At 32.4% G+C, this 114111-nt stretch overlaps 2 protein-coding genes and 1 long non-coding RNA gene across 3 annotated transcripts; 1 reads left to right on the top strand and 2 right to left on the bottom strand.

Annotated features, from left to right (window-relative positions):
* Positions 1-3015: 3015 nt before the first annotated feature.
* Positions 3016-77556, bottom strand: LOC143042935 (uncharacterized). The gene is made up of 17 exons (XM_076215440.1): positions 77495-77556; positions 75547-75584; positions 72097-72280; positions 69993-70295; positions 59194-59257; positions 58229-58266; positions 57577-57657; positions 37104-37136; positions 32984-35410; positions 28074-28328; positions 26089-26604; positions 25264-25379; positions 13605-14849; positions 12916-12946; positions 11988-12289; positions 4172-4199; positions 3016-3631 (listed from the first exon to the last, which is right to left on the bottom strand). Exons 2-17 carry the CDS (start codon positions 75580-75582, stop codon positions 3339-3341), a joined length of 5952 nt encoding a protein of 1983 aa, XP_076071555.1. The 5' UTR covers positions 75583-75584; positions 77495-77556; the 3' UTR covers positions 3016-3338.
* Positions 77557-100940: 23384 nt separating this feature from the next.
* On the top strand, positions 100941-103592 carry LOC143084829 (ATP-dependent helicase wrn-1-like). The gene is made up of 3 exons (XM_076260891.1): positions 100941-101389; positions 101934-102069; positions 102539-103592. Exons 1-3 carry the CDS (start codon positions 101306-101308, stop codon positions 103084-103086), a joined length of 768 nt encoding a protein of 255 aa, XP_076117006.1. The 5' UTR covers positions 100941-101305; the 3' UTR covers positions 103087-103592.
* A 4002-nt stretch (positions 103593-107594) lies between these two features.
* LOC143084831 (uncharacterized) lies at positions 107595-111955 on the bottom strand. Its single transcript, XR_012981179.1, has 3 exons — positions 111609-111955; positions 111193-111228; positions 107595-107908 (listed from the first exon to the last, which is right to left on the bottom strand). It is a non-coding gene; the product is annotated as an uncharacterized LOC143084831 (long non-coding RNA).
* Positions 111956-114111: the final 2156 nt, after the last annotated feature.

Genomic DNA, 114111 nt, shown 5'->3' on the forward strand with positions numbered 1-114111 from the left:
AAATGCATATCTTCGAAAAATTCTAATTTTTTGTGTGTGATAACTATGGTTTATAGTCTTCAACCACTAAAAAAATCTAGTCTGCCCTCCACGAAATATTTAATTAGAATTTTTTTTAAATGTTTATGATTTTTCGAAAATTCCACCTGACAACCGATCAGACAATAGTTTTAAGTTGAATCAATGCAGACAATATCATTAACTAATGCTCATTAGCTAGTATATACATTTGTCTTTTAAAATATAACTGACATATAAAGATCGTATTGGTGCAATGTGGATAAATTTATCGGTTTCCGAGAGCAAAATTGGTAGCGCGTCATCCCTACAATGGCTTCCATTTTTACGATTGTAAAAATGAACTGGCGTAATGGGGAGATAATTTTGACGAAGTAGGATCCTGGCTGTCCGATATCATTTGTGAAACGGTTATTCAAAACGGTCAACCAACTCGTGATGGCGTCCGTAAAATTTACGAAGAGACGATTTCAACTTCACCATTTGGAACTCTTGGTTTAATAGCTTCCTTGTGAGCAGCAACCCACTATCAGGAAAATCATGATAGGAAATGCAATCACGGGAATATCGTATCAATTGGGAGATATATACCCCGTATGCAGGTGACAAATACTGTTAAAAGTTTGTTGAATGAATACAATTGTATGACATACACAGAGGAAATTGTTTTGAGTTTAATCGAAATGTTTTACCTATTCTATGTAAATTATTTGGAGGGGAAACACATATTGTGGATGAACTTCAGTGTTTAATGTGTTGAGTTTAATCAAAATTGTTTGAAAAAGATCGAGTTTAAACGTCAATATAGTATATTGGGTTTAAATGAACAAAATAGTATGACAAATACTGTGTTGTGCTAAAACAAAATTCATTGATTGACATTCGTTATTTATAAAATCATTTGCGGAGATACATGTCTTTTACAAACTGGAACCCGCCAAGATGTACGCGTTCCAGAGCATCCATTAACATGCCTCTGGTCCGACATTTGGAAATTCTTTAATAGAATATATTAAAACAAATTAATTTGTTTGAAACTTTAATACACAGCTTTGGACCACTGCAGACATGTTGTGTTTGTAATTTGATTGAGTTAACGGACAACTTCTATAAATGGAATGTCAGAAAAGTACTTGACCTGTTTGAAATCAATACTAAACTTTAAAACTGTCATTGATGTTGGGTCAGTTGTCCAACTCCATCATATGAGGGGAGAGATAGCTATAGTAACAAATGTTCAAATCTCGTAAACCGATTAAGGATACAAATGGAGGCAACAAAAAACGTAAAGGAATATCATGTAAGAAATAAAACCGGGTTGAGTAAAGGCTAGTATCAACTTACGACTAAATTGCATTCAGTTGATAACTTCAACAACACTTACTGTCATGTTGATGCTTTTTTTTCGTTTAATTATCAGAAATTTTCTTAATATACTGTATAAATTTACGCAAAGGAACTTACTTCAGTCGATATCACTGCTGGTGGAGTTTTTATTTCCAAATGGTATCATCAGCTTAGTATAAGAAGAACTGTTTACAAAATTTAGAATTTTTGAAATTCTGATGCTCTTTAACATCAGGAAAAAATACATCAGCTGTATTTGTCAAACAAATTGAGACTGTTTGTTTCATTATGTTCTTTCACTTCGTAAATTATTTTGCCTTTTTAACTTTTTTAAGATTCAAACATCACTGCTTATTTTTTTTTACACAAAATGCAAGTCTGGCCAAATGACTAAATTTCAATCCTGGTATTTATGACGAGTTTATTTATAACCACTAGATCGATGCCACTGCTTGTAAAGTTTTTATTCCTTGATGGTATCACCAGCCCAGTAGATTAACTATTTTCAAACTTTGAATTTTTAAAATTCTCAGGCTTTTTTACCTGAGGAATACATAACCATGCTCTTGCACTTCGTATTTTATTTGGCCATTGTAACTTTTTTTATTTGAGCGTCACAGATGAATCTTTTGTATACGAAACGCACGTATGGCGCGAATATTAAACGTCAATACTGGTATCAATGATGAATTTATTTCAATTTAAAAAAAATAAATACGTAGATTCAGATAATTCGGTTTTACAAGGGAAACTCTACACTAAAAATTTACCACAGAAGGGACTATGTTTTGTTTCTATTTGTAAATTTTAACTTTTGTTGTCATACTATTCTACTGGCTTCATCTAACGGTGTTTATATTTCACAACTGGTTCGGTATGCCCGTGTCTGTTATAACATTTTCAACGACCGTAATCTATGTATTACCGGTAAATTATAAAGCCTGGGATTTTGTTGTCACAAACTACAAAAAAAAAGTCTGTACCCTGGAATTCAGTGGTTGTCATTTGTTGATATGTTACATAGTTGTTTTTCGTTCATGTTTTTGTGTGCATAAATTAAGACGTTATTTTCTCGTTTGAATTGTTTTAAATCTGTCATTTCGGAGCCTTTTACAGCTTACTATGTGGTTTTGGCTTTGCTCATTGTTGACTGCCGTACGGTGACCTATAGTTTGGTAATTTCTGTGTCATTTGGTCTCTTGTAGAAAGGTTGTGTCATTGACAATCAGGCCATGTCTTGATTTTTATATGTCTTCTAATCATTAAATGGTTCAAAAATAAATAATAAATATATATTATTTTGCATATTACATTCTTACCAGAATAATCTGTATATTCACTTGTGGTGAATATCACATTGTGAACGGAACAAAACTATACAACGTTTCTGTTCATGCTGCGAAGGCCTAGTAGCGCAGACACACATGAACATCAATTATTCTTATGTGGAAATAATATATAATAAAAGAAATATTTGTTTTATAAATAAGTTCCTTATTTTTACACGTCAACATCAGTATTTTATGCATAATATTTTTTAATTTTTTATTTATAACATGATTTTTAACAACCATCATTTATAATCTTCCTTTCGTTAAATGTCTATTTCTGAAAATACGTATTATAAAGAAACTAGGGTTTCAACCCCATAATACGAAATTTTGAATGAATAAAACTATATGAGTGTATATATGTGGAGGAAATTGTGTTGAATTGAATCAAAATGTTTTACACATACTACATGTATATAAATTGTGCAAAGGTGACTCAAATAGTACGATACATATTGTGGATCAAATCCAGTTTTTAATATTTTGAGTTGAATGAATGGTAAGACAAATATTGAGGGTTAACGTCATTGTATATTTGGTTTAATTGAACGAAAATGTATGACACTGAGTGTGAATGATCTTCACTCTATATCGTTTATGGTTATAACAAAAGTCAATGATTGGTACTCGTTAGTTATAAAATCATTTGTTGAGATACACATCTTTTACAAACTGGAACCCGCCAAGATGAACGCGTTCCAAAACAACCAGTAACTTGAACACAGTAGGCTTTTCATCAGTTGAATTTTTCCATTTTCTTAAAATGTCTGCAGTTTGGTCGTACATCTTTCGGTAATCTGTTTTTGTCTGCTCTATAGAATTAATAGATATTCCTAATTCTACACCTAGTTGTAAAGCACAGTTGCCAAGGTTTTGGGGAAGATTATTTAGGATATCATCATTTGGAACTTCATCTGGTCCAATATTTGGAAATTCTGTACAAAAATATACATATTAAAATACGTCGCAAATATTTTACCTATCGTTTTAAGTTTCCATTTTCCACATTTCAATCACCAAACTTTTTCATTAAAAGTTTGACCAATCAATACCGTTGACGTTTAATGTTTGTCCTTTAAAAGATTATAAAATACACTTAAACAGTTTTGTTTCGTGTGATTGTGAAACAATAAAATAAATTTAACTTTTCCATTTTAATTCTCCCTGTTGTTAGTGCAAATGCAATCATGTAGTTAACCGATTTTTAAATCCCGTAAATCGAACTATCGGGGTACAAATGGTGGAAACCAAAAAAAATATTACGGAAAAATATGAACTCTATAAGATTATGAACTCCATCTGAAGTAATATTAAGAATACAAATGGCGGTAAAAAACAATATTGAAAACCTGAACTCAATAAGATGTAAGACTGGGGTGAGTGAAGGTAACATAAAAGTCTGAAATTCATGATATGGTTATAAAAGTTATGCAAAGATATTATGATTTAACAACTGATTGCTATTAAATTCTTACCAGAAAAATCTGTGTATTCTCTGAACACCTGAAATTAGAATTGAGACAAAAGCGTTTGTAATGCTTTAAAAATGCTCAACTAACTTTAAACAAAAACAAGGACCTAATAAAATTGGTTTATATAAAAAAAATCGTGTTCTATAGCAATTAACAATTAAACTTTTTAAAAAATGAAAAAAATGACACCAATTGTCGTAATTGCAATCCCGTTCTTTTTTCCTGGTATATGACCGTCTAGATCTGAATTAAGCTTTTAAAATCATTGCTCATTGTTAAAAGCCGTACGGTGACCTATAGTTGTTAATGTCCGTGTCATTTTGGTCTCTTTTGGACAGTTGTCTCATTGACAATTATACCAGATCTTCTTTTTTTATAATTTTATCGGATTTTAATTTATATCAACAGCAAAATGGTGCCAAATCTGAGACATGATCTGTAAAACGTTCAAAGGCACACAGGTAATTGTCTCTTGGTCGTTTTGTCATTTTTGTTGTAACTCGGATTTTTTTTCTCTCAATTATACAACAGAATTTAAAAAAATCAAATATATAATTATTCCAGAGCGGCTATTACCAGCGTAAGAAATATATATGAAAAAATGCGCAAGCTGACGAAACTGAAGTTGAAAAATTGATTCATTGACAAGTTTGACATCTTGTACATACATGTATATATGAATATAGTTCTACTTATTCAAAACTAATTATTATTAAATTTTAACGGCCGTTTGTTTGCGATGTGTAAATACTTAGACTCTGTTATAGTGTAAATTCATATTGCGATAAGACGTGTCACGGTACTTGTCTATCCAAAATTCATGTATTTGGTTTTGATGTTATATTTGTTATTCTCGTGGGATTTTGTCTGTTGCTTGGTCCGTTTCTGTGTGTGTTACATTGAGTGTTGTGTCGTTGTTCTCTTATATTTAATGCGTTTCCCTCAGTTTTAGTTTGTTACCCCGATTTTGTTTTTTGTCCATGGATTTATGAGTTTGAACATCGGTATACTACTGTTGCATTTATATAGCTACTTTACTCTGTCAATTTGAAATACTTATAAATTTAGATCGTTCAGTGCTGGTAATTTTATTGACGTAATCATTATCATTCTTGTACAATCATAATTGTTGTTCCTGTTAAAGTTTAAGAATTGTGCTAGTTCATATTGAAAATTATTTTTGTTATTTAAAGCATATATTTGAACTCTCTATTGTAAAAAGCCATATAAATGTTACCTATGTCATGTTTAACAATTTTTTAGAAGGGCGCAAGCGTCTTAATTGGTGTTAGGTTTGATTTTTTTGTTATATAAATTTCAAGATTGTAATAGTTTAAGGAGACTTAAAGATGATTCATTTAACATCAGAATCTGACTGAGGAAGGATATCTGTTATCCGAAATATTTATAAATAATTACATTTATAGTTACTTTTTTTGTATTAAGAGTTGTTGTGTACACTTTTTTAGGCGTTTATATAATTTTTTTATTGTGTACTTGTATCGTTACTCGTAACGATCCAGCGCCCTCTTGGGGAGAATCGTTGACTACTAGTAAGACGTTTTATATATATATATATATATATATATATATATATATATATATATAAAAGTCTATAAAAACGACCAACCAGCAAATTTACTATGTACCGGATCGTCTAGAATAGGCGATACTATGCAGATAAGGAAAAAATTATATCAGTCTAAAGATTTGCACAACGGTACTGATATAAGATGTTATAATACTAAAATGTTGTTATTAAATCGTGCTGACAAATATTTCGGCTCAACAAATGGCCTTCTTCAAGTGTCACAAGTTTTAACAATATATAATAAACGTTACCAACAGAAGGCATGAAAGCGCTAGTGACAATATTTTAACGAACTGTTATTATTTGATGTGAAATGTAGTTTGCATTTAAAAATATTATTATATATATATATATAATAAAAACTATAACACAAATTCCCATACGTTTCGGCCATTACGGCCTTCTTCATTGACATAAATTACAACATTGAAACAACAATTACATTGCTTGGATACATTACGTTATAATAACTTCTATGACGTTCATTTGCCGCGTTTTTCGCTTTTTTAATATAAATATTTTTATTATCGTTCATACATTGTGTTGAGTCCTTCAGGTTCTAAAGTTTTTAATTTTTTTATCCGAAAGGCTTCTTTGGTTTTTCTGTAAGTTTCTGTCCCAAATACTCTTTCTATGGCGGTAACTTTTAAATTTGTTATTGAATGATTGTTCTGAATGAAATGGTTGGCTACTGGATCTTCTGTTTTCTGTGTTCGTATTTTTGAAAAGTTCAATAGCATTCGTTGATATAGTGTATCACCCGTTGGCCTACATATATAACTTTTTCACATTTTGTACAATTAATTGCATTAACCACGCCTACGGTTTTACAATTTATTTGTCCCTGAATGGTATATTCTTTGCCGGTGTTGTCACAAAATACCTTGGTTTCATTTATATGTGAGCATAATGCACAATGTTTACCACATGGTCCACATCCATTAGTTTGTTTATAAAATAGTAAATTATGCTTTTTGTGCACTAAAATGTCTTTTATGTTGTTATCACGTTTAAATGCCACGATAGGCGGATCGGGGTATATTTTCTTTAGTCTTTCGGATTGATGGAGAATTTTAAGATTTTTTCTAAGAATTGAATGTACATTTGGAAGCGCTTTGGAAAAAGTAATTACTAAAGGTACCCTGTTGTTTTCTTTCTTCGGTTTGTACTGTAATAGATCTTCTCGGTTTAAATTGTCGACTTTTTTCAATTGAACTTCAGTTGACGAGTTATTGTATCCACGTTTTCTTAGGTGCGTTTTTATTTCTTCTCTTCTTGTTTTGTAATTTTCTTCTGTTGAGCAAATTCTTTTGACACGAATACCGAGTCCATACGGTATAGCATTTTTTACGGAGTTTGGATGGCTTGACGACACATGTAAGTACTGGTGTTTATCTGTTGATTTCGTATAAAGATCTGTTTTAAGTTGTCCGTTTTCTATGTGTACAAACACATCAAGGAATTCATTTTTTTTCAGTTGAGTAACGCATTTCTGTTTTAATTCGCGGATGCAAACTGTTTGACATTTCGTGAAATTCTTTTAGTTTATCTAAACCATGTTCCCATATCCCCAGATGTCATCAACATATCTCCAATATGAAAATGGTTGTAAATTGCTGTTTTGAAATAAATTTTCTTCCCATTGTCCGAGGTAGGTGCAAGCATAATTCATGCCTAGATGGGAACCAATAGCTGTTCCTTCGGTTTGTAAAAAGTGTTTACCGTTGAAGCTAACATTATTGTTTTCAATGACTAAATCCATCATTTTAAGAACATCTTCAGTTGGGATTGATGTGTTAGTTCGATTTTCCGGTGCTGATTTGCATGCTTCTCGCGCTTCTTTTCTGGGTACGCTTGGATATAATTTAGTTACATCTAAACAAAACATTATTGCGTTGTCTGGTAAAGGCTGTTGTATTGCATTTAATTTGTTTAAAAAATCTGTTGTGTCTTTGATATAGGTGGGCAAGTTTCGAACATTCTCCGAAAGCTCGTTTTCGACTATTTCCGCGATTTTTTCTGTGGGATGGTTCCGCCCATTAATAATTGTTCTAACTGGGTGATTTTTTTGGTGTAATTTCGGATTGGCTTGTACCTTTCCGGGACATGTTCCTTTCGGTAAGAGATATTTTTCATGTCTTTGTCTATTATTTCTCTTTTACATAAATTCTCTACGAGGTTTTTTTACTTTATTTTCATTTTTCTGTGTTAGATCCTTATCTATTGCTTTGTACGTATCGTTGTTATTTAATTCCTTTTCTACCTCTTATTTATAATCTTCTGTGTTCATTATTACAACTCCGGATGATTTGTCGCTTGGTCGTATCACGATGCTTGTATCATACAAAAGTTCCCGCATTGCTTTTTCTTCTTCAATAGTTATATTCATTTTGAATTTTCGACTTAATCTACTTAAAATTTCATCTTTTATGGTTTGTATATACTCATCTAACCATCTTTCTTTTCCTGGGGAGGGTGTGAACGTACTTGATTTTTTGAATTTAGTATATTCGTTTTGGTTATTTTCTTTTTCCTTGTTTTCTTCGAAAAAATGTTCGCGAAGACGCATTCTTCTTTCCCATATTTTGAGATCGGCTATAAGTTTCCCCATCTCTACTTTTCTTCTAGTTGGAACAAACTTAAAACCGTTTGACAATAATGTTTTCTGTGCGCTCGTTAATTTTTTTGAAGATTTATTAATAACCTCACATTTTGGGTCGCGGTTTTGTTTATTAGAATTATCTATTGACTCTTCTGATTTGTTTTTGTCTTTTGGTTTTGAATTTGTTTCTTTTGCTAAATTAGGTTTCATAATTGGATTGCATGAACACGGTCTTGGTATATTTGTTATAAGCGAAAAATGATTGTTTTCATGTAGTATTGTAATATACGGCATGCCATGGTTGCAATGTTTATTTCTTGAAAATTGGTTCCATTCAGCTATGAGACCGACTTTAGTTTTAATAAAAAAATCCATATTATATGTTTCACTAGCTGCTATAATTTCTGCTTCCGTAGCCCAGGATGTGGAGTGTCCATTTGTTTTTGAAATGTTATTTATATGGGTATCGAAATCACCGTCAATAAATTCCGTATAAAAGTTTTTGTCTGTTGAAATTGTTGTTGGAATTCTGTGACGGATATCTTCATGTCTTTCTTGGGTGTCGAATAAATATTTTGAGATGCATCGAAAAAAACAATTTCCGTCTTTTATTATGTTTATATTCTGCTCTTTAGTCAGGTTAGTTCTAGTTTGAATATCTGTTGTTAATTTATTGTTGTTACGTAATTCGTTGCTTTGACATTTTATTGCGGAGATTTTCTTACTCTTCGTTCTTTTAATTTTTTCTTCTATTTTTTGCAGTTCATTCTCATGATTCTGTTGAATTTCTTGTAAAATATCAATTCCCAAAATGTTTATGATGTTGCTGTTTTTTGTTTTTTTTGAGAGAGAGCCCAGGTGGTCGTGTGGTCTAGCGGGACGGCTGCAGTGCAGGCGATTTGGTGTCACGATATCACAGTAGCATGGGTTTGAATCCCGGCGAGGGAAGAACCAAAAATTTGCGAAAGCAAATTTACAGATCTAACATTGTTGGGTTGATGTTTAGACGAGTTGTATATACATTATGTACACAGCCATGTATCACCATCATTGATAGCGATCCGATGGATACATCTGTTGTAGAGTTGTCACTGACTCAGACGTATATATATATATATATATAAAGATGTATCCATCGGATCACCAGCAATGATGGGTGATCGATGGATACATCTGTTGTAGAGTTGTCACTGACTCAGACGTACTTCTAAATATAATTATTTTCTGTGACTGTATCTTGCATTAATTTGTAGGATCCTTTACTATAGATAATTGAGCTGATCTGTAAATAACATCTCCATGCTTTATATATCATGTACTGTAGTACGCCGCTAGATTAAACTGACGAGGAAAGGTAACACACGGCCACCAAAAGCTTTATTATTGTGAAGCTCAGGTGGTCGTGCGGTCTAGCGGGACGGCTGCAGTGCAGGCGATTTTGTGTCTCGATATCTCAGTAGCATGGATTCGAATCCCGGCGAGGGAAGAACAAAAAAATTGCGAAAGCAAATTTACAGATCTAACATTGTTGGGTTAATGTTTAGACGAGTTGTATATATATATATGTTTAGACGATTTGTATATAACTTATGTACACAGCAATGTATCAACTTCATTGATGGCGATCTAATAGATAAATCTGTTGTAGGGTTGTCACTGACTCAGACGTACTTATATATAAGACAGATACACACCAGTATTTAAATTTTGAATCATGCCACCCATCACATAAAAAAAAGAAACATTCCATATTGTATGGCAAGACGAGAATGTTCAATTGTATTGGATAAAACTCTTAGCAAAAGAAGATTAGAAGAACTGAAGATGTATCTCTTACAACAGAAATATCCATAAAAAAATTATAGATGAAATTATTGAGAGGACAAATAAAATGTCTACAAATCAACTGAGAACACCGAAAGAACAGACAACCGATGATAATGTCCTCCCGTTTGTGACTACTCATGATCCGTCATTACCAAATGCCTTCAAGTTTATAAAATCGAATTTTCCGATTTTACATCAAAGTGAAATAATGAAAAATTTGATAAAAGAAGAATCGATCATTTATAGTAGAAGACAACCGAAAAATTTGAAACACCAACTTACAAAAGCGCGATTTGATATAGTTGGAGTACGTTCCAGAGACAATTATAATTACTTATAAATCGGTAGTACGAAATATTTCAAAAACGGTAAGAAATTTACAGTAAACGCAAACATGACATGCAAATCAGAAAATTTACTCTATTGTATAACATGTGTCAACTGTAAAGAAAATTACATAGGTCAAACAGGAAATAGTGTGTGTGAACGGGTCAGGATCCATAAACAGCAAATACGGCATTCCGAGTACAGACAAATTCCGTTGAGCGAACATTTAGACATTTGTGCGGGAGGAAAATTCAAATTTTTCCCGTTCTTCAAATGTACGTATACGGAACCAACAGAAAAATACCGTAAAGAACTAGAGAGAAAATTCATAAAAGTGTTTGACGCCATGCTTAATGTTTAGTAGTTACATGAACAATAACGTCGCGTCATACTACTAATATGTTACGAACAATAACGCTACGTCATAATACTAATGTGTTCCCCATAACGACGTTCATAGTCTTGAAAAGTCCCAAGATGGATGAAAGCGCTAGACAATGCTGCTTTTAAAACTCTTTTTGTGTATTTAATTTTTAATATATATGTATATATATATAAAAAGATTGCCTAACAATGTAATTTTAATGCACTATTTGGTATGTAAATATAAGAATGTTTAAAATATTTACAAAGTGATGGAAATAACATAATATTTTGCTAGACTAACTAGCTTTATCAAGAGTGCATATATCCAGGTGAAATCGAATGAAGATGATAAGAAACTTTTGCAGCTCAATGTATAGGTTGCAATAGAATCTAGCTGCCTTGAAAATAATACATTAATTGGATGAAGTTCAAGGTTTTTGCAAAATTGGTAGTTGAAGTTAGCAACGTCCATTGGCCAATATTACAGAGTGAAAAGGGCAATACTGTGTATTGAATTATTCTTTTTCTTTCTTGTAGCTTTTCTCATCTTTTTCGTTCAGACCATCAGGTTCTAAAGTGTGGAGTTGGTGGATTCAAAAGTTTTCTCTTCTCCTTCTCGTTGTGGTGTCAAACTCGGTGTTGACTTTTATGATTTGAAAAGTAACATTATCAAAAGGATGTTTTGTTGAACAAAGATGTCTTGTGAGAGGACAGTGTGTGTTGGTTTCGTACCATGAACGATGGTTATTGAGCCGAATATTAAATTTCATTGTTTCTCCCACATACTGAATGCCACAAGTGTCACATGTTTATATATATATATATATATATATATATATATATATATATATATACTAAAAGCATTTAAAACTCAGACTTTATTTCATGACCGTTTGCTGAAATCTTATCTGCTCTTATAATGTTTAAAAATATCAGCAGTTTATTTGTACAACATATTCAAGTTATAAAAGCTCTTCAATAAAAAAAAATATACTCTCTTCGCGAACATACGACGTCATATATAATATAAGATTAACATGTAAACTAACTATTCCAAAAAACTAAAAAGTTAATAAATTTGAGATATATTTTTAAAAAGTGCAAACCTTGCAAAGCACATGCAAATTAGCACCAATTGCTTTCAGTCCATCATGCAAATCTTTGATTGATTTTGTTGACGATTTTCCTTTTATCTTTGTATTCATCCAGGTATATAACATCATGGTATTAAGCTTGGTATTAAGCTGCAGGTCATCATGGCTGTACACATGATTTATTTTTTTACAATGTATGTCTTGTAATCCTAGTTGAAGGACCAATTTTTTACAACTATCGATATCCAGCTGGCTGGCAAGTCTTACTATATGTTTGTCGCTTGGCAACATTGCCAGGGCATCGTTGTGAAGGCCTGAATCATATAAAAATTTAGCACGGATTTATATATAATCATATAGAAATTTAACATTAAAAAAGCATATTTATAATCGGCAATTGTCGAATGACTTTACAAAACAGATTTTTTGACTAATTACAATTAATTGTTAGACAAAAGGAACTATCGCAAAGTAGTATGGTTTCAAAAAATTAAGAAAATTTAGTGCACATTAGTAAATATTAGCAATGATAGGTCAGCGTCATGCTTTCGTCAATGCAAACGTTTTATACCATATAGTTGGCTTTAAAATGCTCCGACTTATAAAATGTAGATTTATCTAAACGAAAAAACATAACAAATTTTGAAATATGTTTATGACAGACATAAACCAACGACAAGCATTGAACAACAGGCTCCAGATTTACCGACAACTTACAAATAAAGGTGGATGTGCGTACCAGCAAAACATAAAAACAAACTTCCCAATCAGTTACGATTGGCTTAGTTAAAAAAATCAGAACAAAGCACAAACTTAACATGAAAAAAAACCGCACAGTGCACCGATAAAAGTGTCAGTTTCTGAAAATTATTATGAAACTATTTACATATCATGTTCTCCCATCTTGACTATCAATCAAATCTTGATAAAATGAATTTACCTGTACAAACTGTTGGACATTCTTCTTGTGTCTAAAATAAGAAAAAGCAACACAGATTGTCTTATACAATATAAATAAAACTTTGCGGTATATCGGAAAGATTTAGCGTGGGGTTTTGTAGGAGATCTAAATATAAGACAATTTCACTTGGATGTATTTTTGCTGTTAATGAGTATTAGAGCATTCTATATCAAGGAGATTTGGCTTTTGACAACTTGAGCAGTTATTAAGCATCCCTCAAAATAAAATAAAACAGTGTAGATATGAGTTTGCTTGCGATTATATTAACGTATTGCAAGTGGTGAATCAATATCTCGCCACTGGCAGGAAAATGTGGATATTGTTATTGTTTCCCTCAGTTAAAGTGTGTACCTCAGATTAGGTTATTTCGCAATCGATTTATGAATTTCGAACAGCGGTAGACTTCTTTTGCCTTTTTTAAGATATTTAGGAATTCAGATAGTAATAGATTCATTTAAGTAGAGTTATCCAATTAACGATTAAGAAAGGGAACCATAGATAAAAGTCTGTATGATAACAGCAGGACGAACACGGACATAAACAGGTCAATTAAATTCCTGACGGGTTTATACTGACAAAACAATCTAAAATAATCTCGACATAGTTTTAAGAACAAAAAGTAGCATTTAAAAAACAGTGACAAAATGTAATTGTCGATTTCTACATACCTTGTCAAATAACCAAAGCAAGGGGTATTTAGTACAATGTTGATTTCTACTACAACAGTCCCAGCTCGAAGTTCGTTTTGCTTCAGAAATGGACAACACACATGGAGATCTGTCACAAACCTCTCCAACTTCGATTTGAAAAAGGTTTGATACATCTATATGTGTATGACTCTTTCCAATACTTGTTAGATAGAATTTAAGAACATCGTTTAAAGTAAATGTCAAGCATTCTTGAATGCTGGCTGCAATATCTGGCGAAATGGTAAACTTAGATGGTATGTGTGTAAGGTAGACGATGACTCTCGTATCCTCTATAATTATTCTAAACTCGGTTTTACTGTCAACATATAACACGGCCGCGGAGTGGTATAACAGTGGGCGTCCGTTCTCTTCCTTGATTGGCCAAATACTACTTACAGCACCAATAAGTTTAAAAGCTAGTGAAGACGGTATGGTTCTCTTCTGTAATCGATAGACCAGAGAAATTGTCCTGTTATCAAATGATTTGTCGTCCAAAAATGTCATCGGCATTTTATTCTTAATTGTGCATGGAACTAAAAAATAGTTCACATCGGCGTCATTCTCAACTGACTTTCTTTTCGGTACGACTAAGACATCTAGGTGTACGAGGACTTGAATAACAAACTCTTTGAATTCAACACCTGCTATGTGCTGATGGACTTGTTTCTGTTGCCATATTTGCAAGAGGTCACATTTTCGTATCCTTCCAGTATTCGTCATTTTTCTTAATATTTTTTTCAGGGTTTCATCTGTAGGCCAAAACATTTCATCTGTGATGAATGACCTCAGGATGTTGACCAATGCAGGAGGATAAATGACGATAAAATTGTTAAGATTGGGTTGATTAAAGTACATGATTTTGCCCAACGCGTGTTGTGTTAAGAGAAAATCATCTAGTTGTTTGTCAGAGAGTGACAAATCTCCATTCTTGGTGTTTGCCTCAGCTAAGTGTGTTTTCAGTATAACATTTATTTTATCTTTTTTCATATTATCAATCAGAAGTTCAAGAGGAACCCAAATCATAGGCCGGCGTTGTCCCCAGGATGACTGGTTCACAGCAATACTGACAAGTTGGTTTTTCAAATTCTTAATTTCATGATCATCTTTGTCTGTACCATTTATGAAGTAAACTGGATCGAACACAATGTGTTTATTCATTTCATGGGTACCAAACATATCAGTGACTTCTTTAGCGAATTCTTTTTTCATCTTCTCCTGCTTATTCTGGAAGGTAAATGATATCAAAGTATAAATATAACTGCTAATGCTATAAATCCAATTTCAACCCACTATATTCTAAGTAGGAAATGCCTGTACCAAGTCAGGAATATGACAGGTGTTATCAATTTGTGTTAGTGTGTTTGTGCTTTTAATTTTGACATTTGATTAGAGACTTTCCGTTTTTCTATTTCATCGGAGTTTAGTATTTTTTGTGATTTTAATTTTTACTAAAAAGTAAGATCACAAAAATACTGAACTTAGAGGAAAATCAATTCGGAAAGTCCATAATCACATGGCAAAATCAAATAACAAAACGCATCAAAAACGAATGGACAAGAACTGAAATATTCCTGACTTGGTACAGGCATTGTCAAATGTAGAAAATGGTGGATTAAACCTGGTTCTATAGCGCTAACCCTCTCACTTTGGTGACAGTCTCGTCAAATTCCGTTATATTTATATTGATGCGTAAACCAAACAGACACAATAAACAAAACAGTCAAAATATGGATACATCAGTCATCATCGTATAACGATTTTAAAAGGGACAATTTAACAGAACATAAAAACATCTATCTACAAACACATTCATTGATTTGTGCGTCTGACGTCAGAATTTTTTTCTTTTTTTTTTCTTTTTTATACGTGACATAAATTTGTCGTTCAATGTGCATGCAAATAATTTTAAAATTTACATAGGCAATGTTAGCATGTAGGGTTAGTAAGATAGTTAGTATATAGAGTTTATAAGAATCCACATATAGTTAATTCCACTATCAGTTATCATCGTATAACAATTTTAAAAGGAACAATTTAACAGAAAACAAAAACATCTTTCTACAAACACATTCATTGAATTGCGTGTCTGACGTCAGAAAATTTTATACGTCACATAAATTTGTCGTTCAATGTGCATACAATCAATTTTAAAATTTACATAGGCAATGTTAGCATATAGGGTTAAAAAATCAAAAGTATGTAAGAATAAATTTCAGAAATAGTCCGATATTGAAAATAGTCCAAAAATTATATACAGAATTTATAAGAATCCACAAATAGTAAATTCCAATACGTGATTGAATGATTTTGACGTTTATGGTTCAACGTATTTTGTAATTAATAATAGAAATATATCATAATGACATAAACTAGAACAATATCATACTGACAGGATCTTTTAAAGTACAGAGTCACGTTATAAGAACCAAAGAAATACAAAAAGTCGCATATACAAAGCACGACACCACAAATTGAAAGACAATACAAACACATTGACGAGATGTACAAGTACCGAGCCACGCCAAACGGATATCACATAAAACCATTCAACAGTAAAAGTAATATTAATAATAGAACAAAGACAAATGAAAGAACTAAAACACGTTGTTAAGATGATAAACAACATCAGTACGCAGAATCTATACATCAAGACCATCGTGTATTATTTGTGAAGTTGATACGGAATATTTATCAATAAGGTCTTGGTACCTTCCGATGAACTTTATTAGAAAAAGGACGAGACGTTCTTTGACATACCCCTGCTTCATTAACTTTCTACTCAGACACTGATGACGTTTTACAAAGTCTGCGTAGGAGCTGCAAGCTCTTGAATATCGAATAAGTTGGGAAATATATATCCCATATGCAGGTGAAGTTGGTATATTGCTACAAAGGTGGGGGAAATTTATAATTTCAAAATTAAAATCGTCTCGTTTGTCATAGATTCTGGTACTGAGATGACTGTGTAAGTCAAATTCGAGATATAAGTCTAAAAATGAGGCGAAGGAAGCCGTGTCTGTTGTTTCTATAATCTCTAAAGTATGTTATCTTTAATGTTAGGTAGAGGTCCGTATGAACAGGTAAGAAATAATTCATGGAAGCCATAGATTTGTTAGAAATCTACACATGACCTGGTCCTTAATATTTGAATTTTATCCTGAGCGTTAGCGAGGAATAAGATTAACGAATATCACGGCCCAGGTCATGTGTAAATTTACAATAAATATATGGCTTCCATGAATTATTTCGATACTTAAAGGACAAATACGGTCAAACAGATTGTAAACAAACCCCTTCAGTGCCAAGGCTTTTTTGTATTGTCTCTACCTTCTCGGAATTAGCGTCCACGTCATAGTACAGCTTTGATAGCGCAAAAAGATTTCATTTGAAAATTGGCGGGAATCCCGGAGATTTTAGTATCTCGACAGATTACATCTACCTACTTTGTTGTAGGACATTCTGGTCAAGGTTTTAAGTAAGAGCAACTAGATAAAGTAAAATCAAGCTTACAATTGGTTAAAAAATGAAATAAATTGTTTTATGTTTTAGGGTCTCTAAATACATGCTCAAATAATTGCACTAATTTATAAGCTTGATGTTTACTTCTTTTCTCTCTTGAACAAGGACCTGAATGTCCTTCAACAGAGAAAGTAACACAGAGAAAATCATTTACTCACGAGTCCAAAAGTCGGTTATATGAAAAAGTACTAATGCAAATGGATTTGTTACTGCTCATAATAGAATGCTTGTGATTTCAATTATTCTTTATGAATAATTTCATTATATGAGCTTGGGATTTAAGTCATCACTTCTTCATTAAATCCATTGTAAAAATCAGCATAAAATATGCAATGGGTCTAGAATTTCGTGGCAGCATTCTTTTAGGTCCAACATATTTTGATCAAATTCTGTGTGATCCCGAGTTTCAGGAGGATATACTCGAAACCAGGGATTAGGATCAGCCATTATTCGAAAGATGCGTTAATGGATGACGTCATAAGATCGATAACTTTATTTATTGAATATCGTACTTTTTGGTGTATTTTTCATTTTTTTTGCATCTCTAAAATAATTTATTACATTTTATATAGACCTTTCTTTGTAAAGGTATTTTGTTCCTATTTGATAAATTTTTACTTTTTATATCTAATACTTTCACATTTCTAATCGCATTTTATATATATATATGTTACAGTGAATTTGTATAATCAGTGATTATGTAGAATCCCTGAAATTTTCAGGGATTCAGGGATTATGTAGAATCACTGGTCAGTTTAGGGATTATATATAATCACTAAAATTTTCAGGGATTATGTATAATCACTAGAAAAAAAGTCAGGGATTATACATAATAACTGAAATGAAGAAATAGTTTTAATTTATAAAGAAAATGAATAAAAGTCAAATAATTTATGCTATAAATGATCATAATAAAACAGCATTACACTGTATAAACATAAACTGTAAAATGTTAAGCACAAACTATCAAAATGATAACCCAATTTTTTTTAAATGTTAGGCACAATATATTAAAACGTTAAACACAAAATATTAAAATAAATGCCTCTCATCTGTTATTACCACAATATCCACATTTTAGAAACCATTTTCATTCACATATCGAATCAGATTTTATGACCCGCTTAAGAGAAATAAAGTGTTCAGTAAAACATCATTAGGTACCCCCCAAAAAGGGAATTAGCAACACCGATGTGGTTCGAGCAAGAAACCATGTTTTTTGGCCAGGCGATATCCTATTTCAGACTTTTGGTGAACAATTATCATTAAGTTTTTTGGTATCCCCTTTCCTTTTTTACCCTGTGGAATCATGCTAAGAGAATATTACACCAAATGCCAGCTTCCTCTAAACTTTTGTTCTAATTGTCAATCCCTAGTTTTTCTATACATTTAGATGCTAAGTTTTCTCTGTTTAAATTTCTTGTTCATTTGAACAAAAACAAAACAAACAAAAAAACACAAAAAAAGATGTTCCATAATCGTCTTCACCATTTGTTTTCCATGTACCACAAATAACATGCTCTGTGGATTTACAAATAGAACATGAATATCCATTGGACTCTGGCTTTTAATAAACAAACAATACATGTAAAGTTATCGCTTTAAAGTGAATCTTGATAATATTAATTTTGAAAGTGTTCAACTTATCTCTAAACCTTCAGTTGGTTGTATCTTTAAGATCATCCTCTGTGTTAAAAAGCAAAATTATTTCATCTACAAGGAATATGAAAGTATGATTTACTTGTGTCTAATCCATTTTGCTTTAATTCAGCAAATAAAATATGTTTAAACTAAACTATGAAAGTAAAAATGATGATTAGTCTATATGTATTATTCTTTTTTATCAAACAAAGGATCTTAAATTATTCATAATCCCTGAAAAAAATATTAGGGAATTTGTAGAATAATTATTAAAATGTTCAGTGATTATGTAAAATCACTGGTCATTTTCAGGGATTATATATAATTACTAATGATTTTAGTGATTCTACATATTCCCTGAAAAATCAGGGATTCTACATAATCCCTGATTATACAAATTCACTGTAACATATATATATAATATATATAAAGTAATCCGCAACTTGAAAAGTATATATATATTTTAAGTACACTCCCTTGATGATAAGGAAAGAAAGATTAAAATGCATACCGCAAAAGTGCTGTGGAAAAAAGTGAAATTTAAGACTTTATACATATAAAACTTACTTCCATAAGGTTTATAAAGGAATCCACATGATTTTATTTTTATAATTTTCAAGAAAAAAAGCTCGATTCCCGTAATTTTCAATATTAAAAAAATATTGCGCGAAAATTAAGAGATGACCGATAGACTTAATTGAAGCGCAAAAACGACAACGTCATAGTACATTACGTATTTCATAACGCCATTTGAATCGGCCTTTTGGAACTGTAGGAGAACGACTTCGGCCCTGTAGCACAGAACTCGTTAAAAGTTTGCAGCGAGGGTGGATATGCCGTGTGTGTGGCTGTTCTTGTTTACTCCCTGTTAGATAAAGCTCATACATTCTAATAAATCTTTAGCTTGCATGAAAAAGATCTGTTTATTCTTCTAATTCTCAAACCCAATACTTGCAGTTTTTAATGTACATGTTTTTATTTTGAGCAACCGTCGAATGCAAAGTTGACATTTTCTTACTAAGGAGCCGCCATGTTGACTTGCTAAAATCAGTAAATATGTGAATAATGCAATAGACTAGAAAATAAAACAAAATCTACCTTAGAAATCAATTTTATTACAATATAATACAAATTTCGAAGGTTCGTTCATGCAACGAAAAACCTTTAAGTCTAGCGTATGCAATTGTTTGACGTCATGGTTTGAAATGATTTAAGGGAATATCCAACAGTTTCAGGGGAGATAATAACAAACGTAAACATCGTCTTTTGTTCCCCGTAATTTAACGTTATTTCAACGACGTCATAACGAAATGCTATGGCTGTCTGGAACGGGAGGGTTCTTTCATCAAAGGAAAGGGCACGGCGGAAATCGGCAATAAACTCATACAGAATATTAACAGAAATATAACTCAAATCTGTAAGATATTTTTGTCCTCTTGGTCCATTATAAAACAACTGCAATTATCTTGATCATTATAGACCATGCTCACTTAAGTTTCCGTTTTATTGAAATTATCTTTAATACATACAGTAGGGAACAACGAGAACAAATGCGTAATGATTTATGATTGCATTCGAATGCAAATTGTAATTAATTCTTTACCAAACTTTTCCGAGATTTTGTCAATCAGAAAAGAAAACTCAAAGTTTTGTTTTACTTGAGAAAGATGAAAAAAAGGTTTCTTGAGAAAAATAAAATACGGCGTAAACTAACATTTATCATGCATCTAGCTTTGCGTTGAAGTGCTATTAATGTACAATAGCTCTTTAAATGAATAGACCTTAAACTGGTAAACAATGTGAAACAAAAGATGACACTGTAAAAAAAATGAAATAGGAAAACATTGTAATATATACACTGACATACAAGTAAAAAATATCTGACGATGTTGGTGTTTACTTATGTATGAGGTGTAGGTCTTGATGTAGGTCTTAGTTTCATATAGAGATGAATAATCATTAGTTCTCAACTAATATTGTCTCACACAGATTTTTAGTTTTGGTATTTTATTTTTATTTATATTTTATTTTTAAACGAAAATTTTAGACTTTCTTTCCGCATTTTTTCTTTGAATTCATGTTTGAATAATCAGTAATAATATAGTAGTCTATATCAGCGGTTACATTGTATGCAGCCAAACTAGGTGGAAGGCAGTAGAACAGAAAACAATCTCCATTGTGAACACATGCAATAACTCATATATTGAAGCGTATATTGAAGCGTAAAACAACGGCAGTCAAGCTCGCTTTTTGGCCCTCAATTTATTGTCTTACTGATCCCTTTGTTAAATAAAGTTGTTTTTTAGTAAAGATATACTGCCGGACGGGAGAAGTCCAGAGATGTGAATATTTCCGAACCCAAATCATTCCTTTTGTTTTGAATTTTTTTTTAAAGGTATACATTAATACGACAGCAAACCAACGATCATATAATTCAAAACACTAAGAGTCAACATACAGATTTTTGTTATAGCTAGAAGCCTACGAAGAATAAAAAGCCCGAAACTGCAAAATAAATAAATAATACGGAGTCAGTGAGTTTTTAGACAAGTATTTGGTTACAAAATTTCACGTGCTCTTTGTTGATTTCGATATGTGAAATTATAGACGGTATAATATAAGGGCCTTTTTCAAAAAATGTGGATTTTCTTGTACAATCAATATTTCTAAAAAAGTGTAAATATTTTTATCCAATTTTTAGATACACAATTTAGTTTTTGGTGTGTGTAACAAGTTCCAGCAAATTCAATATGAAATTTAGCTACAGAAATTGCTTCCAGTTGGTTTCAAATGGTCCAAAAAACCCAAAATTGCTTGTACGAAATTGAAAAACTAGTCTTTTTGAAATGCTGGTTTCAATACCCAGCGGAAATTATTATTTTTCTTTTGTTATTATGAATATATAGGTATCACTGCAGGTATGTATACACAAATACAGGGAATTATTAGATTTTATTAGCATTTTTTTTTTACTTTTCATTCCGTACTTAAAAAAATGTCATCTACAAATGAAATAATGTTGCCAATAAACAACTGATTATATCCCTTGTAACTAAGGAAGTGCTCTCTACTTACTCTTCATCCTCTGATGACGTGCTTAAAGTTACAGGATGACATCATGGATTCATTTCATTATAGATTAGTTTTGGTGAGTACAAATTACTCCGTAATTTTATTCTATGTCAACTTTGTAACGGCGAAAACATTGATAAATTTTGGCATAAATATTTTTTTTTACATAAATCATTCAAAGTCTATAATACTGACTCTAATTCAATAAAAACCATTTATCTGGTAGTAATATGGTCAAGAAAGACATCCAAAAACCACAAATAGGTCAACTACATAACGCAGTGAATCGTTATGTAGTTGACAAAAAGCGTTATGTAGTTGACAATGCTGAATTAAATTCACTTTAAAATATGTTTCTAAAAAGTGTTATTTTAACTGTTTTGAAAAAAGTGTGATGATTTTTATGGAAATATATATCAAGCAAAATGTAAATATTATTAAAAAAAAAAGGGGACCGAAACTAAATCCGTTATGTAGTTGACATATGTCCCATACTCGTTTCTATGTTATTTTTTAATATATTTTTGTAGTAGCATTTAATTAAGATTGCATATTTTTATTTCAGGGTGTATTGTTGTTAAACTATTCAATTTCATATATTTAAGTCGAAAATTGAATATTTTTTTGTAATGTTATTTCACAACTGAAATATCCACATTTTTTGAAAATGACCCATAAATCAGTATAAGCAAAACGCTTCATTGTAAAGTAACGGTAAAATAAACAATGATTATGGATGACTGAAGTCAAATGGCATATACTAAATGAATATTCAGATCAAAAACATCAAATGGAAATATAATCTGAAGATTAACCCAGTATTGTGCATTGTTAGTCTAAATAGAAAGTAGAATAATGTATTTTTAGTTTATTCTTTTTTTAAATCATGTTATTACTACGCATATGGGCACTATTACCACGATTACCTGAGGGCACTGATTACCTCAGGGCATACAGCAGCGGACCCATCTTCCACCTGCAGATTAACCCTGCTTTGTACTATAGAACGAGACACAGAAACGGATTTCTAACGTGTAATACTTTTGTTTTAAAAGAGGGATGAAAGATAACAGAGGGACTATTTTAATGGTTTGTTTTTGGCTTTATTTGAGTAAAACTAACTGAATTGTTTTCTCGTCCAGATACTGGTTCATTATAAATATTAAGAAGATGAGTTATGAGTGCTATCGAGCCCCAACAAAGTCACAGTGTAAAACATTTGTCTGCCACACCGTCGCACTGCTTTTGAAAAATAAGTGGGGAAATATAACGTTATTTTCGGAAACGTCTGAAATTTTGGCGCAATTTGTGAGGCTTACGGGAGAAATTGAGTAAACAATACTATATTTCTCAATTTTTCTCAAAACCGAGTATGGTGACAAATATTTTTCAAAACGTTATAACTTTCCATTTTTTTCAAAGAATAACATATCTTACTTTGGTCAAATCGACACCGTTAGAAATATTTAAAACAAAATCAAAAATGTGCATTTCAAATGTTCATTTCTTGCCGTTGTTTGGGTCCACCATAATGTTTTTGGCTTTATTTGAGTAAGAATTAATGCTTTAAATGGTAAAGTTAGATTTTCCTGACTATCTTGAATTATTTTGCTTCAATTTGAGCCCAATTATTTAAGTTTTAAAATAAAAACGTTTTTTACTCCAAAATTGCAAAAATGTTCAATTTTCAGCAGCATTTTTTGCTAAAACAAAATCGACAACATATATTATTTTGGCAAAATTTGATTCTCTGTCAATTGAAGAATAAAATATCTGAAAGGGAAAAAAATCTCACCGTCAGAAATAAACTGTTGGATATGCCCTTAAATGCGCCAGAAAAATTAAATATGAGTTTCGCGGAATTTTATTTTATTTTGATGTTGTTGATTCCAAATAAGAATAAACAAATTTTTTTTTGTAGTTTTTTTATTTTTAAAATGATAAAAACAGCAAAGCGTTTGTAAATAGGTTCCAATACATGTTGATTTACGTGGGAGGTATATTGTAACATCCAGTATTATGTATATCTCTCAGTCTCTGCGCTAAGTGTAGATATATCGAGAATTTTATCACGGTGTTGATTACAAAGCTAAAGAAGCACGTCATTTTGGAATATTTATTAAACATCAATTATAATGACGAATGTATCAGCAAACTTTGTTGAGAGTATATGATACATTTACAGCGGAATATAACACGGCATCCAAATATTGTTTTTTTTTCACAACGTTGCTATTAATAGGGTTTACACAGTCATTTTACCAAAACAATAATATCATCATTAAATAGGCTTTATCAGTTGTATAATAAATAGAGTGAAAAATGAACCATATCTTTGATCACAATTCATAGAATTTAAAAACAAGAAAAGGTGACTATCGGATACAAAATGTACCCACATATGACTCTTATCAATGCAAAATGTCATTTGATTTCAAGATCATTCTGTTCAGTTGTAGTTTAACATAATTGAAAAATGCGACAAATAATTAAAGATCATTGAACAGATAGAAAAGTTTAAGGTCTAGCGGACCAAAACAGTTTTTACACATTACAACTAAATAGGAAATCTGTTCAGAAGCACGAACGTGTTACAGAAGTATGCATTCAGTGAAAAAACGGACGAGCGTACGCACAAGGTGAGTTTAGATTTGTCCCAATCTTTTTTTTAACAACACAATAATATTTATTCATCAAATCCTGCTTGTTAAAAATTACACCAAGAGTCCAAGCTTCTCTTGATTTACCCTGTTACACTCCACTGATTATCCCGGGAAATAAACAGCTGATCTACATTATTAACTTATAAAAAATAATATAAAGGATGTATAATTGTCATATACAGAGATTCTTTTTAATTGACAATAACATTGGACATCTTGATTTATATGTATCTTCTCTTTTATAAAATTCATTTTCAAAAATACTAAAGACAGCAACAGTTTTTGTTCTCTGCTCGGAAACATAATATGACTTATCAATAGAAAAACTTAATACTGTTGATATATACACATGAAATACAGTATTGCAACACCAAATTAAAATTAAAGAAAAACACTCTTTATTTTTTTTGGTGATGTAATTTGTTGAAATAGAACTAGTTAAACATTATTTAAATATCCCCTAAGTTTAATCAATAAATATCGAGTCGAACACTGTTTAGAACACTGGAACGCCATTTAATGTACCAAATAAAAATGGGATCATCAGCATTTACAAATCTAGGTTTACTTTTCAAATAGAAAATAATTATACTAGTATATATTACAACCGATTCTACACTGTGTTGAGATTGAGGTTTTAGAATGAAAACAAACGTGTTTATCTGTGTCTTGTTATATTTCGCCAACATACGTATTTTCGATATCAACTAGTTGATACTACATGTAAATAAATCGATACTTACCTGAGAAATAAGGTCGCTGTGCGTTGCAGCGAACACGATCATAGGCATAGGATCATCAACATCACTCTCATCAACACAATAAGTTAGTATTGAATTGACCCAATGCTTTACAATAGCTAGAAGAAAAATAAGAATATAAAATTCATATCCTGTCTACATATAATTTCTTTCTTCAAACAAAAACATCATCTTTAAATAAATCAATAAATCCCTAATATTGAGACACTTAAGTCAGGAATATGACAGTTGTTGTCAATTCGTTTGATGTGTTTCCATTTTCGATTTAGCCATTTTATCAAGGACTTTACGTTTTAAATTTTCCACGGAATTCATTATTTTTGTCATTAAACTTTTTAAAAACAGATTGTACGATTTACAAAAATAAAAGTTAAACTATCGTTCAATAATGTTTTTATTGTTTGTGTCGCTGAAACTTGATGCTAACTATATTGGTGGGTTTCACTTATAATGGAAGCCTTTAACTTGACCTTAATGTGTACATACGTCATTTTGCCTCGGATGTATAGTCGTTTTAGTTTAAGGCATCATCAAAATGATATTTTATTAAAGCTGTATTCTTTATACACAAAAGCGGACCTACAATAAAACTTGCATGAGACAACTATCAACAAGAGACCAAATGACACAGTAAATAACAACTATAGGTCACCATACAGTATTCGACGATGGGCAAAGTACATACCGCATAGTCAGCTATAAAGGCCCCGTAATGACAATTATGTATTGTGTTCAATGATTGTCCATTTGGGTAGAAACGAAATGTATATTTTTTTATAGTCATACATTTTTAAATGTTTAACATACTTTCATTAGAAATATCTCCAGTAGGATATTCCTTCAGAGGTTCATGAAAATCCTTACTACCATCAAACATCACGACAAATGTACCTCCGTGCTGAACAAATAGCTGATGAGTCATATCATACGATCGTTGACCACCAAAGTCGACTAAATCAGAAGGAGCAATCTTGATTTTGTATTGACCACTCTTAATTTCTTTCAAAATGTCTTCACGTACAGCGTAAGCTTCGATTTTGTTTATCTTAGGAAGACTCACTGATGCAGGTTTTTCGTTGTCGGATGTCAATGTACTTTTAACCGGTAAATCTTTAAATTTCTGGACAAAAACATCGGATGAATGAGAAACTGTGAAACTACAATCTGTGTCTTTCTTTATCGTCTGTTGATTTGACTTAGGAAAGTCAGTAGATGATGGCGCAATGTGCCTGTCCCGGTTGGTATCAACACTTTGACGTATGACTGTCTCACGATTCGGCTTACCGATTACCACCTTTGTCAACACATTTTGATCTCTTACGCCTACAACAAAGATCTTTTTTTTCATTATTATTTTATGAACAAACGTTGATACAGATTTAGAATATTTATTTGTGAAAAAAAAATGTAGAAATAGCAAAGAAAAACAATATTTACACACGATGATCGGATATAGATAATTGATCACTGAAGTACGAAACACTTTTCTCTTATGCTTGTGCTATTTTCACATTTCCTTAGCGTCGGGAGAACAAAATAAATCCATCACTAGTGAAGTATCTGTTCGCAGCAAATGATTGTTCTTAATCTAATTTTGACCTTTATTTTTGATTTTTTCTGAATTTCCTATTGTGACGTCATAAAAAAAGGCGACCATGCATGATGACGTCACATATAAAGGACTTTCTAAAAATATTTGAAAGACAAGGATACAAATCATTTACGAAACAGATTCCATCACTATTACTGGTATATTACGATATTTCTCCACTCTCCACAGTTAAATTTATAATTTTCTTTAAAAAGCTCGACAAGCCTCGCGCTTAAAATATTATAAATTTTACGGTCTCGAGTGGAAAAATAACCTAACACACTTGTGGCAGTTATTGAATCTACACATGCTTGACAAAAAAAATAACCTCCAATGCAAAAATGTTCACTTAATTACAAAAATAAATGATAAAAACGTTTATAAAGGAGTATTATAAAGATGAATTTATAAGTCAGAAAGCAGCAGTTTTGAAACAAAAAATTTGTTTATTCAAATTTTATCGGAAAACCGGCGAAACCTTTCCATCACGACTATCGAATCAGATGCTCACCAATTTTGTGAAATAGATTGAGTCAATAGATATTATACGCCTTTGCTATCTAGAGCGCAGTTTTATGTTAATTACGAAGTCCGTCCGTCTTTGCGATTTTATATCACAAAAATATTGATTTCCGAGGACAACTATAAACCGAAAGTCCCTAATTAACGCTTGGACATTGCAATTGCCGGGTGTGGGGTTTTCTATTTCATATCCGGAATTCATCCATAAATCGTTTGTTTATACGATTGTTCATGTATGTGCAACTCCTTCTAAACAATAACTAATAAATAGATTTGGTGTTTTTACTCTCTCCTGGTTGGTTAAAAGTATTTCTTCTATTTTCAATGTCAATTTTTATGGCGACTCGCCCACTCTGACGTCATGTATTCATACGCCAACATGTGTGTACGTTGCTATTGTTACTATAAACAATATAAAAAGTGTTTGCGCCTTATTGTTGATAGAAATTTATTGATAATGAATAAAAATAATTTATTTTGAATTTATTGAACCATAAAATTAGTTTTTGACTCTTCGCATTTTACATAATATCCTTCGCGGATTTTGCAGTGTAAAGAGTCAATAAATAATTTTATGGTTCAATAAATTCGAAAATAAATAATAACCATTCATTAAGTATACGAATATGCTATTCATATTAAACAGATTTAATCTTTATCATTTTTAAGACTACATTACCTCCTGTTAAAGGAACCATCTCATGAGTTTCCAAGTTAATACCGTTACGTCCAAAGTGTATGACTAATCCATCTGTTGATTTCCAAGTAAGTGGAATTGTACTGCCAATAAGAACACTTGCTAGAGTGGACTTTCCGCATGCGCAACTTCCACAAAGGAAAACTCTATTTTCAAACGATTCATATGTTCCAGTAGATAGCAGTTTGTTAAAATCCTCAGAACTACCAGCAAAAGGTAGTAAATACTCAGGATTTTCTAAAATGAATGTGAGATTCATTATAAGTGTTAATGTTGTGTATATTAAAAATATCAAAATTCTTCTTAAAATCGAGTAGAGATTTAATTGTGAATTACTCAAATATTTATATTTACAAAAATTACTGGAATTTGCGATGATTGAAAAAAATGCAACAACAATTCTTATTGTTTACAAAAGATAAACTAAGTTTTTTTTTTTATGTAGGAAATGATATCGAAGTAACGGGAAGTAAACAAAGATTTACTAAAACGGCAAATTGAGAATTATCACTTATTTTTTATGTATAATATAAAAAAGAAGATATGATATGATTGCCAATGAGACGACTCTCTACAAGAGACCACAATGACACATAAATTACCAACTATAGGTCACCGTAATAATGCATAGGTGAATTTTCGTAAAATAAGGTATTTGCATACAAAGAGCGTTGCAATTAGGACTTCTGCCTTTTGAAATATAGAGGTATATACAAATAGTCTACGCCTTTGCCTCCGCTGCCAGCTAGTTATCCTTATATCACGTATTCTTCAACTTGTCGCAGACGAAATAGAAATATGTTCTCAAGGAGTTTTACAAAACAAGGGTTCACAGCACACAACTAGGTGTTGAAAAATGTGTTTTTTTGCCAACCATAACAAGTCTTATTTGATAAACGTTAACGTAATTTACCATAACATTTCACATAAATGATTATTGCTATCTCTCTTTGGCTATTAAGCTTGTATATTGAACACAACTGGTATTTTTTGACATACGTAAAATATATTTGTTTTCTTTTCACCATTTATTTTAAATCTATTTTAAATTAGCGTTTTCCTTAAAAGAGGGAGATTTTACTTAAATTTAAACAAACAAAAAGGTATATGTATAAATTCCCCTCTTGTTGTGGTATTTCTAATTTTGAATACCATCGCGAGACTCTTTCCGTCAAAATATTGATCGAACCACAACTACTTTTACACACATATGTAACATAAAGACAGAGTATAAGCACATGTATAATTCTCTCGGTACTATAGGGAAAATACTTATCATCAAAGGTATGCATGAGCATGTCTATTTATTACATATAAAAAAATGAAGATGTGGTATGTCTGCAAATGAGACAACTCTCCTCAGCTTATTAGTGAACAAAAAAGAAAAAGATTTCCTTTACCTGTATGTACATAGAGTTTCAATCAAAATATATTCGGTGTAATTTACCAGATATATCATCTTACCGAGGATTTTTTCGAAAAATACCAGATTTGGGACCAAATGTCCCCGCCTAATGGCATGATCTATTTCTGTACAATATACAGTTAACAATGTTTTCAATTTTCACAGAAAAAAGAGTTTTTCTTCCAACCTATTCGTCAACATAGTGTGCCGCTTTCAAAGAGCTTATGGGAATATGAGTTTTTTGGAACGATTTCTACTGAAAGAATAAGGTTGATGAGTGTGGAATAGCACATTATCATATTTTCAAGTTGTAAAGTTTTTCTTATATTAAGACTTACTAAAATACCCCAATTATTTGACTATCAGTTCGTTCGGGGTAATTATTTGTTTGCCATAAAGGGTATTTGCCATTAGGTAATATTTGTAGGATTACCAAACATGATTTGTTGTCGGACTCAATGAACTTTAAAATGTTAAAATGAATGATTTCTGTCATATGTGTGTCATTGAAAATAATTTATCACGAATAAACAATTGAATAAGTAGTTATCAAAGGTACCAGGATTATAATTTAGTACGCCAGACGCGCGTTTCGTCTACATAATAAATCGTTTACATAAGAAAATTCATTGCTGCAAGTGAAAATAGAGCATCTCGCGGTGTGATAAATATGACGTATAGAATATCCCTTGCATGATGCGAATTTAAGAGTATCAACAATCGTGTTACGAACGGATGGATCAAAGAATAGGCAGACGGGTTGGAAGTGTTCCTATTTCTCTTCCAAGAAATGTATGGGAAAGGCAATTACATTGAAAAAGACAGCAGTCGCGGGAGGAAAAAAAGTCGAAAACGAAGGTGATGTGAAAGTTATCAAAGGCGAACAAGGGTATCAAATGCCGTAGATTGTAAACCCCGAATCACGTCACGTCGATTTTAAGATAATTACACACGCCCCTTTACCCATCTTCGCTAGCCGATGGTTACGATCCACTCCCGTTATCTTCACCCTTGGCAGATTAGGCCAACATATTTGATAACAATATTGAGTCATCTATCGGAAATTTAAGTCACGCCCATTCAGAATACATTATTCCTGGCCAATGGTAGCACTTGAACTCTTCAATTTAGAGGTAAAACACGGAAGCGTCTAGATTCTACACACTTGGTAAAGCCGGAAATGAAGATATACGTCAACAAACATGCATTTGTCAAGGAACTTACACAGGAACTTTTTATTTTGATTAAAGACATTCAAGTTGTCATTAAATGTAGTCTTATGTTTAGCGATGTAAAGACTGTTTGCACAAGAAACCCGTGGCAATCGTTTACAAACACTTTCTACATTTACTCGTGATCATGTTATAGGCGCTTTTTGGTTGAAAGCAGCAAATTTCGACTGCAACCAATAAAAATTCTTACCTTGTGTCTCCGAAATTTTATCTCAATCCGCCAAGGGGGAAGAGAACAGGAGTGGATCGTAACCCTTGGCTAGCGAAGATACCCTTTACCATGATCATAGTATTAACTATAGAAATTACATATAACTCTTTTTATTTCGCTAAATTATACAAATAAATGTTCCTCAATTTGACTTTAGACTTTTCTTTCTGTATCAGATGACTCATATTTTGGCTGTAACTTTTTTGTTCATAATCATTTCCGCAAAATAACATTTAGCATTATGATTTTTCTCTCCAAATGGCGGCATTCTCTTAAACTTTGACATTAAATATTTTATTACTATTCATCGTTCACCAATGCGTCCTACAGTGTTGTTTTTAATTGGTGTTTCATGTAATAAAACTGAAGTATTTTTCTTTTGTTTAAAAATATAAATATTAATACACCAAAGCCGTCTAAAGACCGACCATGTAGACATATTTAGGTTTAGGGTAGCTAAAATCTCCTTCGTCAGTTCAATAGAACGCCGACCATACCTACTTATATTAAATAGTAAAGTTGCTAAGTTCCATCTGTCTCTTGAAGGTGGATACAAGGCAACAGAAAAAAATGTGGACTTTCAAGTGCCAAAACCTAACATAAGGTCTTTTTTTTATATATATATTTATGTGCTATTTTGTAATTCCTGTTCTTACTTCAACTCCGTTTAATTTTAAGAATGTCAGTGTATTTACTAAGGAAGTAACCTTTTGATGTTAAGAGGATGAGATGCTGGGACTAATTTCGATTAAGCTTTTTGTTTTCTTGTTTGCCTACATGATGATATTTTGGGGGTGGGGGGTAGGGGGTTAACTATCATTTTATCTTGAGGCCTTTTTTATTCTGTCCTTTGATTTTGAAAATGCTGAAACTATAAAAATTGTTTTTGAAAATTATCTAATAATAAACTTGTGTAAAGTACGTAAGTGTGAAGCTTGAACACAACGGGTGCCACATCTGGAGCAGGATCTGCTTACCCTTCCGGAGCACCTGAGATCACCCCTATTTTTTGTGTGGTTCGTATTGTTTATTCTTTAGTTTTATATGTTGTGTCATGTGTACTATTGTTTGTCTGTTTGTATTTTTCATTTTTAGCCATAGCGTTGTCAGTTTATTTTTGATTTATGAGTTTGACTGTCCCTTTGATATCTTTCGTCCCTCTTTTTGTTGAAATATTAAAACGTTATTATTCTATCAAATCTCTTTCATGAATAATTGATAAATAATGCCAGTCATTTCAAAAAAGGAAGTTCACATATATAAACTCATCATAGATACCAGGATTAAGTTTTGGATTTATGCCAGACGTGCGTTTCGTCTACAAAAGACTCATCAGTGACTGACGAACCCAAAAAAGTTTAAAAGGCCGAATAAAGTACGAAGTTAAAGAGCATTGAGGACCAAAATTCCAAAAAGATTTGCCAAATACTGCAAAGGTAATCGATTCTTGAGATAGAAAAGCCTTAGTAATAAAACAAATAAAAAGTTTTGTAAACAGTTAATTTATAAATATGACCATATCAATGATAATTCATGTCAGCACAAAAGTACAAAAGTGCTGACTTCTGGGCTGGTGATACCCTCGGGGAATTAATATGTTTGTTAAACTTAATTTTTCCAATACTGAAAGGTAAATAATTTCAAAAACAAAAAGATATTTCTACAATTTTGGAATTTTGTTTTTGAATAGAATTAGTTTTTACCGCAATTTAGACACTGATAATAAATTTTATAAAATACGTAAAGTTCAATAAGCCAGAAAGCAGAGTTTCAACAAGATTTAATTTGTAGTATGAATAAGTATTTCAAGTTAAAGATTCTACTCTGGAAAACAATCTGGTATTATAAGATCATAAATTAGGAGGATTTCATTCAATTTGAAACAAATCAATTGCTTCTATATATATTTTTCTAAATTTGCAAATTATATTACCAGTATACTAAATGCACACACAATTATAATAATAACAAAAGGGACTGAATAAATTTCGAATTCTGATTTCAAAATAGTTCACAATTAATAAAGCAAATCTAAGCCACTTACCTGCCATATTCTGTTCTTGTACTTGTGTTTGTATATAAGTTCCTTCACCTTTCTCAAGTGGTGGTTTTCCAACATTGTCAGCTTTATTTATATCATAACCTTTATCTATCAGTAGGTTTACTACATCAATTTTGCCATTTTCAGAGGCCCATGAAAATGGCGTGTTTCCGTTCTTGTCGGCAGTGTTAATGTCAGCACCTCTCTCAATAAGACGAGATACTATCGGTAGATGTCCTCGATAACAAGCATTCATTACAGGATTTGTTCCGTTATTGTTAGGTTTATGTATATCACAACCTTTATCTATCAGTAAGTTTACTATATCAATGTGACCATTGAAACAGGACAATGACAATGCCGTGTCTCCATCATTGTCGGTAGTGTTAATGTCAGCCTCTCTCTCAATAAGACGAGATACTATCGGTAGATGTCCGTGAAGACAAGCATTCATTAAAGGTGTCTTTCCTGCAATGTTAGGTTTATGTATATCCCAACCTTTATCTATCAGTAAGTTTACTATATCAATGTGACCATTGAAACAGGACAATGACAATGCCATGTCTCCATCATTGTCGGTAGTGTTAATGTCAGCCCCTCTCTCAATAAGACGTGCTACTATCGGTAGATGTCCTAGATAACAAGCATACATTAAAGGTGTCTTTCCTGCAATGTTAGGTTTATGTATATCACAACCTTTATCTATCAGTAAGTTTACTATATCAATGTGACCATTGAAACAGGACAATGACAATGCCGTGTCTCCATCATTGTCGGTAGTGTTAATGTCAGCCCCTCTCTCAATAAGAAGTGCTACTATCGGTAGATGTCCGTGAAGACAAGCATTCATTAAAGGTGTCTTTCCTTCAATGTTAGGTTTATGTATATCACAACCTTTATCTATCAGTAAGTTTACTATATCAATGTGACCATTATAATAGGACAATGACAATGCCGTGTCTCCATCATTGTCGGTAATGTTAATGTCAGCCTCTCTCTCAATAAGACGTGCTACTATCGGTAGATGTCCGTGAAGACAAGCATTCATTAAAGGTGTCTTTCCTGCAATGTTAGGTTTATGTATATCACAACCTTGATCTATCAGTAAGTTTACTATATCAATGTTACCATTGAAACAGGACAATGACAATGCCGTGTCTCCATCATTGTCGGTAATGTTAATGTCAGCCTCTCTCTCAATAAGACGTGCTACTATCGGTAGATGTCCTTGATAACAAGCATTCATTAAAGGTGTCTTTCCTTCAATGTTAGGTTTATGTATATCACAACCTTTATCTATCAGTAAGTTTACTATATCAATGTTACCATTATAACAGGCCAATGACAATGTCGTGTTTCCGTTCTTGTCGGTAGTGTTAATGTCAGCTCCTCTCTCAATAAGACGGGCTACTATTGGTAGATGTCCTTGATAACAAGCATTCATTAAAGGTGTCTTTCCTTCAATGTTAGGTTTATGTATATCACAACCTTTATCTATCAGTAAGTTTACTATATCAATGTTACCATTGAAACAGGACAATGACAATGCCGTGTCTCCATCATTGTCGGTAGTATTAATGTCAGCCTCTCTCTCAATAAGACGAGATACTATCGGTAGATGTCCGTGAAGACAAGCATACATTAAAGGTGTCTTTCCTGCAATGTTAGGTTTATGTATATCACAACCTTTATCTATCAGTAAGTTTACTATATCAATGTGACCATTATAACAGGACAATGACAATGCCGTGTCTCCATCATTGTCGGTAATGTTAATGTCAGCCTCTCTCTCAATAAGACGTGCTACTATCGGTAGATGTCCGTGAAGACAAGCATTCATTAAAGGTGTCTTTCCTGCAATGTTACGTTTATGTATATCACAACCTTTATCTATCAGTAAGTTTACTATATCAATGTTACCATTGAAACAGGACAATGACAATGCCGTGTCTCCATCATTGTCGGTAATGTTAATGTCAGCCTCTCTCTCAATAAGACGTGCTACTATCGGTAGATGTCCTTGATAACAAGCATTCATTAAAGGTGTCTTTCCTTCAATGTTAGGTTTATGTATATCACAACCTTTATCTATCAGTAAGTTTACTATATCAATGTGACCATGCATACAGGACAATGACAATGGCGTGTCTCCATCACTGTCGGTAATGTTAATGTCAACCCCTCTCTTAATAAGACTGATAACTTTGGATAAATCTCCATTTTGACAAGCACCAATTAAACTGTTATTTTCAATAGTATTATATTCACGAATAACAGTTATATCAGATTCTGACAACGACGAGTTATCATTTGGTGTAGAACAAGCTTCACTTGACTGATTCTCAATATTTATGTTATGTGCATGACTGTGGTCTGATTCAATTATTTTCCCGTTATCATCTATCAAATCTCTACGGTCTTCGCTAATTCCTACAAAAAACATTTAAGATGATTAGTGTCATTTTTGTTAATACAATAGGCGTTCAGTATGTTTTACCTACCAAATAAATCTTTCATTATAATCATTTAGGATGATGCATTTTAAGCTGGCAATGTTTTATGTTACAAAAGTTACTACTCTGATAAATTCCGTACCTTAGATGGTTGGTTTCATGCGTTTAATGACAATTATTGATTTTGAAGGGCAAATCAATCTCCGTGAAAAGACTACTTATGCAGCCATTGGTCGTGAACTATTGTTTAATAAAGGTATATTTGACAGTAAAGTAATAAAATAACATCGTTATACAAGTGTTTATTTTTTAAAAGAAAAAGTGTAAAAGCTTGTAATATCCTCACTTTGATATATAAAATAAGTGAAATAAATGTAATAACAGAAAACTTTGCATAACGTTTTTGAAATAACCCAAATGTTTTTGCATGTAGGTGTATGATTATTAAAAAAAAACAGCTCACAATCTTGCTTAATCACACCTTAATTGAACGTACTATACCCTTTGAATGTCTGTGCTCCGTGTGAATTGTAAATTAAGACTTTGTGTTGGGTTCCCACCAGCCAAATTACCAAATATCCTTATTTTATATAGATAAACTCATCGTAGATACCAGGACTAAAATTTGTATATACGCCAGACGCACGTTTCGTCTACAAAAGACTCATCAGTGACGCTCGAATTCAAAAAAGTTAAAAAGTCCAAATCAAGTACGAAGTTGAAGAGCTTTGAGGACCAAAATTCCTAAAAGTGTTGACAAATACAGCTAAGGTAATGTATGCCTGAGGTAGAACCACCACGCTAATAAAAACAAAGGTAATAGGGTATGATATTCCTTTTTGATTTGTTTTGCCAGCAGAAAAAAGAGGCTAAAAAAAAATTGTTCTGAATATTACGGTAAAAAATCTTATTTTACAATCACGACTCGAGAAGACAATTATGTTTTAAAAATTAGAGCATAAACTTAGAATCCGCTTTTCAGAATTTTGATAAAACAGCTTAAGTGATAGTAAAGTTTTTGTTTTATTTAGATAAGAGAGTTGGTAATCGAGTTCTATTTTTTTTAATTACACTTTGCTTGCTGGTATTTCTAATTACTCGTCCAACAGCAGTGGGTTTAAGTACATCTTATGATAAATCTGTTGGGTGTTATACTAAACTTTTCAAGATATAAAATACAACTTAAATATAAACAGTGAAATGAGATACAATGCACTTGAACGTTTTGGCAAATAATTTGTTTTTTGACAGATATAAAAAAGTAAGATAATTCATATTAAACAGAACATACGTTCAGTCTTTCTTTTCATAAATCCAGACAATCCACGGTGTGCTATACGAAATGGAAAACCTTACAACAAGCACAAGACATGTATCAAAGATTTGCTCTGTAATTCTTATTTGTTTTCTGTTTTTATATAAGTTTCGGTTGTAATTAAAAAGTATAGGTACCGATATTCCCTTATCCACCCAGAACCTTAAACTGACAATGCAAGTCTAGATAGTATTGAGAATGGAAATGGGGAATGTGTCAAAGAGACAACAACCCGACTAAAGAGCAAAAAACAGCCGAAGTCCGCCAATTGGTTTTCAATGCTGCGAGAAACTCTAGCACAAATATGAATGCCTTGCCTTATAACAGAAAATAAAAACTATGTTATCATACTCACTATCATATATCACGTACATCACCACCAATATGACTAAAATTAAAGAAATACATTGTGTTAATGCGAAATATAATAAATGGCTTCCGTAGGAGTAGCATGAAATGGCTGAAATGAATGTGATTTCCATTTAAGAAGCCTATCCTGCAAGTCCTGGTTTTTGTCCGAGTCAAAACCAATGCCCGTAAAAAAAAACATTTTACTGCAGACTTTTAATTTTAAAGTCGATGCTTGTCCTTTATTACGGATTGTCTTTAGGTGTCATACCACCAATTAAAAGTCCCTTTCTGTTCAACCAAATTTTGCAATTTTCACAGCTTTCTAAATATTTTACCTTAAGTTTAACTTCATAGAAACTAGGTATATTCTGAATTGTACAGGTGTCACCTTTCTGCATGCCAATTTTCAACATACATTCAAAATCATATAAGAAAGAAGAGAGCTCCAGAAAGGAGGTACCACTTAAAATAACCCCTGGTTTTCTGGAAATCTCAAATTAGTATACCATGGAGCGCATTAATCTTCAATTTTAAATGCAAACTCCTAGACAGGTAAAATTTGGCTCAAAATGGTCTTAATATATTTCTCTTTCAACAAAAGTTGCATTTCTGCAAATTTGTCGGTTAGTTTAGGTGAATAATGACATCAAATGCACTATTTTTTGTTCGAGTAGGCCTACTTTCATTACTAAATTTGAGGGAGTAATTGGTGGTATGACACCTAAAGAGACAAAAAAATTGATTAGAAATCTTTTGTTTTGCTTTATTCTTAATCCTTAGTCAATTTGAAGTTAAAAACAGCATGTCTGAGCATAATGCTACTTATATTAAAAATTTCACAGCTCAATTTAAACTGACTGTAATGTATGACTTTGATAGAAAATACTTAAAAATTTAATTTTGGGCTACAGGAACATAAAGTTTCAATATCAAGATCAGTTTTTGCTGATTTTTACTTGCTTGTTCTACTACTTAAAAGACTTTCAACAATTCTTGCAATGCATTTAGTAAAAAATCCAAGGTATTGAAGTGTCAAGGAATATTGACCCCCCCTTTTTTTCATCTTGTGTCAGTAAAGTACTAAAAATTGATCAAAAGTGCAGTCATGGTCATTTAACTGTTTTTATTTACATCAGTTAATAAAATTTAAGATATAAAAATTCCATTTGGAATAATAAATGGTATTTTTGTGAGTTTCTGCAGTGTTTACATTAGGCTATGCTATCTGCCAAGTACATAGTATGACGCATTGATATAAGGGGTAAAAATCAAATAATTTCATTAAATCTGCATGACAAAATTTGTTTGGGGGTAGCAAATAACCTATGCTATAATGTTTAACACTACAGAAACAACTCTCTGTGCATTTGTAACAATTTAGGACATTTTTTAATATTTAAGCATATTGTCAGGATGAGAAAAGCTAAAAATAGCACAAACTCAAGTTGTAGGCTCTAAATTTGCAATATGTGACATTTTGCCCCCAAAACGATTGAAATTTGGCTACTTTTACTTCAAATGATCAGATAAGGCCAAAAAAATTAATTGTTTTCTGAATTTGATGTTTCATCGCATTTCGCTTAAAGGTGTCATACCACCAATTAAAAGTCCCTATCTGTTCAACCAAATTTTGCAATTTTCACAGCTTTCTAAATATTTTACCTTAAGTTTAACTTCATAGAAACTAGGTATATCCTGATTTGTACAGGTGTCACCTTTCTGCATGCCAATTTTCAACATACATTCAAAATCATATAAGAAAGAAGAGAGCTCCCGAAAGGAGGTACCACTAAAAATAACCCCTGGTTTTCTGGAAATCTTAAATTAGTACACCATGGAGCGCATTAATCCTCAATTTTAAATGCAAACTCCTAGAGAGGTAAAATTTGGATCAAAATGGTTTTAATATATTTCTCTTTCAACAAAAGTTGCATTTCTGCAAATTTGTCGGTTAGTTTAGGTGAATAATGACATCAAATGCACTATTTTTTGTTCGAGTAGGCCTACTTTCATTACTAAATTTGAGGGAGTAATTGGTGGTATGACACCTAAAGAGACAAAAAAATTGATTAGAAATCTTTTGTTTTGCTTTATTCTTAATCCTTAGTCAATTTGAAGTTAAAAACAGCATGTCTGAGCATAATGCTACTTATATTAAAAATTTCACAGCTCAATTTAAACTGACTGTAATGTATGACTTTGATAGAAAATACTTAAAAATTTAATTTTGGGCTACAGGAACATAAAGTTTCAATATCAAGATCAGTTTTTGCTGATTTTTACTTGCTTGTTCTACTACTTAAAAGACTTTCAACAATTCTTGCAATGCATTTAGTAAAAAATCCACGGTATTGAAGTGTCAAGGAATATTGACCCCCCCCTTTTTTTTCATCTTGTGTCAGTAAAGTACTAAAAATTGATCAAAAGTGCAGTCATGGTCATTTAACTGTTTTTATTTACATCAGTTAATAAAATTTAAGATATAAAAATTCCATTTGGAATAATAAATGGTATTTTTGTGAGTTTCTGCAGTGTTTACATTAGGCTATGCTATCTGCCAAGTACATAGTATGACGCATTGATATAAGGGGTAAAAATCAAATAATTTCATTAAATCTGCATGACAAAATTTGTTTGGGGGTAGCAAATAACCTATGTTATAATGTTTAACACTACAGAAACAACTCTCTGTGCATTTGTAACAATTTAGGACATTTTTTAATATTTAAGCATATTGTCAGGATGAGAAAAGCTAAAAATAGCACAAACTCAAGTTGTAGGCTCTAAATTTGCAATATGTGACATTTTGCCCCCAAAACGATTGAAATTTGGCTACTTTTACTTCAAATGATCAGATAAGGCCAAAAAAATCAATTGTTTTCTGAATTTGATGTTTCATCGCATTTCGCTTAAAGGTGTCATACCACCAATTAAAAGTCCCTATCTGTTCAACCAAATTTTGCAATTTTCACAGCTTTCTAAATATTTTACCTTAAGTTTAACTTCATAGAAACTACGTATATCCTGAAGTGTACAGGTGTCACCTTTCTGCATGCCAATTTTCAACATACATTCAAAATCATATAAGAAAGAAGAGAGCTCCCGAAAGGAGGTACCACTAAAAATAACCCCTGGTTTTCTGGAAATCTTAAATTAGTATACCATGGAGCGCATTAATCTTCAATTTTAAATGCAAACTCCTAGAGAGGTAAAATTTGGCTCAAAATGGTTTTAATATATTTCTCTTTCAACAAAAGTTGTATTTCTGCAAATTTGTCGGTTAGTTTAGGTGAATAATGACATCAAATGCACTATTTTTTGTTCGAGTAGGCCTACTTTCATTACTAAATTTGAGAGAGTAATTGGTGGTATGACACCTAAAGAGACAAAAAAATTGATTAGAAATCTTTTGTTTTGCTTTATTCTTAATCCTTAGTCAATTTGAAGTTAAAAACAGCATGTCTGAGCATAATGCTACTTATATTAAAAATTTCACAGCTCAATTTAAACTGACTGTAATGTATGACTTTGATAGAAAATACTTAAAAATTTAATTTTGGGCTACAGGAACATAAAGTTTCAATATCAAGATCAGTTTTTGCTGATTTTTACTTGCTTGTTCTACTACTTAAAAGACTTTCAACAATTCTTGCAATGCATTTAGTAAAACATCCAAGGTATTGAAGTGTCAAGGAATATTGACCCCCCCTTTTTTTCATCTTGTGTCAGTAAAGTACTAAAAATTGATCAAAAGTGCAGTCATGGTCATTTAACTGTTTTTATTTACATCAGTTAATAAAATTTAAGATATAAAAATTCCATTTGAAATAATAAATGGTATTTTTGTGAGTTTCTGCAGTGTTTACATTAGGCTATGCTATCTGCCAAGTACATAGTATGACGCATTGATATAAGGGGTAAAAATCAAATAATTTCATTAAATCTGCATGACAAAATTTGTTGAGGGGTAGCAAATAACCTATGTTATAATGTTTAACACTACAGAAACAACTCTCTGTGCATTTGTAACAATTTAGGACATTTTTTAATATTTAAGCATATTGTCAGGATGAGAAAAGCTAAAAATAGCACAAACTCAAGTTGTAGGCTCTAAATTTGCAATATGTGACATTTTGCCCCCAAAACGATTGAAATTTGGCTACTTTTACTTCAAATGATCAGATAAGGCCAAAAAAATCAATTGTTTTCTGAATTTGATGTTTCATCGCATTTCGCTTAAAGGTGTCATACCACCAATTAAAAGTCCCTATCTGTTCAACCAAATTTTGCAATTTTCACAGCTTTCTAAATATTTTACCTTAAGTTTAACTTCATAGAAACTAGGTATATCCTGAATTGTACAGGTGTCACCTTTCTGCATGCCAATTTTCAACATACATTCAAAATCATATAAGAAAGAAGAGAGCTCCCGAAAGGAGGTACCACTAAAAATAACCCCTGGTTTTCTGGAAATCTTAAATTAGTATACCATGGAGCGCATTAATCCTCAATTTTAAATGCAAACTCCTCGAGAGGTAAAATTTGGCTCAAAATGGTTTTAATATATTTCTCTTTCAACAAAAGTTGCATTTCTGCAAATTTGTCGGTTAGTTTAGGTGAATTATGACATCAAATGCACTATTTTTTGTTCGAGTAGGCCTACTTTCATTACTAAATTTGAGAGAGTAATTGGTGGTATGACTCCTAAAGAGACAAAAAAATTGATTAGAAATCTTTTGTTTTGCTTTATTCTTAATCCTTAGTCAATTTGAAGTTAAAAACAGCATGTCTGAGCATAATGCTACTTATATTAAAAATTTCACAGCTCAATTTAAACTGACTGTAATGTATGACTTTGATAGAAAATACTTAAAAATTTTATTTTGGGCTACAGGAACATAAAGTTTCAATATCAAGATCAGTTTTTGCTGATTTTTACTTGCTTGTTCTACTACTTAAAAGACTTTCAACTATTCTTGCAATGCATTTAGTAAAAAATCCAAGGTATTGAAGTGTCAAGGAATATTGACCCCCCTTTTTTTCATCTTGTGTCAGTAAAGTACTAAAAATTGATCAAAAGTGCAGTCATGGTCATTTAACTGTTTTTATTTACATCAGTTAATAAAATTTAAGATATAAAAATTCCATTTGAAATAATAAATGGTATTTTTGTGAGTTTCTGCAGTGTTTACATTAGGCTATGCTATCTGCCAAGTACATAGTATGACGCATTGATATAAGGGGTAAAAATCAAATAATTTCATTAAATCTGCATGACAAAATTTGTTTGGGGGTAGCAAATAACCTATGTTATAATGTTTAACACTACAGAAACAACTCTCTGTGCATTTGTAACAATTTAGGACATTTTTTAATATTTAAGCATATTGTCAGGATGAGAAAAGCTAAAAATAGCACAAACTCAAGTTGTAGGCTCTAAATTTGCAATATGTGACATTTTGCCCCCAAAACGATTGAAATTTGGCTACTTTTACTTCAAATGATCAGATAAGGCCAAAAAAATCAATTGTTTTCTGAATTTGATGTTTCATCGCATTTCGCTTAAAGGTGTCATACCACCAATTAAAAGTCCCTATCTGTTCAACCAAATTTTGCAATTTTCACAGCTTTCTAAATATTTTACCTTAAGTTTAACTTCATAGAAACTAGGTATATCCTGAATTGTACCCGTGTCACCTTTCTGCATGCCAATTTTCAACATACATTCAAAATCATATAAGAAAGAAGAGAGCTCCCGAAAGGAGGTACCACTAAAAATAACCCCTGGTTTTCTGGAAATCTTAAATTAGTATACCATGGAGCGCATTAATCCTCAATTTTAAATGCAAACTCCTAGAGAGGTAAAATTTGGCTCAAAATGGTTTTAATATATTTCTCTTTCAACAAAAGTTGCATTTCTGCAAATTTGTCGGTTAGTTTAGGTGAATTATGACATCAAATGCACTATTTTTTGTTCGAGTAGGCCTACTTTCATTACTAATTTTGAGAGAGTAATTGGTGGTATGACTCCTAAAGAGACAAAAAAATTGATTAGAAATCTTTTGTTTTGCTTTATTCTTAATCCTTAGTCAATTTGAAGTTAAAAACAGCATGTCTGAGCATAATGCTACTTATATTAAAAATTTCACAGCTCAATTTAAACTGACTGTAATGTATGACTTTGATAGAAAATACTTAAAAATTTTATTTTGGGCTACAGGAACATAAAGATTCAATATCAAGATCAGTTTTTGCTGTTTTTTACTTGCTTGTTCTACTACTTAAAAGACTTTCAACTATTCTTGCAATGCATTTAGTAAAAAATCCAAGGTATTGAAGTGTCAAGGAATATTGACCCCCCCTTATTTTCATCTTGTGTCAGTAAAGTACTAAAAATTGATCAAAAGTGCAGTGATGGTCATTTAACTGTTTTCATTTACATCAGTTAATAAAATTTAAGATATAAAAATTCCATTTGGAATAATAAATGGTATTTTTGTGAGTTTCTGCAGTGTTTACATTAGGCTATGCTATCTGCCAAGTACATAGTATGACGCATTGATATTAGGGGTAAAAATCAAATAATTTCATTAAATCTCCATGACAAAATTTGTTTGGGGGTAGCAAATAACCTATGTTATAATGTTTAACACTACAGAAACAACTCTCTGTGCATTTGTAACAATTTAGGACATTTTTTAATATTTAAGCATATTGTCAGGATGAGAAAAGCTAAAAATAGCACAAACTCAAGTTGTAGGCTCTAAATTTGCAATATGTGACATTTTGCCCCCAAAACGATTGAAATTTGGCTACTTTTACTTCAAATGATCAGATAAGGCCAAAAAAATCAATTGTTTTCTGAATTTGATGTTTCATCGCATTTCGCTTAAAGGTGTCATACCACCAATTAAAAGTCCCTATCTGTTCAACCAAATTTTGCAATTTTCACAGCTTTCTAAATATTTTACCTTAAGTTTAACTTCATAGAAACTAGGTATATCCTGAATTGTACCCGTGTCACCTTTCTGCATGCCAATTTTCAACATACATTCAAAATCATATAAGAAAGAAGAGAGCTCCCGAAAGGAGGTACCACTAAAAATAACCCCTGGTTTTCTGGAAATCTTAAATTAGTATACCATGGAGCGCATTAATCCTCAATTTTAAATGCAAACTCCTAGAGAGGTAAAATTTGGCTCAAAATGGTTTTAATATATTTCTCTTTCAACAAAAGTTGCATTTCTGCAAATTTGTCGGTTAGTTTAGGTGAATTATGACATCAAATGCACTATTTTTTGTTCGAGTAGGCCTACTTTCATTACTAATTTTGAGAGAGTAATTGGTGGTATGACTCCTAAAGAGACAAAAAAATTGATTAGAAATCTTTTGTTTTGCTTTATTCTTAATCCTTAGTCAATTTGAAGTTAAAAACAGCATGTCTGAGCATAATGCTACTTATATTAAAAATTTCACAGCTCAATTTAAACTGACTGTAATGTATGACTTTGATAGAAAATACTTAAAAATTTTATTTTGGGCTACAGGAACATAAAGTTTCAATATCAAGATCAGTTTTTGCTGATTTTTACTTGCTTGTTCTACTACTTAAAAGACTTTCAACTATTCTTGCAATGCATTTAGTAAAAAATCCAAGGTATTGAAGTGTCAAGGAATATTGACCCCCCTTTTTTTCATCTTGTGTCAGTAAAGTACTAAAAATTGATCAAAAGTGCAGTCATGGTCATTTAACTGTTTTTATTTACATCAGTTAATAAAATTTAAGATATAAAAATTCCATTTGGAATAATAAATGGTATTTTTGTGAGTTTCTGCAGTGTTTACATTAGGCTATGCTATCTGCCAAGTACATAGTATGACGCATTGATATAAGGGGTAAAAATCAAATAATTTCATTAAATCTGCATGACAAAATTTGTTTGGGGGTAGCAAATAACCTATGTTATAATGTTTAACACTACAGAAACAACTCTCTGTGCATTTGTAACAATTTAGGACATTTTTTAATATTTAAGCATATTGTCAGGATGAGAAAAGCTAAAAATAGCACAAACTCAAGTTGTAGGCTCTAAATTTGCAATATGTGACATTTTGCCCCCAAAACGATTGAAATTTGGCTACTTTTACTTCAAATGATCAGATAAGGCCAAAAAAATCAATTGTTTTCTGAATTTGATGTTTCATCGCATTTCGCTTAAAGGTGTCATACCACCAATTAAAAGTCCCTATCTGTTCAACCAAATTTTGCAATTTTCACAGCTTTCTAAATATTTTACCTTAAGTTTAACTTCATAGAAACTAGGTATATCCTGAATTGTACAGGTGTCACCTTTCTGCATGCCAATTTTCAACATACATTCAAAATCATATAAGAAAGAAGAGAGCTCCCGAAAGGAGGTACCACTAAAAATAACCCCTGGTTTTCTGGAAATCTTAAATTAGTATACCATGGAGCGCATTAATCCTCAATTTTAAATGCAAACTCCTAGAGAGGTAAAATTTGGCTCAAAATGGTTTTAATATTTTTCTCTTTCAACAAAAGTTGCATTTCTGCAAATTTGTCGGTTAGTTTAGGTGAATTATGACATCAAATGCACTATTTTTTGTTCGAGTAGGCCTACTTTCATTACTAAATTTGAGGGAGTAATTGGTGGTATGACACCTAAAGAGACAAAAAAATTGATTAGAAATCTTTTGTTTTGCTTTATTCTTAATCCTTAGTCAATTTGAAGTTAAAAACAGCATGTCTGAGCATAATGCTACTTATATTAAAAATTTCACAGCTCAATTTAAACTGACTGTAATGTATGACTTTGATAGAAAATACTTAAAACTTTTATTTTGGGCTACAGGAACATAAAGTTTCAATATCAAGATCAGTTTTTGCTGATTTTTACTTGCTTGTTCTACTACTTAAAAGACTTTCAACTATTCTTGCAATGCATTTAGTAAAAAATCCAAGGTATTGAAGTGTCAAGGAATATTGACCCCCCTTTTTTTCATCTTGTGTCAGTAAAGTACTAAAAATTGATCAAAAGTGCAGTCATGGTCATTTAACTGTTTTTATTTACATCAGTTAATAAAATTTAAGATATAAAAATTCCATTTGGAATAATAAATGGTATTTTTGTGAGTTTCTGCAGTGTTTACATTAGGCTATGCTATCTGCCAAGTACATAGTATGACGCATTGATATAAGGGGTAAAAATCAAATAATTTCATTAAATCAGCATGACAAAATTTGTTTGGGGGTAGCAAATAACCTATGTTATAATGTTTAACACTACAGAAACAACTCTCTGTGCATTTGTAACAATTTAGGACATTTTTTAATATTTAAGCATATTGTCAGGATGAGAAAAGCTAAAAATAGCACAAACTCAAGTTGTAGGCTCTAAATTTGCAATATGTGACATTTTGCCCCCAAAACGATTGAAATTTGGCTACTTTTACTTCAAATGATCAGATAAGGCCAAAAAAATCAATTGTTTTCTGAATTTGATGTTTCATCGCATTTCGCTTAAAGGTGTCATACCACCAATTAAAAGTCCCTATCTGTTCAACCAAATTTTGCAATTTTCACAGCTTTCTAAATATTTTACCTTAAGTTTAACTTCATAGAAACTAGGTATATCCTGAATTGTACAGGTGTCACCTTTCTGCATGCCAATTTTCAACATACATTCAAAATCATATAAGAAAGAAGAGAGCTCCCGAAAGGAGGTACCACTAAAAATAACCCCTGGTTTTCTGGAAATCTTAAATTAGTATACCATGGAGCGCATTAATCCTCAATTTTAAATGCAAACTCCTAGAGAGGTAAAATTTGGATCAAAATGGTTTTAATATATTTCTCTTTCAACAAAAGTTGCATTTCTGCAAATTTGTCGGTTAGTTTAGGTGAATAATGACATCAAATGCACTATTTTTTGTTCGAGTAGGCCTACTTTCATTACTAAATTTGAGGGAGTAATTGGTGGTATGACACCTAAAGAGACAAAAAAATTGATTAGAAATCTTTTGTTTTGCTTTATTCTTAATCCTTAGTCAATTTGAAGTTAAAAACAGCATGTCTGAGCATAATGCTACTTATATTAAAAATTTCACAGCTCAATTTAAACTGACTGTAATGTATGACTTTGATAGAAAATACTTAAAAATTTAATTTTGGGCTACAGGAACATAAAGTTTCAATATCAAGATCAGTTTTTGCTGATTTTTACTTGCTTGTTCTTCTACTTAAAAGACTTTCAACAATTCTTGCAATGCATTTAGTAAAAAATCCAAGGTATTGAAGTGTCAAGGAATATTGACCCCCCCTTTTTTTCATCTTGTGTCAGTAAAGTACTAAAAATTGATCAAAAGTGCAGTCATGGTCATTTAACTGTTTTTATTTACATCAGTTAATAAAATTTAAGATATAAAAATTCCATTTGGAATAATAAATGGTATTTTTGTGAGTTTCTGCAGTGTTTACATTAGGCTATGCTATCTGCCAAGTACATAGTATGACGCATTGATATAAGGGGTAAAAATCAAATAATTTCATTAAATCTGCATGACAAAATTTGTTTGGGGGTAGCAAATAACCTATGTTATAATGTTTAACACTACAGAAACAACTCTCTGTGCATTTGTAACAATTTAAGACATTTTTTAATATTTAAGCATATTGTCAGGATGAGAAAAGCTAAAAATAGCACAAACTCAAGTTGTAGGCTCTAAATTTGCAATATGTGACATTTTGCCCCCAAAACGATTGAAATTTGGCTACTTTTACTTCAAATGATCAGATAAGGCCAAAAAAATCAATTGTTTTCTGAATTTGATATTTCATCGCATTTCGCTTAAAGGTGTAATACCACCAATTAAAAGTCCCTATCTGTTCAACCAAATTTTGCAATTTTCACAGCTTTCTAAATATTTTACCTTAAGTTTAACTTCATAGAAACTAGGTATATCCTGAATTGTACAGGTGTCACCTTTCTGCATGCCAATTTTCAACATACATTCAAAATCATATAAGAAAGAAGAGAGCTCCCGAAAGGACGTACCACTAAAAATAACCCCTGGTTTTCTGGAAATCTTAAATTAGTATACCATGGAGCGCATTAATCCTCAATTTTAAATGCAAACTCCTAGAGAGGTAAAATTTGGCTCAAAATGGTTTTAATATATTTCTCTTTCAACAAAAGTTGCATTTCTGCAAATTTGTCGGTTAGTTTAGGTGAACAATGACATCAAATGCACTATTTTTTTTCCGAGTAGGCCTACTTTCACATACGTTCTAAATTTGAGGGAGTAATTGGTGGTATGACACCTAAATCAATAAAAGAAACCAAATGAAATTGATATAAATACATTGAAAACATGACAAACCGGAAAAGCTATGGTTAAAAACATACACAAGACAAACATATAAAAACTTGTGGAATGCAAAAGAAGAAAGTCAATTTGAATTTTATCACATTGTAACAAATTATATAATGACCATAAGTTATATACATATCTTATAGCATGTTACATACTAAAAATCTCAATAGGACATCATTAATGTTAAATAAAGTTTGATGTATAAAAGTAAGGAGATGTGATATTATTGCCAATGAGACATTTATTTACCAAAGTTCAAATACAGTGGATGTAAGCAATTATATGCAACCGTACGGCATTAACAACGAAAAACCCACAACAATACCGTAAAGTCAGCCCTAAAAATGGTACAATTCAATTGAGAAAATTAACAGCCTATCTTGTATCAAAACAGTTAACGAAAAAAACAAATTTAACAGAGACGAACAAACGACAACCACTAATCTATAGGCTCTTGACTTTGTGAGATCACCCCTAGTTTTTGGTGGAGTTCGTGTTGTTTATTCTTTAGTTTTCTATGTTGTGTCATGTGTTCTATTGTTTGTCTGTTTGTCTTTTTCATTTTTAACAATGGCGTTGTCAGTTTATTTTAGATTTATGAGTTTGACTGTCCCTTATCTTTCGTCCCTCTTTTTTGGACTGGTCCATACAGAATGAGGCGGGGTTAATCATGTATGTGAACGCACAATCCTGCATATAAAATGATTTCAAAAGGTGATGCATATGAGATCGATACAAAGCAGAAAATCATCAAACAAAACACTGACCGGACGTGGTAGGGTATCTTAACAACAAGAAAAAAAACCATAATGTACAGATCTGAGAGTACTCGTAGTTATTGATAGCTATTTCAAAGCAACAATAAATACAAAAAATCATGAATTCAAGATAAAAATTATTTTATATTTCCACTGCCAAATATTTCTCGCTGTCGATAATGAATACAAAATATAACGTAGACTTTAACTTTAAAACAAGCAGCGAGAGCGACTAAATATCCTCTCTCAAATAATAATTTATATGTAGGACTTAAATCTATGGCGCGTTCCAAATCTATGGCAGATTCCTAATCTATGGCAAATGTGACGTTACAAATCCCTAACAACTCAAATCTATGCCAGATTTTTGTTTACTCCAAATCTATGGCAGATCTTTGGGAAAGAGTACCGTATAGTGTCACAATTGAATATAACGCCACATTACATCTTCGCCACCGCTAACGATGGTGGAACCAAAAGATTTGAAAACCATTCAAGATGAAGATATTTCTCTGAGAACAATTGCGAGTTAATTAAAGGAAGATGTGACCTATTATCCCGAAGATGGACCAAATGTGTTGTATACTGGCCGAATCCCGCGATGAATTATGGCGCCGCTTTTTCTGTACCAAATGTTTTAGAAAAAGGATATTTAGGGGCCCTTTTCGGTGTGAGCCAAAGCTCAATGTTGAAGGCCGTACATTGACCTATACCGGTTTACTTTTATAAATCGTAACTTGAATGGAGAGTTGTCTCATTGGGACTCATACCACATCTTCCTATATCTAGTTAGCATTAGTTTACGGTCTACGGCTGGTAAAGTTTATAAAATGATATATAATATTAAGAGATACAAATTTGATATCGCTTAAATAAATATTATTTGAAAATTCAAACTGTTTATTTTTATTTGTTACTTTTTTTTACTTTTTTTTTTTTTTTTTATAAAAAGCGGCCTTCTTGCTTGTTAAAGGTCTTATTAGTTGGTTTAATGAATTGGTTAAACAGGTACAATGCACAGATTAAAAATGTTATCTTTTTACAGAGCACATAATTTTAATCTTGACTGAGTCTGTATTAAGGCATAATCTCGCTTCTCGTTGTTTTATATTTTTTATTAGATTAGACCGTTGGTTTTCCCGTTTGAATGGTTTTACACTAGTAATTTTGGGGCCCTTTATAGCTTGTTGTTCGATGTGAGCCAAGTCTCCGTGTTGAAGGCCGTACATTGACCTATAATAGTTTACCTTTTTTAAATTTTTGTTTGGATGGAGAGTTGTCTCATTAGCACTCACACCACATCTTCCTATATCTATATATGAATTTATCATTTATGATTCTTTTTTTGGTTGACCATTATGGAATGTATATTTCACAAATTTTTATGCTCCCGTTGTCGTATTTTTCCTCTTGCTTAAGACAAGTCATTGGTCGAAAATGTACTGCATTGTTTTCCATTTCAACAAAACTTGCCATAGATTTGGAAACAACATAAATCCGCCATAGATTAAGAATTTACAAAACTTGCAATATATTTGGGATGGCATGACGTCACATTTATCATAGATTAGGAATCTGCCATAGATTTTGCTTTAAAAGATAAAAACACAACAACAGACTGAATGTTAACTACTTTACTTTATGTTTCACTTTAAAATCCTCAAGTTATGGTAGCTCCAAATTATCCTTTTATTTGAAAATCAACTAATTACATTAATTGCCCTGGGTGTCTGATGTTAGATTGATTTGAAACTCAATAGATCGTTGTTATTTTATTTTTCTGCTTTGGCAGTTAAAAAAGGTTATTTTTGTTGCTTGCCTTTAAATCAAGTGTACTGTTATAAGTCCTAAAAGTCACATGGAACCAGTGACTAATGAAAAAAAATATTTATCAAATTCTTGAACTAATGCATGTATATACTAACCTTAGTCTTTTGTGCACGATTTTATAATTTTTTCTCTCTGTCAGTACACAAATTTTATAATGACACTATCCATTTTGCATAATTGTTTTTTACATTTGAAGTTTCATATGACTTTAATTAATTCCTAACAAGATGAGCATAACTTTTTTCGATTTCGGTTGATCGAATGTTTTAAAGTCAGATTAAATAGACATTATTAAATATGACAATAACTATCTGATGTATTTATCTATTATGTTTCTATTTTGATACAAGTCTGAAAATATTGATCACTTGCAATAGATATTTACAAATAACATTTAGTGTTTCTCGTTTCTAGTTTTTCATATAGATTAGACCGTTGGTTGTCCAGTTTAAATGGTTTTACACTTGACACATTTCAGCTTGCTGTTTGGTGTGGAGCCAACTTGAAGGCTCCGTGTTGACGGCCTTGCTTTGAAGTATAGTCGTTAACTTTTTATACATTGTGACTTTGGTGGAGAGTTGTCTAATTGAAACTCATACTAAATCTTCTCATTTATAAGTAATATTGTTTTTCTTCTAAAATGCTTGCCGTCTTATAGCTGATTTAGTTGAGATACAGTTTCATTCTTTAAGAAAAAAGTCTTTTCCATACAAAATGTATATAGCAGTTACTAAACCCGAACTGGAAAAAAAATCTGGATATCTTTAGCAGATTATTATTCTATTTGTGTGGATAATGAAAAACACCGGAAAGGGGTAAATATTTGCAAGTGTTGTTTTCTATAGAATTTTGTTTAGTCAGCAGATGTCGCATTCATCGGAAATTTGATGGAAAGTGTACATTAATTGATTGAAAAAATATATAAAATTAAATAAATATCCCTAAAAAAACAATATTTATGTATATTATGAATGAAAGTGATCCTCTATCATGATTATTTCGTTTTGGTTTGTAGTTTTTGTGTTAATTTTAAGAAGAAAACAAAACCTCAGCGATAGACTAAGTTATGATAGTGTCGATTCTCAAAAATGAAACAATGATTTAGGTTGCATTTCTGTAAATATTGACAATGCAATTTCCCATAGGAACTCCTTTTACGGCTAAAACTGTACCACTTTTACTATGAAGTTTAAAAAAAAATCTTATCCTAGAATTGAAAGTTCATATGCACCACACTTGTTTTTAAAGGTCAAAATATAGGGCTGTGCGGCATATTTTCAACGTTTATACATGTTATATGCACTGAACTTCTCAGAGTTTAAACTGACACTAATTTTCTTAACTACCCCTACCTCGAAGGTTGCCACAGATTTCAATGTAAACAATTGGCACATGTTTATTTCCTGGTAATATTCCTAAGTTATGTCTCTGTGAGATGGAACATAGAGAGCATAACTGGGAACCAGTATGTAAAAAAAAATAATTTTCTATGAATATTCAAGATCTCCCATAAAGAGGCGTGTTTTAAGAAACAGCTGTATTTTACAAAGTGCAACCTTAAACATGTATAATCATCTGACACCTAAAGCTAGCGAACAATAAATCAGCGAACAATAAGATGCATCAAACTAGCGAACAGTAAGCCGGCGAACAATAAGAAAACGCGCCAACATAATCATGCCTAAAGTCCTAAGATTTGTTTTTATAAAGGTACAAAGTTGAGGTAGGTTGACACTAATGACCCGTTTTTGCAATTCATGAAAAAGTCCCTACGGCAAGCTTTTGTCAACACTAGATACAAATGATAGGCAAGTTGAACGGTCAAAGGTTTCCTGGACCCAAAGAACTAGGAGTGTAAAACACGGAACATTTGTAAGTAATGTCCAAAGTTTGGGCAGGGAGAACCTTCCATCTCCCAACTTCTATTCCTACAAAAGTCCATACGGCAAATATTGTGTCTCCACTAGGAACAAATGATAGGTTATTGCTTACGGAAGGTTGCCTAAACCGAATGACACAGGTGGGTCAAGTCACGGAATACTTTTACGTAAAGTAAAAAGTTGGGGTAATGTAACTTTAGCACCACCCAACTTTAATTCATACAAAAGTCCGTACGACAAAACTTTTATACACACTAGGAACAAATGATAGGCAATTGACTATGGTAGCCTTGATCCAGAGACCCAGAATGGGGGAGTTACGAAACTGTTTTAATTGAGGTTAAAAATTTGGGTAGGTAAACACTTCCACCTCCAAACTTTAATTCATAAAAAAGTCTCTATGGCAAAGCTGTTCTCTCGACTAGGGAAAAATGATAAGCAATTAACTGTGGTTGCGTTGTCCTAATGACACAAGTTTGTAAAGTCACGGAACTTTTTTAATAAAGATCCAAAATTGAGGTAGGGGGAGATTACCATAACCCAATTTTAATTCATACAAAAGTCTCTACGACAAAGCTTTTGTCCCCACTAGGAACATGTCTAATGATACCTGAAGCCAAAGACCCAGTTGGGTAAAGTTGGGTAGAGACCCAGATAGGTAAATGAAACTGTTTTAATTGAGGTCCAAAACTGTGGTAGGGTGACACTACCACCTCCCAATTCATACAAAAGTATATATGGCAAAGTTGTTTTCTCAACTAGGTAAAAATGATAGGCAATTCCAAAAGGTTCCCGTGACATAAAGACAAAAATGAATAAAGTGAAGGGAGTTTTTTTAATTGAGGTCCAAAATTGGAATAGATTGACCCTAAAACCTCCCAACTCTAATTTATACAAAAGTCCCTACGACAAAGCTTTTGTCTCCACTAGGTAAAAATGATAGGCAATTGACTAGGGTTGCCTTGACCCAGAGACCCAGAAGGGTGAAGCTTCGAAACGGTTTTAATTTAGGTTAAACATTTTAATTCATACAGAAGTCTCTATGGCAAAGCTGTTGTCTCCACAAGGTAAAAATGATAGGCAATCGCATTAGAGTGTCTGGACCCAAGAACACAGGTGGGTAAAGGTACGGATTTTTTTTAATTCAGGTCCAAAGTTCGGGTAGTGTGACCCTATAACCTCCAAACTTTAATTCATACAAAAGTCCCGACGGCAAAGCTTTGATAGGAAATTGCCTCAGCTTGCCTGGTCCCAAAGACTTTTTAATGAATTAATCCACTATTTCAGTATTCTTGCTATTTTATTTGTACCGGACCTGAAATGAATGACCACAGATTGTTCTTAAAAAAAACGTAGTTGTTATGGCATTACTATGTGTCCAGAGTGAATAGTTTTCCAACATGTCTAATCTCCATCTTAATGTATATTTCTTTCAGTACCTTTCTTTCCGTATAATTTGCACAATTTGAAAAAGGAAGCCAATGTTCACTCTTTACTTATTTCTACATCTATCTAGAAAGATTGTAAAAAATATTACAACTCACAAATGAAAAGAGTAATATTTGTATGTTAACTCTTCAAAATCACAAAAAATAAAAAAAAATAAAAATAAACGAAAGCCTATTTTTTCTATGTCTGTTGGTTAATATGTAAGTTTAGAAAAAGTGAACAGGCTCCGTGTTGAGGACTGTTTTTTTTTTTACCTTCAATGGCTTTTACAAATTATGACTTGGGTGTAGAGTTGTCTCATTGGCGCTCATATCACTTTTTCTTTTAATTATTGATTAAGATAACATATGGGGAATGTATAGAAAAAAGTAAAATCACAAAAATACTGAACTCGGCACAGATGAATGTATAGTTTGATTTTTCACTTAAGCTTGAATATTGGGATACGTTTTAGTTTGGATCCCTCTAGATCGTTCTGTTTTAATGCTTATTTTCTTCAAGAAAACATTATATATTTGTTTTTTACTCTTCTTTTTCTTGTAATCGTTCAATTATAAATAATGTCCAGAGACCACACGTTTTTGACTTTGTCATTGACACATCAGTTGGCATGAATGTTTACACATATTCCAATTTCATGGTTAATTTCTGTATCATTTGGTCTCTTCCTTTTTTTTTTTAAATAGTACACAATTAAGACTCAACATAAAAAAAAAACAAAAAAAAAACTAAAGACTCAGCAACACGAACCCCAACAATACCTGGGAGAGATTTCATGTGCTCCGGAAGGGTATACAGATCCTGCTTCTCATGTGGCACCCAATGTATTGCTCATGTTATTACGAGACCTGGTAAATAGTATAATGGTGAAAAGGGAATAGAATTGTAGTAACGACATTAGGAACATATCCGATATCATCTGTTAAACGGACACTTCGTAACGCAAACTAACCCGTAATGGCGACCGTAAATTTTACAAAGTAACGATTTCAACTTCATTATTTGGAACTCGTGGTTTCATAGCAAAAAGCAAAGTTAGAAGATATTGATATTTTATATTCTTTCTTCATAAAAATTTCATGTATGAAGTCAGCCCCATAAGAATAAAGGAACAATTCGACAAGAAAAGGGCACAGTTGGTTCCCATTTGAATGAGGATTATTTGTTGAAAAAATGTCATCCAAACGTAACAAATATGTTCTCAATCAAGAAATCTAGCAGCTTGATAATGTCAGTGTCAGAGAAATTTTTGTTTGATTCAGAAGGATTTTTTACAAAGTAGGATTTATTCCTCCCCAATAAAAGATACTTGTATTTACGTAGGCCATTTCCTTTTATGAAACAAAGTAATACCGACTCCTTCAATTTGTCTTTTTGGATGGAATGGAGAATACGTGTAAAGAGTAAAAAAGTTAATACTATTGTAAGATTAGACAGTCTTTGATTGTATGTACTCTAAAAGATATTTTGATTTTTGTAACTACCCACATCTCATTCACGCAACCCTTAGAAAAGGCAGTTTCACAATAACTTTGAAGCCCAGCTTTGATAACATTGAGATAAATAATTTAGAAGAGGTTTCGTGGAGCAACTGAATGACCCTTTAAAATACCGTTGTTTGTAAATGAATTGTCAACACCTAATTCGTTTCTCAAGCAGTTAATGTAATACGTTTTACACACAAAAACGATGTTGTTTAAGGCTTTATCTGCGGGGACAACAACGTTATTATATTAGTCATGAAGGTAGGACAAGTGTTTTGCAATATTTTGGTATTAAAATTGATGTAAATGATGTGTCAAGCTGGATTATATATGAATGGGGAACTAGGACATGTGCAATCAAGAGATTTAGACTTGAGGTCGCCAATATTTAGATCCTGCAAAAAGTGTTTCTAATTGAAATGTTAAAAAAAGAAAGTATTTTCAATTGAACTAATTTATGATAAAGGATATTGGCCAAGTTGTCGGCATCGAGAACTTTGTCGACAAATGAAAGTTTAACAAAGGAAGTTTTCAAAAAAAAGGTCTGAAAAGGGAGTGACTTGCAATATCCATAATGATAAATAAAGGCAACAGTAGTATACCGCTGTTCAAAACTCATAAATCCATGGACAAAAAACAAAATCGGGGTAACAAACTAAAACCGAGGGAAACGCATTAAATATAAGAGGAGAACAACGACATAACACTAAAATGTAACACAGATAGACAAAATCCCATGAGAATAACAAATATAACATATATATATAACATCAAAACCAAAAACATGAATTTGGGATTGACAAGTACCGTGACACGTCTTATCGCAATGTGAATTTACACTCAAAAATAAGAGAAAACAAACGACACAACGTACCTGATAACTGTACCTTTGTATTGGTTTAAATGCAGGTTTGTAACTGTGGTTTTAAAACACAAATTGAATAAAGACTGAAGTTTTGAAAGGGGTAATAAAGGAAGCCTCGTGCGAATAGGATGAATACCTAACGGCAGTTTGAAGATTTATAAAATGCATCATCAGACTGCGTGCAATATTGAACCATCACCCAAATGTTACCAAAAATACCCAACTCCGAGAACAGTTCTTACCGGAAAATCCGTTATCAAATGCAAAATGAAAGACATTTAAATAATGAACAATAACTATGACATTTCCTGAGAGTTCAACTTTATAAAAGTTTCGGAAAGTTCTTACCTGGAACAGGTTTAACCAGTTTTACTCTGTAACATATTTTGACAGTTCTAGCATAACACGGATACTGACAGACTTTAGAATATATTTGACTTATTTTATCCAGAGCAGTTCTAGAACATGTTAACCAGTTAATATGCCACTGATGAGTCACATTTCGACAAAACCTGATGTCTTATAATTGATTTAACGTATTCTCTACCAGTCGTATTCTTTGCATTACTGTAACTTGTTATATAATATTAACTTTATCGAATAAATATAAGAAACATATGGGAGTACGATTTATAAGAACTGTGGTCGATTTGTGTCACTCTACAAACTATCTTAACGTTTTTGTTAAGGTGCAGTATAGTATATCCCCATAGATGTTGATGCGACACTACAAATAAATGCACACAAGAAACGTGTATCGTTATTTGTTCCACCAGTGACCAATACTAAATGATAAACATGGTAGAAACTAGTTTACCTGCAATTATACAGATACACACTATCTTTACTGCTAAAGTTGTTCTTAAAGTCTTTATCTGCGGTTGGAACTGTTCAGTACCTATAAAAAACATGCTATGTAGATTAACTAAGGACGTAAAACGTACGTTGGTTCGGATCCGTCATACAGACAGATTCACACAAAACTCGTCCGTATTATCTATGGCTATATTTTGTTTCTTTAATGAATTTTTAAAAATAAGATATCAAACAGCTTAGTATAACAACTATGTATAAACAACTAACAATATATATAAATTCTACTAATTATTTGCTTTCTTTTTTTTTTCATTTAAAAAAAAATTAGAGAGACATGACTATTTTATGTGTGTTTTCTCTTCCTCAATACATAAATTCTAACGTATCATAAAAGATGACTTTTGACTATGGTCTTTGTTAATCACAAAGTATTTATTTACTTAATGTTAAATTAATTTATTTAATGTTATATATTCATTTTTTTCAGACTACCTTAAAATTAATATTAAAATTTGAGCGCATCGCAAATGGCGATGTCTCAATTACATTGAAACTGTGGTAGTCTGTTAAAACATATATTCAATTATATTTAAATGTTAAGATTTTAAACATTCTTGAAATGCCGAAACAGTTGAACAGTTACAATATCTTACCATTTGGCAAAGTGTCTATATCAGATCCACTTGTTCGCCTGAAATTCAATACGGATGTATAGCAGCTTTATCAATACGATTACTTGTACGTCACCAAAGGTGTTGTAGAGATTCTACCACCACCAAGGTATTTAATAAAACCTGAAAACTTGAGAACTTGGCCACTTCCATGCATGCATGGAAGAATGCTACTAATGTTAACTTAGTCCATGCTTGCATGTACTTAGATATAGGAAGATGTGGTGTGAGTGCCAATGAGACAACTATCCATCCAAATAACAATTTTAAAAAAAAGTAAACCATTATAGGTCAATGTACGGCCTTCAACACGGAGCCTTGGCTCACACCTAACAACAAGCTAGAAAGGGCCCCAACATTACTAGTGTAAAACCATTCAAACGGGAAAACCAACGGTCTAATCTATATAAAAAAAAAAACGAGAAACGAAAAACACGTCTATATTACATAAACAAACTTAGTCTGTTTAAGACATTGAATAATTTCAAATGCCTATGTAAAATAAGTTTAGCTCTTGCATGCATGTACTAAGTTAACGTTAGTTGCCTTCGTCCATGCATGCATGGACTAAGCTTAGTTCTCAAGATTTCATTATTACATAATATGAAAAAGTTTAATCATACTATTAAATATTTGCAATTTATTTCTTAAGGTAAGTGTCTTTAAATCATAATAAATATGTTGAATATGATAAAATCAACTAAAAGGGGAAAAATGATAGTAACATCAACTTAAAAAATAATATAACTTACATCACGAAATTAAGTAGTAAGAAGTAATGTGAGTTTTCTAAACTTGATGTTGATTTTCAGTTTATTTAATACCGTCTTCACATTGATGTTAAAGTATTACAGTATTTGCGCATTCAGTTTACATCGAAATAAAGTGAGGCTCTTAAGTTGACAGAAATCAATTTACAAATTATCGATGTTTATAATGTTACTTACGTATGAATAACAGGATTGCAGTTAAAACTTTTCTCTGTTGAATTCAAATTCCTACATTCGTAATCTGAAAAATATCATAAAGAATGAATCTAATCAGTATTTCAAGTACTTGTGAGATACAGTCCATCTTCTTGTACACAAGTGTTGAACAGTTTACTATTCTGTCACACGCATAAATGTAACCTATATTATACAGTTAACCACAAAATAGACTTCGCGTAACATGTAGTCTTCAGAAAAATCTAAACATTAATACGACTGCTTACAATGTTAACGATGTTGAGACAATATGTTGCTAACATTTTTAATACCGTGATGTCAACAATATTGGTTATAGGTACAATACCACCAAATCATAGTACGTAACATCGACTTGCATAACAAAATAAATCGGAAAAATACTCCCTTGAATTTGACAGTTGTTGGTAATTGATCCTACATTTCATTTCAGTAAAACATTACTGGGTCATTAATATGGAGTGTTGAAGGCTGTACAGTTGTCTATATATGATTGCTTACATCCACTGCATTTACACTCTGGTGGATAGTTGTCTCATTGACAATCACACCACATCTAACTTTATTTCAACTGCTATGTTGCGTTTTGAATACTGCAACATTGTTTATTTAGTACGCATATCCCGGAGCTATCTTTTCGGAAGCCCGAGCAAAAGCTCTTGTTCCGCGATAGAAAATTTAATTACAAACTCAAAAAGACATATAAAAAAGCTCGAATTTCAACTCGAAATCTTTATTAATGAAAATGAGACTTAAATTCGAAACTCTACCTCAAGAAGTAACTCAAATTCAAAGTTTTTACTAGAACTCTGACTTTAAATGTAACTCATACTAGAAGTCCAACTCGAAACTCAATGCTAACTAGAATTTTAATTATAAGTATGACTTGAATTCGAAAACTAACTCAAAGTTTAACTCAAACGTTAACCCGAACTTTAATCTGAATACTAATTAGATGGATGGCCAAAACGAATTCAAGGCACATACAATATGGAAATTTATCTAAAAATAGAGGTTTGTCCGAATTGGTTACGTGGTTTTACCTCATCAAGTAATGAGATAACCATATCAAAGAATGACCGGACCACATCAAAGAATGACAGGACCACATCAAAGAATGACAAGACCACATCAAATAATGAAACAAACACTTCAAGTAGTGTAAAATGGTAAAATTTTGAAACATCTTAACGTTATGTTAAAACCAGATAAAGAATAGAAAAGTCATCATTACGAAATAACAAAATCACATCATGTAATGAAACAACTATATTACGTTAAGTTACATACACATCAAGTAATGTTAAAACCACATTGGCTAATGACACAACCATATTAAATAATGATGAAACCTCATCGAGTAATGACAAAACCATATTGAGTAATGACAAAACTATATCATTCAATACGAAACCATATCGTGTAATATCGAAATATCATTAAGTAATGACTATTCCATATTGAGTTATATTAAAACATCATTACGTAATGTCAAAACCATATCAAATAAAGACAAACTACTATCAAGTAATGATAAAACAACATAAAGTAATATCAGAGTTCCACATAAGATAGCTGTGGCGTTCCATACATTAACATATATCTTTGGTATTTCAAAGAACCATTTTTTTTTTGGGGGGGGGGGGGGGGGGGTTTATAGAATATTTTTGAAAGTTGAGGTTACTTGATTTCTAAAGCTTGTATACATGTTAACAAAAGTGGAAAACTTGATTTGTAAATCTCCAGTGATAGTTATTTCCGTATATGCAATGAAATGTTATGTGAATTGTTTTTTATTGTAGTGGACAGGATAAAACATTACTCATGGCAAGTAATTTTTTATTTGAAACTAAGGTAAATTCTGCACAAATTTTTAAAAAGTGCAAATTTAACAACGACTAATGCGGAAAATCAACGGTTGTACTAGAGATGACCAGGATATTAACGAACGAACCATTCTCGACGAACGAACGTATTAGGAGCGGTAATTGTATGTTTACAAGCGTACTGAAAACCAAAAGATGATGTTATGTAATGGTTAATATGTTTGAATTGTTTTCGGATGCAATCACGATAATAGAGACAAATGCATAAAATATACCAATTTTAAATGGTTTTCATGATTTATCGATAAAAGACGTATATACAATATTAGGTCAATGTCAGAAAGATATCAACTTATTTGTATGAGATTAAGAAACTGGGGAAGGGCGAGGTTCTACCGAGCCCGTCCCCTAGTTTTGCGCCCAGTACAAAAAAGATGTTAATTTTCTGACATTGACCTTAATATATTATTTTTATACTTCAACTTATAAAATAAATTCATAGCTATTTAAATTGTAACACAAATTTTTTTCATCCCTTAATGAACCCCTGCTTGAAAAAAGTGTTGCATGATGCAATTGACAGTGCATAAAATACAGCCGTGTTACTATATTTGGGAAATAAACACAACTAGTTGCAGTATAAAAAAGTGTTACGTATGTTATGATATCATATAGTTATTTATTATTGTTGAACGCATGATGAAATGTACATCGCGCACAGGAGTATTCGAGTGCACCGACAACTTTTCCTATACTCATACAGATATATATGCATAATTTGTTAAAAGGAGGAAGTGGGGGGGGGGGGCTTGTATGTTAGATGTTGTCCTGTATTTTATTAAGTGTAATCTCTGTCCTTTTTTCACTCTATTTGGTCCTGCCTTTTTCTATAAGGTTGCATTTCCGTAAATATTGACAATGCAATTTCCCATAGGAACTCCTTGTACGGCTAAAACTGTACCGCTTTTACTATGAAGTTTTGAAAAAAAATTATCCTAGAATTGAAAGTTTATATGCACTACAATTTTTTTCAAAGGTCAAAATATAGGGTTGTGCGGCATATTTTCAACGTTTATATGCCCTGAACTCTTCCGAGTTTAAACTGACAATAATTTTCTAAATTACCCCTACCTTGAACGAAGGGTTACCACACATTTCAATGTAAACAATATGCACATAGATATAGAAAGATGTGGTGTGAGTGCCAATGACACAACTGTCCATCCAAATAACAATTTAAAACATGTATATTTACTGGTAACATTCCAAAGTTATTTATCTCTGTGAGATGGAACACCGAGAGAATAAATGGGAACCGGTATGTAAACAAAATTAATTGTCTATGAATATTCTAAATCTCCCCAAAAGAGGCGTGTTTTGAGAAACAGCTGTATTTAAAAAGTGCAAACTATAAGTTTGTCCTGACCTTTTTTTACATAAATTGACATCCGCCTTTTTATACTCCACACTCATGTCCTGCCTTTTTCAAATTTAATCCTAGCCTCCCCCTAAAAAATCATGTGGTAGTCTTTTACCTTTACCTGTTAACTTCTGACAAAGCAATCTGTTTAGTGTTAAACTGGTTCATCAAATTACATACAAGGCTTACTGGGTCCATTAACAATGCAAAAAAAGACATTGAAGATCACTTTCAAACCTCACAACAAAGGAGTAGATTCAGTAAAACCCCTTTTTGGCCCCAAAAATATATCAGTTTTACAAAATTGTGAAAATGTAATCTTTTAGCTATTTATTGGAAAGTAGAATGTTCCTGCTACACAAATATTTACTGTTATTGACAATACAATGCACATTATTCGGGTACTACTATCATTAAGTCATGCTAAATAACTGAAATCTTCAAAATTTTAGCATTTATTTAAATTTAGACGGTTTCCGTCTTAAATGAATATGGCTGCATGCTTGTTTATTCACAATATTATAATTTAAGTTGTATTTGATGATAATACATAACATATATAAAGGTTGAGGATGAACACGGATGCGTTCACTTTCATTTTTCCATGTTTTTACAAATTACCTATCACTACTTCGTTTGTTTCGCTTAACTACTAGTGCTACCAACCCTGTTACAATTTCTTAGTTCACTATTCATGCTTGGAACAACATTTTATTGCAAAACAATATACATATATCTTAATTACTTTTTAAGTAACTGGTCTTTACTTTGGAGTTTCGGCGAGAAAACAATGTGTTTCGGTTCTTTCCAATTATTAGCCTTTCAATTCCATAGGTCATCTTTTTGGACGTTTGAAATGTGGAAGGATTTCGATTAGTAATACACCCATTGATTTAGTGTAGAAAAATAGGTACAAAATAACTTAATTTCCGTTAAAAAATGAGCTTTGTATATAGTTGTCAATTAACACATGAAGCCAAAGCAGTTGGACAAATGTCACAAAATGTAATTGTCTCAAGGATGTCTAAACCAACATTTCAAAATGATGTTTTATTTATATTGTCTGATTTTTTAAGCCATATTGTTATATTCAGTTGAAACGTACTTTATGTCCATTTGTGTGCGTGGGTTGGATGAATAAAGGCAACAGTAGTATACCGCTGTTCAAAACTCTTAAATCCATGGACAAAAAAACAAAATCGGGGAAACAAACTAAAACCGAGGGAAACGCATTAAATATAAAAGGAGAACAACGACACAACACTAAAATGTAACACACACAGAAACGGACCAAGCATGAGACAAAATCACACGGGAATAAAAACTATAACATCAAAACCAAATACATGAATTTTGGATAGACAAGTACCGTGACACGTCTTATCGCAATGTGAATTTACCCTTAAAAATAAGAGAAAACAAACGACGCAACGTTAAAATGTAACACACATAGAAACGAACAATAATATAACAATGGCCATATTCCTGACTTTGTACAGGACATTTTTGAAGGAAAACGGTGGGTTGAACCTGGTTTTATGGCATGCCAAACCTCGCACTTTAATGGCAACGTTAAATATAACATTGAAATGACACCATAATATTACAGGACTACAACACAAATAAATAAGAGAACGTATTAGACAAAAAAACACATGATTTATAGATAACAAAAGCATCAGGTTTAAAATTCAATACGCCAAAAACGCGCCTCGTCCACACAAGACTCACCAGTGACGCCCAGATATAAAAGATCGAGTGTTAAAAAAGTACAAAGTTGTACAGGTCCGAGTACACAGTTATTTCGTAGTGCATTTCCTTTAGACAATAAATGGAAATAAAAAAAATCCCACCTGCGCTTTCTCCATAATATTTTTACAGTGTGTTGTACTACTTTTGGGACAAATTATATCAAAATTATAGAAAACTTCAGCAGCTCTAACTCAAAATATGGACAATTTTATGTGAAGGGGGGCTTGAAATCTTTAGACAGCTTCCGAAATGCTAATTTTTGACCTTTTTCAACTGGACCAAATCACTACTTTACATTATAATTCATGAATCAAATTTTTTTACAGTGTAATTTTATCCCCCTTCTTGCTACTTGAGGCATAAAACATAAATAAATAAATTTGGAAGAGGTATAAAAAAAATTGACAAGCAACACATTGTCCACATTAGGGACTATATTCGTGGACAACGAAAATCAAGGGACGATAACTGTGTACTCGGACCTTGTACAGCATTGAAGATCAAAAGTTGAAAAAGGTTGTGTCAAATACGGCTATGTGTTTATGCTTGGGATAAGAACATCCTTATTATTTAGAACAATTAATGCTATTGCAAACAGTAAATGTTATCAAATGAATATACAAGATATACATAATGAAACTGAAGTATTAACTAATTACAGAAAACAAGACCCGAATACATAATGCAAAGACCAACACAGAATAGACACACCCGACTCAGTCCAGGCCTCAACGCAATAAATCATAAAAATGACGTCACATACGAAGTGGTAAAAAGGCACAAAAATTACGTCACATTTAAATTTATGAAATTTATGAAACAGCACAAAAATGACGTCACATATGAAAAACTATATCTCAAAAGTAAGATAGAATAAGGATTGATTTAAGATTATAATAGAACTAAATACTGATTTTACATTTAAACACAATGCACATTGCAATACTTATCAATAGCAATTAACTATATTATATATATGTCCAGTTTGTTATGAATCCAAACGTAAATTATCGTACAGATTACGTTGAACAAAATCAAATCTAATAAATGAAGGCGAAGATAATTTTTTCTTTCCATAACACATAAATATAATAGAAAAGACGTCAACACATTTGACAAAATCCGATGAGAATTACAAATATAGCATTACACATTTAAACTAAAAACATGAATATGGGATAGACAAGTACCATAACACGTCTTGTAATGATGCGAATTCACACTCAGCAAATTCGGGAATAAGTAACGTTTGGTTATTAAAAGATTAGACGACATAATGACAAACCACAATCTACCATGTGGTAAAAATGTCCTAAGCTAGTTTTGTGTAAGACACATCGTATGGATCCACCAATTCGAGATGGTGTCCATAAAATTTACGGAGTGTCAATTTTAATCTGTCCTTTGATCTCGTCTAATTTTTCTATGGTTATATCCCTAAGACTCGATAGTACTCAAAGATTGAACCCTCACCAGTATGCACCTCTTATGATGTGGTATGTTGGATAATAGCAGTCTGTAAACTCATTTATATTCGTATAAATTTGCAATTATAATGACTAAACTAATTAAATGAGCGGAAAATGTTATAACCATAAGAGATGCAACTGCAATTTGATTTTCAAAAGTATCAATACACTAGTAATAAACTTTAATATCCATCTTCAGACGAAACGCGCGTCTGGCGTACTAAATTATAATCCTGGTACCTTTGATAACTATTTAAACCACTGGGTCGATGCCACTGCTGGTAGACGTTTCGTCTCCGAGGGTTTCACCAACCCAGTAGTCAACATTTCGGTGTTGACATGAATATCAATAATGTGGTCATTTTTATAAATTTCCTGTTTTACAAAAGTTTGAGTTTTTCGAAAAACTAAGGATTTTCTTATACCAGGTATAGATTACCGTAGCTATATTTGGCACAACTTTTTGGAATTTTGGATCATCAATGCTCTTCAACTTCGTACTTGTTTGGCTTTATTAATATTTTGATATGAGCGTCACTGATGAGTCTTGTGTAGACGAAACGCGCGTCTGGCGTACTCAATTATAATCCTGGTAGTTTTGATAACTTTCTAAACCACTGGGTCGATACCACTGCTGATGGACGTTTCGTCCCCGATGGTATCACCAGCCCAGTAGTCAACATTTCGGTGTTGACATGAATATCAATAACGTGGTCATTTTTATAAATTTTCTGTTTTACGAAAGTTTGAGCTTTTCGAAAAACTAAGGATTTTCTTATTCCAGGTATAAATTACCTTAGCCATATTTGGCACAACATTTTGGAATTTTGGATCATCAATGCTCTTCAACTTCGTACTTGTTTAGCTTTATAAATATTTTGATATCAGCGTCACTGATGAGTCTTTTGTAGACGAAACGCGCGTCTGGCGTACTAAATTATAATCCAGGTACCTGTATCATCCCCTTTTTACAACATGTAAAATATTAAAAAAAAAGTTAAGTAAGTTATTTCTTTAATTTGATCAGGGTTCCTTGTAATCTGCATAAACTGGGGTTTGTCTGGGGGCATAAGCCAACAACAATAGATAAATTTGCAAAAGAAAACAAGATTTTAAATTTAAAATGAACTACAACATGTATATCAATATGGTAAACTATAATATCTACACAGTATGCTTTAACCCTTTTATACCCCCAGAAAACACTTTTTAGACCTTAAATTTTAAAACAGACTCTTGAATATCGAGTGCACCTTTTTCTATTGTAACAAACAATAAATTATTAATGCTTAGAATAAGCTAATAAACAGGTATTATTTATTTAAACTACATTCAGAACCATGCAATTTCTTTCACTTCGACGATTTTATGATGGATAAATTCATTAATATGTATAAACTACCGCTCCCGCTTTGTACGATTCGTCAAGTTACGCTTTCGTAATTTCGTTCGTCAATATCCTGGTCATCTCTAGAGAACCTATACATTGTGCACTGGATACGAATGCCAAAACTTCATCTTACTATTTTAAAGTGCGAGGTTTTGCATGCCACAATACCAGGTTCAACCCACCATTTTTCCCCTAAAAAATGCCCTGTACCAAATCAAGAATATGGCCATTGTAATAATATTGTTCGTTTATGTGTGTGTTACATTTTAACATTGTGTCGTTTGTTTTCTCTTCTTTTTGAGTGTAAATTCACATTGCGAAAAACCGTGTCACGGTACTTGTCTATCCCAAATTAATGTATTTGGTTTTGATGTTATATTTGTTATTCTCGTGGGATTTTGTCTGATGCTTTGTCCAATTCTGTGTGTGCTACATTTTATTGTTGTGTCGTTGTTCTCCTCTTATATTTTGTTTTTTGTCCATGGATTTATGAGTTTTGAACAGCGGTATACTTCTGTTGCCTTTATTTACATAAAAAGTTTTGCCCCGATCAAGCTAAAGTATTTTTAATTTACTGACAGAAATGATCAGATTTACTGACAATGAAAATAACATATAATACATTTGAACCTTTTGAATGTTTCTACATTGAATAATATGTTCTAAATGTGTATATAATGTGGTAAGAATCATATCATCACTGATCTTAGAAGGAAATACACAGAGTAATTGAAAAAAAACGTGTTTGATAAGAAAATGTTTCAATAATTAAGAAGATTTAAACTATTTTAATTAATTGAGACTTCATATCAATTTTTTGTATCATTTAACAGTTTACGAGAGTGCACATTTTCATTTTTTCCACTATTAAAATAAGGAGATGTGGTGTAAATGCCAAAGAGACAAGTCTAAATATAACGTTGATTAAAGCAACTATATGTATGTGTCACCATACACATAGCAATTTATTGTGCTGGGTAAACTTGCATTGTGTGTTTGTGTGTTTCTTTCAGATTAAAAAATGAAAACGATATTTCAAATTATTGCATGCGTCCTAAGCTATTCTTTTGAGCTGCCTTTATCAGAAAAGTTAAGTACGTTGATGTTGCAAACAAATATTCATTCTTTTATGTCTTTTTAGATAAATAAATATGTGAAGTTTCATTCTTAAAGACAGCAAACAATAATAAAACACACACACATGTATTAAATTTTTTTCGTTAAGACCTGGGTTTTCCCCTGTGGTATATAAATACTATTTATAAGTTCAAAACTGGTTTATGAGAGTAGTTGTATTACGAGTTCTTGTTTTTTTATAAATATAGATGGGTAAAATATGCACGTGAAATACTTTGGCGGTTTAAAAGGTGGGATTCTGTTATATTATATAAAGACAATGTGTGGGTGTCATTTCATCGAAAGTGCTAACAGTAACTACGACAGTTTGCAGTTTATTGTTTCATAAGAATGTATATGATTATAATACCTAGTTTTATTTCAGTCCATTTAAATGTATTGGACAAATGTGTTTGTACTTATAATATGTTGGTTTATAATGTTCCTAAACATTGCTTCCTAGTAACTGCGAGCAACTAAACGTATATATAGAGTTTTGTTTTATTTATTATACCAAGGATTTAGTAAAGAAACGTTTTAAATTCGGACGAGTATGGCGAGGGAGAGTTTAAAAGAGTTTAACGACACACATGTAGAAATGACTTAATAAAACACAAGTCATATAAAACAGTACTTTAAACAATATTATATTATAAATAGTAGAGAAATAATTTAGCTGGATTTTCTTAAACATATATACTTGAGCCCTTGCACACACATGGAGAACACATACCAATTTAATATTGAATTATGAAAAATGACTTAATAAAACAAAAAACCCTATAAGGCCGAACTTATTATACGGGTATAAATTTGCACATGGCGAATTAAAATGGAAAAAAAATTACACAGACTTAATGCCTTATCTTTTTTAACGGACATAAATTTGCGAAAGACGACACGTTGGAAAATCGGACACAGATTCGAAGCCGAATCATTTTTGTCAGATATAGATTAGCGATTGACGTCACGATGGGGGCATATATTTGAGAAACGTACACAGAGTTGAGGTCTTCTACATATCTGAGGTTTACATATATGCATTTGGTTAAAATGTCTAATAGATAAAGAAAGATGCGGTGTGAGTGCCAATGAGACAACTCTTCATCCATAAACTTCATAAATTCCTCTTTACCAAATTATGAAATTTTCGAAATACTAAGGATTTTTTTTATCCCAGGCATAGACGACCTTAGCCGTATTTGACACAACTGTTGGGGAATTTTTTATCCTCAATGCTCTTCTTGTTTGGCTTTATAATTATTTTGATCTGAGCATCACTGATGAGTCTTATGTAGACGAAACGCTCGTTTCATGTATTAAATTATAAGCCTGGTACCTCTGAAAACTATATCATTCTGAGTAATCAAATATTTTGAAATACAAAAAAAACGGGTTTCGAGCCTGTTTAATTTAGATTGAATAACAAAGAATGGTTGCATGTTTTGCTAAACTTTTATTAGATGGATGATAATAATCATGACTATAGCTAGAAATAGTCAAGAAAAAGATTGTAATTAGACACTTCCTACGTTATTTGAAGGATAGGTAACTCATTTCTACCGGCAGTCCACTAATGGCTACATTTGTATATGCAACTATATAAATTTGAAGTCTTTCACTTCGCATTTGGTCAAGAATTGTCGTATTAGAATGCGAGGTCTAGACTAATTATTTTTTTTCAGAGAAAACAACAGAAGCTACATATGGTGTAAATGGACATAATTACCTAATGAATTTTAAAATTATTTTGATAACTTAATCGTCAATATCGTCAATAAAAGACAAAAACATAACTACTGACTTACCAGGTGATAAAGTTGTATTGTTTGGACACTGTTTAATGTAACATGAGCAGTCTTCTACGGACGGCTTGCAGAAACATGGATTTCGTGGTAGTGATAAAAATGCATAATGTCTTGTGTAATCACATCGACATGTAGAATCGCCGATAGTTGACGTATTGTCAAACACTAGTTGTCCAGTTTCACTACATGGTGACTTTAAATATAAGCAATAAGTGCTTCGATTTGTCCAAAATGTAAATGGTTGATATCTCTCTTCAGAACACTTTACATTTCTATACGTCCCAGAGATAACATATTTCAAGCCTACAAGGAATAGAAAACAAAACATACATTGTCAGTGAATTATAAGAAGACGTGTACGGTTAGCAGGTGGAGAGTTCGTGTTGCTTAGTCTTTAGTTTTCTATGTTGTGTCTTATGTACTATTATTTGTCTGTGTGTCTTTTTTTTTAATTTTTTACCCATGGCGTTGTCAGTTTATTTTCCATGAGTTTAACTGTCCCTCTGGTATCTTTCGACCACTTTTAACAAGAGTAAATGCGTAATGGTTACTCATAGCGCTTGCTATCTTGCTTTATTTTCTTTTTGTTAACGGAAATGTTTTCAACAAATATGGTATCTGTGCATATACGTTATGATGCTCGTTTATTCATGTTTGCAAAAGGTGACACAAGAGGATTTTGATATAATACACATCATGTGCCTGTTGGAAAACCATAATCCACAAAAAACAAGACAATGAAAATAGTTATTGCTGTAGATGAATATTTTGTTATTACATTTTCGTTATAAACGTCATTCGAGCATGATGTTGTTTAAAAAGAAATTCAGTATGAGAAAGAGGTACACGACAACCAAAAAAAAGTGCGTTCTTCTTCCAGTTACTTTAATACTTCATATAAATCTATTGAAATTCGAAAAAACTTCTGGAACATCAATGATTAGTCGATGTCAGTTGTAGAACATTCTACACACATTGGAATACAAAAACCTCACTGCTGAAGTGTACATGACAAAAACCAGAAGACGACTTCATAGTCTTATGGGAACAGGCCTAAATGGAAAGCCTGATTTGGACCCTTAAACTGACATCACAATTTCAAATACGTAAGCCGTGCCTATCTTAATCTATGGAATTGAAGTTTTATTTCAACTGGGCGTATTTCGTTTTCTATACACCAATTCCTTTAGACAAGGATAGTGCAAATATTATCATTCTGCAAGAATACAGCTGATTCTGCGGTACATATACTAAGTTGAGTCTACCTATAGATCCTGAATAGCATATGCAAACTTTATCTTTATTTGAGAATACAAGTATTACAAAAACAGATAAATCTGCAATTTAATGGATACTGGCAGAAATACAACTACAATTAAAAACACACAAAAAAATAAATGGTTTATTCTAATAGAGGGTTCATAAATATATGAAGAAAATATGTCTGAAATATGTTAAATGAATACCAAGAGTTTTTAAATAATTCTTTAGGAAAATGGCATTTACACAAACCTAATTACAAAACAAAACATACATACTGGGCTGATAAAATAGATAAAAACTTTGAACGATACACCAGGCAAAATACATATTGGTTAAAACAAAATGAGGAGAATACATCCAATGCTATCAACAAATAACTCAAACTATAGAGACATCATCAAATTACCAAACAGAACCCTAATTGCATCTGGTAATTACATCTTGCTGACAAAAAGAGATAACTTTAATGAAAATCAGATACCTGCCACCGGCAAAATCTACTACAAAGGGGATCCGACTGTTTCACATTTTCTGATCTCATGTTCGGTATTAGAACCTGCATGAGTGTCTCTGTTGACGTCTTTATGATAACTGTATTATCAAATTGCTGGAACTTACCATTAATACAGATGTAGTTTTTTCCATGTAATTATAAACTCATACCACGTTGTGAACTACTAACACTTTATCCAGGGGAATATTCTACTGGTGAACAGATATCATTAACTTCATACTGAATATGTGCCTATATTGGCAGACAATATAAAGATACATATATAGAAACGCCAAAATCATGAAAGGTTAAAGCCTTTGAATATAGTTTTACTGAATAAATACACACCTGCTCTGGCTTCCTCATTTTTCTCACAAAATTCAGTGTAGGTTTTGTTTTTCGTGTTGTATAAACAATTGTATACTGAAGAATTACCACTGCATTCACTATGAACACGAAAACCTCGTTGTGATGAATGGGGACATTGTCGATCATACCCAAAAATTCTAACTGCGACACTAAGAACAATAACCTGAAATAATGCATTTTTATAAAAAGGTGTGCATGACATAAAAAGGTAATAGATATGCGTTAGGGTTAACAGAAATAGAAAAGGGTTTTTATGTTGTGTGAAAACAGTCTATGGAATAAAATAAAACGTTAAAAGGCCAAAAATCAAATACACAGTTAAAGAACGTTGCCCACTCGAATATTCCAAATGTTTTTGCCAAATGCAGGTGAGGTAATTTATTTCCTGGTAGTACTCAAAAACCATGTGCAGTGTCATTATGATAGTAATTGTGGCCGCATTCAATTTGTCATTCATATTTGTATCGTGTACACAACGAGTTTTAAACGTATTTAGGGCGTACGAGAATCGAAGATAAATCAGGCGTTCAAGTAAGGTATGTTGACATATGTCTAACGTTTGTCTATCGTAGATGAAATGAACGCTACGACATAAAAACGTCCCTTGAACGTATACACATGTCTTAAACGTATCAGTAGCATTTTCAATCGCGTTTGTAACGTATTTATTACGTGCGTGAAGTGAACACAAACGCTGAAGCTAGAGAAAATTGTGTATGTTGCCTAAAACAGTCGTGGAGATAAAGGGTTTACTAAACGTATACTTTTGTATTGCGACGTACACAATGTGATTCACACTGATGCTTAGCGTTTCTTTTGCGTGTACTTAACGTATTCGGACTAATATAAAAAAGAAGATGTGGTATGATTGCAAATGAGACAACAATCCACAAAAGACCAAAATGACACAGACATTAACAACTATAGGTCACCGTACGGCCTTCAACAATGAGCAAAGCCCATACCGCATAGTCAGCTATAATAGGCCCCGATAAGACAATGTAAAACAATTCAAAGGAGAAAACTAACGGCCTTATTTATGTAAAAAATGAACGAAAAACAAATATGTAACACATAAACAAACGACAACCACTGAATTACAGGCTCCTGACTTGGGACAGGCACATACATAAATAATGTGATGGGGTTAAACATGTTAGCGGGATCCCAACCCTCCCCCTAAGTCAATATTCTCTGTTCTGGTGCACGTCGGTGTTTATATCTTATTACCTTTAATAATGGGCAAAGCCAATACTATATTGTGAGGTTTAAAAGGCCTTAGTATGGCAAATGTGTAACAATGTGAACAAGAAAACTAACGTCTGATTTCTTTATAAACAATAAGCGAAATATGATATACAACAAACGTCAACTACTGTAAAATAGGAAAGGCTGGTACCAAAAGTAGGTATATGACAGATACTGCAACAGTTGTATTCTGCTGTTCAAAAGTCATAAATCGACTCAACTGAAACAAATCCCGGTCAGAGGCCAAAAACCCGGGCCCCAATCATTTGGCTTTACGGAAATTTAAGATTAGATTACTTATTATTTCTTCCCCGAGGGTATCACCAGCCTTATAGTCATCACTTCTGTGTTGACACGAGTATCAATTATATGGTAATTGTTTTTTAAAGTTCCTTCTACAAAACTTCAAAATTTTCGAAAAACTAAGGATTTTCTTATCCCAGGAATAGATTAACTTAGCCATATTTGGCCCAACTTTTGGGAATTTCGGGTCCTACATTCTCTCTAACTTTGTTATTGCTTTACCACTCTTTCGATTTGGGCGTCACTGATGAGTGTTATGTAGACGGAACGCGCGTCTGGGATATCAAATTATAATCCTGGAACCTTTGATAACTATTTATACCACTGGGTCAATGCCACTGCTGGTGGCCGTTTCGTCCAGAGGGTATCACCAGCCCAGTAGTCAGCCCTTTGGTGTTGACAGGAATTTCAATTAAATGGTCATTTTTATAAATTTCTTGTTACAAAACTTTGAATTTTTCGAAAAACTAGGGTTTTTCTTATTCCAGGATTTGATTGTCTTAGCCGTATTTGGCACAACTTTGGGGATTTCTGGTCCTCTATTGTCAACTTTGTACATGTTAGACTTTACAACTGTTTTGATTTGAGCGTCACTGATGCGTCTTATGTAGACGAAACGCGCGTCTGTCGTATCAAATTATAATCGTGGTACCTTTGATAACTATTTACACCTTTATATGTTACAAAATGTACTAGTCCTTACGTTTCATATCCAATTTTTCACAAAATGGTGCATTAAATCAAGCTTTTATACATATGAAAACATGCATTTAAATGTTTTTGGATTACCCCATACTCTGTTTTGTATGAAAACAAAGTAGTCATCTTCTATTTGACAACATTTCTAAAAAAATCTATAGATATACATATAGATATACGGTAATATAGATGTATGTTATACAATAATTAAAAAAAAGATTTATATATGTTATTGCAGTGTCACAACTGTTCAATATCGAGCTACCTTAATTATGACCTTATCCAATTAGATTTATAATTTGTATTTGAATGGAAAACACGAATGACACAATATGACAAGCAAAACGTGATAACCTTCTCTTGCGTTTGCCCACATATCTTATAGAATGATGTTTATTCCAGAGGAAAGCTTGCACACAGAAGTAAGTACCGCGGTAAATCATAATTCATAACATTAATTGCTACGAATTTTTAATTGTTAATGCATTATTAATTATCTAGAAATCGAAGTTTCAATTCCCTCATGCAATGTTGACTTTAAAGAATTGGGATATTGTTATGGTGCCTTTTAGTAATACATTGAATGTGTTATTTTCTTTAATTCTGTATACATTTACATTTATTCTGTGTAAATTAATTTCGTGCTTTCGAATCGGTTTTCAGGACTTACCTTCATGAAATCACCCAAACCCTATCATTTGAAAGTCAATGATGTATAAAGCAAAATATAGGTAACGCGTCATTGTACACTTCAGTATTTCTGTTGTCTCGTTGTTTTCCTGCTATAGTTGATGTGTTTCTCTCAGTTTTAGTTTGTGACCAGGATTTGTTGTCTCTCAATTGATTTGTGACTTTCATATAGCTCGGAATACTTCTGTTGCCTGTATATGACCAAAAGCTAGTGGACCTTATCAAATAGCCAAAATCAGAGAAGGTCAATATTTATTCATAAAAATATATGTTCCTCTCGATCTTATGGACTTTTCCTCCTTTTCTTATTTACTTCAGAGTTTTGATTCTTTTGTGCATACTTATTTGGAAGTAACCTTTTCTAACTTTTAAAAGGTTATTATAAGCTTCATACATTTACCGAACAACCAAAAGGAACTCAATCCTTAAAAACGTAAAAATATGACCTTGCAACAAGTTTTGTTATATTTAATATAGAGATTTTCTTACCATAACAATTTCTAACGTCAATAGAAGCAACTTCATGTCTGTAAAATAATGTTAGAAGTATAATTTATATATATAACTAGCTTACAGTTAAAACTAGTCCTCTCGAATCGTACTTTCGTGTTAATTTATCCTATTCATACAATATGTATTGCTTTATTGTAATTTAATGTTTACTTATTTTGTGTTATTTCGTCTCTATTCTTAATGTGTACCAGTTTTGATAAGTGTACATTAAATTTATTCGTTCAGTGTATGTTCACTTGTTTGTGTTAATATGTCTTTTGATTGAGTTACGGCATTCCAATTAATAATTTATAAAGTGTCTTTCATTCGTCTGTTGTTACCATATTGATTTTATTAATAATCGTGTCCATATATCAATTATATCAATCTTAGCAAAACCTTCCTCTCGCATTGCCTGTATGATATTGTACCTTCGTTTTAGATTGACCTGTTTACACGATTTGAAATGCTTTATTATAACTTGATATTTACATGTTAAGTGTTATATTTCGTCTTTATTTATAATATGTTCCATCAAGGTTACATTATGTTTCGGAATAGGATAAAGGTTGGTACATATTTAAACGATGAAACTTGCTGCACTTGTTTGCACCTGTCATAAGTCGAGAACCTAATGTTCAGTGGTTGTCAATTGTTGATGTGGTTCATAAGCGATTCTCGTTTCTCTGTTTTATATGTTTTTTCAGAGCTTGCTGTCCGATGTGAGCCAAAGCGTCATGTTGTAGACCCTACTTTGACTTATAATAGTTTGCTAATAAAAGATGTTATTTGGATGGAGAGTTGTATAATTGGCACCAATACCACAGTACATTATATAAGTTTGACTAACTCATCCTTTTTGCATATTAAAGTAAATACAATGTGTTTCAACTCATACAACATCTTTTTATATCTATATACATTATTCATTACACCTCTTATTTAACAGTTCAAATCTTCCTCTTTGAAATAACAAACTTTTTATCCAAAACTTAAAATAAAATCGAAATATTGCCCCCCCCCCCACCCCCCGCAACAAAAGCATCTTTTGCACAGCTATAGGTCTGCCCTTATATAACATAATCTAACATCTGATGACAGTTTTATTTTTGCCTTTTTATTTTTGGCGTCTTACAAGTCATAGCCTTTTGTTTGAATTTCCCTAATCCATTTTTCGTTCTGAATGTGCTAATATTACATTATGGCGAGATCACCGCTATTATAAATTTTGGGAAACCGTTTAAACATGAAATAAAACTACCATTTCATTCATGTAAAGAATCCAAAACAACTTACCTGCATATAAATGAATATAAAAATAAAGTTGTCGGGTGTCTAAAGAATGTTATTTTTATTAAGATTTGAAGGTCAATACCATTGTAAACTATTTAAACATTTAAACATTGTTCGATTTAAATGGGGTTTGAACTAGTTTTTTTATATCTACCGTGCAATAATTGTTTGCAAATTCATTACAAATACAATAGATAAGAAATCAGTATTATTGTTTAAAATAATATATCTATATTTACAATTATAAACTATCCATTACAAGGTTCTTTATTGAACAATATTAAATATTTGGGAAAAATATATACTTTCGTTTTGAAAGGTAAACAAGGTCAACACCGCAATGACAGATAATAAACGGAACAAAGAGAGCAAAACATGATTAGCATTAGTTAGCGGGAAAATGTTTATAAACAAATGTCATAAATGACTCTTTATGTTTGCAAAATTGAAACGATTATAAATAATTTGCTATCATCAATGTATTTCATAACATTATATAATATCAAGTTGCTTATTAAAATATATTACGTTGTTGCTTAATTTTGGTACATTTTGACTTTATGTATCGACTGGGGAAGTGTTCGGCCGTCTACTGTTTAAGAACTACAACTAGTGAGACAAGAGGAAACGGATGCATTTAACTGAAACTTACTTGGTTCTAGTCAAACTTCGGAAATCTACATCTTGTTTTCGTAAAAACGTGCTTCGGTTATCGTTCTTTGTAAACATGAATCTTTTAATACTAATTAATTTAAACTTGTGCTCATGATTAAAATTGCATATACTAATATATTGATGATTTGTTTTTTATTCAAATTGTATCCCTCGATAAACTTGAATTTAATACTTTTCGTTTTTCTTCGTCTTCATGGCTAGTTTTTCCGCGAAATAATTTGCATATTTTTTAGATCGAAAAATACCTTGACTTGACCTTGTCTTACAACGGGTGACCGGATGTTCACAAATAGTTAAAACAAATGCTTTTGCATAGATTTTGCATCAATCACCTTCCAATACAAATAAATGATTGTTAAGATAAAAGAATCAATGAATGGTTTAAGATCATCTATTAATACTTCTTATCTATATCAGAATAACAGATACTCTTAATAGTTTTGTTAATCAATTTATCTGAAGAACAATCTAATTTGAATTGAAGATAATTATCTCAAATTTGTATATCTAACCAAATAATGTTAATTATGTTCTAATTCGCCAGACTTAAACGAACATAAATTATTTGTACAATAAAACATGTATCAGAAATGAGCTCTCCTTGTGAGGGTAGCATATTTTTTATTATTCTCGATTACACAGACGCATATTTAAATATAGCGTCTGGTGTGATTAACCGGACTGGTCAACTATTTATAGGGGGGGGGGGGGGGGGGTAACAAATAATAAAATATAGAATAAAATCGGTTAACAGTGTAGTAGTTTATCGTTTATGTACATGACATTCTTGTTGCTCACTTTATATTGGCAAACTTGCTGATGGTTTTAAAAACAAACATGATGTCAAATAAATAAAACTGCTTCAAAAAACCTTTCACACGTATTCCTGTACTCAGAGTTCCTGTCTAAGTGATTTATAAACATGAAAAAATATATCTATAGTTAAAATTAATCATTAATTGGTCCTACTTATAAATATTCAGATTTCGTCGATGAAAAGTACTTTTATATAAGTTTAATTTTTTTTTGTCATGATTTTTATCTATCTTGATTAACTACTTATCTAGTTTAAATCAGTTTTAAATTTAAAAAAAAGATCAAAAACTGTCATTAACGACGATCTTTTTTTCCTAAATTTTGGTCATGAACATTTTTTTTAAGTTTAAAAAAGACAAACATGAATTGGTAAAGAAAGGTCGAACTAGCAATCACAGACAATAACTAGGTTCCACTCTTTGGGCTTTATTTATAAAGTGTTAATGACAATTTGTGTTATTTTTAAATGAAACCTTTACCACACACAATTGTCCGGGCTCCCGCCTGTTCTACCTTCAAACATGAACCTCTTCTGTAAATGGATACATTTTTGATGGTTTTTCGTTACAGTAACGGATGTAAAATTATTCGACCCATATATAATATTACGATTTTCTGCAAGGGGTGTCACCCCTAGCTGGTTCTTCAATTACCTAGGGACGGCAGACGGCGGCACATAAACGCATGCCTCGTTACGGACCTATCTAAATCTTATAGCACTCGTCATAGGCAGATCTAGACCATTTTTTCGTAGGATAAATTTATTTGGATTAGATAGGGAAACACTGTGGCATGAGTTAGTGTTGTGTCCCCCTAATAACAAGTTCTAGGTCCACTACTGTTCATGTATAGAGGACACCACGCTTTATGCGCGCTAAAAAAGGGGTCCGTAAGTGGACCATCGTACTTGAATCTAGATTTCTGCCCCAATACAATATACCCTATTTTTTCTAGTGATTCATAATTTCTCCGACCTGTACCCCTCATTTTTCAGTATATTTATTGTTAGTTTATTTTCCGTCCTTAAAATTACCAATTTTTACCACAAGACGGTGATAACCAAGCAACCCAAAATCAATCTATATTTTCTTATATTATTGCACACTTGTCCACTTTATTCTCTTATCTTCATACTATGAAATACCATTATTCTCTATTTTCATATTATATAGCACATCTATTTTTCATATTATAGCACACCACGTTTCTCTATTCTTTATGTTGTATCATATCGTCCTACACAGGCATGACATATTGGCAACTGAACACTAAGCAACCAGCCGTCAGTATATTGTATCTCCGTTAGTCTCTATTCTTTATTTTTTTTTTATCTATTTTTAATAGCTTTGATTCATTAGTCTCATTTCTGTAAATTCCTGTTACAATTTATGCTGTCCTTTTTGTATATTCTTTAAGATATCTGATGCACTTACCTTACAAAAAAGCCCACATCAAGTTACGTCTTTGTAGAAAAAAAACCATCTCATACAAATACTAAGATTTTAATGTAGAAAAACTTCCTTAACTATAACTGGCAGATCATGAGATCACACAATGCGCCAACTCAATTTTCGTTAACAAAATTAAGTAATCTTAAAACTGCAAACGACAGAATAGTCTGAATGTTTTTCAGCTGTTACACCAATAATCGCCTATTTTCTTTTGGGAAGAAAATATTTAGGAACCAACCTTCACACAATACAAATTTGCCAGTGTACCCCTTGTCTATAGAGAAATACAGATCTTTACTAGTCATATATGAAACTCAATATATGTCTATGTTCTCTTTGAATGCATGTTTGAATCATGCACATGGAAAAGATTTATTCAGTACTGCATGATGACTTGTAAAAAAAATAATCATGCCAAGAAATTGCCTCCGTTGAAATCCTGCAAATATCCCATAGAGCAAATTACATCATTGATTAATATTGGCCATTTGGTATAAGGTCATGTTCTTAGCGAGACGTACATAAAGGTCATAAAATAATTTGTGGAATGAAATTAAATCTGTATCTACTAATGGGTGCCGTAGGAGGTCCACCGAAATTTTAAGCTAGGATTTCTTGGCATGGGTAACACAATAATATGAACCCCTTGCAGACAGAAAGAAAGAAACAAACAAACAAACAAACAAACACACACACATTAAGCAATCAATCATGTTTCTTAGGGGGGAAGACCGTTTACAATTGCTTTTTGTTTAAGCAATTGATTCATATTATAAAACGGCGTTTGTAACCATTTGTTTGTACCGTTTTTATTTTAAAAAATGTCCCCCTGGGACCTCCCTTTTCCCCCCTATTTGTTTTTACCCTCCACTTACAACTGTTGAATGAAGCTGTGTGCTATCTATCCTTTCAACGGAGAAGAACGACAACTCCGTTTTTTTTCTCTTTAATATTGTGTTTACATAGATCTCTTCTGAAAAAAATTTCCACATGCTTGGAAGTTATTTGATATACTCTAAAACAACAAGTCCAATCGACCTAAAAATTTGCAGTCAGCAGGGCATACATGTATTTAAAAAACTTCACAAAACAACGTGGTGCAGCTACCTCCCAAGAATTTCCGTAGAGAAAAGAAATTGCAATGCCGTAAAAATCGCTCTCTAGGTCCGTTAATCTCAATGAAATCTTACAATAAAATATCTGCTCCTATAAATAAAGGCAACAGTAGTATACCGCTGTTCAAAACTCATAAATCCATGGACAAAAAACAAAATCGGGGTAACAAACTAAAACCGAGGGAAACGCATTAAATATAAAGGAGAACAACGACATAACACCGAAACGTAACACACACAGAAACGGACCAAGCATCAGACAAAACACCACGAGAATAACAAATATAACATGAAAACCAAATACATGAATTTGGGATAGACAAGTACCGTGCCACGTCTTATCTCAATATCTCAAAAATAAGAGAAAACACAAACGACTCAACGTTAAAATGCAACACACACAGAAACGAACAATAATATAACAATGGCCATCTTCCTGACTTGGTACAGGACACTTTTAAAGGGGTAAAAGTGGTGGGTTGAACCTGGTTTTGTGGCATGCCAAACCTCGCACTTTAATGGCAAAGTTAAATATAACATTGAAATGACAACATAATATTACAGGACTACAATACAAATAAATAGGAGAACATATTAGACAAAGAAAAACATGATTAATAGATAACAAAAAGCATCAGGTTTAAAATACAATACGCCAAAAACGCGCCTTGTCCACACAGGACTTACAAGTGACGCCCAGATATAAAAGATCGAAAGTGAAAAAAGTACAAAGTTGTACAGCACTGGAGATCAAAAGTTGAAAAGGTTTCGCCAAATACGGCATTGTTTTTATGCCCGGTATAAGAACATTCTTATTATATAGAACAATTCATGCTATTGCAAACAGTAAATTTTATCAAATGAATATGAAAGAGATATACATAAAGAAACTGAAGTATTAACTAATTACAGAAAACTAAACCCGAATACATAACGCCCAGATATAAAAGATCGAAAGTGAAAAAAGGTACAAAGTTGTACAGCACTGAAGATCATAAGTTGAATAGGTTTTGCCAAATACGGCATTGTTTTTATGCCCAAGATAAGAACATCCTTATTATATAGAACAATTCATGCTATTGCCAACAGTAAATTTTAACAAATGAATATGAAAGAGATATACATAATGAAACTGAAGTATTAACTAATTACAGAAAACTAAACCCGAATGCATAATGCTATTAAAGTTTAACACAGAAAAGACACACCCGAATCAGTCCAGGCGTCAACGTAATTACAAAAATGTGACGTCACATACGATGGCGAAAAGGTACAAACGTTATGCCACATTTGAATTTATGAAATTTAGAAACAGGATGACGTCACATATGAAAAACTATCAAAGTGAGATAGAATTAGGATTGATTTAAGATTATATCAGAACTAAATACTGATAATTAATTTAAACAAAATGCATATTGCAATACTTATTAATAGCAATTAACTGTAATATATATATGTCCAGTTTGTTATGAATCCAACTTCAAACGTAAAATAATCGTACAAAATTTAATATAATTAATAAAGGCGGTGATTAATTTTTCTATCCGTAACACCTAAATATAATAAAAAAGACGTCAACACATTTGACAAAATCCGATGAGAATTACAAATATAACATTAAACATGTAAACTAAATACATGAATTTGGGATAAACAAGTACAGAAACACGTCTTATAGTAATGCGAATTCACATTCAGCAAAACAGTCACAATCGGGAATAAGTCACGTTTGGTAATTAAAAGATTAGACGACATAATGACAAACCACAATCTACCATGTGGTAAAAATGTCCTTAGCTAGTTTGGTTAAAGAGACATCATATGGATCCACCAATTCGTGATGGTGTCCATAAAATTTACGGAGTGTAAATTTTAATCTGTCCTCCTCATAACTTTGTTGGAGCAGTTTCTGCGTAAGGAGCACACTCCTGTATATGAAGTCCGTATAGTGTGAACAAGCACGCGAATAACGTATCAATTGTGATATGTAAACACCATACGAAGGGGCAGAGGGTATGTTACTGCTTAGAAATGGGAAATTGATAATTGGGAAGTTGAAATCGTCCCGTTTATCATAGATTTTCGTGTGAAGTCGTCCATCTACGTCAATATTGAGGAAAAGATCAAGGTATGAAGCAGTCCTTCTAGTATCAGTAGTATCCTTAATTTCAAGTTCACTGGGATATATGAGATGTAAGTATTGGCTGAAGTATGGGTTGTTCAATGATAAAACATCATCAATATATCGGAAAGTAAAATTAAAGAATTTAGCAAGGTGCTTTTTCTTTTTGTCTTTTAGAAGGTTCTGAATAAATTCTGCTTCATACGAATACAAAAACAAATCAGCCAGCAGGGGTGCACAATTAGTACCCATTGGAATACCGACTGTCTGTTGAAATATAAATCCTCCAAACTCAACAAATATATTGTCGATCAAAAAGTCCAGCATTTTAATAATATCATCTTCAGTATATTTTCTGGAAGATTCAGTGTGATTCTTCACCAAATATGAATTATTGTATCCCAAAACAAGAAATTTGTATCTACGATTCCCATTTTTATAGAAAAAGCTCTGTTTTATGAGATGGTGAAGTCGATCTTTCAACTGAGCATGGGGAATAGTAGTATATAGCGTAGAAAAATCAAAAGTTTTTATGTTGCTGCAAAATTGCAAAGATTGTGATCGAAGGTTAAGTAGTAGATCTTTCGAATTTTTGAGAATCCACATCTGGTTAACACCACTGGTAGAATATATCTCCTCACAATATTTTTGAAGCCCATCTTTAAGGTAACACGATACCGAATGGCATATCTTCCGATTTCCAAAATTTTTGGCATACGTGTACTTTGAATCGGGTTACATCGGAATATGTAATAAAACATGGGGGTCACCATTTCTGTTTTTTTGTAATTTTCATAGGAAAACGTCAATTTTGGCGACAAATTTACTTCGGTATATAGGGGAAATGACCTTTTTAGATTTTCGAATGGATGGCTATTTTCTTATATACGGAGAAAAACAAAAAACTAACATAATATCCAGGATTGCATAGTGAATCCATACACGTATAGAAATTCATATGTCACCATCCTTGTTTTTGAAATAAATGGCTTCAAAGTTGATCGATAGGCCTAGAATTCGACCAAAAACGTGTGACGTTATGGTGTACTAAATATAACGTTATTCCTTCTCAGAGAAATGGAGAGAAACATATGTGTCGGGATCTGAATGAGTATATTTTATTTTCATTTCCCCTGTCGACTGTCGTAAAGTTCCTAGTAATGCAATATAAAATTCTACTGAATAAGATATAATTTTATTTCGTCCTGCACATGGAATTTCACTCATGAATTAATATCAATATCGTCCGATTTTCACATCAAACGAGCATATCATGACTTGAAACTTGCGTGAACAGGTTCCATGTGAATTTTATGATAATAGTTCATGCATAAATCACCGGAATTTTGTACACGTTAAATTCACGTAAATATTTGAAATAAAATTATTTAAATAATATCTTTGTTCTAAAATTTGATTAAAACCATAAAAAATACTTTCAGATTTTTGTTAAGTTTACGTGAAAATTAAATGAAACATTTCACGTGAGATTCATCCGAATTACTGATTTTTAACTCCATCATATTAGACAATGGTGGTATCATCATTGCATCCCGTGATGCAGAAATATAGTATTTTAAAAAAATTGATTCATTTAACAGTTTTTTTTTATGGTTGTTTAACGTTCAGTGGCAAATAGTTCATGCATGTTCGGGACGATACAATACAATTTTGAAACCAGTTGTTTATAAAAGACACATTTGATGCACCAGTCAAAAAAGATTTTGTGAAAGTTATGAAGAAAAATAATGATCATGATAAAATACACATTCCAAAAAATAAAATAACAAAACTCCAAGAAAAAATCAAAACGAAAAAATCCCTTATCAAATGACGAAATCAAAAGCTGAAAAACATCAAAAGAATGATAAACAGCTGTCATATTCTTGACTTGGTACATACAATACATATAGTATAGTGTACTCTGCGTTGTGTAAATGTGTTACTTGTTTGCTCAGCAAGTCGGACAAACCTTGCGAACTGTTAACCCGAATAATTCAGTCGTTATATTCCGCTTACTACATTAAGTAAGTAGGAGAGATCGATTACGGGGAGGGACTGAATTATTCGGGTTAGCAAACTGTATGCAAAATTTCACACATTTCAACATTCTGTCATTTGTGAAAAATTATTTACATAACAAATCTTGAGATCATATATGCATTTTTTATATAAGTAAAACAACTGCGAAATTTAAAAGTTCCAGCTTGAAATTCAACCTGTATCAGATGTAAGCCGGAGTCTGTACTCTGTGTGCCTTTGTATTTTTATCAAAATGCCTAATCCAGCAGCCTGTCATGAAACAAAAAAGAAACTCCAGACGATATGCGCACCTATAATATGAGTAGTAACACCAGGTGCATAGTTTTAAAGCTGAAGCAAAACTACTGTAGTTCTAAATAATTAGCCGAATTAACTCTATATATACTAAGTGCGGGATTAACGGTCGAACGGACAAATGTAAAACAATATGATGATACGTACTCTATAAGTAATTTGGTGACAATGCATATTTTTGAATATGCAGTTCATATAATGGAATGGTAATTTGGAGATCTGAAATGTAGTAGCAATGTAAGAAGGATAGCATTTCCGTCATTTCGTCTTTGGTGGAAACTTGACTAATTGGAAATTTTACCGCATCTCCTTATATTTCATAATGGTTTGAATTTTCTAGAGAAGAGCAAAAGTTTTAAGACTTAAACTAATATTTACCAAGAGACTGAAATGTTACTGTGACAATTATACTACACATACTCAAAATTTTCCAACGTTTACTAAACCTACAAATAAGAAGTGTAAATTAAGATACTATCCCAAGTAGCATTAGTCACGATTTTCTTGATGTCTTCAAGGTGTTGATGTTAGTTAATTAATGCCCAGCTGTTGCTATCTTATAAATTGCATATCACCTATCTCCATTTATCATTCTATCAGCCAACTTTTGTACAAATAACATGTACAGGCGCGGATCCAGAGGGGGGTTCCGGGGGTTGGACGATCAATGCATTTGAATGGGGACATGTAATTGGAACCCCCCCCCCCCCTTTTTAAAATGGCTGGATCCGCCCCTGATGTACATGTACACAATTTTGTTTTTATTTGTACTTGTACTTTTACAAATAAAGTCTCATGTTACCCCACTTCCAAAATGAGCAAGCGGTAACGTAGATATTTAGTTTTGCGTAACTGTTCAATTTTGGTCTTCCTCGCGGTCTGCGTTTAAACTTTGTCGATTTTTTTAAAAAAAATTAGAGGCAATGATTTAAATTTTAACAACTAAAGTTCCAAGTGACGGGGGTAAATTGTAGGATTGATTGCTTTAATTATTGGTTGGTTAACGTCCAGTGGAAAATAGTTCCTGCATGTTCAGGACGAGAACAAGTTAACAATAAATACAATAGGTAGGTTTTGCAATAGAGGCAGGGCATCCGTGATGATGGTCGGGAAAATTTAAACTGACGCTATACATGTATATATATACTTGTATACTTGTTCTAAAAACTAATTTTAAGAAAGAAACTTTCCGGGCCTTTTCCGACGCCTATTATGCGAGCAATATGGCCCTCAGAGCCCTAAAATATAAAAAAGAAGATGTGGTATGATTGCCAATGAGACAACTATCCACAAAAGACCAAAATGACACAGACATTAACAACTATAGGTCACCGTACGGCCTTCAACAATGAGCAAAGCCCATACCGCATAGTCAGCTATAAAAGGCCCCGATAAGACAATGTAAAACAATTCAAACGAGAAAACTAACGGCCTTATTTATGTAAATAAAATGAACGAAAAACAAATATGTAACACATAAACAAACGACAACCACTGAATATACAGGCTCCTGACTTGGGACAGGCACATACATAAATAATGTGGCGGGGTTAAACATGTTAGCGGGATCCCAACCCTCCCCCTAACCTGGGACAGTGGTATAACAGTACAACATAAGAACGAACTATAAAAATCAGTTGAAAAAGGCTTAACTCATCAGATGGACAAAAGGTAAAAGGTAACTTTGTTAATTTTCTTTCAGTCGTTTTGCCTCCCAACTTGTACATGTACAATATTTCCAACTCAAAACTAAAAAACACCGAATACCCATGCAAGCGTAAATTAACACGAATATAAAATCTAAATGATTTCAAGATCTAGCTTTTTTACAGTCTCTTGCCGTTTGAATAATAAAAAGTCAGCCGTTTGCATGTAAATTTCGAGAAAAAAAATATAACGGAATCAGGGAACACGGAACCGGTCTGACTACAGCCAGCCCCAATTATCAACTTGCGTTTGTAGACGCAAGTGGATACTCGGGGCTGGCTTTATTCAGACTGTAACGGAACCTGAATTTTGTTATTTTATTTCTGCCGAATCAAGTGCCCATGTATTTCTCAGCCTTCGTTAACTTTCTAATGCTTCTTTCCGATGTTGCTGTCCGTCCTGAGTAGACGTGGTTTATACGATTACAAAGCTGACACTGTATTTTAAAATATTTCCAAAACTATATCGAATTTACTCTGTACAGACCAATGAATTTCAGAGACTGTTTACACATGGAACACAGGAAAAGTTATTCGGCTAAATAACCACTTTTTTAATATTCCATACAAACAAACTATTTTCTGTATGATTTTCAACGTCTGCTTGTATTGTGCTTTTCCCCCTAATTATATCCATATTCTCATCCAAATAAATTTCAATTTTGTCCGAGCGGTGTTTTTGATGACCATTTTAAAACGAATTAATAGTTGTAAAATTCCCCGTTTTTTTCACACATCATCCTAAGCTTCTATGAATTAGATTTCTACTTTCAAAACAAAATTTCATGGGGATACGGTGTGAATCATGAATAAGTACTTATTGCAAAAATAAACCAAGGTTTACTTTTATAAATTGTTATTTGGATGGAGAGTTGTCTCATTGGCACTCACACCACATCTTCCTATATCTATACCAAGAATAAAAATAAAGTGACAAAACTGTGCCTGTTATGCATAAGAACATATATAGATAAAGCGTGCAGATGCTTAAATATCAAAGAAACAGAATATTTAAAAAGTAAAGTAATACTTTTTAAAGATTAACAATGAGCAGAATGATTGCCGGAAAACGATAAAACAATCTATGTCAAACAACCGCTACGTATTGCATCAAAACTCTCGGCACTCTGCATCTAGGGAAAGTTACCGTTAAAAATGCTACACAAAACCCGCTGCATTGGCTTATCTGTGTGAACGTTATTCGATAACGTCAGGAACGATAACTCATGGCGTAACGTCATTCGGTATCGTGTTACCTTAACTGTAGAAAGAATAGTAGTCAATACTTTAGAAAGATGTTTAGTCGAACATTTTGAAGACCCAGCTATGTATCGTTCTTTATATGGAGTTTTGTGTAATTTAGGTATCCAGTATAATGAGGGCAAGTTTTCTTCGTTTTCTTTGATGTTGATGCCAAAAGAAAGAAGGACAGATTTATGATTTTGTAAAATTTCATCCTTGGTAAATGATGTTAAAGAATATGTAGGATTACCAGTAGTTTTATCAATTCCAAGCTCTGTAGTGAGACATTGCAAATAATGTTTTTACATATGAAGACAATATTATTGGAGGCTTTATCTGCCGGAACAACGACATATTTGTCATGCAAAGAGGATAAAGCATCCACAACCTCCGGATTCTTGAAAGGGTTAGAAACTCTAGTACTCATATTACATCTTAGTTTTTGTATGCGCCTCTGAATGCATGATCGAATAGCTTTGATCCATTCAGACAGAGTGTCCAGGTCGGGTTCGTCTGGTTCGCGCTTTATCCATTTTCTTGCATAGTCCTCAACTGAATCCATCAGTAACTTGAAATTCTTTTTCCAGTTCATGGGCTGGGGGATTCTATACTTTGGTCCCTTGGCTAGCAACTCTCTTAGTTGTTCATTGGTAACAATACCAAGGTCACCAGTAATAATATGACCAGCTGGACTATAATTGTATTGAGAAGATGCACATGAGCAATCCGGAGGCTTGGATTTTGTATCTTTGAGGTTAAAAGCCTCTAAAATTCTCTTGTGGTTGAAAATCTTTGATGCAATAGACTTGGTGTAAGTATAAGAAATAACAGGTGTAGCTTTATTTTTGAAGTAATCAGGTATAGTTTTTTGTACAGATTTTTGATGGAAAATATTGCCAATATTTACAGCATCTAAACCTTTATTGGCGAATTCTACCTTAAAAAGTAATGTTTTCCTCACTATTGGATGTAGTCAATACGGGTTTGAATAGTCTATGGTTAGCAATGTCCATGATAATTGCAACTAATCTATTAAAATTTGTGTTGATAATTGCAACTAATCTATTAAAATTTTAATATGCAACTATATCATATTTAAATTTGTGCTATGGAGAAATGTACATTGTAAGAAAATAATCAATGATCGTGTTTTAAAGTTACACAGGATAAATTAAATCAAAGGCATGCACTGCTCGTGAACTGTGATCGAAACGTCAATTTCCTACAATGACAAAAGAAATATGCATAGTATCAAACATAAACTAAAAGAACTAGCCAAGAAATTTGCTTTTGTCCCGGCCGATAAAGCTGCTAATAATATTATTGTTGTTTGACGTAAATTTTACATTGAGGTTCTGAAAAAAGAAATCACCAATTCACCAACATTCCAACTGACTCCATTTTCAGAAAACGACATCTGTAACAAACATAAACTTTTAGCTACCGCTTTACAAGCAGAGCCAAATACAATGAAAGTCCCAACTATGTACTAGCTTCCGAAGCTACACAAAAAACCTTACAAATATAGATTTATTTCGTCGTCAAACCATTGTTCCACTACTAAATTGTCTATTCTTCTTACCAGCACACTTGGTACAATTAAAAACCTAATAATAAATTGTTCAAATAAGGCCTTCGAAAATAGTGGAATTAATTACTTTTGGAGTGTCAAGAATTCGTTGGAAGTACTTGATAAATTGCATGCTTATATTGGTGATTTTGAATATGTTCAAAGTTTTGATATTTCTACCCTGTATACCACATTGCCTCACATTCTCATTAAGAAAAAAATCACACACCTAATTAAAAAAAAAAAAAGTAAAAACACAAAAATACTGAACTCCGAGGAAAATTCAAAAAGGAAAATCAAAAATCAAAAGGCAAAATCAAAAGTCCAAACACATCAAACGAATGGATAACAACTGTCATATTCCTGACTTGGTACAGGCATTTTCTAATGTAGAAAATGGTGGATTGAACCTGGTTTTATAGCTAGCTAAACCTCTCACTTGTATGACAGTCGCATCAAATTCCATTACATTGTCAACGATGCATGAACAAAACAAACATACTCAAAGAGTAAAATGTCAAAAATAGGGGTACAACAGTCAATATTGTGTTATCATCTTAATATCACTACATAAACAACAAATGTAACAAAGTAGCACAAAAAGGCATACATCAAATTTAACATTCTCATTTTGCTTTTCTTATACGGCTGAATTTATCTATGTAAAGTCTACCCATAAATGAAAGAAGGTTTTCATTACTGGTGTAAAATTGCGCGTTTGAAATTCGCACAGGTAGACATAAATATAATTTTGTCGTATGACGGCATACATAAATGCAGACTCACGTAAAGTAGATATAACAAAAAACAGACTTACAGTAAAAATAATAAATAAAATAATGGTGTGGTTCAAAGTATGACGGGACACATAAGTACAGTTTCACGTCAAATACGGCTGAATTTATCTATGTAAAGTCACCCATAAATGATAGAAGGTTTTCATTACTGGTGTAAAATTGCGCGTTGGAAATTCGCACAGGTAGACATAAAAATAATGTTGTCGTATGACGGCATACATAAATGCAGACTCACGTAAAGTTGATATTTCATAAACCAGATTTAACAGTAAAAGTAATAATAATAAATGAAATAATGGTGTGGTTCAAAGTATGACGGGATACATAAGTACAGTTTCACGTCAAATGTATATCATAAAAAACAGACTAAACAGAAAAAGTAGTCTTATTGAATAAAATAGTTTAGTCATTCATAGTATGTCAAGATCCTTAAGTAAAAGTAATATCAATAAATGAAATAATTTTGCCGTTCAAAGTATGTGGTTTTACGTAACCACAGAGTCACTTCTAATGAATATCTAAAAAAGACATATAAAAGAATACTATAATACGTAATTAAGATGATAACAAACGTCAGTACGCAAAATCTATACTTCAAGACCATCTTGTATTATTTGTGAAGTTGATACGGAATATTTATCAACAAGTTCTGGGTATCTTCCGATGAACTTTTTTAGAAAAAGGACGAGACGTTCTTTGACATACCCCTGGTTCATCAATTTTCTGCTCAGACACTGGTGACGTTTTACAAAGTCTGAATAGGAGCTGCAAGCTCTTGAATACCTAATTAGTTGGGAAATGTATATTCCATATGCAGGTGAAGTTGGTATATTACTACTAAGGTGGGGGAAATTGATAATTTCAAAATGAAAATCGTCTCGTTTGTCATAGATTCTGGTACTGAGATGACTGTGTATGTCAAATTCGAGGTATAAGTCTAAAAATGAGGCAGAGGAAGCCGTGTCTGTGGTCTCTTTAATTTCTAGTTCTGGTGGGTATATTAATGGAATCCAATCAGAAAAGTTCGGATTGTTAATGGAAAGAACATCATCAATATATCTGAAAGTGAAATTAAATAACCTAGCTTCTTTGATCTTCTTGTTTTTGAAGGAACTCCGATTCATATGAAAATAAGAAGAGGTCGGCAAGGAGAGGCGCACAGTTCGTTCCCATAGGAATGCCGACAATTTGTTGAAAAAGTCTACCTCCAAATTCAACAAATATGTTGTCAATAAGAAACTCCAGCATACTGATCACTTGTTCCTCTGTGTAGTATGTTTTACCCTTTTGTTCCTTATTAACAAAATATGCCTGATGGTATCCCAAAGTGATAAATTTATAGCGTATGCTACCATTTTTATGATGAAAAGCATTGTGAATTATTTCTTTTAGACGGGTTTTCAATTTCACATGGGGAATGGTTGTATACAAGGTTGAAAAATCAAAAGTTTTAATAGAACTAATTTCAGAAAAAGACCGAGATTTAAAATTATCCAGAAGTTCTTTAGAGTTTTTCAGAATCCACATATGGTTAATACCACAAAATGGGCGTTTAAAAAGTCGGAATGTGAATATATATGTTCAAACTCTTTTAGGTCATTTTGTAGTAGCGATAAACAAAAAAACTATGTAAATTGGACATGCTTTGATACTATATATGCCCTTGAATTTTTACTAGATAACATTTTTGTTCGCTTTGGGGATTCCGTATATCGTCAGATTATCGGAATTCCAATGGGTACTAACTGTGCACCACTTATTGCGGACCTGTTTTTGTATTGCTATGAGTTACAATTTATGACAAAAATAAGCCAAGACCCATCGAAACAACATCTGATAAACAAATTTAATAACACTTTTAGATATTTGGATGATATTTTGGCTCTCAATAATGACGACTTCAGTATGTATATTAAAGAAATTTATCCTTTTGAACTTACTTTAAATAACGCTAATACTAACAATGACCACTGCCCTTTCCTCGATCTTGATATCTATATCACTAATGGAAAGCTGAATACTAAAATTTATGATAAAAGAGATGATTTTTCATTTCCTATCGTTAATTATTAATTTTTAGATGGTGACGTTCCCTTGTCACCATCTTACGGTGTTTATATATCTCAACTTGTACGATTATCTCGTGTATGTAACAATATTTTAGATTTTAACGAGAGAAATTTATGTATTACTGAAAAATTATTACACTAGGGTTTTCGATATCACAAACTAGTCAAAACATTTACTAAATTTTATCATCAGTATAAGAACATCATTCGTAAATATAGCTCAATATGCAGACTTCTTATACGTTCAGGTATTTCACATCCAATTTTTTATGGAAATATTCTTTATAAAGCACAAAGGTGTCAGTATTCCCCTCAAAAACTAACAAAACCTTTGAATAGACTTATTAAGAAGGGATATAGTTACGATACTGTTGTCAGATCATTAAAGATTGCATATTTTGGCGTTAATATTGATTCACTTATAGGGTCTTTGCATCGGAACTAAACACATTTATTCAAAGTCCAGTTGTTGGGATGACACGGGTTATGTTCTTCTCATATATGTTATGATGGTATGATACTAAACCCCTAACGGGAAGGATTGTGCCTGATGCTGGCATGTCAGTTATCTGCTAGTAGTCTGTTGTTATTTATGTATTATTGTCATTTTGTTTATTTTCTTTGGTTACATCTTCTGACATCAGACTCGGACTTCTCTTGAACTGAATTTTAATGTGCGTATTGTTATGCGTTTACTTTTCTATATTGGCTAGAGGTATAGGGGGAGGGTTGAGATCTCATAAACATGTTTAACCCTTCGCATTTTTGCGCCTGTCCCAAGTCAGGAGCCTCTGGCCTCTGTTAGTCTTGTATTATTTTAATTTTAGTTTCTTGTGTACAATTTGGAAATTAGTATGGCGTTCATTATCACTGAACTAGTATATATTTGTTTAGGGGCCAGCTGAAGGACGCCTCTGGGTGCGGGAATTTCTCGCTACATTGAAGACCTGTTGGTGACCTTCTGCTGTTGTTTTTTTCTATGGTCGGGTTGTTGTCTCTTTGGCACATTCCCCATTTCCATTCTCAATTTTATCGTGTGTATTCCCTCGTTATATACATGTTGTCCGTCTAATGTCTCCACATTAAATGAAAGAAATTTATTAAGTTTTCGCAATTATAAAGCCTCGTCACATGACGCAAAAACCTAGCGCGAGACAAAGTCGCGCGCGGGACCTGAAGTAAAATAAAAACTTTCCTAACTAAATATAAAACTTAACCATGCCAAGAAATTGCCCCCGTTGAAATTCTGCAAATATCCCATAGAGCAAATTACATGGATGATTAATATTGATCATTTGGTATATGGTCGTGTTCTTACCAAGACGTACATAAAGGTCATAAATTAATTGGTTGAATGAAATTAAATCTGTATCTACTAATGGGTGCCGTAGGAGATCCACCGGAATGTTTAGCTAGAATTTCTTGGCATGAACTCAAATGTGTATTCTACTTCTCAAACTCGTATAATATCCATCATGTATAACCATGCAATAAAGGACAGCTTAACAATAACAATAACTTCTCCTGGAAACCGTTATATATAAAAATAAGGAAATTAGTATGATTGATATCGAGGCAACAACTTAGCAGAGTCTAAATGACATAGATATACGCAGATATAATCACTGCATCGCATTCAATATAAGAAAAACTCCATACCAAATAGTCAACTGTGAAAGTGTGCAACATGAAAATTGGATACAATTCAAACATAAAAACTAATTTAATTGTTTACATTGTATATAATTTTTAATTTGTTAATATAATACAAATCTAATTTCCCTGACATATCTAACAACAATGTGTTTCTTGATTTTAGTTTTATTTACTCAATAAATACGTCCGTGAAATTTTTCTTTTTGGTACTGTGATTTATTCAAACTGATTGATGCTTCAGTAATTAAAAAAAATCTTTCAGTTTAAATCTTGTTCTTATAGAATTGAATCATATTTATGATACAATGAAAATCCTGAATATCACATTTTTTTTTAATTCTTCACATTTTACACATAATAATCTGTGTCCAGAATTGACCATTGGTTCGACTACAAAAGAAAGTAAATATTAAAATCATATTAATTTATGGTCACCAGCATAGCATATATGAAAAACAAATTGTTTGAAAAAAACCGGTTCACTGGTTGCTGTCTCATTGGCACCTCCTTGCATTGTTGCTGAATCTATTGTTTAAGGTTCATGTGGACCCTGTGGCTAAAATGGCCGTATTTTCACCTCAAAATTTACTCTGAGTACAGACTAATCTGGGCATCTGTAAAATTTTTAAGCCATAGCATGCCCTAGATTAATAAATTTCAAATATGTTTCATGTTTTAGAAAAATAAAAACTTACCAGGATTTTGCCGTGCATCTTTTTTTTTCATTTCTCCAGAAGGTGCCAAAATAAACTAAGTTGGAAAACAGGTTTGAGAACTTCCCCACAGGTAATAATTGAAGTGAGCGGTATTAATTGACATGGACAATAGATGGACAATAGGTACCTGACAATAATTGGTAATTTCAACTGTGTACATGAGTGGACAATATCAAGGAAAACTCAACTGTTTGTTAATTTTATCATCTTCTGCAGGGACGAAAAAAGTGCACGGCAAAATCCAGTTAAGTAATACATTTTCTAAATCCTACAATGCATTTGAACTATATTTATCTAGGGCATGCTATGCCTTAAAACTTTTCCAGATGCACAGGTTTGTCTGTACTCAGGGTAAATTATGATGTAAAAAACTGCTATTTTAACCAATGGGTCCACATGAACCTTAACTGTTTTGCAGAAAATTGAATGTTCGGTGTTTTTCTCTTGACATGGTTTTGTTAAACATTAACAACATAAACACAGGTTTAGATAGCCACTTGGTATCTTCCGTGACAACATTTTTATTCTTAAATAAACTTTTTGTAGATAGTGAAATACGAGTTAAACGAAATTACTGTTCATAACAACGTGTCCTATTTATTACTTATTTGTATTGTCTAAGATATATTTGCATGTAAAAGCACTTGTTAATTTGAAGTTTCACTTTTATAGAAGAAAAGAAAATAGATAATAAATCATTTTGACCGTTTCGTGTATTATGTAAAAAAAAATGGCATCTTCTAGATATACGCTTTCTTTGTTTTCTGTGAATGTGTACATCATTTTGTATCTCTCCTCCCCTCCTCCTTTTTTATTTTACACATATCAAGGTGTAAACTCCGTTATTTAGATAGATACAACAGTCTAATCTCAAATGAAGGAAATGTTTCCCGTCATTGCACTTTTCCATCAAGTATTTATAAAGTCAAAGATATTACTGCACACCAACCCCACAATTTATTTATAGCGTATACGACTGTTCGAGTGTTCCCAGACAGCACACACATTGACATTTAATGTATAATCATAAACGAGAATATAACGAGAAATTTGGTAAAATAAATTTGTCGGTTTCTAATAAGGTTGTGACATATAAGTAATAACAAGAAAAACAGTGTTCAGGGAGATAACTCTTACATTGAAAAGATTTTTGTTACGCGGTGTCAGTTTCAAAAACGTATTAACTGTTTTATATCATATACAATATATCTAAGCGACATCTTGTGAAACAAAACAAAAAAGCGAAGGAAAGAAAATAAGGCGGAAGAAAAAAAAATAATAATCAGAAGAAAACCAATAGGTCTTTCCACGGAAAAGTGGAAAGACCTAATTAATCATTGTAAATAAATCACTACTTTCAACATGAAAACAATTGATGGTCTTGTTGATAGTCGGTTGGGTTGGGGAGGGGGTTAATACAGGCAATGCAGTAGTACGGCGTATGCTAACCAGCGTATGGCAGAACTTCGAATAATAACATTATAAATTCCAATTAATTTATATCAAACAACAAGCACGAGAAACACGAGCCAAAAATCATACGATACCTAGAATACCTGTTTTTAAGTCGCAATGCGACAAAATATTGTCCAATGGAATACATTGTAAACATTACAGGGATTCTAAAAACACGTGTTGATGTAAACAATAAAAAAACACACGTATATTACCAAAACAAATATATGTGCTCTCGTACTGTTATTGAGTATCATCCAAGAAATCCTATAACAACATACGCATTTTGAACTGTTTTTGACAGTTTTAAGCATATTTAATGACAAAACGCAATGTCAGAGACAAAACGTTTGGCAAACATAAACGCCGAGAAAACCATAACTCTTTTGGACAATATATTCATCATAGTGTCCAAACTCGAAACTCGTATGAATCAAATTAAGAGAGATGTCGCCAAAATAAATGACAACAAGTCCCAGTTAGACTCACAAGCTCAAAGATTAGACACGGTTGGAAAAAACATAGAAGTGGTCCACGATCGAAGTAGCCTGGGGTCCTGGCTAACTTGTCAGTATAGCCAGACGTGTATCAATATACTGCCTGTCAGTGATTGGTTAGTCGCAATTTTGTCGCGCAATGCACTCTGGGAAAGCTCAATATGTAAACAACAACAATGGCGACCTCCATAGTCGACAGATTCGATACAACAATACTAAGTAAATTTGAGAACAGTTTAAGTTTGAAGTATGCTTTATCATGCATAAACATGAAAAGACAAACTGAGTATAATTTTCATAAGCCTAAACAGGCAGATTGTATAAATTTGCTAAAGGAAAGAGACATAATTGCGTGTCTTCGCACTGGATATGTTCAAAGAATGTCTCGACTAGCTCCACGAGATAATTCTCAAATACTCCGACACATGTACACCTGTCCTATGTGGAGATTGGAACTGTGATCTGATGAAAACAACTAATAAATCAGCACGGATAAAGGAACTCGAAGACTTCATAAGTTCTAAAAAGCTAATGTTTAAACCAACCCCATTAACATTTATTCATCCAAATGGCAATGAAATATCAACAATTGACTATATCTTTGTACACGACAGCCTAGCCGAAAAAGTCTACAACACCATTAGACTGGATATGTTGTCAAACAACACCTCTGACCACTATCCTCTTTTAACGGAAATTGAAACCGAGATTGATAGCAAGAAAAAACAAGACCAACCAGTAGTGTCAAATAAAATCAAATGGGATAAAATAGATTTACAACAATACCAAGATAGTTTAAACAAATGCCTTCAAGAAAATCCCATAGACTACTTGAATGATTCGACCGCAATAACAAGACTTATGGAAACCATAGTTACAGCTCAAAAAAATATAGTACCACCATCTAAAATTTCAACTCAACGAAACAGACATATCTGGAATGATGAAATTGAACACTCACTGAAAATGAATAAATCATCACTTGATAAATGGAAACTGGAAGGAAAACCAACGGCTGGTGAAACTATGCAAGAAAGGAAAAAAACTAAAAAGCAACTGCGCAAAGCGCGAAGACAAGAAATTGCACGACAACGAGATGAATCGCTACAGAAGATCATGAACGCTAAGCAAAGAGATAGCAAAATATTCCATAAACTTGTAAATGCACAAAGGAAAACCAAAAAATCTTCCATATCAGATCTGACTGTAGAAGACAAAACCTACTCTTCTCGAGAAGAAATACGAAAAGGTTGGAACGAGCATTATCGAAGAAATCTGCAAACAAAATGCTGTACCATTAACTTTCACAGCTGAAGAAATTGACAAAGCCATAAACCAACTGAATACCAACAAGGCACCTGATATATACGGTATTACAGCAGAACATATCAAATATGGTGGAGATACATTACTGCAGGCAATAACATCTATAATCAACAACATCTGCTCCTCTGCAACCATACCAGACTGCATAAAACATGGAATCTTAACACCAATATTCAAAAACAAAGGACTACCAAATGAGGCAAAAAATTATAGAGGAATCACTGTACTCCCAATTATTGGAAAAATCCTGGAAATACTACTGAGGAAATTGCTAAGAGACATCATTGATATTCTCCAAAACCGATTACAAAGAGGTTTCACTCCTGGGTATCTCCTCTATACAGTGCCCTCATCCTCCTAGAATCCATAGCAGAATCAATGGACCAAAAGATGCCTGTTTTTGTTGCTCTGCTAGACGCCAAATCAGCATTTGATGTTGTCAATCTTAACAGCTTACATCGTAAACTCTTTCTATCAGGAGTAGGTGGGACCCTCTGGCTACTTATCCGCCAACTGAGTACATACGCCACAACCTCTATTAAATGGAACGGTCTAATGTCAAAACCATTCCCTGTACAACAAGGAGTAAGACAAGGTGGGATATTAAGCACTGAACTGTACAAAGTTTACATCAATGATGTATTGGACCAATTAGAAAACAGCGGCCTTGGTACCTACATCGGAAATATATACTGTGGATCCCCGACTTGCGCAGATGATGTTGCTCTCATTGCCAATTCTCCTAATGACCTCCAAACAATGATAAGCACGGTTGAGAATTACAGCATGCAAGAGAAATACTCACTCCAACCAACCAAAAGTGTCATATTAAAACACGAACCACCTTCAAAAGATACAGGCTTCAACTTCAAAATTAATAATATAAAAATGAATGAGCCAGATTCAGCTGTGCATATTGGCATAAAACACAGCTCTGATTTAAAAAAAACTATCAGCATTCACGTTGATGAAAACATCTCAAAGGCAAGACGAACTATGTATAGCCTGATGGGGGCTGGTCTGCATGGAAAGAACGGGCTAAACCCACTAACTTGTCTTCACATTTTCAACGTTTATGTTCTTCCAGTTCTTATCTATGGAATTGACATTCTTCTTCCAGACAATAAACATTTAGAGCCACTAGAAGTATTCTATCGAAAATCAATTAAACAAATCTTGTCGCTTCCCAACAACACTGCGGATGCAGCAATTTATACTATAGCAGGAGTTATACCACTCCAAGGCATTATACACAAAGCAGCCTTAAACATATACAACAAGATTTGTGGTATGGAATCATCTGTCGAAAAAGATCTGGCAGAAAGACAACTCTCGATATCTGGATTTAACTCCAAAAACTGGTTTTCTAAAATACGTTGCTTACTTGCACAATACAATCTACAATCAGCTCATGAACTTATACAGAACCCAGTCAGCAGATACAAATGGAAAGCAAGTGTTAAGAAGGCAGTGGACAACGTTTGGCATGAACAACTCAGGACAAAAGTATCATTATTCAGCTCTCTTCGCAATTTATCTGCAAATAATACTCTATGGCACAATACTCATCCATGTCTTGCAAGTGTTGGTACCTCTGCACAAGATATTAGCCGCCTACAACCAAAATTAAAGCTATTAACAGGAACTTATTACCTGCAAAGCAATAAGGCTGCATTTAACCAAAACTCGATAGATCCAACGTGTCTTCTCTGCAATGAAAATTCAGAAACTGTTGAACATTTTATTCTAGACTGTAAACCTCTGAATAACACTCGTATACCATACTTGCATGAATTAGACTGCTTTCTTCGTAGCATTAAAAACTGTGATAAATGCTTTAACCTAACCAGCTTAGTAATAAATAAACAGCTTATTTTAGATCCAAATAGATTATTATGCGCATGTGGCTGTAGATGCAAATGTATGGATAACTGCTTCAAAGTAGAGTATATAAATAGAAAACTGTGCTATGCTTTACATACCAAAAGAAATGAACTTTTGAAAGCTCTACCGTCAAACAAACGAAAGGGCCATTGAATGTAGCCAACATTCACCCCACGGGCATAGATTTTTGCTTTTCTTGAATACCGAAGACCCCTGTAAATATAGTCCTGTAAATATATATTGTGAACTTTTAAACCGATTCTGAAAAGAAGTGCTCCTTTAAAGGAGGGAATTCCTTATACAGATACAGATACAGATATGGAAAATCCTTAATTTTTGAGACTTTGTCATATCAAAATTTCAAGCAGATACCGACAGTTTTGATAGTAAGTCCATTGAATTCATTCATAACTGAACAATTACAAAGGTATGGAAAAGACGCTGTTTGTATAACAACGGGATTTATAGAGAAATTGAAGGAGAACCAATGTGTTCATGATACATGTATAAACAGTGAAGAACATTGTGTGTGTACATGTGATCTCTGCAGATTTAGACAGTCATATTATCGCTTTGTAATAGGACATCCTGAGCACATACTTAAGACAGTTTTTGACATTTTCAAGAACTTATGTTGGCAAGAGAAGGTGACTTACATCATAGTGGATGAAGCACATTGTATTGAAAAATGGGGAAATGACTTCAGAAAAGACTACAAAAAGATTTCACAGCTCAGATCAGCCTTTCCTCTTTCCCGAGTATTAGCATTGACTGCAACTGCAACACAAAAGATGTGAAACAATTGAAAAATCCCTATGTTTGAAAAAAGTTCATGTTGTTAAATCATCAATTGTTAGAGACAATATTAAATTGCTGTGTGAAAAAAGGCCATCACAGAATACTCTGGACTCATTCAGGACAGTTATCAGTCCACTCATCAGTGATCTCAGGAAAAACAAAGACACATTTCCAAAGACTGTAGTCTATTCAAAGTTAAAGTGGTGTGCAGAAGGCTACCAATTGACCATGATGCCCGAGGAAGATGGGACTTCAGTTTGTGAGGAAGTGAAGACAATTGTTTCCCAGTACCATGCACCATGTACGGAAAAGGTAATTTTAAATCTAAAAAGTATTTAGGGGACAATTGTTTGATATTAAAAAAGGGGAGGGGAAGAATTTGAAAAAACATTATCCCCACCGGTTGAGAACCGATCATGAAAACAAATAATCTTTTGAATTTCAAAGACAGGGTGAAAAAAATCTTCAAAGGAATTACAATGTAATATGCATGATATGTAGAAAATAAACAAGAACACATATAAATATTAAATTTTTTTCAACCACAAAAAACATGAACTAAAATGTAGCTCCTGATGAAAATGCATCTTCAGCGTAGCAAAATTTCCTGCCCCCTCTTTAGTCTTGGCAATTATTTCATCAAATGTGAACAGATGTACACATACATGTATTCTTTGAATGATTATAAACATGGATTATTTTGATCTTTTTTTAATATTTTTTATGAGTATGTGCATGATATGCAAACTAGCCTGGAAGCTCATTTTTTATAATTAAGTTTGTTTAATTGATGTCTGATTATATCATGATATGTTTTATTATTCAATTAATTATTGTATAATTATTTATTTCACAGTTTAAAGAAGAAGTTGTTGAGCAGATGAATTGTGGTAGTCTGCGTCTCCTGTTTGCAACAGAAGCCTATAGCATGGGAACTGATGCTCCTGATATAAGACAAGTGGTACACTATGGGGTTCCTAGCTCTTTGGAAAGTAAGTTAATGTACTAGAATGTAAAATAAGAAGATGTAGTATAATTGCCAATGAGACAACTCTCCACCCGAGGCTAAATGACAAACAATAACAAGTCAGCTTGCGATCTTCAACAATGAGCAAAATCCATATCACATAGTCAGTTATAAAAGGTCCAGAAATAACAAATATAAAACAATTTAAACAAACCTATTCAGTATATTTCCTTTGAATAATAAATTCATACAAGTCCTGCATGTACATGTATGCAATATTGCTAGAGAAGAGGACACAATATTAAAAATTGATTCACATGAATGATAATATATCAGATACATGTAACGACCTCATTAAGGAATCACTTTCATTGTATCTCTTAAGACCCCCCTTAAAATAATTTATTGTAGTGTTTTTGTTTAAATGGATGCATGTTCATGTACACATGTATTATAGTATATTTGAATGTTACTAAGCTTTTGCTTTTTTTCAGCATATCTTCAGGAAGTTGGACGAGCAGGCAGAGATGGGAAATATTCAAAAGCAACACTTTACTATAACAAGTATGATATAGGAAAAAATATGCCTGTTGATCAGGAAGTTAGAGACTTTGTAACAACATTAGATTGTAGGTGGGAAAACTTATGCACTTATTTTGGAAGTGAGTTCGCCAGAAAGGTTGTTGGTCATGACTGTTGTGATAACTGCGAGAAACATTGTGACTGTTTACTATGCTATGAACCTTTACTCGAAACTGAGGAATTACCAATGAAATCAAAGAAAATGAAGTTGGAAACTGACAATAAACATGATAAAGATGTGTTAAGATCTTTATTGTTTCAATATTTAAAGGCTGAAAGTGAACTTACCGAAATGCCAAACAATATCCCATCAACAGGACTGTCCCTTGATTTGATTGAAAAAATCTGCAGTTCTACAGACCACCTACAGACGGTACAACAGATTCTGGAATTGTTCCCTTACTTGAATCCCCAATATGCTGAGAACATTGCTGTAATTATTGGACATGCTAAATTATAAGCATTCTTCTTAAACAACTATGTTCATATACATTTGTACATAGTCAGAACAGCATTTGTACATGAATAATATAAATGACCTTTCAAAAAATGAAGTGCCAGGACACTCAATGCTCATATACATGATATACATATGCATGAATAAGTACTCTCAATTTCTTGCACATGCCATAATACATGTATATATTTATTAAATACATGTACTAAATACAGAATGTAATTTGTTTAATGAATGTTATCACTCACTGATTCAGGCTTCAATTGATTTCCATGTGTTGTTCTTTGTATTAATTTTTGTGATTGCACATTAGGTACCTATACATTGTCTGGCTATTGGCAGCATGTGGTGGTTTTTGTGTCTGTTTTTTTTCAGAGAAAATGGTAGTTAATTGTTGTCTGTGTACTGTTAAATATTTTTGATGATTCTATTTTTGTTTGATTGATTGTTTTCTTTTTGTCCAGTGGCAAACATGTCATCCATATTCAGGATTAGAACAAGTGAGAAATATGACAGTTACAGAGTCACAGAGTCATACACTACATGCATATTCAGGACTAGACCAAGACGTTGAAGTTAATAATAAATACAATGGGTAGCAGTACCAGAGGACATGAAAAGTGTTTAAGCAGGGTCCTTTTTTGTTTGAATGTACATAGATATAGGAAGATGTGGTGTGATTGCCAATGAGACACATACATGTATCAAGACACATACAATGCTGCTTACAAAGCACTTAGGGGCTGAACTTGTAGAAAATATATATGTATCCTGATGCCTGTATTTATGAGACTGCTTGTGTCTTTACACAATTAAATCTGTATTGTCATGAATATGCATGAAATATTTGCTACATTTAGCAAGCAGTAAAAATAATCCATAAATCTATAGCAGTGTAATAATGGACAATTAAGATGTCTTGTCTTTGAGAACATGGTTTATTAGTTGAAATTTGGCATTGAACTAACTTTAGTGTTTATCTTTGGGTTATTTGTTTTTGTGCATAGTCCTGATTTTGTCAATCATCTCTTCATACCAATTTTCACATCAAGAGCCTGGATTATTTAATTCAATAGTTTTCCTTTGTTCTCTGTTGAATTATTTCAGATTTTTTTTCAAGGGTCTTTTATAACTTACAAAACCAACTTGTTGTTGCTTATTTTTGCAGGTCACATGGAAACCATAACCTGTTATTGGGCAATCTTTTATTGTTTTGTTTTAATTGAAAGATTGGACAATTTTCTCATTGGCAATCTAACTATACACCATATGTTTATATTGAATTCATAATCATTAGCGAGGCCATCACAAATAAATTACTAAATTCACTTACATTGTACAATGTTGTATGTGTCTGTCAGTCTTTGAAAATTAATTTTCAACAGAAGTATGCAGAATCTAGGAATATAATATTTATTATGGCCTATGTTGAAGATGTATGTACAGAACAAATTATCATTCAATAATTTTATTCATTTTATTCAGTAAAAGATCATGAACATATTCAACATGAGCAACAACAAAAACCTTTGGATTGATGTGGCACAGTCAACATAAATATACAAAATTCCAAACCAATACAGATCTAAAAATAGGTATTTACATGTATTTACAATAACAGTGGACAAAGTTGAAATATTGAGTTCTTTGGCCACCCTTAAAAACCAATGTTTAACCATAATAATTAAAAGTCAAGAATGGATTAAAACTTACAGAATGACCTGTAAATTTACAAAAAAGTGGTAAAAAGTCACATTACAATTGATTAACTGAATAAACACAGACCTAACTGAAATTTAAAATATGTGTATCTAAATTATTCATCAATTGTGTCATTTAATGTTGATAAATCAATTGCATTAATCTAAGCAGTGTTCCTTTGAAAATAAAATTAATGCAGCACTACATTGATAATAGCTGATCAAGCACTATTTTGAGAAACATTTATATTATCAAGCACTACATTGAGAAACATTTATCAAGCACTACATTGAGAAACATTTATCAAGCACTACATTGAGATACATTTACCAAGCACAACATATATAGAGATACTCTTATCAAGATCAAAAATGAGATACACTTAACAAGCCCTACATTGAGAAAATGTATCAAGCTAATGTAGCATTACTAAGAAAAACTTATGCAGCACTACAGAGAGTATACACTAATGTAGCATTATTGAGAAAAACTTATGAAGCACTACAGAGAGTAACATTTCAATGAAAGTGCATACAATGTTAACACGTATAAAAGTAACACAAACAGCACTATTTGACCTATATAAAAAATGACAAATGTTTAGGTACAATATATTAATGCTAAAGAGAAGTATAGGCACAGTCAGAACATGTACATGCAATATGTCAGGAATATTTATTGGCCTAGTTCGTTTGCATTGATAACGATCCTAGATCTTATCCAAGAATGATAATGGTCAACATTCATATATTCAATAACCGATTTCTTAATGTTCGGAAAGGCATTATGAAGTCTTCCTGACTGAAACGAAAATGGTCGAAGTTTTCTTAAGTCTTGAATCATCAATAACTCATCACCATCAGAATCCTTTTTTTTTTGTGTTTTTTGCATCTATGAACAACTCCACTAGCTCTATCAAAATGTTCTGATATATCCCGAATTCCTGATAACGATCTGGTCTGCTTTGCAATATTTGCCTCACTTTTGTTGGAATACATATGTTTTATGTGTTTTTTTATAGTCTTGACCATATATTCCATCTGCAAGTCAGCAGGGATATAACTGTCCTTTGGTGTTGACAAACATTGCTGTAACAACCTCAGCTGCCTCATTTTCTGACAAGGTAGAAATTTGTTGTATCAGAAAGCGGTGAATTTCCAAAGCATATTTGCTGTTATTAGAACTCGCTTTAAACACTGTCATACTGTGCTTCAACAACCCCAACATTTGATTCCGGTCTGGAGATTTGCAAACACCCAACAGCTCTTTAAACAGCATACCCAATTCTAATACTAAATGTCCATAGTTCTTAACCTTTTCACTTCCTTCATCAACTGACTTCTTATTGGTAGTTCTGATTTTGGGACAAATTGAGATCTCAGTTCCATTTGAAATTTCAATGTTACTGATAGGTACTGTCCATCCTCTGAAAATAACATTAACCAAGAATTAATTCCATAAGTTTAACTATATATATGAAAGAACGGTTAAAAATGCAAATGGACTTTAAACAATTAAAACTAATTAGGTGCATGTACCCATGCCAGTAAACAGTCATTGCCCAGATTTAACTTGGTTATTTTGTTTGATGGAAATACTAATCTGGTGTCCTAAGACCAAAACGAAACCAAATTGAAGGCTGTACAATTGCCTTTAATTGCTTACATTCACTTTATTTGATCTATCTAGATTAATCTTCATTAGGAATGCTATATGTAATTTATACGTATTTCTTATTTCTTGTTTTTTTATATAGATTAGACCGTGGGTTTTCCCGTTTGAGAGGTTTTACACTAGTAATTTTAGGGCCCTTTATAGCTTGTTGTTTGGTGTGATCCAACGCTCCGTGTTGAAGGCTGTACATTGACCTACATGTATAATGGTTTACTTTTTTTAAATTGTTATTTGGATGGAGGGTTGTCTCATTGGCACTCACACCACATCTTCCTATATCTATATAAGCCAAAAATTTAAATATGGAGGTATATGGACATGTAGCTTATATTAAACAATACAACTTGCAATTACATGATGTATTTATGCTTACCAATAACATCATTCTGGATATCTGCAATTTTTTTGGGCCACACCATCTCATCAACCAGTTTCCCAATCACCTCATTCATCCATGTCTTTTTCTCCTCTACTGATGAAAATTCTGGTGGAATATTTTTGGTTGGGACTGATAGGTGGTCCTCCATTCCAAAACGCTCACATAATAGTTCGACAATGTATGCATTTACAAAGACAATCACAAAGTCTTTATCGGCATCATAAGCCTTTTTAACATCTTGGTCAACCTGACTTCTCATTACTTTATTTATCTCACACTTGAGGGTCCTAAGGTCTCCCGCACTTTTGTCACTATACAAAAAGTCAAAGAATCCTTGCAAAAAATTCATGAGAAGATGAAACATTTCAAATGTTACAGGGGTCAGGTGTCCGAAGCGATTTTTCACATTGTTTTCAGCTGCTCTTAAACCTTTTGCACCAGAAAACCTCTCACGGGTAAGTTGATCACCGCCAATGTGGATTTTGACATCGTCTGTTACTTCTTTTCCTGCTGCATTGAATGTTGTTTCCACTATTTTCTCGTAACTGTCTAAAATGTCTACGACATCCGAATAATACATTTCATTTTTCAGAACTGTCTCCAGTGGAATTACCGTAGTTTTTTTGTGGTTTTCACCTGTCTTTGTTGTAGTACCTTCAGAAATGTCTTCCAAGAATTTGAAATAGGGAATGTGCTTTTTTGCAACAGTAACAATTTGATTGATATAGTCTTGTCTTAGTGCTTGATAGTCTTCATGAGCAAATCCTGTACATTTACATCAGTCCAAGGCTTTTGTGGTCGTTCCGAGGAAATGTGTGCAAAGTCAACATCATGGATCAAAGCAATGGAAGAAAATGCATGATGCAGGTGTTGTGTTTTTCCATTATCCTGTGACCTCTGGTCCCTGATGCCAACAGCATAGTTGACATTGTCGCCAACTATCCTTAATCTTTTGCCCTCATTTATGGCAGCAGCAAGTTGTTGTGTGTATGACTGGCCTACTTCATACAAAAGGTGTTGTGACTGCTCATAGCTTAGACATACTCCAACAGGCTGAAGCCGGTCATAAATCTGAAATACATGAAAAAATTAACATATGGTTTCTGAATCCTTTAATTAAATTGTAAATAACAAAAACTGTTGACTTAAGTTTTGATGAATTATAATATACATGTATAGCAGGCCAGCTGTAACATAATGTACAACTAAAATTTGTATATAAGGCCATGGATACACATCATGCACATGTGCACCTAACAAATTGATAGTTTTTTTTTTAACTGGTGTATGCATGCAATGAATGAAATTTTCCCTTTTTAACAGATCCTATATATATACACTACAAACCATTAAAGTCTGAAATGGCCTATATCTGTACTCGACTGTACTGATTTTTACTCGACCAGTCTGAATTGGTCTGACTTTTAGTTGACATTACTCGACCCCAGTCTGAACCATACTCGACTGTACTGAATCGTACCTGACCCTTATTTTTGCCGTTGAAAATAGTCTGAACTATTACTCGACCAGTCTGAAACAGTCTTAAACCATTCTTGATCTGTACTCGACCTATTTTTCCAGTCTAAACCATACTTAACCAAAGGTCTGAACAATACTCGACCAGTCTGAACTATACTAGACCAAATAACCTCTACTTTTTTAACTGTTAAAATAAATTTCTTTTTAACTGACATATATAACAAAAGCCAACAAAATTTATAAATTGTTTAACCTTATATTAGAAATATATCTATTATTATGTTTACTAATAGGATACAAAATAATATACTATATATAATTTATATCAAAAAGAGATAAATTTAAATAAATAAATAAAATTGTTTTTCTGAGTAGTGGTGAAATATAAAGTATAACCTCTGCTGGGGGCAAACTCATAAATAAGGTAACACCTTGTCAGAGGTATTAAATTCTAACTGACATTTATTTAAAATTGCAACATCCTGTTTAACTTTGAAAAAAACAAGGCCTTTCGAATATACAAGATAAGTAATACACGAATTTAAGAAAATAGGGCTTTCTTTTTACCTACAGGTAAAACACACATGTACTGAGGCAATTAGACCATATTAAATTGCTTAATGAATGCCATGTCTTTAATTTAACAAAAAATACTTAAATCAATTGAAATAAATTTTTACTGTTACTTTGGAACACATTTCCTTTTTTAAAAAGGTTATCAAGGATCGATATGGAAATTATATTATCATGATTATATTAAATTCTTGTTTTAATAAAAACAAAACAATTGAGTTCTCATTTTTTTTTTAAATTTTAAGTTATTTTATATACTATTTTATATAAATATTAATAAAAAAAAACATTCACTGCATTATTAACTAAAGTCAACCGACAACATAAATCTATACTAGGCTTAAGTTAATAATGAAAATAGTCCAGTTAGCATAAAATACTTCAGAAATATTCATAAAATTTTGATTAATATTGAAAATATTAGTCACAATTCATTGTTTAGATTATTTGATCAGCTTGTTTTATTGGTATTGTAAGGTTGATATATATTATTATGTAAGTGTTGATTAATATTGTGTTGAAGTTATATTATGATTAATTATTGTGAAATTTTAATTTCAATACTATATTGAATACATTTTTATTAAAAATATTTCCTAAATTGATAAACTTCAGTTGATAGATACAAAGAATAGGTCTAGGTTGGTTAAGACTTGGTCGAGTCCATACTCGATCTAGCATGGTTCAGACTAGGTCGAGTATGGTTCAGACTAGGTCGAGTATGGTTCAGACTAGGTCGAGTACCGTTCAGTCTAGGTCAAGTATGGTTCAGACTAGGTCGCGCATGGTTCAGACTCGAATAAAATGGTTAAGAACTGGTTAAGTACAAATTCAGACTGTTAAGTATGGTTCAGACTACAGTCGAGTATTATCAAGTAAATTTCAGACCAATTCAGACTGGTCGAGTAAAAATCAGTACAGTCTAGTACAGATATAGGCCATTTCAGACTTTTACTGGTTTGTAGTGATATATCATGTATATATTGAAAATATAAAATGAAGTTCTTGTCAATGATCCTTTGGCAGGTTTAAAATAAGTAGACTGTTTAGAGTTTTAATTTAGGAGTTTTACACTGGTTATATCAAATTATGGTACCAAAATTTACATTAATGTACACTTCATGACAATACATACAAAAACTGTACATGTATATATATGCTAGCCAGAGTAATTTATATATATAAATTAGCTTTTTCAAATTCTATACAAACGATGCAATATATGCTAGCCAGAGGAATTTATATATATTAATTTATTAAGCTTTTGAAATTATATGCAATCGATGCAACTATCTATTTATTATATTTATTATATAAATGTATTTCAGCATATTAAAAGTATCAATATCTGCCTAATTGAATGATCAGATATAAAGAGAAACATACATCAAAACTTTTCAAACATATATATGTTATAAAATTTAAGTTATAATCATGATAATGATTTAGCTAAAATATGATACTTTTTAAGTCTGTGTCAAATTTTTGTTTAACACCAGTAAGTAAAAATTAGAAAGTATTTATTTTTCTTGGTAAATTATGTACAGTATTACCATATGTAATTATCAGTCTTATCATAATTAGTAAGCAGAAGCAGGTTAATTCATATCACCAATCACCTGGTGAGAAAGTTAAAACTATAAGATATCACATGGCCAAATCGCTAAGGTGTGAACTAGATTTCAATTTTACGACTTAATTCACATGTACACATGTATCTAAAAGGGCAAAAGACAATAACGCATGGGAAAAAACATAAAAGTAAAGGACAAAAAAACTCCAGTTATTATATAAAAAAAATCAAGTCAAAGCTAAACATGTATGAAATAAAGTACATAGAAGTAATGCATTATTACTACAATTGTCCCACAACCATGCAAATGATATACGTGTAAATAATAATAAACTACAAACAGTACATGTACACATACAGCTAGATACAAAATGTATATATACTACAGGCAAAAGTACAAGTGCTCCAGCAGGGAATGAATGACATCATTTATAGTACGGTCATTAATTTTTTTTTTTTTTTTTTTTTTTTGCTTTCCATTACATATAATTAAAGGTGAAAAGTGGAACATGTATAAAACATGTTAACCTTTTTATTTATAAATTTATTGTAACATCATGTTACATACAATATACATGTAGTACATGAATATATATATCATGTATATATTTAGCTTTGAAAATTTCCAACTACTGAAGCACTTACATACTATACTATTAAATATATGTAAAGAAAAGAGTATACACAGAAAATAGTTATACATATATACACACAACCATCCAATACTTACATGACTTACATGACTTACATCTAGTTATCACATAGGCTATAAAATGAATTTGAGCATGTTGAGAAAAAGGTTGAAATATACAATGTACATGATATTTTGTTTTGCTATCTTTTTTATTTCTATTAAGATCTGCACTCGCTGTTGATCATCTTTATAAGAGATTTTGTTAACATCATCGTAATATTTATAATTCAGAGAGAGAAAAAATCTGTCTAGTAAATTCAAATAGAAAACTTTTAAATATTGTTTTTAACATGTGAAAAACTCGAGCTCTTTCATGATCAACATTCGTAAAGTAATAAAAACATTTTCATCTTTTTTCTAAATTAATATATGACAAAATTTAAACTGACACATATTGCTGTATTGTCCAATTTACAATCCAAAAATATAATTTCATATAACATGTATCATACCTTTTGATCTGCTATGTTGTCTAACAGGCATCAAGTCATCATCCTCTGCACTAAGCTTAGCTTGTGGTGTCTTGTCTGTGCGCAAACTGCATAAACCATTCCCATTCTTGGCAATATCTTGTCTCTATTCTTCTCCCCGGAAGACATTACACCTTCCACTATGCTTGCAAGTAAGGCAAACTGACTTTTGAATTCTTCACAAATTTGGCCCCAGGAAAATCCATACATGTTATCACATGTTTTCTTCATCAGAACACTAACAAATCCATGTTTTTCTTTATTCAAAATTTTCATTTTCTCCTCACTTTCAGTTTTGAAGTTATTTGTCAAAAAATCTTTATTCTTCAACAATAGATCTCCAATATGTGAGATGTATCCACCAGCATGTAGTAATGAAGCAATATGTGCCTTTTCAGTTTTGCTTAAAGATAGTACTCTAACTGTTATATTTTCATCTGCACCCTCATTGGTTACAGGAGCATTAACAGTAGAACTCTGCAAAGCCTGAAATATTATTTAGCTCACATGAATACTAGTTTAACTAACAGATATCTAAGTTGGCAATGTTGTTCTACATGTATATAATATTGTTATATGCATGTATATGTAGAATTAAATCTTTGGGTTAATACATTTATGATGTGAAATTTCAAATGATGTGTGCAGGTGCAAAAATACATGTACACAACATGTACAAGTACATTGTACATCTATTTTAATTGATAAAATTTACATTAAACATTTACAATATTTATTGTAAGTTTGAACTATTCATCACGGATAGCATGCCATGAGTTGATTCGTTGACTCTTTACCAATAACCCTTCCTGATAAAAGATATATGTTGTATATGAACATGTAAATACATGTACAACATTTTTCAAGGTACAAAATGTATATAAAAAATGTATTAAGACAAACTTGCTTTTGATTATACGTACTATTCGTTATTTATACTCTTTTTAATACCGACAATGGCTAACCAGGACTGTTCAACTTGAAAGCAAAGTTTATTGAATCAGAAGCAATGTTTCTCAAATATATCTTACCACTGGTGCTGATTTTGGCTTGGAAGTACTTGTGACATTCTTGCTGTAGCAATAATCAGTTTGCTTGACCAATGGTGATGGCATTATGGAAACTGCTATTGGGCTGGGACATGTAGGAGAAGACATATAGCCACCATCATCTAACAACGATCTTTTGACTGGTTTTGGATTGATTGTCTGAAGCGCAGGAGTCACTGGACTTTCAATGTTACTCTTTACAACAGGAGTTTGAAATAAAGAAACTGCTACTAGAGACCGTGAATTGCCTGAGTTTGGAGTTTGAAATAAGGATACTGCCACTGGTAATGGAGAACTTGCACAACTTATATGTGAACCATTTATTTCTCATGGAGGTTATGTCATTCAAACACCTTTTAACACCTGGTTTTGAAGATTGGCACTTTTTTCTAAAGTCTACAACAGTTTGGTCTAATTTCAACAGTTTCTCATAACAGCTTCGGAACAAACACCCTTCTGAAACTGTTATCTGTCCATACCTTGCCAATAACTCCGATATATTTTTCCCAGCTTTATTTTTCCCATTTACACTACGCTTTTCTTTCGGTGTTATCCCGCATGCACAACACACTTTTGACGATTTTCTTGGTGTATTGAATTGTTTCGGTAAATCCATCGCGACCAATAGCACTACCAAACTAACACATACAAAAATAAATTTCATCACCGATGGTTTTTCATTACATCTAAAGGGAGACACATTTTTTTCCTTATAAACATTAGAATGTGACAGATCGTTGACGCCATGTTTGTTGTTTACTAGATTATGCATATATCTATTCAGCCTCACTTTAGATTCAGAGTCAACTGGCACTGAATCGATCACGTGGTATTTGTTCCCCACCTGGCCCTTACGACGCGCAGCTAGATATCGGGCCGGGATACCAGGCTACGATCGAAGCAGCAAAGTTGAAAAGAACACTGAGGATATCGGGCATATCGCTAATACAGTTTTAAATAAATGCTCTTACAACAAATCTCAAATAGACGCTTTAGAAAGCGCCGTCAAATTACTTAAAAACCAGTTGAGTGAAAATAATTTAGACAAAAATAATGTCGAAAAGTTGTGTGCGTTGGAAGAGGACATGACCGAACTAAAGTAGAGGTCAATGAAAAATAATCTGATATGCACGGGTCTCGGATACCAAAGAGACGAGGATACCGAACTTAAGGTCCGTGATTTCATCTATAAAGAACTCTGAATAAACGACCAAATCCAATTTGGCAATGTAAACAGATTTGGCAGGAGGGATAGAACCGGCCATCGACCGATAGAAGCGAGGTTTATTGCCCGACGACAGCTTGAGCTGGTGCTTAAAAACTCATATCGGCTCAAGGGAACGAATTATGGAATAAGAGAACAACTCCCAAAAGTAATAGAAGACAGGCAAAAAGCCCCGTGCTCAAGCAGGCTAAAAAAAAGAAAATAAAATTGC

This window comes from Mytilus galloprovincialis, chromosome 8, assembly GCF_965363235.1.
Source record: "Mytilus galloprovincialis chromosome 8, xbMytGall1.hap1.1, whole genome shotgun sequence".
In the NCBI taxonomy this organism is placed as follows: Eukaryota; Metazoa; Mollusca; class Bivalvia; order Mytilida; family Mytilidae; genus Mytilus; species Mytilus galloprovincialis.

Coding starts and splice junctions, on each gene's coding strand:
- LOC143042935 (XM_076215440.1), bottom strand. CDS start 75,582: ATGAAGTTGCTTCTATTGACGTTAGAAATTGTTATG. Junction 37,137..57,576: donor GTGTATCTGTATAATTGCAG/GTAAACTAGTTT, acceptor CTTTAATTTTAG/TCATATTGGTGGTGATGTAC. Junction 12,290..12,915: donor ATGTCCAACAGTTTGTACAG/GTAAATTCATTT, acceptor TATATGATTCAG/GCCTTCACAACGATGCCCTG.
- LOC143084829 (XM_076260891.1), top strand. CDS start 101,306: ATGATGCCCGAGGAAGATGGGACTTCAGTTTGTGAGGAAGTGAAGACA. Junction 101,390..101,933: donor ATGCACCATGTACGGAAAAG/GTAATTTTAAAT, acceptor TTTATTTCACAG/TTTAAAGAAGAAGTTGTTGA. Junction 102,070..102,538: donor GGTTCCTAGCTCTTTGGAAA/GTAAGTTAATGT, acceptor GCTTTTTTTCAG/CATATCTTCAGGAAGTTGGA.